This window comes from Meles meles, chromosome 14 (assembly GCF_922984935.1).
Source record: "Meles meles chromosome 14, mMelMel3.1 paternal haplotype, whole genome shotgun sequence".
In the NCBI taxonomy this organism is placed as follows: domain Eukaryota; kingdom Metazoa; phylum Chordata; class Mammalia; order Carnivora; family Mustelidae; genus Meles; species Meles meles.
In genome coordinates, this window is record NC_060079.1 from 18,386,229 (window position 1) to 18,488,981 (window position 102,753).

The 102,753-nt window shown below is 38.1% G+C and overlaps 1 protein-coding gene across 1 annotated transcript; it reads left to right on the forward strand.

Annotated features, from left to right (window-relative positions):
- The first annotated feature begins 14,568 nt into the window (after positions 1 to 14,568).
- On the forward strand, positions 14,569 to 102,524 carry LOC123956040 (regulatory factor X associated protein). The gene is made up of 5 exons (XM_046028308.1): positions 14,569 to 14,620; positions 93,340 to 93,564; positions 93,683 to 94,329; positions 98,836 to 98,943; positions 101,045 to 102,524. Exons 1-5 carry the CDS (start codon positions 14,569 to 14,571, stop codon positions 101,153 to 101,155), a joined length of 1,143 nt encoding a protein of 380 aa, XP_045884264.1. The 3' UTR covers positions 101,156 to 102,524.
- The last annotated feature ends 229 nt before the right edge of the window (positions 102,525 to 102,753 follow it).

A 102,753-nucleotide genomic window follows, 5' to 3' on the forward strand; every position in this document is an offset into this window, starting at 1 on the left:
ACTCAGGATAGAATGCTCAAAGCGTGTGTGTGGAGGGGGTGAGTGTGGGTGGGTATTGGAGGGAAGGCTGTGGGGGAAGCTCAGTGTCTCCTAGGACCAGTTCTCTTCAGAATCTCTCCATCTGTGAGAGAACAACTGTGCTTCTCTCTCTTCTGGTTATCCAGTGGGCAGCTCTTAAATCCCACATGTGTCTGTGTGCGTGTATACAGACTTAGACACACAGAAACTCACACACATATACTTTCTTCCACAAACATACAGCCCTCCCATGAATAAACAACAGTGCTCAATGTTTAGAGACCATACCTCAATTTTCAAAGTCCATTTACCTCAATTTAACCCTGCCTTCAATGGTAAGCAGAGTACAGTAGTTCCTCCATGCTCATCCTTCTACTTCAAAACTGTGCCTACACATCCACCTTTTTAAAAAGATAATTACTAGTAATACTCCTTTTTATTGCAACAGAGCTCACTGACCCCCTAGTCACATCTGACTATATGAAGACCTCATCAAAGCATTGCAAGCACTGACTGCTTTCTTTATGTCAGATAAGATCTGTTCTTAAGTAGTGTCTTTGCCACCCGGAATACTGTAAGGAGGCCTGAGTCCCTTGTCACTAGACATAGCAAGCAGATATGGTTCCTACCCTCATGAAGCTTACAATCCAATGAAAAAGACACAAAACAAATGAGCAAACAAGATGCATAATTACAATTACAATTAGCACCAAGAAGAGAATAAAATGGTGAAATGATGGACAACAAGGGAAAGTCACTTAAGATGGAGTGGTTGGGAAAGGCCTTTTTGATGAGATCATATTTAAGTACTGAAGTGTGTTAGGAAAAATATTCTCTCTAAAGAAGTAGCATGTACAATGGCCCTGTAGCAGGAAAGCTCTCAGCTTATAAGAGTAGAGAAGTCAGAGTGTTGTGGTGCAGAGAATGGAGTTAGAGGTGCACAGGGACAGATTATGTAGGTCTTGGCAGGTTATAGTAAGAGTTTGGGTATTATTCTGAATGCAGTGGGAATTCACAGAAAGATTTTAAGCAGAGCCATTAAATAATTGAATTTATGCTTAAGAAATATTACTCCAGCTCTTTTGTGGAAAATAAACTAGAGATGGACAAAAAGCACTATTCAGATCCAACCTGGGTGGGGTATGGGAGTGGGTGGAGAGTTGTTCTCCCTGCTACAAATATCATATCTGTTCATCTTCTAGCCATGGAAACGGTCTTAGCTTAGAATTAGTGTTAGCATGCAACTCTCTTCCTCTCCTCCTCCACCACACACTCACCTCCCTCCCTCCCTCCATCTCTGTCTCTCTTACACACACACACACCCCTCCTATTCCCCTCCTCTCCTCCTTACTTGTCCCCATTTGGCCCTTGCTATACTCTTTCAATCATTTTCAGTCCATGGTAACTTTATTCCAGTATTTTCAACATGATGTCTGACTAATGTTCCAATAAAAGTCTAATATTGAAGTAAAGTTAAAGCATTAAAGCATTTAAAATTTTGCTCCTTTAAAAATGCCATTCCAAAAAAAGCTATAATTCTTTATGCACTATATGGCTTATTCCTTATGATTATAGACCCTTGTGAATGGTTGACATTTTTTAATACTTTCTCCTCAGTTATCTGCCTGCCCCATTTAACTAAGTCTACATGCCATAGAACACAGGGTGTGGATTCAGACATAGCTTTGTTCAAATCCCTACCCCCTAAATATTACCTCTGTGGCCACAGACAACCTCTCTGAGCCTCCAGATCTTAGTAACACTACATTGCTTATTATGTGGTAACTAATATTGTATATGCAAACATGAAGCAAACATCATTTACAACTTTTGGCCCCTGAAGGTTCAAAATTTCCCATTTTTTTTCTGCTTACCATCTACTCTCCTTGCCTTCATGAATTTAATCCCTTTTCCATTCTTTATTCAACCTCTACTGTTCTGCTTTCACCTACCCCCTATCTAAGTCTCCCCCCATGACCTCAGTGAAGACCCATGAAGGGAAGAACTTACACAGCTGTTTCCCTCAAAGGCAGTATTTACTTATCTCAGCCTATCCCCTTTGCAAAGACTGCGCACATTAGGGACCGAGTAATGTGTCTTAATGAAAGCAATAACAGTGGAGAGACAGATCAAGAACCAAGACTGCTAGTGAGCACCATCTGATTTATAAAGCATCCTGAATATGCTGGAGGGGTTTGGAGTTCCAAATCAAACGAATGATTTAGGAAAGTCAGACTGGGGCGTGTCAAGCAACACTGAGGCCTCTGTATATTTACTCAAATCATCCAGTTTTGGCCCAATTAGCCAGCACCTCTGGACTCCCAGTATGAGCTGCTCGGCTGCATAGCATATTGTTGGTTTCCTGTCCAACTGTCTTCATTTCCTTATATTTGAAGTAGTCTTTGTACTACTTATCCCTTGCATTCAATAATATAAACTTATTGAAGCATTTTTGTACACTGCTACTTCTGGATTACTACATTTCACAAAAGCAGCTTCTAGTTTCTTTTTATAATAAAATCTACTCAACCCCAGAGCTATAGTAACCTGATAATTCAGAAGATAATTCAAGATCTCCCAGTGACCCAGACATATCATTATAAACATCATTTTGTGGTCCACATGCATAAATGCCAGTCCAGAGGGAATACTGGCTAATAAAATGCCAAATTCATTTACTATAATATCAGTTGCAGTAACATTGAGTGTATCTACATGTTTACCACTTGTAATAAAAGTAAACTGGTTTAGCTCAAGATCATTATTCAAGCAGGAGTAATAATAAACAGTATTAAATGCCAATACTTACAGAGTCATTGTGTGTCAGACAACCTTTTAATTGCTTTATGTATTCCCTCATAGCACTCCACGAGGTAGGTAACATTATTATTCCCATTTTACAGATAAGGAAACTGAGGAAGGTCACAAAGTTAATGAGTGGCAGAATCACGGCTTCAGCTAAAAAGAAATCAGGCTTTAAGTTCTACAACCTCATTATTATGCTTTACCCCTCTCTTCCTTTCATTCAAAAATAGTCATTTTTATAGAAATATTTAGGAAAATGTTTACTCACAAAGGCAGTTTGAGGAATAAATAAATAACCAAGGGTTTAAACTTTATAGTATGCCCCAGACCAGTATAAACATGTATTTACAGAAAATGGAGAAAAGAGCACAAGGTATTGCTCTCTTGCCTAACTATGGACCCAGCTTCTATAGAGCCCCCTTTGTCACTAAACATGCCCGAGGCTGAACCTGTATATACTGAGCAAGGGTCTGCTTCTGGAGTGTGGACACAAAGATATTTCAGCCCCATGGACAGCCTGGGAGCATAGCGACACACATGCAAGATGCATAGGGAACCCCTTCTTGCAGCAGATTCATTTCTGATGAAAAGACAAGGTGTTCATTCATTAAGCAAGTATTTATTGAGCACCCATTATATATACCAAGTATTGTTTTTTGCTCTTGGGATCCAAGAGTAAACAAAGCACCAAAATCTTTCAAGAAGTTTACTTATTAGAGGAGAACAGATAATAACAAGATAAATAAGTAAAATTGATAGTAGGTTTGATAATTTAAGTGAATAGGAGAAAAAACAAAGTAGGAAAAGATGATACAAAGAATTAAATGTGACTGAAAATTTAGATGGGGTAGAAAGGGAGATTTTTTAATTTTTTTTTAAATATTTTATTTATTTATTTGACAGAGAGAGATCACAAGTAGACAGAGAGGCAGGCAGAGAGAGAGAGAGAGGGAAGCAGGCTCCCTGCTGAGCAGAGAGCCCGATGCGGGACTCGATCCCAGGACCCTGGGATCATGACCTGAGCTGAAGGCAGCGGCTTAACCCACTGAGCCACCCAGGCGCCCAGAAAGGGAGATTTTTTCTAAGAAGATGCTATTTGCGTTGCAAGGAACATCTTTTTTGTGCCCTTCTTCTCCCAAATTAAATTATAACCCAAAGGATGATCATCTCAAGATTGCAGAGTAAAAATGGTTATTGAACCTCTATTATCTCAATCACTCAGAGTCAGCCAACATAAATCTATAAACCAAAAAAGTTTTCACAGATTTTTGTTGGGGGTGGGGAGCATTGAACTGAATTCTTGCTCTGTCTTCCATCTTCTGATGTGGTCTACATGCTCTGCTTACTCACATAAAAGATATATGTATAAAAACAACTGGTAGGGAAGCTAAAAATAATATTAACCATTTGCTTTTGCTATCTGATTCTAAATGTTTTGGTGATTATTTTCACTTAATAGAAATAAATGCACACTTTGGTGTCATGCCTCAGCTGTCATGCCCAGCCTCAGGTGAATGGCTAGAAGTGGGAAAATACTGCTCTTAGAACTTACTAGCTATAAAACTAGCTCTAATGGAAGTCAGAAGGAAGTCTGTTCCTAAGTGGAAGATACTTGAGCTGGCTGTTTGCTATGGGTATGAGTGATGAAGAAAGCATTCCAGTAGCAACACCAAGTCCAAAGTCATGGAGGTCTGAGAGGGCTTAGCAAGTTTGAGGAAACTGTATAGTATTCCATGTCATTAGCACATAACACACAGGCAGGAAGAGAGACCACCAAAGGACCACCTTTTGCAATGTCTCAGCCTTCCATTCCTGGTGTGACACCTGGTATCTGAACAGCACGTCAGAGCCTGTAGCTAGATACCCTCTGGAGCACTTGTACAGGGTGGAGAGGACAAAGAGTTTGTGTGAGGAGGCCACTCCTCCTTTCCATCTTACCCCATATACCTACATCTCTGAGGATCTGACTATAAGCCTCCTGCTGATGACCCTAAGACTACAAGAATACTAGTTATAGCTCTTCCAGGGACTGGTGGGAGATGGTTCCAGACAGCCAGGGCTTAAACCTAATGCCACATTAGATTCATGCATTATTGTATAGCTGGGGATTGCTGCTGAGTGCTCATAAGCAGGGGAATGACATGATCATATGCTTCACACATTTATTTTAAAGTTGGAATGATAATACATTTGAAAGTGCTTTGCAAACCTTAAAGTTTTATTTTTTTCCCCCAGTTCTTGGCACATAGGATGGCTTAGTAACATTTGTAGAATGAATGAGGGAGTGAAAGACAGACCAACCACGCAGAAACAAATTCCCTCTACTCCCAGAAGAAGAACAGCTTTAGAGCCCTTAAACCTATGAGGAAAACTGATCCACAGTGATTTTATAGGCATCATCTAAAAACTAGATGGAAACTACCTGAATTGGAGGGCTTCTAAGGATTTTCCAATGTTCTGTTTCATCATGGAAACTATAACAAATATTCTCTTGCTTAGAAAAGTAAACAGAAAGAATGAATACTGTTACACTGAAAAAATAAATAAAATGGAAAAAAAAAAAGAAAAGTAAACAGAAAGAAGTCAGACTGGAAGATATGTAACTACAGCTTGGATCACTGAGTTTTTGAATTGAGAAGTAGTTTGATAAAGCAGGGCACACCATATGCCATGAAAATATTCATGAGGACATGAGGAACGTAGGAATAAGTCAGAGAACCCAATAAATTGTGGAATAGGAAAAAAGATCCTACCTGGTTCGATAAACCCAGCATTTTGGGGACTTTAAACTTTTCTTTCTGTCTGTACTATTGTGGGTCTCAATCAGTGGTTCCATATAAGCATCCAAGTATTTCAAGCTTATTTGTACTCTTTGCTTCAGGGACCATGCAGGCAATTTATCCGACACTGTTTACAAGGCTGAGTGAAATCCACAGTTCTGCCTGAATTCCTTTTCCCCTTTAGAGATTTTGCTGCCTCCTGGTTTGGGTTCCCTCCAACTTGTGAGAATAATGTGTTCCACCACATCCTCTCCCCTCCTTCCTTCTGATGTTATCTTTCATTAACTGCAAAGTTCCCTCTTCTCCACGGATTCCACAGGCTTCTTCAACGTTTCCCAGGGACAAACATCCCTCTCACTTAGGGACTTGTCTACCTTGTGCTCAGAATCAGCAACATCTCTTAGCTTGTTGTCCTGGTCCCTGGGCTAGTTACAACTGTCCTGACTTATAATCCCAGCAGAACATAAGTCCAAGGGGACAATTATGCCCAATTTACAAAAACCTTCTCCCTAGGATTTGACTTACAATTAAACTGACATGAGAAAACACTGATGGAAGAAACTGATTTATGAAGTCATATGCATGTTCCAATCATTTGTGACAGAGCTCACTATCTCAAGATAAAAAATACATTTAGAATGATCAGATTTGCTTTGATGGTGGAATGGCTTTTTCTTACTCTTAGTATTACTTCTGTTCTAAAATATAACTAAAATATGATCTTAATAACACTCTTTCTTCCTACATTAATGCCACATTCAGGATCTCAGTTTTGACACAATAGCTTAACCAAAGAATGTCATCATATATGAAGAGTAGCATTTTCAAAATGTTTGTTTCCTTATAGTATACTGTTATTCTCTGGATGGGGCTCCCTCGTCCTAATTTAACTTGGGAGGGAGAGAGCAAGTAAGAAAAATGACAAGACCATGGAAGCATAATTCAGGTGGTAAGGGGAGAAAAGTTGCCAAGAACAGGCAGAGCAGTTGTGGGGGGAAATTATCCAGTCCATAAAGTCTAGTCCTTAGGAAGGCACTCGAGTGAGTTAATGCAAATTGTCCAAGGTAGCAGTGGGGATCTCAGCTCTCATGCTCTCTCTTCCTCTTGCCATCAAGACTTTATGATAAAGAGTTGCCTCCACTTTCTTGGCTTCATTCACTCCTCAATCTACTACAGTCTGGCTTTTGCATATACATACACCTTTGAGTGAAACTGTGCTTTCTGACCGTCACCAATATTTTTGTTGTTAAATCCAGCAGACATGTCCCAGTTGCTTCATTGTCTGAACTCCCTGCAGCAGTGACACACTCTTAAACATCCCCATCTCAACACCCTCTCTTCCCCTTGCTTTATAACCCCATTTCCCCCAAGTATTCCTCTGGCCCTGTTTTCCAATACCTTTCTAGGCATCTTTTTTTGTTGTCTCTTCTTTTAAATATCAGTGTCCCCCAGATATTTGCTGTTGGTCTTTTTTCTTTTTATTCTACATAATTATACCCACTCACATGGAATTTCCTTTCCATTTTCTTGCTGATGACTCTCAGCCAACCTATAATCCAACTACCCCTGACCTGAGCCCAGCAATCTAAAACTAAATTCCTCATCTTCTGCCAATGCTCCCCAGTCTGTCCCATTTCTTATCTCTACCCATGATGACTCTTCTTACTGCCTCACTGGCACTCAGTCACAAAATCCTGATCATCAGACCTATAAGATCTAGAATTTAGCCACTTTCCCTTAATCCCACTATTTCTTTCAGGCTGCTTTTCTCCACTGGGTCTTCCAACTTCCAATCTCATTCCCCTGCAATCCATTTTGACAATCTGCTGCCAAGTATTCTTAAGAAAATGAAAATCTGATCCATCATTTACCATTCTTTCTTTTTTTCATTGAGATACTTTTTTAAATTTCTTTTCAGTGTAACAGAATTCATTGTTTATGTACCACACCCAGTGCTCCATGCAATACGTGCCCTCTCCATTACCCTCCACCTGGTTCCCCAACCTCCCACCCCCCACCCCTTCAAACTCCTCAGATTGTTTTTCAGAGTACATAGTCTCTCATGGTTCATCTCCCCTTCCAATTTCCCTCAACTCCCTTCTCCTCTCCACCTCCCCATGTCCTCCGTGTTTTTTGTTATGCTCCACAAATAAGTGAAACCATATGATACTTGACTCTCTCTGCTTGACTTATTTCACTCAGCATAATCTCTTCTAGTCCTGCCCATGTTGCTATAAAAGTTGGGTATTCATCCTTTCTGATGGAGGCATAATACTTCATAGTGTATATGGACCACATCTTCCTTATCCATTCGTCCGTTGAAGAGCATCTTGGTTCTTTCCACAGTTTGGTGACCGTGGCCATTGCTGCTATAAACATTGGGGTACAGATGGCCCTTCTTTTCACTACATCTGTATCTTTGGGGTAAATACCCAGCAGTGCAATTGCACGGTCATAGGGAAGCTCTATTTTTAATTTCTTAAGGAATCTCCACACTGTTTTCCAAAGTGGCTGCACCAACTTGCATTCCCACCAACAGTGGAAGAGGGTTCCCCTTTCTCCACATCCTCTCCAACACACGTTGTTTCCTGTCTTGCTAATTTTGGCCATTCTAACTGGTGTAAGGTGGTATCTCAATGTGGTTTTAATTTGAATCTCCCTGATGGCTAGTGATGATGAACATTGTTTCATATGTCTGATAGCCATTTGTATGTCTTCACTGGAGAACTGTCTGTTCATGTCTTCTGCCCATTTTTTGACATGATTATCTGTTTTGTGTGTGTTGACTTTGAAGAGTTCTTTATAAATCCTGGATATCAACCTTTTGTCTGTACTATCATTTGTGTATCTTCTCCCATTCTCTTTGTTTTGTTGACTGTTTCCTTTGCTGTGCAGAAGATTTGTTCTTGATGAAGTCCCAAAAGTTCATTTTCGCTTTTATTTCCTTTGCCTTTGGAGACATATCTTGAAAGAAGTTGCTGTGGTTGATATCGAAGAGGTTACTGCCTATGTTCTCCTCTAGGATTCTGATGGATTCCTGTCTCATGTTGAGGTCTTTTATCCATTTCGAGTTTATCTTTGTGTACGGTGTAAGAGAATGGTTGAGTTTCATTCTTTCACATATAGCTGTCCAATTTTCCCAGCACCATTTATTGAAGAGACTGTTTTTGCACTGTATATTTTTTCCTGTTTTGTCAAAGATTATTTGACCATAGAGTTGAGGGTCCATATCTGGGGTCTCTACTCTGTTCCACTGGTCTATGCCAGTACCATGCTGTCTTGGTGATCACAGCTTTGTAGTAAAGCTTGAAATCAGGTAACGTGATGCCACCAGTTTTTTCTTTTTCAACATTTCCTTAGCAATTCAGGGTCTCTTCTGATTCCATACAAATTTTAGGATTATTTGTTCCAGCTTTTTTATAAATACTGGTGGAATTTTGATCGGAATGACATTAAAAGTATAGATTGCTCTAGGCAGTATAGACATTTTAACAATGTTTATTCTTCCAATCCAAGAGCATGGAACGATCTTCCATCTTTTTGTGTCTTCTTCAATTTCTTTCATGAGTGTTCTGTAGTTCCTCGAGTACAGATCCTTTACCTCTTTGGTTAGGTTTATTCCCAGGTATCTTGTGGTTCTTGGTGCTATAGTAAATGGAATCAATTCTCTAATTTCCCTTTCTGTATTTTCATTGTTAGCATATAAGAAAGCAACTGATTTGGGCGCCTGAGTGGCTCAGTGGGTTAAGCCGCTGCCTTCGGCTCAGGTCATGATCTCAGGGTCCTGGGATCAAGTCCCGCATCGGGCTCTCTGCTCAGCAGCAAGCCTGCTTCCCTCTCTCTCTCTCTGCCTGCCTCTCTGTCTACTTGTGATCTCTCTCTGTCAAATAAATAAATAAATAAATAATCTTAAAAAAAAAAAGAAAGCAACTGATTTCTGTACATTTACTTTGTATCTTGACACATTACTGAATTGCTGTATGAGTTCTAGTAGTGTGGGGGTGGAGTCTTTTGGGTTTTCCATGTAAAGTATCATGTCATCTGTGAAGAGAGAGTTTGACTTCTTCATTGCCAATTTGGATACATTTTTTTCTCTTTGTTGTCTTATTACTATTGCTAGGACTTCTAATACTATGTTGAACAAGAGTGGTGAGAGTGGGCATCCTTGTTATGTTCCTGATCTCAACGGGAAGGCTGTGAGCTTTTTCCCATTGAGGATGATATTTGCTGTGTGTTTTTCATAGATTTTATGAAGTTCAGGAATGTTCCCTCTATTCCTATACTTTGAAGCATTTTAGCAGGAATGGATGCTGGATTTTGTCAAATGCTTTTTCTGCATCAATTGAGAGGATCATGTGGTTCTTCTCTCTTCTCTTATTGATTTGTTCTATCACACTGATTGATTTGCGAATGTTGAACTATCCTTGTAACCCAGGGATGAATCCTACCTGGTCATGGTGGATAATCTTTTTAATGTGCTGTTGGATCCTATTTGCTAGGGTCTTGTTGAGAATCTTAGCATCCATATTCATCAGGGATATTGGTCTTAAATTCTCCTTTTTGGTGGGGTCTTTGCCTGGTTTGAGGGTCAGGATAATGCTGGCTCATAAAAATAGTCGAAGTTTCCCATGAGAGACTATGGACTCTGAAAAACAACCAGAGGGTTTTGAAGGGGCGGGGGGTGGGAGGTTGAGGAACCAGGTGGTGGGTAATAGGGAGGGCACATACTGCATGGAGCACTGGGTGTGTTGCAAAAACAATGAATACTGTTATGCTGAAAATAAAAAAAAAAATTAAAAAAAATAGTGGAAGTTTTCCTTCTGCTTCAATTTTTTGAAACAGCTTCAGGAGAATAGGTGTTATTTCTTCTTTGAAAGCTTGGTAGAATTCCCCAGGGAATCCGTCAGGTCCTGAGCTCTTGTTTTTTGGGAGGTTTTTGATCACTGCTTCAATCTTATTACTAGATATCAGTCTATTCAGGTTGTCAATTTCTTCCTGGTTCAATTTTGGGAGTTTATAGTTTTCCAGGAATGCATCCATTTCATCTAGGTTGCTTAACTTATTGGCATATAACTGTTGATAATAACTTCTGATGATTGTTTCTATTTCCTTGGTGTTAGTTGTGACCTCTCCCTTTTCATTCATAATTTTATTAATTTGAACTTTCTCTCTTTTCTTTTGGATTAGTGTGGCCAATGGTTTATCGATCTTATTCTTTCAAAAAACCAGCTTCTAGTTTCATTGACACATTCTACTGTATCTCTAGTTTCTATCTCATTGATCTCTGCTCTAATCTTGATTATTTCCCTTCTTGTGTGTGGAGTTGGTTTAATTTGTTGTTGATTCTCCAGTTCTTTAAGGTGCAGAGACAGCTGGTGTATTCTGGATGTTTCAATTTTTTTGAGGGAGGCTTGGATGGCTATGTATTTCTCCCTTAGGACTGCCTTTGCTGTATCCCATAGGTTTTGAGCCGAAGTGTCTTCATTCTCATTGGTTTCCATGAATTGTTTAAGTTCATCTTTGATCTCCTGGTTGATCCAAGCATTCTTAAGCAAGGTGGTCTTTAGCTTCCAGGTGTTTGAGTTCCTTCCAAACTCTTCCTTGTGATCGGGCTCCAGTTTCAAAGCACTGTGATCTGAGAATATGCAGGGAATAATGTCAGTCTTTTGGTATTGGTTGAGCCCTGCTTTGTGACCCAGTATGTGGTCTATTCTTGAGAAGGTTCCATGTGCACTTGAGAAGAATGAGTATTCTGTTGTTTTTGGGTGGAATGTTCTGTATATATCTATGAGGTCCATCTGGTCCAATGTGTCATTCAATGCTCTTGTTTCTTTATTTTTCTGCTTGGATGATCTGTCTATTACTGAGAGAGGCGTGTTAAGGTCTCCTACTATTAACGTTCTCATATCAATATGACTCTTTATCTTGATTAATAGTTTTCTTAAGTAATTGGCTGCTCCCATATTGGGGGATATTTACAATTAGATATTTACAATTTTACCATTTACAATAATTTACAAATAGATATTTACAATTGTTAGATCACCTTGGTAGATAGTCCCTTTAAGAATGATGTAGTGTCCTTCTGTATCTCTGACTACAGTCTTTACTTTAAAATCTAATTGATCTGATATAAGAATCGCTACCCCGGCCTTCTTTTGAGGCCCATTGTCATGAAAGATGCTTCTCCATCCCTGCACTTTCAGTCTGGTTGTATCCTTAGGTTCGAAATGGGTCTCTTGTAGACAACATATGGATGGGTCCTGTCGTTTTATCCAATCTGCAACCCTGTGTCGTTTTATGGGCACATTTAGGCCACTCACATTAAGAGTGATTATTGATAGATACGTTTTTATTGACATCATGTTACCTTTGAAGTCTTTCTTTCTGAAGATTGTCTCCATATTTCTCTTCAATGATATTCAATGATTTTTCCTCTTTTATATAACCCCCCTTAATATTTCCTGTAGTGTCAGCTTGGTGGTTGCATAGTCTTAAGCCTTGCTGGTCTTGGAAACTCTTTATCTCTCCATCCATTTTGAATGTCAGTCTTGCTGGGTGAAGTATTCTTGGCTGCATGTTCTTCTCATTTAGTGCCCTGAATATATCTTGCCAGCCCTTTCTGGCTTGCCAGGTTTCTGTGGACAGATCTTAAATTATTCTGATGCGCCTTCTTCTGTTCGTAAGGAGCCTCTTTGTCCTAGCTGCTTTCAAGAGATTGTGTCTACAATTATGATTTCTCAATTTTATTTTCAGGTGCCTTGGTGTTTTTTTAGATTCTGTAATCTTAGGGGGAGACCATTCTGCCTCTAGTACATGAATGCTGGTTCCATTCACGAGATTGGGAAAATTTTCATGGAGAATTTGTTCCACTATATCTTCTAGACTTCTTTATTTCTCCTCCCCTTCAGGGATTCCAATAATTCTGACACTGGAACGTTTCATGGCATCATTTATTTCCCTAATTCTGTTTTCGTGGTTTCTAAGCTGTTTGTTCCAGGTTTCCTCCTGATCCTTTCTCTCTGTTTGTCCTCCATATCACTAATTCTATCTTCTGTCTCAGTTACCCTAGCTTTTAGAGAATTTAGATTAGATTGGAACTCATTGAGAACATTGTGAACATCATCCCTGGTGGCTTTCAGTTCTGTCCTAATCAATTCCATTTTGTCATCCATGGCTTTCTCCAACCTAGCTATTGCCTGGATAATTGTTAGCCTGAATTCCACTTCCGACATATTGTCTATGTCGATAGCCATTAGCTCTGTTGCAGAAGGCCCAGCCTCTGAATTTTTCTTCTGTTGGGCATTCCTCATCCTAGTCATTTTGGTGAGAGATGGCTGAACGGATATAGCTGCATGTATCAACTGTGGTGCAGTTGAGGTGCACCCTGGAACGCTTCTGAGCAATCAAGAGTCCCCACCCAAATGAAAGAAAAAAGAAAGAAAGAAAAAAAAAAAAGAGAGAGAGAGAGAGGGAGAGAGAGACAGGGGAAAAAAAAGAAAGATAAAATAAAAGAGAAGGTCCATCTCAAATGGGCCCCAAGGTAAGTTTTATGAGATATACAAACAAAAACAGACAAACAAAAAGACTGATAAAAATAGATGGCAAGAGAAAAAAAAAATATATATATATATATGCAAAACAAAAAAAGAACCTCGTCAAAAAGAACCCCAAGTATAAGATTATAAGATTTATATACTACCAGGACAAACACAAATACACAGAAACACTGGCAGAAGAAAAAGATGGAAGAGTGGTTAGAAATTCTCAGTGTGGGGGAGGAAGGTTATTTTGATTCTTCCTGGATGTATCTTGATATCTTTGTTAAGAGACTCAACTTTCCTAAGATAAAGAGGTATTAAAAATTGGTTTACCTATAGGGATTGCATTGATTGGGGAAAGGGGACTACCTTGAAGTTTAACTCCATATGAATATTAAAAAATAAAAATTAAAAAAAGAATAAACTAAACTAAAATAAAATTTAAAAAATTAAAAAATAGAAAAGCAAAAGAAAAATATGGGTGTATGTATCAAAAAGTTTAGGTTAAAAGGTTATTATGGAATTTGATGTACTGGACATCTCACTGTGATGGTAAATACATTAAAACTTTATCTATAGGGGCGCCTGGGTGGCTCAGTGGGTTAAGTCGCTGCCTTCAGCTCAGGTCATGATCTCGGGGTCCTGAGATTGAGTCCCGCATCGGGCTCCCTGCTCAGCAGGGAGTCTGCTTCCCTCTCTCTCTCTCTCTCTCTGCCTGCCTCTCTATCTACTTGTGATCTCTCTCTGTCAAATAAATAAAATCTTTAAAAAAATTATCTATAAAAAAATGAACCAGAATAGTGGGAACAAATTAAAAATAACAGTTGTATCTATGAAGTAGTGGTGGTTGTTCTCTCTCTCTCTCTCTCTTTTTTTTTTTTTTTTTTTTTTTGGTTTTCTGGGGGAGGGGCCTGCAGCACGGGTTTTCAGGCAGAGTTTCCTGAGTTAAGTCCTCCTGCCCCCCCCAAGGGGGTGGGCTCTGAGGAGACCGGTTTTTCAGGCTTTTGTTCTCTGGAGGATTTTTTGTTTGTTTGTTCATTTGTTTTCTCTCATCTTGACAGCTTTTGATGGGTTTTAGAGGTTTAGAGGAAAGCAAACTGCACCCAGACCTCCCTCTCAGAGAGAAGCCTCAGTCTGTTCCCCTCTGGGTGCTCCAGAGCACATAAGTTCCCCCTCGGCCACTGGCAGAGCACGTTCCCAGTCACGGTCCCTGGGGACCTGCTTGTACCCCAAACCATGACAGCAGTGGCTGTCTGGGCAGCTCCAGACTGCCAGAGAGGTTCCAAGCAGCGATTGCACACTGAGATTTTCCCGGTGGCCTGGGCTGGGAGTGCTCAGACTTTCCGGGTCCAAGAGTGTCAGGCTGGCGCCTGCACACACCTCTCTCAAGGGATGGTGTGGGGCGCGATTCAGACTCCGGTAGCATGGTGCAGGGCGTGCATGGGGAGTGCAAAAAGGCTGTGGGTCTGCCGGCTGGTGAGGCTCCCAGCCCCTCATGGGAGCTGCACCCCATGCACTCTCGGGCGCGCTTGTGGCTCAGGGACCAAGACCTGGTTTCTTCGCCCCACTCTCTCTGGCTCAGTGCCAGGGGTGGCTGTCCTGGATCTGGGGACTTAAGTCCCTGTCCCTAACCACCCGAGTCCCACAATTTCCCCCATGATCCTTTGCTCTTTTTGAGTGCTTTCAACCAGACTCCAAGTTAATGCTCGTCCCCAGTCTCAGGGCACTCTCCTATTGGGGTATTACTTTCCAATGGGTCGCTTCTGGTGTCTCTCTCCCCCTTTTGTTTATCTTCCGATATCAGTCCAACGTTCCCACTCCGCTTTACCTGCCCACTGGTGTCTTCTGCCCCCATAGAGATCCAGCCATATATAATTCTAATCTCAGGCTGATTTCATGGGTGATCAGAGTTCTTTGGTAGGTAATTAGCTCACTTTAGGGTACAGGTTGAAAAGCCGCCTCCTCCTAGTTCTCTGCCGTCTTGTCTTCCCCCTTCATTTATCATTCTTAAGTGACTTTCCATTAAACTCAGAATAAAGATAAATTTTCTGTACTGGTTATAAGGCCTTCAGGCATGGCTCTTCTGTTCCTTATCTCTTACTATCCCGGCCTTCTCTCTAGGTCCTCCCACTCAGTCTTGGCGACATGTTCTAGGCCCCTCAATATGGAAGGAAGGAAGGACCTGCAACTCAGTCAATCTCAATCAATGAATCTCTCACTCTCCTCTCTCTTCCCCAGATCGTTGCAGATGCTGCTCCTTTTTTCTGGAAACACCAATTCCTCTCCCCATCCCTGATGTGTGACTGTATATATATCTTTTACCTTTTCACTTAGATGTCAGTTCCTCCAGGGGTCTTCTGTAACCCTCCAGGAGGGGTCAGGCATCTCTTCCAGGTTTTTTATCCCCCCCTTGTTGGAATACACAGCATTCATCACTGTGTTGGTCCATGTGTCTCCCCTCACACATGATATACAGAGCTCCTTGCAGGTAAAGCTGCAGGTTATCTTCACAGCCCTGGTCCCAGCATATAAGAAACCTTCAATCAAGGGTCCACAAATAAACAAGTGATAATCTAAGAAAAATAGAATTAAATTTTCCTCACGCACATTAATATTTCCATACTGAATTTAGAGTAACAAATCAAATACAATTTACATTTACATGTTTTTTATAAGCTACACAATCCTCACAAAACACGTGAAAACAAGAAAAAAAAATCTAAGTTTAAATGATTTGTCCAAATCATTTAACTAAATAAAGCTCAGGGTAGCCTTTTTCAGTGTTTACACTTCTGACCTATAAGCTACCCAAAGCTTTGGATCTATTCCTTTTACCTTCTTTTGAGACTAGAGAACTATTATACACTTCACTCCATGCCCTTGCTATTGACTGTGTGTGCCCCCAATTGTCACTAATTCTCTTTTGGACGTACTTTCTCTTTGTCAAAGGAAGCTCTATGACTCACCAGCTTACAACCTGCCTTCTTAAATGAGTAGACTTATTTGCTCAAAGCAGATGAACATAATTAACCACTACACACCACACAACAATTAAATTAGGAAAACACTCAATAGACAGATCTCTACAGAATCAGAAAATACCTGCTTAAAAGCTGCAGGGATCTAGAATCATTATTTTGTCTCAGCGTGAGGTCACAATTCAGCCACACTTGTCCACACTGTCATAGTGAATGCTAAAATACAACAAATAATTGCTCATGAAGGAAGTATGCTCTTAGCGCTCAGTGCTCTGATTTTTTTCCCCAACAGGACATTGATATTTTACCAAAAATAATTCATGCCTTGGCATCTGAAGTAATGCAAACTGATGAAAATATAAGAATCCACTAAAATTAAGGATAAGAAATTCTTTGACTCATACAATAGGCAGATTGAGAACTCTGGTGAATGTAAGAAATGTGGGCTGTGCATTGTGTTCTGAATGCACTAATAAAGGTTATACAGGTGGTCTGTTCCCAATACATGTGAAAACACACACTACATAAAACCCTTAATGAATATTTACTGCAATGACTGTATAAAATTTGTCCTAAATTTGTACTTCTTTGTACTTCTGACAGTAGGAATACAAAAGGCTTAAAGATTGGCATCCTCAAAGGTTTTTATTTTTTTGAAAAGATTTTATTTAGTTTTGTGTGAGAGAGAGCACAAACAAGCATGAGTGGCAGAGGGCGGGGCAGAAGGAGAAGTAGACTCCCCACTGAGCAGGGAGCCTGATGTGAAACTTGGTCCCAGGACCCTGGGATCATGAGCTGAGCTAAAGGCAGATGCTTTAACCAACTCAACCACAGAGGTGTCCCAGCCTCAAGGCTTTTTAAACACAGATTTATAGGGTCTGTTTTTTAGGTCCTTGTTTATAGGCTCTATGATTCACTAAATAATTACACAGGTGTAGAACATATCCTCAGGTTGCTCACAGTCTGATGGGAAAAGGAAGAGAAGAAGAAGAAAGAAAAAGAAAAAAAACATATGCTGAATGTCTGCTATGAGTCAGGTACTATATAAAATGTTATATATAATTTCATTTAATCTTCATGGTAACTCCACATTGTTGGGATTATTAGCTCTGTCTTTCACAGAAAGACAGTGAGATCTGCTTTCCAAGATTATCTTGATGGGAACTTGCTGCAGGGCAATGTGATAAGAACTGTACAAGCTAGAGGATGAGGCAGGTCTGTGGAACTGAGTGGATTTTTAGAAATAAGAGTGTGGGAAGGAGATTCGCATGGTTAGACACTAAGAATTTGGAGATCCCCATTTTACGTCTCTGCTCTGAGAAGACAGCTAGAAATATGGGTCTGGAGTTCAGGGAAATTTAGAGCCAAAGGCATGAATGAGATCCTTAGGGATTAGGTACTAATCTAGCAGAGAAAACGCAGAGGACTGAAGTTTGGGTTTGAAAACAAAACAAAATAAACAAAATAAGAATAAAAACGCTGCTTAAGAAAGAAGAGGAATTCACCAAAAAGGCTAAGATGGAATTGTCTGAAATGCAAAAAACAGGAACAGGAGAACACAGTGTCATGGAATAAGGACTGAAAAGTAGAAGAGGATGTCCAAGGAGGGCTACATAGATGTTTATGTCTCATATGGGGCACATGGCAGGGGGTGGGGTGGCAACTGACTTATGGGATGAGGAGGAGTCTGCTGAGATGGAAGGGCAGAAGATAGACTAGAAAGCAGGTAATTTGTTGGTTTGCAAACTGGCCCCCATACGAGGAGGTCAAGGAAAGACCAAAGAAAGAGGCAGACCATTCCTGATTGGTAGGTAGCAGTTTTCATAAGCAGTAAAAAGTCAGTAAGGGAATGTAGGATTCTTGCTGTGGAGGCTGCAAGGTAAGTAGATCTCCATATCTGCCTACCAGAAGTTTATACAGAGGTCTTAGCTGGATTCAGTCATGTATATCGTCCAGATGGTCTCAAAAACACCTTATTATCTTAAGGCCTATATCCCTAAAACAGAATCTAGTGCAAATCTAGTGCAAAGTGAGGTGGAATGCACACTCCAAGGACAGGTGAAGAGGTTAGGGTCCTCTGATTACCTGGGTCCAACTCTCAGGCAACCAAAGGTCACATCCTCCTCATGATGACCTCCTCCAACACAGTTTTCTCCCACTGAGTAGCATACTCCAGACCTAGCAGAGGGCTCAGAAATGTTTTTTTAATGACCAAATGAAGGATTTAGTTAATTAATCCTTGAGGGAACCCAGAAAAATAGGAGGAAATAAGATCCAGTGCAGATAACTGAGATCAGCCCTGTACGAGGGATGTCACCTCTTCCTCTAAAGCTGGCATCACCAACAATAAGTATGTTGCTTGAATAGAGGAGATACTCAGATGTTTGTGGGAAAAGGAAAGAAATTATATTAAGGGTTTATCAAAATATAGATAATCAGTGTTCCTTAATTTCAGTTAGAAAATTTTATTTTAAAAAAGTCTATCAGGGATGACTGGGTGGCTCAGTCAATTAAGTGTCTGCCTTTGGCTCAGGTCATGATCCCAGAGACCTGGGATCAAGTCCCACATCAGGATCCTTGCTTAGTGGGAAGACTGCTTCTCCCTCTGCCTCTGGTAGCTGCTCCCCCTGCTTGTTCTTGCTCTCTCTCCCATAAATAAATAAATAGATAAATAGGTAAATAAACAGTCTATCAATCAAAATTGAATTTTGGTAAACAATGACAATTTTGTAGTAGGCATGCTAAAATAGCGTTCTTTTGGTTTTTCACCATGAATGACACAAGCCTTTCACTGTTGATAGTTTAATACTATGCTTAAAAAAAGAAATTGATTATTGAGCATTGTAGATATTAAGTTATTTTTAAATATGATGAAGATTCTCATACAGCTATAATATAGGATATGTTCATGGATTTTAAAAAAGTGGTGCATAAAAATAAGAATGAAATGTGGATATTTGCTCTTCTAACTTGGTGTTAAGTAAGGACAGAGGTCATAGGAAGAAAAGATGTTAAGAACCTCTTTTAAAAATATAACCATACAATGGGCTTAAAGTCCTGTGGCTATGTCAAAAGAAATGTAAACCTGTAGAGAATTTAGATACTGCTTAGCAGGGTTCATCTGTTCTATTCATGTCCTTCAAATGCCATCTGACACAGCACTGGGACCCCGGCCCCCAGGTAAAAGCAGGTTCTGTAAGACGTAGCCCTCTGTCACAGAAATGCCAGCTACCTCATTTCTCTCTGGATTTGAGTTTTCTTCTCTGACTTGGAAAGTATGCATTCCACATGCACGAGCATCTATGCTCCCTGTCTAAGCTTCCACTGACAGGAATGCAAAGCCAGACATTTTTAAAAATGCAGGTTATGGAACACTGGAGAATTGTGTTATCTTCCCAACTGTTCAATGGATAAACTTGTTTAATTACTCTGAGATTCCTAATGAAACAATTTTCTCCAGTTCCCCCCATCACCACTAGTGTTTTCAAGGAGTGATATTTGGATATGGGAAATAACAAACTAATTTCCTTTCCTGAGAGGTAATAAACTAACTTCCTTTCCTCCTCATTCTTATTATTACCACATGGTCAACTAGAATTGAATAACTGCAATAATTTCCAAAACTGCTATAATCTGAAAACTGCTTTCCTCTATGTCTCATTTATTTTCTACTATGCTGCCAGATCAATCTTCCAAACACATGCATAATTTACCATGTTGAGGCCCTGTTGAAGAACGTTCAATGGCTCCCATTGCTTACTACATTAAGTCTTAATTTCTTTGTGCAGTTTTTAAGACCTTCAGAATTTGGCTCCATTCCTACTTATGTTTACACTACTTATACTCCTGCACTCCAAGGCTCCCTCCTCTTGAACAGAACTATCTCCTTTCTTTCTGTTCAGGGCCTTTCTCATCTTTGACCCATGCCTATCATGTCTTGTCCCCATTTCTCTACCAGTTAGAATGCCTTCCTTCCCCCTCCAACTTGCTTCCAACTCCTTCTCCACCCCTCCAAAGCCAGGGTAAGCTCTACACCTTCCAGAGAGTTCTCCAACTCTTTCAGTACCAGTTGGGTACCCTTCCTGTGAGTGGTAAAGTCAAAACTATTTAGTATTTGGAAAGGAGATGGTATATTTAATTGTTCTTTGTTGGGACTTCTTTGGAAATACATGTTAAATTCCTTTCTGTATTCCCTACATAATTCAGGAAAGAGCAAAGCAAGTAGGAGACCTAAATTCTTACTGAGGCCTTGACTGTAGAGTATGAACCTGTCCTTTAGCTCTGAGGCCACAATGGTGTATCTCTGGCTAAATGTCAGCAGCTAGAGAACTAGTTACTAACATTCTTACTACAAACCCAATTCTGACATTACATCTTTAGCAAATGCAAATCTATAACTGGTTCTGCTTTCAGAGAAGCTTTTAGGACTTCATTCAATGTTAACGAAATGAAATGTTTGCCTCTGGCTAGTTTTCACCACTTTCTCAGAAAGGTGCAGTTGGTTTGGAATTTGTGCCCTATTTTAAGTGTGATAAGCTAAAGTGAAAAAAATGATGTGGGAGCTTATGGCTGTGGAAGCTTCTAATCTTTGGTCATCCCCAACTCTTTTATGTCATCTGCTAGCCTGGGCTCAATTCATGTGGTTATGTTGCCTATAAGAATTTCTATGACTTCAAATGGTACCATTTCAGGGCTACGAACATTTAGTGCCTGTTTTAATACTTCTGACTCATCTAGGAAAGACATGGCTGATGTGGAATGAAATGGAATTTGGGATTCTCGGTTGAACTCTTAGTGTCCTGTTTGTCAGATACTTAAAGAAGACATAGGCCTTCCCTAGCCTCTCCTCAATCTGCTTCCTCAGTCATTTTGAATATTAGAATTCGTTTGCCCCTGGATTTTTATTTTATTATATTTTTAAAAGATTTTACTTATTTGACAGAAAGAGACACAGTGAGAGAGGAGAACTCAAGCAGGGGGAGTGGGAGAGGGAGAAGCAGGCCCCCCGTTGAGCAGGGAGCCTGATGGACGCGGGGCTTGATCCCAGGACCCTGGCATCACAACCCAAGCGAAAGGCAGATGCTTAATGATTGAGCCACCCAAGCACCCCTGGGTTTTTATTTTAAATGTTAATTATATATTAACAGAAGAACCAGAATAAATAGCATTTATATTTTTGGTTTTCTGTGATTATTTATGTCTCTGCCTTCAGAATGAAATCATTTCCTTCCTGACTAATCAGAAGGCTGAATTTAGGTAACAGAGTATAGTTGTGGACTGAAAATAGATTTCTAAAAAGAAAAATAATTTCATAGCTGACTATGCATGTCTTAATTGAATGCCATCCTACACTGCCTGGCAACCACATATTCATTCTTCAAGACCCAGTTCAAATGGCTTTCTCTCTGTGAAGCCTTCTCTAGCTTTCCCAAGCATAGTTTGGCATCTTTCCTTCATATTCTAACAGCCCATTTTTTTTTATTCCTTGAAGTCACAAATATTTACTGAGCACCTACTTTCCATTAGTCAGTGTCTTACACCCTTGGTAATATACTTCATGGAGTTTATCAGCTCGCCCATCTGTCTCCCCTTCCCACTCAACTTCAAGAGGGTGAGTACTATGTTTTACTCATTTCCCTATCCTTCTACACAATGCTTGCACACAGTACATGCTCAATGGGAAGATTTACACCATAAACTACAGGAGCCAGTGGTTCCCGAGCAGCTACATGAGTAACATCAGCGACAGGGAGACCAATTCTTTAGGTTTGCGATTTTGAGGTGAAAGAGTTTGTCTGGGTTTCTAGCCTTGGGCACCTGAAGGAAGGTTGGGAAGATGGAGTTTAGGCCTGAAAGTTTGAGCTGTCAACAGAACTCATCTAAATAGCTCCTGGATGTGCCTACTATTACCATTGCTCTGACTTCTTAAAATAATCCTCATTTCTTGCCTGAACTTACTAATAACCTCTAAATTAGTGTCCCTAACGCCACAGTATTCTTTTCCTCCCTCGTTTCTTCGAATCCATCTTGAACTTAACAATTAACCTGATCTTTCTAAAAACAAATACTTGTTTGCCTAAAATCCTTTCAACCTTTAAAATCTTCCAGTAATTGGGATGCCTGGGTAGCTCAGTGGGTTAAGCCTCTGACTTTGGCTCAGGTCATGATCCCAGGGTCCTGGGATCAAGCCAGAAGTCGGGCTCTTTGCTCAGTGGGGAGCCTGCTTCCCCCTCTCTCTCTGCCTGCCTCTCTGCCTACTTGTGATCTCTGTCAAATAAATAAATAAAATCTTAAAAATAAATAAATAAATAAATAAAATCTTTCAGTAATTATATATACACAGGCCTTCAGTTCGAAATCCAGATGCCTTGTTGTGATGTTGAACTCCATCCATGTTCCAGTCCTTCCTTCCTCTTCACTGTTACTCCTCCACACATAACCTGTTGTCCAATTATACTAAGCTACTGGAAGTTCCCTGAAAGTTCCAAACCATCATACCTTTACATTTTGGCATATGATGCTTCTTCTTCCTGGACTGAAATCTTTCATATCCTTTGTCTTACTCAATTCACTCTAACTCAACTTTCAGGTGATAGCTACAGTGGTATCTCATCTGAGATGCTTTCCTTAACCATTCCCCCACTTCTCAACTGGGTTAAGTGCCTGATACATGAGCTCCTATACCAACTTGTGCATTCTCCTAATACAGAACATCTCACAATGGGACAGCACTTGTCTGACTTGTCCAGGACACTGAGCTTCTTGAAGACAGGCACAACTTCTCAGTTGCATCTGTCACTGTCTCAGTGAGTTCTTCCCTGATCAGTCCACTTAACACACACACACAGCTTTCCTATTTGCATTCCCTACTTGATATTTCTCTCTGAAATACCACCTTCTAAAAAACTATATAATGTACTGACTTATTTTGTTTATGATCTATTTATGCACTAGAGGTAAATTGCCTGAGAGCAAGAACATGAAAGTGTGTATTTTGTAAAACTGAATTTCCCTGGTCTCATGAGTGGCTTTTCCCTTCTACTTTGCTTTATATTATGGTTATAAGAAATAACCATATGTTATTAAGAAATATGTTATGTTAATAAGAAATAATCACTTACACTTTTCTGAGGTAAACTTCTGGAGTCTTTTTGTTCTTGCAAGTGCCCACAAATATCACCAATATCCTGTTTTGCTAACATTTGAATGCCAAGATGCTTGAAACTTTGCTCTGGTTTTTATTTTTGGAATTTCTGTTACCTGTTCACAGACTGACTTCTTCTAACAATATAAAATTCTGTCTCTGCTTAGTCATTTCAATGCAGCTACTTTAAAAGGCATCTCCCCTGCCGCCAGTCAAGTTAATAAAGAGAAACATTTATTCCTCCATTTTGTGTATTTGTTTCTCGCTTGTCTCAAAAGATTTTGTCAGTTTCTTTCATTGTTAGATTCTGAGAGTCTAGAACAGTGCTTGACATAGAGCAGGTGCCCATGAAATATTTGTTAAATAAATGAATTTGTACATTTCATGGTTTGGTTTGACACCTGGCACCTAACAGACCCTCAATACATGTTAACTGAATAAGCTAATGGAAGATTTTAAGAAACAGGAATGTAGAATCACATCAAGGGCAAAGTGGATAAAAATGCCATTCTAGACTTCTTCTTCTTCCCCATATTTTGTATCTAATCAACTGCTACACTGTGGTTTACTCTTTAAAATATATATATTATTTATTTATTTGACAGAAAGAGAGCACAAACAAGGGTAGTAGCAGGCAGAGGGAGAGGGAAAATTGGACTCCCTGCTGGGCAAAGAGTCCGATGTGGGTCTCTATCCCAGGACCCTGAGATCATGACCTAAGCCAAAGGCAGACGTTTAACCAACTGAGCCACCCAGTTGCCCCATACTTCCTAATATTTTCTATTCTTCTCCTGCCACTTCCACTATTTCATTCATGTCCCTGTCATCTCCACTATGGACTTGTACAGTATTCTTTTAGTTAGTTTCCACGCCTTCAGTCTTGCTCTCCTCTAGTCAAGTCAATTCTACTCTAAGTGATGTTTCTAAAATGTGTGCAGGAGCACACATTTCCCTGGAGCACACATATTCCCCTGACTGGTGAACCCATTATCTGAGGGATCACATTTAGATTGCTCTGTAAGAATGAGGCCTTCATGACCTGGCTCTTTCCCATCCTTACCTTCTACCCCAATCTACCCTATCCCACATGTGCTCTGCACGACTGCCTTTCCAAATGACTGCAATCATTTAAGCACTTCTTTCTCATTTCTGTGCTTTTATTCTCTTTGCTTGGAACAGCCCTCATCTACTTTGTACACCTGATGAACTTTATCTTTCAAAATTTATTTAATGTTGCTTCCTCTTTGAAGTCTTCTTGACCCCCAAGTAAAACTGTTGCTCCTTCCTGTGCTTCCTAAAGCACTCAACACCCTGGCAATTGTCACAACCCATTCATTATCACTCTTGGCTGTGACCTGAAGCCATCTTGAATTTTTCAGAACTCATAGGTCTTGAGAAAAAGCTCATGTTTGGATCCATCAAAGGCCTCCTTCTCTATGAGCAAAACCATCTAAGCAATCCATTTAAAGTTTTCAATATGAATTAGGAATTCTTTCTCAGAAGGCACACAGAAATCAAAAAGATTTCTTACCTGAGTGAACCTTACTGAAACTGGCAAGAGAAAATGATGCCTTGCTTTGAGATTGTGGAAGTTTCTTATTTAACTGCCCAGAGCAATTATCAAAGGGTTTAAGAAACATGTCAAGAAGTCCAATGTAATATGGGTGACTGAGTGAGAACTCTGATTATAAAATTGGGCAGAATTTCTTTTCCTGAGCCACTCAGAGTATTTAAGAAATCTCTTCAAAGAATAAATTATAATGGAATAAATAAATTGTAACAACAGTAAGCATACAGTAGTAGTATTGTGGCACTTCATGGTGTGTTTGTTTGTTTTAATTAAACATGACCTATTCCTATAGATGGCCTTGGAAAATACAAAAAAATATGGATTTTCTTTTCTAGTACAGTCACTGTCAGGGAGAACATATGGTGTACCTCCAAAAGCAATCTCAGTACTTTTCCTCACTTCCTTTTAAAACAATGCTGTTGCTAAAATTTGGTGGATAAAAAAAAATATATCCTATCTGGTAACCATTTATAAACAATGAACTTTCTTTTCTTAAAACTGTTAAACAAAATCTATATATATATCATCTTTAGGCTTTCACACAATGAAGTAATTACTTTGGATTCTTAAGAAATTCCACTGCTGTGCTAAATAGTGACTGGTCAAGAGATGAAGGGGTGGATTTTTAAAAAGTATCATATCTCTTTATTCCCAGGGTTAAAAAAATACCAAAATAGAAAATGATATCCTGATTCCCAGTTCAAGAAATGCCAGTGTAACCAACATCACTATGTTAAAGGCAAGTAAGAACCCACTATGAACAGAAAAGGCATGGTGGTAGGACAAAGAGATTTAAGGGATGGCAATGCCCTCAGGGAGTTTATAACTTTTTCCTATCACTCAGTCAGCCTAGTTCTTTCCTGCCTCTAGACTTTTGCCCTGGCCATTGGTTTTACCTTCAATAGCTTTCTCAGACCTCTGACCTAACAAACTCCAACCTGTCATTGATTGTCAGCTTAAACACCATTTTATAAGAGTAGGGGACCAGAGTAGGGGTTATTTCCTCTCTAAAATGAGATCCTTCATATCTAGCTCTGTGCATTCCTTCATTGCATCTATTATGATTGTTATTTTATACAGATATTTGTAAGATTTTTTTTAACTGGTGTCATTTAAAGGTTATCCCTCCAGATAGACTGTAAAGTCCATCAAGATAAATGATTTTGCTCACCCTTCTACCCTCAGCCCTAACACCACTGTGTGGCACATAGTGGCGTCTCAGGAAATACCTGAGAGTATTATTTGACAGAGAGAGAGATCACAAGTAGGTAGAGTGAGCAGCTTTATTAACGACATGAATACAAATTGTCAAAAAGCACTTCATAGTAGCATGGCTGAGGTCCAGATGATAGCTGGTTTGTGAGATTAAGGGAGGGAATATCCAACCTGAAGCTGAAATGGTCACTATCAAGAGAAAGAGCTGAGATGGATCTAGAAGAAAGAATAAGATTTATTCCAGAGAAGATATGGGTTAAGTGTCTCTGGCTGAAGGAACAGAATAGTGTGTATCGCAAATTGTGGGGAGGGGAGGGAGACATGAAAACACTCATATGTTTGAATAGAAGGGTCTGTGGGAAAGTGGTGGGATAAGACGTTGATTAAATTTAGGCAAATCTCAGCAATGATGGTCCCATTAAAGGTTTTGAGCAAAGTGATTATTATATAAATGTAATATTTTGACATCTAAATTACAAAGCAGATAAAATAAAGGGTTTAATTTCCATTGGTTTTACTACAAGATTATGGAAGTATTATTTTAGACAACATCACTTTGGATAGATTAAAATACTTGTTTACAACTAAAATAGAGAGTTGTGAGAGATTAATAATTAAAGAGCAGAGTGGCTAAGTGAGTAACCACTGCTAATTAAAGATCATTTAAAAATTAAGGTAAGGGGTTCCTGGGTGGCTCAGTGGGTTAAAGCCTCTGCCTTCAGCTCAGGTCATGATCCCAGAGTCCTGAGATCGAGACACGCATAGGGCTCTCTGCTCAGCAGGGAGCCCGCTTCCTCCTCTCTCTGTGCCTGCCTCTCTGCCTACTTGTGATCTCTGTCTGTCAAATAAATAAATAAAATCTAAAAAAAAAAAAGAAAAAATTAAGGCGACACTTCAATTCTAATCATGAAAATTGACATTTGTGATTTAAACGGTATTTTACGTAAAACTTCAGAACCACATCTATTGCATTTGTTAAAGTATCTCTCAGATTCTAAAATACCACTTGCTAAAGAAGCTTCCAGAATATTTTCTATTTTACTATTTTTAATAGTCAACTAGTTACTCTCCTAATTATAGAAAAATAGAAATGCAGCTCAGATGCCAGCTGAGGTACCTTGCCTTCAAATAAAATTGACAGAAAAATACCTGGCTTCTCAGCTTCCCTGGGGATGATGGGGGATGGCCTTTGCCTAAAGATTTCTCTCTTGAGTGTCTCATTGCTTCACAATAAGCTGTCCATTTTAAAGATACTACATTTCCCCAAACATGGAACATGTTACACCAACTTTTTAAGGGACTGATGACTGTAAAATAAATTAAACTATGTAAAGTAAATAAATGATTAACATCCACTCGAACTCTTGATTCTTAGACCGATGTAGACCGATGTCCCTTGAAGTACAGCTCCCCCTTCCAACCTCCACAGAACATGTCATCACCCACCACTGGAGAACAATAGTTTCATATGGTTCAACCTAATATTGTCCTTCCCTGATAAGCCATGCATTTGGAAAATGTCTTGATGTGGTCAGAGGTTTCAGTAGAGAAAGTCAGAGACATATAACATGTCATATCTGTGCTCAACTAAAGGTATAACTTCAGTGATTCCATAGCACATCCAAAGCATCTGACATTAAAATATACTCCATAAAATATACTTCTGAAATATAGTTACCTCTTCAAAAGGGATTTCAGTAGACTGAAAAATTTACAAAGCACAACTATTCTATTACAGAACCTAAACACTTGGCAATGGAGAGAAAAAATGAATATGATTTTCAAGCTGAGATGTTTACAAAAGTAATGTTTCATGAGTTAAGGACTACTTGAGCAGAAATGAATATACTTGACTAAAAGAAGTTTCAGCGTTGCCCGAATATAAACTGTAAATTTAGACTAAAACCTTCCTCTTTTCTTTTTTTTTTTAAAAGATTTTATTTATTTATTTAGCAGAGAGAGAGATCATAAGTAGGCAGAGAGGCAGGCAGAGAGAGGAGGGAAGCAGGCTTCCCACAGATCAGAGAGCCCGATGCAGATCATGACCTGAGTTGAAACAGATGCTTAACCCACTGAGCCCCTCAGGCATCCCTAGACTAAACATTTTCATTAATTTAGTACTCAACCACATCTGTTGTGGAAATCTCTAGGGTTGGTAGCCTTTTTTCATCCCAGGCACTACCTTTCTAGGTATGAGCACGAGAGGTTGCCATATGGGAAAAAGTTGAATTGGAAGATGGTGACTCTCATTTACATATGTGGCAATTTGCCTGGAGATTTCTATTCAAAATGGCCTCCTAGAGTCTCTCCTAGGAAGAAGGAAAAGCAGTTAATTCATCACTCCTAGCCTTGACTGGAATATTGGATTGATGTGTATGCTATGAATTTAATTTCAAGGAAGAAAAGCTTAATTTTGGAAATGTGAATATTTTAGAAGCATCATAAAAGATCCCTAAGGATGGTTTCTTTGCTGGGAGAAACATGTGAATTTCTATTATAATATCCCAGACCCAGGACTTCCACTGTCTCACAAAATGGCACCTGGCCTTTTGAGAGGTTGTGTTAGTTCTATGACAGAAGAATCTGTAGCACAAAAAGTCCAGTACACTCTAAGAACACGTATAAGAAAATCTGGATCTCTCCCACTCACAAATACTCTAAAACTGTGCCATGCAGTGTAGCACCCACTAGCCATATGTGACTACTGGGCACCTGAAATGCAGCTAGTCTGAACTGGGAAGTGCTGGAAATGTCCAACACACACGAGATATCTAGGGCTAGTATAAAACACAAATGTGTAAAAATCTCAATTTTTTACACCGATTACATGTTAATATGATAATATCTATCATATGGTAATATTTCAGGTTACATTAAATATACTATGAAATTAGTTTTACCTTTCTAAAAATGTGGTTACTAGAAATTTTTAAATTATGTATGTGTCATGCATTATATTTCTACTAGACAGTGTCCCTTGAAAACTGTGAAAACCCATTTTCTTCCTAACTATTAGGGCTGGATAGAACCCAGCAGGCATGCCAGCTTTGAAACTCTGAGCTGTAACTTTTGATGTTAGGTGATGTAGTGAAGGCTTGTGCAACATGCAATAGAATTTACCCTGGAAAGCAAGGTGATGGGCAAAGAAATGGTCTAGTGACTATTTCCATGGCTGTTTCAGAAGGGAAGCTGTGGTTCTTAAATTGTGGTCCTCAGACTAGCAGCAGCATCAGCATCACCTTGGAACCTAATAGATATGCAATTCCGCAGGCCCATTCTTGACCTACTGAATCAGAAACTCTGGGGATAGGACCCAGTAATTTCTGTTTTAAGAATCCCTCCCAGGTCATTCTGATGCACTCTCAAATTTAGAACCAATGTTGTATCTCATTTAACACCCTACCTGCTTTGGCGGTTGCAATTAGTTACCTTCCAGTTAATGAGTAAACTGTGTATGCAAAGAGGTTAAGAAATGTACCCTAGTTACACAGCTATTAAGTGGCAAAATAAATAAATAAATAAATAAATAAATAAGTCTTTCAATTGCCGTGTTTCCAATCCTAGAGTGGATGATCTTAATCAGATGTCAAATTGGGAGGGGGTTGGGGTGGAAGATGAGAAGAGATCCATAGCAATTAAATTTTTTGGAGTAACCAACCTAAGAATCTGATGAAACGCTGATGGGTCTTCCACAAAAATGCACTTTTACACAGCACTGATATAAAGTCAGGGCTGACCCTTGAGGGCTCTGCCTGCATCTAATTTTATAACCCTTCATCTAGAGCCTCAAATTGGATGATGAGTCATTATTCATAGTAAACAAGTCTCCATTTATAGGAACAGGGCTCCTACTAAAGATACAGTGGAGGGAAAATTTGGTCTTAGATGTTGAATGAGTAAGAATTTTGTTTCTTAACATATACAGTAATCTCCTGGACATCAGCCTTAGCAACATATATACAAATATATTTCCTTAGGCAAAAGAAAGAAAAGCAAAAATAAACTATTGGGGCTATACCAAAATAAAAAGCTTTTACACAGCAAATGAAGCTATCAGCAAAACAAAAAGGCAACCTAGTGAATGAAAAAAAGATCTACAAATGATATATCTTATAAGGGATTAATATCCAAAATATATAAAGAACTTATACAACTCAACACCACAAAACAATTCAATTTTTAAAATGGGCAGGCGACCTGCATAGGCATTTTCCCGAAGAAGACATACAGATGACCAACAGACACATGAAAAGATACTCAATATCACCCATCATGAGAGAAACGCAAATCAAAACCACAATGAAATATCACCTGATATTTCAATGAAATAGACCTGTCAGAATAGCTAAAATAAAACACAACAAACAAGTGTTGGCAAGAATATAGAGAAAAGAGAACCCTCATGCACTACTGGTAGGAATAGAAATTAGTGCAACCACTATGGAAAACAGTATGGTGGTTCCTCAAAAAATTAGAAAATAGAAATACCATATGATCCAGTAATTGCATCACTGGGTATTTACCAAAAGGAAACAAAAGCACAAATTTGAAAAAGATACATGTACTTATTTTTATTGTGGCATTATTTACAATAGCCAAGATATAGAAGCAACTCAAGTGTCCATTGATGAATGGAGAAATAAGAGGTCACACTCACACACACACATGCACATACAGAGAAATTATTACTCAGCCATAAACAGGAATGACATCTTTCCATCTATAACAACATGGATGGACTTAGACGGTACTATGTTAAGTGAAATACATCAGACAGAGTAAGACAAATACCATATGATTTCACTTATATGTGGAATTTAAAAAAAAAACCGAACAAATAATTTATATACAGAGAACAAACTGGTGATTGCCAGAGGGGAGATGGGTAGGAAGAATGGGCAAAACAGATGAAGGGGATTAAGAGGTACACATTTCCAGTCAGAAAATAAATAAATTATAGAGATGAAAAGTAGAGCATAGATATTATGCTCTGTCAGTAATATTACGATAACTATATAATGACAGATGGTGACTACATTTATCATGGCAAGCAATGAGTAATGCAGAATTGTCAAATCACTCTGTCATACACCTGAGACTAATATAACATAGTATGTCAACTGTACTTTAATAAAACAAACAGTGTTTCTTCTGCTGGCTCAACTAGGAACAAAACATTCATTGGTGCTTTATAATCCCAACTGCTTTTTAGCGGAGGAAGTAGCAAGCACAGAACTGATCTTGAAATCTGAGAGAGGCAGGGTCTTGAGGAAGGACAGTCATAGGCCTTGATCACATTTGGTTGTAACGTGAGATCACTGCTACAAAACAAGTAAAAATCCTTGCTAATAGTGTCTGTTTTTCCCACTTGAAGATAATGTCAATGACGGGAATTTCTACCTGTGTTGGCGTTTGGAACAAATTAGGCTGAAAAAATGGACATACAAATGAACATGACTTTGTGTTTGTGATGCAGAGGGTATTTGCAGAGTCTGAAGCTCTTTGATAAGCACAGTACAGCTCATTTTTAACCTGACCTGGAACTTTCATAATTTGTTTCCAGACAATGATGATCAAGTGCTTGGAGATGGCTGGTCTCTTTTTATCAACCCACAAAAATAAAGCTGAACATTTTATTCTTTCATAAAAAGGAAAAGTAGGTTATCTTGAACTGTATGAGTAAATCCTTATTGTTTCTTTAATAAGTAATTCTACATTTCAGAAGATAGAAAAATATTAAGGGTGACTACATACCTATGTTCATTTGGCATTTTTTAATGCCTTGAAGTAAAAGGCAATCACTGATTTAAATGAATTGAGTTCCGAAAGTCTGTACTGGAGAAATTTTCCATAAAAATTACAAATACTATTATAATTATATACACACACACAATTATAATTATACATTATTATGATTATGTATAATTACATTAATAGTGGCTTATATTTGTTTTCCTAACTACATCAAAAAATAGTTAAAATATATGCTTTTGGAATCAACCTGCAAAATCAACCGTTATTTATGGCACTATTTCCATGGGGAAATACAATAAATGTTAGAAACCTATTTAAACCTACCATTGGCCAAAGAAGGGACTTTTAATACCTTCTGTGATTCTGGAAAACAGATCACGGATTTTTCTTTTGACTGGCTCTGGTGGAAACACTTTCTCCTCTTTGGCTGCTAGTTTTGCAAAAGGAAAGGAATTCGCCCCCTGGTGGTGATCACATACATCATGAAATATTCATAAACAGGAGTTTATATATTACAAACCACTCTGTGATCCCCCTGTATTAAAAAACAAAAACAAAAACTGAATTACCCTACCTGGACTATATAATTAGTATCTTCTTATATATTACCTTATCTCCAATTTTTTACCCACACAATCCAAAACTTTATCATGTCATGGCCAGATGTTTCTAAATTAGATTATAAGATCCTGGGTAGAAAACTTACTTACACCTCTACATTTTTTCATTCACTTTGAGAATTATCACATTTGTTTATTCATTCATATAATCCATTCATGTGAATAATGAATATCTAGGACACATGAATGAGACATTTTCGATGATGTCACTGGGTTCACTGTGCCTAGTACAGGGCTAGTCTACATCATCTATGAGATGAAAAGCTTATTGCTATAAAACAAACCAAAAAAGTAAATGCAAAAAGATGTTTCCCAGCATTCTGATATAATGACATTTTTTCTGCCCCCACTTAACATAATCTTCTTATCTCTAGTTGAGATCTTAATTTTGTGTATCAGCCAAGAGATAGCAGTGGGGAAAAACATGGACCCTGAGGAAAAAAAGTGGAGAAAGCTCCTGAAAAGCTCCAACTTCTCACTGTGAAATATGAGGCAATGTTATGTGCTGAGAAAGGAGGTCAGTAGTAAGGAAAAGTGAATAATCCCGTGAAGTAAGAAATTGCTCCCTAGAATCGGTTTGAGTTTCTCACTGAGATTCAGGGATGAAAATTATGTAGTAACAACAACCTGTGATTTCCATAAGCAATATTCAATACTAAATGTAGGGTAGAAAATGTCAATTTTACCTTTCAGTCAAGGTCAGGACTTTGGGAGGCTGAAACCACTGGAGAAAAATAAGACCCAGGCAAAAGAACAGGTGGAGAGATGTTTCTAGCCAGGGAAGGGGAAAAGCAATGAAGGAATAGGAACTTGAGGGACTAGGAAACTCAAAGGAGCAAGGTAGGTGAAAGTTGGATGACTAAGGGGCGCCTGGGTGGCTCAGTGGGTTAAAGCCTCTGCCTTCGGCTCAGGTCATGATCTCAGGGTCCTGGGATCGAGCCCCGCATCGCATCGGGCTCTCTGCTCAGCGGGAAGCCTGCTTCCTCCTCTCTCTCTGCCTGCCTCTCTGCCTGCTTGTGATTTCTGTCTGTCAAATCAATAAAATATTAAAAAAAAAAAAAAGTTGGATGACTAAGAAGCTATGGTCAGAGACTATATTTATATTGGAGTTTCCAACTTCATAAATGATTGGGGAAGATGAAGTGGAAGATAGGTTGCTCACATAGAATATAAGTTAAGTTTTGTTAAGTTAAGGAAGTCAAGTTGAAGCTTGGATTGCTCACCAAAATGTTAATGTTATCTATGATTATGGCAGGAGTTCTGAAGTTATGACTCCTCTGAGTTGGTGCCAAAATATTCAATAAATAAAGGCTTATAGGATGGACAGAGTGGTAGAACTACATGGTACAAAACTCAAAGAAGAGCCATCAGAAAAATGCAAAAGGAAATTTTGCCTTAAACCTGAAGTTTAACTAGTTTACAGTTTGTCTCATTCTATGAAGATGCTTACTTTTCCCATGTAACAAACCAGAAAAACACAAATGTGGTTGATAAGAACATGAGAAATACACAAATTCAGAAGTAAATATTTGGAAAGAATTTACAGTTTTAGTCTGATTTTTTTTTTAATGAGAGGCAATTTACCAGTCATTGTGCATTTCCTATCTCATTTAAAAATCACACAAACTGACATTTTATTAATGTATTATGCTTGGTCAAAATCAAATTTTGTTTTATCTAAGATCCAGGTAGCATTTAAGTGTTATACTAGGAAACTTGTTTACAGGGATTAGGCCCAATTGTCACTTGACTTGCCTAAATAACAATCAGGTTACTATTGAGAACTATTTGCTCTCAGCTAAGCAATGGTCAGGAAATATCAAGGCACACAGCTACAATTCCAAGTGCATAAGACACAAGAGGGAGGCCGATGACCTCCTTGATATCAAGTGAGGCATTTTCATTGCAGATGAGCAGGTTTATAGAGGAATGGAACCGGGCAGGAGAAAGGGTTGCAAGGTGGTAGAGTTGGAATGGTGATTTGGTTCTGGCTAGTTCTTAAAATTTCTATCAGCCTATCCTGATGTGTACTTGAGTTTCTTGTTAGGCCCTTGAACTATGCAAGAACACATAGAAGAAACTTGGCCAGCCAAATCTTCCCAAGTAATAACCTTGTACTCCTAAGCCTCAACCGCATCTCCAACTCCATGCTTGCTCCTCTGACAAACTCTCCTCCTTATCTATCACATACCAATGAAGTCATCCTTGTGAGTAACTTCATGGAGCACATTAATTATATCCTATGCATACAAAATTAAAAATCTCTATCAGGTCTCACCCCTACCAACACGAAATGGGGTGATGTTAGTACAAAGTCCCTTGATATCTTTACTGTCTTTGAGAAGGCTGAGGTTCACTTGAAGGTGAAACCACAAAAGTCCTCATCTTTGTCCCTTCTGTTGATTCCCCCATGTGTGCAATGGGAACTCTCATGTGCAATGAGAAACACAAGAACTCTCTCAAGATTGTCAGCAATGTCATCTGAACTATGAAGCTCATGGCCCTCCTGCCCAAGGTCATCCATAAAACTTTCAAATCATGAAGGAACTCATAATCACAGTCCATGCTATCAGTGCACCCAGAGACTGTGAGTGTCCCCTCTGTTGAACCATGATGTGATGGTTATGGTGCTACCCAGAGTATCAATTCTTGTAATCAATGGCACAACCAAGAATCTGTCATCTGACGTACCATTTAAAGAAAGCTGCATCAAGAAAGAATATAAATTCTACATCAAGAATGTGGTAGAGCAGATGATGGAGAGTTCCATAAAGAGAACCCTGGGCAACAATGAAGACTAGATTGTCTTCCATGACTTGAACACCCATTCCTCCACCTTGACACAAGGCCTGCCATTGCCCTCAGTGACCACTTGGGTAAGCTTATTTGTAGGTATGAATTTGACTATAGCAACCAGGTGGTAGACCAGGTCCATGTGGTTCCAAACAGGGAGATTCCCCTGGACAACAAGCCCAAAAGCCTTGAGGTAGAGAACAACTCTTTGCCTTACCTCTAATCCCCAGTACACTAAGAAACACCCAACCATTCATGGTTCCCATTCCAAGCACCCGAAGAACCCTACCTTGCCATGTACCATCAGCACAATCAATACCATACACTGTGCCCAAAGAAAGAAAATCTACATGAGTTCCCCACTGAGAATCCCCAATCTCTTTAGTATGGTCTTTTGCTTCCTTATTAAGCTCTCAGATTACTTTTCTGCACTCCCCTCTAACCATTCATCTAACACAATATCCTATATTTCAACCATACTGGCCTTTTTGTTGCCTTTTATTAACTCTGTTTTAGTGAAAACTGTTTCCTTTTCTTGAATGTTCTTTTTATGATCCTTGTCTACCAGACAAATGATAGATAATCTTGAGGTAATTGGTATAATAGTGTCAAAGAAAAGTCAGAAGGGGCTATGGAGAAAGGTTTTGATAATGAAGAGTTAGCAGCGTGTTATTATTCATTGATAAAGCAAAACACTGATGACTGCAGGTTGTGAAATAGCTAGACACATGATGCTACCAAAGAGGCATGACCCAAATGTCATCTCTTCTCCATTGCTTTCCCTAGCCCCACTGCCCACCTCCCAATAAAATACCATCTTGATAGAATTATTTTCCCCTCTACCTTATTATTTTTTTAATTTTTTGGACTTTTAAAATCCTCTTTATTTTCTCTTTTTTAAAATCATATTCAACTAGCTGACATATAACATATCGTTAGTTTTTGATGTAGTAGTGTTCAACAATAATTCATTAGTTGTATATAATACCCAGTGCCCCTCACCACACATACCGTCTTTAAAACCCACCCCTCTACTTTAATGAGAAAACCATTTATGAGTTCCTTCATGTCTAAGGTTCTAATGAAGAGATAAAGTTTCTTCATTTCTAAGGTTTACTTAGAAAAATCCCACTCCTGCCAAACTGTTCTCTGAGTCCTTCTTGTAATATTATATTCATCTTTTCCCTCTTTATTTGGGTCTTCCAGTCTATCCACAAATATGCACAGATGCCTATATCCAAACCACTTGACTTTAGTGTTGATGACGACAATGACTTGCCAAAAAAAAAAAAAAAAAAAAATCAAGATAGCAAATGCAGTGCTTTATTTTCAGTTTCCATTCAACACAGGTGATCTATCCTAGCTCTTGAAATGCTCTTTCAGAACACCACAACGTCTTTGCTTTCCTCGTACCTTTATTTTTTATTTTTTTGTCAATCAGTCAAGGGTTGTTTTTTTTTAGTTAACATATAATGTATTATTTGCTTCAGGGGTATAAGTCTGTGAATCATCAGTCTTACACAATTCACAGCATTCACCATAGCACATACCCTCCCCAATATCCATAACCCAGCCACCCTATCCCTCCCCCCCAACCCCCAGTTTGTTTCCTGAGATTAAGAGTCTCTCATGGTTTGTCTCCCTCCCTGGTCCCTTCTTGTTTCATTTTTTCCCCTCCCTACCCGCCACGTCCTCCTACCTTCCCCTAAGCATAACCTTTCAGACTCTCACATGGATTTCCTCTCTTCCTCCTCCTTCACCTTGGATGTGTCCTTGATTATCTTCTCACTCATCAGATATTTCACTTTCATAACATTAACCACCATTCCTGCGCAGACTAGTCCTATATACAAGTCTTAACCTCTCTACCAACCTCTGGTTCTGATTTCTGTCTGCCTATGGACATATCCACCTACAGATACCACCAACACCTGGGACAACATCCCTACAAATAATTTTCATCATCTCTTTTCCAAAGATACTTTTATGTCTATCTCTTACATTTTCCTTCCAGCAGAACCACATTAAAACTATAAACAAAAGATAAAAGGTCTCTTCTACTTTAAAGGGTTCCAGAAATTATAATTTCCTAAAACTTCCTTGGCAAACTAACTTTATAAACCAGGCTGCAAAGAGCTAAAAGGAAAATGTGTTTTTATACCTCAAGCTAGATACAGTTCTGCAATTTAAGGCTATAGATTAAAAAAGTTCTCATTTTACAAAGAAAATCACTTCTAGGGAAGCACATAAAGAGGTTAGATGAATTCTTAAAAGACTAGAGAGGCTTAGGAGTACTTACATTAGAGGAATTGCTTGTTTAAGATATAAGGCAAAAAGAGATCTTAGAAAAAATAAGATGCTGTATGAATGCAAATATTGTCTCTATTCTAATTATTTAATTTAATTCATTTACTCCATGGGGATTATGCCAATAAAGAGTTCAGAAGATTTAGTCATCTTCCTCTGTTACAGATTTACTTTAAATCTTTATTCTTTCAGCTGTCTACCTTTTGGTCTAGTGGCCTTTTGTACAAAATACTCCCATTAGAAGAAATATTTCTGACTAACCCTTTAAAGTATGAACAAAATAGATCCATTCTGGATTGCTAGCTGCTCTTTGAATAATAAGTCTTCCTACAGTTAAAAATGGATAATTAAGGCCTGTGTTAGAGACTTGATTTCAGAGAAAGGAAGCTCAGTAATTAAAGTGAAAATGAAAATGGAAACTGATCAGGAGTGAATAACAATTTTCCATTTCCATTTAACAGAGTCTCTCAGGCACTACATTTTATTCAAATTACCCAGGAGGCTACTTAAACTATTTGCTTTCCAAATAACCTCAGATTTTGAGTAAAGAAAAATGTAAGCCATATTATTTTGGTTCTAAAACAGAAATAGGAACGAAATGCAATTCAAAGTTCGTGTTTGCAGTGGAGGTTGAGAAAGATGAAAAAAAAGAAAAAAAAGAGCAAAGATGTGCTGATCAGGAGTAACCGGCAAGCCCCTCTGCTCCCTCCCCACGATAGCCTCTTCCTGAGAGAATCCCAGCCAGGAAAGGTCACCAAGCAGTTTTCAAGTTGCTGTGCCTTCAAAGACCATCTGCCTTTCAACCTGCACAGCTGGCAAGGAACTGGTGACTATAATGAGGCCGCTGTAGTTCGCCAGGACAGCCTCTTCTGACTGAGGGCCGCAGATATAACTAGCCTCAAAGATGCCCTTTATCTACTCTCATGGTGCAATGGTCAAGTATGTTCAACATCATGATGCTTTCAGTTCAGTCTGATCAACAGATGAGAAGCACTGAACACCATAGGCCTGAGAGAGAAACCCAAAACACCTGAACCATCCTCACCAAGAAAATCTCAGAATCTCAGAGAAATGAACAGGAGAGGACTGCAAGATGAAAGTAAATGTCATATCTTTTTTACTAGGCTAATAATGTTTTCATTTCTAATTATAATCCACAACATTCACACCAAACTAAAGTGATTAATTTATCTTACTTGTACCTTCATAAAATTTAAATATTTTTCTACCTAAGATGACTGGAGAACAGCTTCCAAAAATCAAACAAAAACCAAAACCACTAATTTCCAAGTATTATTTGAAGGAACTTCATTTTTCATATAACATTTATTCCCTAAATTCTGTTTAATGAAGAAACTAAAGTATTACAGACATCAATCCCTACAGGCTTCAGATTCTGTAAAAAATCTAGAGATAAAAGCCTATTATTAAAGATCATGCATGGAAGAGATGGTGGGCATGCGGATGGAGGCTCCAAACAGCATTTGGCTACATGTTTATGCAAGTGTTCAATCTGTTTGCTGATCTTGCACACTCTATGTTAACCATTATCGTTTTATAAACCCTTTTTCCCCCAGATAACTTTGAGTGTTATAAAGAGGTATCTTTACAAATGATTTTCATATAATAGAAAAACTGTACCCAAAACACTGGATGGTTTATTTTTGTTCCCTTATTTTTCCACATATATGCACAAATGCAATTGGATTAACATACTTGAAACTTCTCATAATAACAATTCATTTTTAAAGATATCTTAGTATTGTACATTACAGGACAGTATAGTGTGACAAGTAGAAGGCACAATACCTGATGTGAAGAAAGTTTTATTTAGATAGACTACCAGTCTTGAGCAAAGCAAAAAACTAGGAGATAACTACACAATTATGAAATATATAAGTCTTAACATAAGCAAGAATATTATGACTTAATATGAACATTCTAAGGTCACTGTCATGGTTTGTTAGATTTACTTCTAATTCTTCATTTTTTTGCTCTTTTAAATGGCATGTATTATTTAACCATTTGTCTTAAATATTTATTTCTTACATGGAATGCAATTTATTTTTTATAGAATGTGTTTCTAGTGAACTTGCTGATGTGTCTTATTAAATTTTTTCCCATAATTTTTGTAAAGCTTTATTGAAACCTGTATGTCACAGTGACAATACTTCAGTATCTGGAAAACAGTGACAAAAAATGGCTACCTCAGACCCAGGGTTTACCTAATAAATATTGGAAACCAGGGAGCTCCTTCATCTCCCAGCAGGAACACAGGGCACAGCAATAGCTTCTGCTGACTTGGGGACAGCAACCTACACTAACGTGATGTCCCTTACTAATGATAATAATATACCATTACTTTCTCTGTTTTAATCTAGACAATCATTACCTATAATTAACAATAACTTTATTCTTTCTTTCTTATCTTTATATCTTTGTAGCATTTTCCCTTTTTTTTTTTTTTAATGTATCAACTGGGACCTCCAATTCAATGTAGACTTGATGCTGTTGTAGCTGGCATCCTTGTCTCACACCGAATTTAAACGAGGTGATGTTTCTAATGATGTAACAGTAGGATGATATTTGCTATAAGTTTTTGGTAGATACATTTTATTTTTAAGTTATTCATTATATATTTTTATTCACTGTGGTAATTTTCAGTAACTTAATATTTATAGGCAGTTTAAAAACAAAGTTAATATGTCCACCGTCCTCTAACAAAAAGATCTTAGAAAGCTTTACCTAAAATCACTCAACTCACCAGATAGTCTTACCCCATTTTTAATTCTCTCAACTTCGTTACATGCAAAGTTAAATATTTTTGTCATAGACACAACATTTTAGATTTATCCATATGTGAAATTGCTCATCATTCCTTCTTGCATTGCACCAACATCTTTCTTTGTTTTTCTTCTTAAAGTTCTTTAGAAGCTCCTTTAAAGAGGGTCTATTGGTAATAAATTCTCAATATTTATTTGTTGAAAATGTCTTTATTTTGCCCTTTATATTCATTTCTTGAGTGAAATTTTAAGTAGGTATGTATTACCATGTAAACAATTCTTTCAGCATTTGGAAATCATTTTTCCATCTTAGGACACCTCCCCATTGTTGATATTGTTGATATTGAAAAGTCATCCCTCTCACTAATAGTGCCACCCAAAATTGTGGTCTATGAAGCTTGTTAAAAATGTAGATCTCAGGGTGCCTGGGTGGCTCAGTGGGTTAAAGCCTCTGCCTTCGGCTCAGGTCATGATCCCAGGGAGCAGCAGGGAGCCTGCTTCTCAACATCTCTCTCTGCCTACCTCTCGGCCTACTTGTGGTCTCTTTCTGTCAAATAAATAAATAAAATCTTTTTAAAAAAATGTAGATCTCAGATCCCATCCTAGACCAATTGAATCAGAACCTAAAAATGGTGGGGACTCACCTACATGCTTATTTACTAACTTTGCAGGTGATTCTGGGGCTCATTAGAAGTTGAGAACCAGGAGTAATTCATGTATAGGCAACTTTATCTCTCCCTACTTTTAAGTTCTTCAAGACACTATGATATGTCTAGATGTGGATTTATTTCATTTATTGTTCTTGGGGATTTTTATTATTCTTGCGTCTGAAGATTCATGCTTTTCATTAATTCTAATCCCAGAATTAGGAAAGAACGTTCCAGTAAAACAGTATAGCATTTTATTATTACTGCAATACCTTAAAGCTTAACCAGAAGAGCATTACCAAAAAATGTACTGTAAAATGGAATAGCTAAGACCTTTCTAGTGTATATTTGTGAAGTAAAATCTCTTAGAAGACATTCAAGACAAGTTTATATTATTTATATTTCCACATCTCAATATGGTCTTTTACAAAAAGGCCCCTATGTACCAAATCTTTGTTAAAATGCAGTAACTTATTCTTAAAATACTTCTCAGTAAAGAAACAGCCAAGCTGAAAAGAATCCAAGATACTTTTCTTTAACTTTAAAATTCATTTTGTTAATAGCTATATTCATAGACTTCACAGAAAATCTGTTTTCTGATATTTCAGGGATCTTTCATCAAATTCGGTGATTCAATTATTTTCACAGAAAAGAATGTCAGCAGTTTTAGAGTGCTGGAACAATAGCTTCATCTCAATCTCTGGGTGCTCCCCCTCCACTTGAAAACATAAGAAGGACAAAGAACTTGAGTAGAAATAAAATCAGGAACCTAATGGGGAAGGGGGCATATTTTTCCTTAACATGCTGATGGAGGAATGAGGATTTAAAATTTGATTGTTTAAAAACCTAATGCTTTTGAGACTAATTATCTGTAATGGCATGTCTGTATGCTATGTAAATAAGAACCTACAATGAGACACATCTGTCATAATGGAATGTGACATAGGAGAGATTAGACTAAAGCTTTCCTTACAGTGAGTTTTTAGATAAATTTTCTGATTAATAAAATGTCCCATTGTTTGAGATGCTGGCAGTGAGACTTGGAAAGAAATAGAATTGGATTGTTATAGGAATTTTTTATGGATGAGTTTTGCAGATTCAACCTGATTATTTCATTTATGCTCAGCAGAGGCTATGATTGCTCCATCTGAGTCAGTCATTGCCAGGTTCTTTGTAGACACACAGGATCCTCTGGGAACTGAAGACTGGTATCTGACATTAATATGTGAGCTTATTTACATCAAGAAGCTCATTCAGAAGAAATTCTTTTCTCTATCTTCATCTAGAGACTGTCATAAAACAGAATAATAGAAACTATTATGATCTGAGCCTTACCTTGTCTCACTCTCTTTCCTTACCTGTAACTTCTACCTGTCCCTTTCTCCTGGCTCTTTCCCATTAGCCTAGAAATGTGCACATGTCTCAGTCATCTTAAAAAAAAATAATAAATTAACAGAAAACAAAGAAAGCCCTCTTTGAATTCTGCCTATTCACTTCACACGCGACTCACTGAAAGAACAGCACATTTCTCCATCTTTGCCTTTATATTTCCTTTTCATTTTCAAATTCCATTGTCATCTGGCTTCTGCCTGGATTAGAAATCTTGTTAAGACGACTAATAGGAACAAGTTCCTATTTTTCAGTCCTTACCTCGTTTGACTGCTCCAGTATACCCAACAATATTGATGACTCCTCTTCATGAAGTTCTTTACACATTTGGAATTTAGGACGCCAATTTTATTGCTACATCTCAGTTCTACTCTCTTCCCTGGTCTTCTCATCATCAATCCTTCCACTAAACATTGATGAGCCCCAGAATTAATCATGAGGTCCCTTCTCTTCATATTCTGCCTGGGCAATTTCATCCTTGCTCACAAGTTCTCCTTAAGGTTGAAAATTTCAAAATCTGTATCTGCTATTCAAATTCTCTCCTCAGCTCCTGAGCTCCAAAACTATATCCCACAGCTCACATGGATGTTAAATAGATACCTCAACTCAATATAACCAGAAAAGCTTTACTTTAAAAACAGAAAAGTCCTTTTTTCCTACTGTATTCTTCATCCTCTCAGTTCTTCAACCAGTAGCCAAAGAATCAGCTTTGTCTCTTTTCTTTCCCCCTTGTCTGACCTCACTATCATTAAGTCTTGTTGATTTTCCCTATCCCCTTCTTCCATTCTCAATGTCTTACCCTTATCTTCCTTTTCAAGGGTACTACTATAGGTGACACACTCATTATCCCTTGCCTAGAATATTGTCTCCTAACCAGTTTCCCTGTCATTATATTTGATCCTTTCCAGTCCATTCAATTCACTACCAAAGTGATCTGCCTAAAATTGCAAATCTAATTCTGTTGTTGAAAACCCTCTACACTGGACATATCTTATGCACCCCCTCAGATCTTTTAGCCTCGCTGTCTCCCAGGCCTCAGCCACTTGCTCTGCCTTAATTACTTTAACTACAGCTACTTCAAACATCTCAAAGCACGCCTACAGATAGCTTCTGCCTGAGGCCAAGGCCTGGAGCTCCTACCTCCCCTCCACCACTTCTTGCCTCAGATGAAGCACCATATGCCAGTCTAGGTTCTCCAAGAACCAAATACCAAGATTCAATTAGACATGTGTTGCAGATCTGATCCTGATTGAAGGAGAGAAAGAAGGGAGTCTGGATAGAAGCATCTTAGATTCCGGTGCAGTTCTAAGGAAATGCTGTCAGGGCATTGAGGAAGTCCTCAAGCTAAAATTTCCTGTTAGAGGAATCCCTGTCTCCCAGGAACAGACCTGCCTTATTATCTCTGCGATGACCAATCACTGGGGCAGACTGAGGAAGTGTGGCCTCTGTGCAACACAGCAAGCTCTCAGATCCAACAAATCATACTGTTGGATAGACACAACAGCAATCTACTGTATGATGGAAGTGGCACATTTGTGATGGGGCTGGAGCACGTTCAAAATTATGAGTAAATTACTGTCAGCTGCTGGCCCAGACTCTCTGCCACCCACTTCTACTACAGCAATGCTTCTCCTTCAACCCATGAATTTCTAGGTTGACCAAGTTTCAGAGGAAGAAGACATAGGACTAGCTCATAGTGTGTCAGAGTGCTATGTTGGTGTAGCTGAAAATGGACAGTTACCACATTATAGCCCCAAATGTGTGTGACTCTGAAAGAAGGTCTAACAAGATGACCCTAAATAGTCTCCTTGACCAGTCTGGTGTTTGTGCAATAAGCCACAAACAGAGTAGACAGGGTAGCAGGGATGAAGACTGTGCATGGGACTAAAAACAAGGTCTTCTTGTCATCATGACTTATCTAGCTACTGCCACTTAGGAGTGGCCAATGTGCCAGCATCAGAGACTAAAGATGTGCCGTCAACATCTCACCATCCTGTAGGTGTCATCCAACAACGTACCTAGTGGCAAGTCAATTTTTCTACGTTGAAGGGATAGTAATTATTAACCCATACCAAAACTGATACATACTCTAGATACAGGGTTGCCTTTCCTACCTGCAGTGCCTCCATCAACAGCACCATCAAAGCACTTACAGAGCCTTATCTTTCAACATGTTTTCCACACAATGTTAACTCCATGGTGGGATGTTTTTCTACAGCCAAAGGGTGTAAAAGTCACTTGTCACCAGGAGATTCAAAGATAATACTATGTACCCTACCATCTAGATGCAGCCAGTCAAACAGAATGACAAAACAGTCTGTTGAAGGCTCAAATGTGGATCCAGTATCTTGTGGAGTTTGAGTGTTGTCTTCCAAGAAGTGATATACTGGCCAGATCAACAGCTGATATATAGTACTATGTAACAATAAGAATACATGTGCAGGGGCGCCTGGGTGGCTCAGTGGATTAAGCCGCTGCCTTCGGCTCAGGTCATGATCTCAGGGTCCTGGGATCGAGCCCCGCATGGGGCTCTCTGCTCTGCGGGGAGCCTGCTTCCTCCTCTCTCTCTGCCTGCCTCTCTGCCTACTTGTGATCTCTCTCTCTGTCAAATAAATAAATAAAATCTTTAAAAAAAAAAAAGAATACATGTGCAGAAGTCAGTGGCTTTCTTATACACTAACAATGTAAATACAGAAAGGGAAATTAGAGAATCGATTCCATTTACTATAGCACCAAGAACCATAAGATACCTGGGAATAAACCTAACCAAAGAGGTAAAGGATCTGTACTCGAGGAACTACAGAACACTCATGAAAGAAATTGAAGAAGACACAAAAAGATGGAAGACCATTCCATACTCTTGGATCAGAAGAATAAACATTGTTAAAATGTCTATACTGCCTAGAGCAATCTATACTTTTAATGCCATTCCGATCAAAATTCCACTGGTATTTTTCAAAGAACTGGAACAAACAATCCTAAAATTTGTATGGAATCAGAAGAGACCCTGAATTGCTAAGGAAATGTTGAAAAACAAAAACAAAACTGGCGGCATCACATTACCCGATTTCAAGCTTTACTACATAGCTGTGATCACCAAGACAGCGTGGTACTAGCATAAAAACAGAAACATAGACCAGTGGAACAGAGTGGAGAGCCCAGATATGGACCCTCAACTCTATGGTCAAATAATCTTCGATAAAAAAAGAAAAAATATGCACTGGAAAAAAGACAGTCTCTTCAATAAATGGTGCTGGGAAAACTGGACAGCGATATGTAGAAGAATGAAACTCGATCATTCTCTTACACCATACACAAAGATAAACTCAAAATGGATAAAAGACCTCAAGATGAGACAGAAATCCATCAGAATCCTAGAGGAGAGCATAGGCAGTAACCTCTTCGATATCAGCCACAGCAACTTCTTTCAAGATATGTCTCCAAAGGCAAAGGAAACAAAAGCGAAAATGAACTTTGGGGACTTTATCAAGATCAAAATCTTCTGCACAACAAAGGAGACAGTCAACAAAACAAGAGGCAACCCACGGAATGGGAGAAGATATTTGCAAATGACAGTACAGACAAAAGGTTGATATCCAGGATCTATAAAGAACTCTTCAAACTCAACACACACAAAACAGATAATCATTTCAAAAAATGGTCAGAAGATATGAACAGACACTTCTCCAGTGAAGACATACAAATGGCTATCAGACATATGAAACAATGTTCATCATCACTAGCCATCAGGGAGATTCAAATTAAAACCACATTGAGATACCACCTTACACCAGTTAGAATGGCCAAAATTAGCAATACAGGAAACAACATGTGTTGGAGAGGATGTGGAGAAAGGGGAACCCTCTTCCACTGTTGGTGGGAATGCAAGTTGGTGCAGCCACTTTGGAGAACAGTGTGGAGATTCCTCAAGAAATTAAAAATAGAACTTCCCTATGACCCTGCAATTGCACTACTGGGTATTTACCCCAAAGATACAGATGTAGTGAAAAGAAGGGCCATCTGTACCCCAATGTTTATAGCAACAATGGCCACGGTCTCCAAACTGTGGAAAGAACCAAGATGCCCTTCAATGGATGAATGGATAAGAAAGATGTGGTCCATATACACTATGAAGTATTATGCCTCCATCAGAAAGGATGAATACCCAACTTTTGTAGCAACATGGACAGGACTGGAAGAGATTATGCTGAGCGAAATAAGTCAAGCAGAGAGAGTCAAGTATCATATGGTTTCACTTATTTGTGGAGCATAACAAAAAACACAGAGGACATGGGGAGGTGGAGAGGAGAGGAGAGTTGAGAGAAATTGGAAGGGGAGATGAACCATGAGAGACTATGGACTCTGAAAAACAACCTGAGGGTTTTGAAGGGGAGGGAGTGGGAGGTTGGGGGAACCAGGTGGTGGGTAATAGGGAGCGCACATACTGCATGGAACACTGGGTGTGGTGCAAAAACAATGAATACTGTTACACTGAAAAGAAAAAAAAAAGAATATATGGATTCGGGAAGCAAGAGAATTTCAAGCTGCCCCCTCATCTTCAAACACAGGGGTCCATTGATAGTATTTGTGCTTCTACTCCCTGAAATCTAAGGTCGTTCCCAATTAGAGGTCTTAGCTCCCAGAAAAGGGATACTTCTGCTACTGTTTATAATAAGAATCCCATTGAACTTAAAGTTATGACTACCACCTAACCGTTTTGAGCTTTAATGCAATAGTCCAACAGGTAAGGAAATGATTTACTGTCTTACTGAGTTAATGAAAGAGTTGGTGTTACTGCCACAGAATGGCTTCAAAGGGGATAATGTCTGAAAGCAACATAGACCAGCAAAAGCTGGCCCAGGATGAGGGAAGTATAGAATGTGTGATAGAAGAGAGAGGTGACAAATATCAATTAGAGCCTCAGAATCAGCCCCAGTACAGAGATTATAGCTTATTTCACTAACCCAGTTGCCTTCTTTCTGGAAATCACAAGTTACCTTCCTGAGGGGAATTCTGTGACTGACTGATTTGTTCCTCTTTTCTGTGCGGAAGCAGTAAGGACAATCTATTCTCACAACAATGGAAGCCTAATATTATATCAAAGAAGCCACATTAATGGAAGGTTCCAAGCATATCTGAGGAGCACAAGAGGTCTTCTGCACTGGGCACATCTTAGGTACTACTTCAGATTCTCACAGCCTCACCTGTCAATCAGCCCTTGGCTATTTGTTCTGTCTTAATCACTCCCACAGTGACCAATTCCTGACTCAGATGGTACACCATACTGCAAGGCATACAATCTGGCTCTTTAGAAGGTCGCAGTGATGCATTCCATAAGTAGAAGGTAGTTAATACCTCATGGGTTAGCTCTGTTCAATGGGAGACAAGAGGGGGAAAGATGCTGGCAGATAAATTCTTTCCATACACTCTCTGATGGAATGCTCTGAGGCACAACTCTTCTGTAAAGCCTATTTGGATCTATTTCATGTGGCTGAGAAACTGGCTTTGTTTGTGAAGCAGTGGCTGCTTCCTAACAAAGACCTTGTGTTACCTCCCATCCTTCCCTGACTTACTGAACTTTCCCTCAGTCTCGCTGCCCTCACATTACCTCTCCAGGAAAGCATTAGCATTTAATCCTCACTTCAGGTTCTGTTTGATAAAAAAAAAAAAAAAAAAAACCTGGGCTAAGTTTCATTTCATTGCACACTCCACCTAAAGAAAACCTCAGATCTGGCTCCTGCTGTCATTTTCAATCTCATCACCTATAGTCCCCTTACGCTCATCTTTTGGTGATCAAGCAGTTAGTTATTCATGGGTTTCCAAGCTTCCCACCTTTTTCACAGAATCATATATCTGCATCTGCTCCTTCCTCTGCTTGGAGAGTGCCTTCCCACCCGCTCCCTCTGGTGAACTCCCCACAATGACATGGGTGAAGTCGGACAACAGTCAAAACTTCACTACAATTAATGAAAATGTTTAGAAGCCTCTCTTGAGTCTCCTTCCCTAATGTTGACAGATTAAAATTTTTAAAAAGCCATGTATGATTGGATAAATACTTATTCTGCTTATTACGGTAAAAAAAAAAACTTGAGATACAAGAAAATCACTATGGAGACAAGCTGCAATGCATTCCTTTATCAGCAAATGTAACAGAAAGATTCTCAGCAAACACTGCTGAAGATGTAAAGAAATAAATATTAAAATAAGTTACATATCACATGTTTTCTATATAGACAGAAAAGTAAAGATACTGCCAAGAAATAAGCTTATTATATTATTTGTCTGGTTTAACAAAGAAATACAAAGATAACTCATTTTCTTATGAAAAACTAAAGGAAAACATATACCAAAGAAGATATATTCTCAATGGTAACTTCTTCTTCTTTTTTTTAGTCAGTAACCTAACCTTCCATTTTTTTTTTTTTTTTTTAGATTTTATTTATTTATTTGACAGACAGAGATCACAAGTAGGCAGAGAGGGTGCAGAGAGAGAGGAAGGGAAGCAGGTTCCCTGCCGAGCAGAGAGCCCAATGTGGGGCTAGATCCCAGGACCCTGGGATCATAACCTTAGCCAAAGGCAGAGGCTTTAACCCACTGAGCTACCCAAGTGTCCCACAATGGTAACTTCTTTAATAGAAGCAATGATTTATGACAATTTTTGCTTAATGAAATGAGTACTTTAAGTGGAAAAAAAAATTCTGGGATGAATTCAAAGAAACATTTTCACATATGAAATCCTGCACTAAATCATTCATAGTCAAGATGTTCCAGCAAAGAAGTTGAAGCCAGAAGTGCACCAAGTGCTAGAGATGTCAAAAAAGGAAGTTAGCTTTCCATGAAGACAAGATTTTAAAATAAGGACTCTTGTGAAATATTTTGTAATGATATGAGAAATAACCACAGTAATCCTTTGAATGACAAAGAGGGTTTTCCCCCCATTTGTGACAAAATATGTAAAAGATTTGTTAAATATAAAGGTATTACATGTCTTTTTATATAAAACACCATGCTCCAAATTTGCCATCTTTTACGGGATAATAAGTGGCTGCAAGGAAATGCTGTTTAGAAGATACTTTCAAATATGTAAATATCCTTAATTGCTTCCTTCAAGGTAAAGCTGCCATTCTGACAATTTAGATTTTGATAATGAGTGAGAAAATAACAATTTCTTGAAAGAAACATACTCTGGGGAGAGTATTTTGAACAATGGAAGTTTGAAATTATTTCCATTATTAAATGATCATATAACTGACAATAATGTATGTCACCTGTAACAATCTTCTCATGTGCTCACATTTTAAAAGTCGACAATAAATTTTTCAACCTGTTTCAAATCGTCCACATGTGGAATTTCAGTGAATCTATATCCACGTATAAAAATACATAAAATTCAGGACCTTTGGATGAGTTTGCATAAACAACTGATTGATATCATGGAAGACAGACAACTGGTGGGTGATTATAACTAAAATCTTTGCATAATTGGTAAATGGAACTGAAAAACCAGCAATGTGATCAAGCAGGCATAACCAACAATGTACATCTTCAATTTGGATATATTTGTCTTTGTGAGGCATTTTTCTACTGTGACCACCATTAAAAACAACCATGGAAAGAAACTGAGTTTGTTTGTTTGATTATTGAGAGACAGAGGGAAAGAGATCGAGAGCATGAGCAGGGTGATGAGCAGAGGGAGAAGGCCAAGGAACCACAGAGCCTGATGTGGGACTAGATCCCATGACCCCAAGATCATGAGCTGAGCTGAAATCAAGAGTTTACTTACACACACACACACACACACACACACACACACACACCCCAGAACATTATTCAGTCTTAAGAAGGAAGGAAATTCTGAACAAGCTACAATATGAATGACCCTAAAGACACGTGACGTGAAATAACCAGACATATAAGGACAAATATATCATTCTACTTATTTGAAGTACCTAGAGTAGTTGAAGTCATAGAGACAGAAAGTATAATGGTGATTGCCAGGGACTGGGGAGAATGAGAAGCTGTTGCTGAAGGGATAGAGAGTTTCAGTTTGGGAAGATGAAAAGTTCTGGAAATGGCTGTATAACAATGTAGATGCACTTAGTGCCACTGAACTGTGCACCTTAAAGTGGTTAACTTTTATGTTATGTCTATTTTACCACAATAAAAATAATAACAAAATAATAAAAATGAATATAAGACTAAAATGTCCATACATCTGAATGTCAGATGGAATGCATAGATGATGGAGCATTCTTTATCCTCTGCACTACTGCACATGTTCAATTAATGCTTGTGAAAGGAGAAAGGAGGGGGAGAGAAGGAAGTCTACATTAGAATTAAGACATGGAGGCGTTATGTCCCATGTATCTCTTTGAAGGATACAAACATTGGTCAGCCTGGAAGATACCAGCAATATGTTCTCCTAGAACATGGAGACTTTTCTCAGCATCTAACCTGCCCTTCCCCATCCTCAAAAATTCTGTCCTTATAGTGTTTTCAAATTCACAACAGCTACCCAATTTGTAAATGCTAAGTGGAACTTCTGATAACTGATAAGCATGCCACAGTGAATATAGTGGGAAAATCCACACCACCTTTCTTAAGCATGCAAAAAGAGTGGAATTCAAGCAAAAGTCTCTGTTGATGTCACGTAAGGAAGAAAAGGGAAGTCTACCCACATGCTTAACACCACCCACAGACAGGCTCAATGTAGTAAGTATCAAGTTTGCTGAGGTATGATCCGGAGCCTAATTATGATGAATTAAAATAAGCAAACTTTGCTCATTTTTCTTCTCCCAAATTCTATGTTTGGGACCTTATTTTAATCGAAATCTTTGGAATTAAATGTTATTAACATTGACACATACAATATGTGGTAATTGTTTTAAAAGACAATGAAGTTTAAAATCCTATAATGCTCTCAACTTAAAGTATTATTCTATGCCTAGGGCAAACCTCAAAGACAACAGTCTCCTTTTATCAAAGATCATCTAGAAGACAGATAATATTTAATATATGTGATGATAAATCGACAAATAAAAAGAAACATCAAAAGGTTGCTGTTAGAATCAACGGTATCCCAGTGTTTAAACACTGAAAAACCAATAAAATGTCATTTCATATTTAAAACAAGCATGCTAATCTCCAGATACAGAAGTTGTAGGAATTCTTTCTTCCTTTAAAAGAAAAATGATAGGGGCGCCTGGGTGGCTCAGTGGGTTAAAACCTCTGCCTTCGGCTCAGGTCATGATCTCCGGGTCCTGGGATTGAGCCCCATGCGGCTCCGCAGGGAGCCTGCTTCCTCCTCTCTCTCTGCCTGTCTCTCTGCCTAGTTGTGATTTCTCTCTGTCAAATAAATAAAAAAATAAAAAAGAAAAGAAAAGAAAAATGATATTCTGACACTAACTTCTTATATTAACATTAATGCATTTTCTTTTACAAACAATGTCGGCAGTTCTGCTGGCTAGGAAACAAAATTTAAAAGCAAAGGAAGGAAATAAAATAGGAATATGGGATGGAAGAACCCTTGCTTTGCCATTATTTTAAGATCTCCTCATTAGAAAGTGACTCTATGAGGGCAGAAACCATATCATTTTGCTCATTTTTATATCCTCTCAACAATGCTAGCACATCGTAGGTATTTCATAAATATTTAAATGGATAAGTAAAAGTACAAAGTTAGGCATCCATTAAATGTATTTCAAAGAAAAAGTTGCCAAAAATAGGCCAAAAAATTAGTTACAGAAATGAAACCTCATCTCACTAGGATCATATGATTGGCACATGATTAGTTAGTGGCAGAATTTCAACTCAGACTGGTGTCTTCATTCCTTTCCCCTAAAATTTGTTCTACAGCTTACAGGAGCAGAGTGAAGACTGCCCCTGTATGCTGCTACATCAAGCTCTTCTCTAGCTATTCTCCAACAGCTGAGACAGGAAATGAGACAAGGAAGGATGCCTGTCCAGCTTTCTTCAACCACTAAGAATAAAGAGAGAGAACAAAATGTCAACAGGACCAGAAGCAGATCTTGAAAGAACAAGGAAGACGAGGAAAGGAACAGAAAAAAACCATCCTTATAAGATCAGAAGATTTAGTATCATCTCATAGCTCCCTTCATTTGGTCTGAATTAATGTTCTCTGGGGTCCTTCTCAATACTAGCCTTCAACATGAAAGAACTGATTACAGTGCTAAATGTTTTTTCCTACACCAAATGTGTACCATATTATTGAGCCTAAAGGAGATGTATCACTATACACCAGGCCAGAACTAATGTTTCCTATAATTAAGATTTTACTTTTCTGACTACATACTTTTCGGGTAATAGATGTAGTTACATTCCAAGGATTACTAAAATGACTAAACAATTTCTACTTTACTGAGAAAAAAAAAATAGAAGTTTCCATTTTTATTAAATGTTGGGGGCAAGAAAAAAATGGTAAAACACAGATGATATTTAGATGCCAAAGAAAATAGGGATATTGCATTTGCTTTTAAATAAGTTATAAAAAGAGATGATCTAGTTAGAAAGGACTGGTCAGTGTACATGGCAGAAAAGAAATATCTGTTGTCTGTCCTGTCATCTCTTCAGTTTTAGTGGAGCTAATGATGAGATTTCTCATCAGTCATTACCCAAACCCATCTGTAGGATTTCCTAATTCAGTCATGAATATAAGCATAGAGTTCAGGTACATGAACATAAGAGCAGAGTTCAGGAAGCCCTCTTCCTTTATGTTGCAATTACTGTTATTTTTTTAAAAGATTTTATTTGACAGAGAGAGAGCATGAGTACAAGCAGGGAAAGGGAGAAGCAGGCTCTCCGCTGAGTAAGTCGCCTGATGCAGAACTCCATCCCAGGACCCTGGGATCATGACCTGAGCCAAAGGCAGAGGCTTATTAACCAACTGAGACACCCAGGTACCCCTATCATTATTATTATTAAAAAGTTTAAAAGACTTAAAGAAAATGAGAATGATTTTTATGCTACCAGTTTTTCATACTCCCTTAATATGCTCATGTAAATGGAGAATCTCCAAAAAATACCATTTTCTAAACTTTTTTGGCACCTTTTTTTTTTTTCCTCAAAGCATCTTGGGGAGAAAATGTCTTTCTCTCTTTACCTGTGTCAGAAAAGGTACCTTAAGCCATTGTTAGCTTTAATTTCCTAGTGGAAATCAATTCTCATATTAAATCTGCCAGCAGTTTAAAATATTCAGGTTAATTTAAGAATAGAACATAAAATCTTAATTTGGGCTTGTAAATCTGACCCCTTGCTGACTCTGCAGCTTTTTCCCTTAACTTTCCCCAGTTCAGCACCTAGAAGGTGCCCTGCTATCTCTGCATACTGTCATTCCACTGCCTGCAAGAGTTCTTCCAGGGAATGGCACCTCCTGGTACCCTGGCCTGGCTGACGTCATTGTACCCAGTCAGGTCTGGGTTCCTCCTGCCTGTGTTTCCATATCTGTGCTTCCACCATGCCACAGTTCTAGTGACTGTTCACTTCCGTCTTTCATCTGCCTTCTGCATAATAGGTACTGTATAAATGTTTGTTGAAATGGATGGATTAATGAAGAGTCCTCGCCTAACGCAAGTGATGGGGATGGAGGGAGGGATTTAATGCAAACAGACGGTTAAAGAACACTTTGCTACTAAACTCTTGGTTTTCCATGTGACATATTGTGTAGCCTTTTTAAATCACTAAGGAACTAGCCAGAACTCTACCCATTTATGGTAAGGAAAAATTGTGCTTTTATTTTTAACCATATTAGACATATAAACAACCTATAGCATAAAATCTACATGCATCTATTCTTCCATCCACTGGTGAGTCATTCATCTATGATTCTACTTTTCTATTACTACTAGATTCCCTTTCTTGACATTTGAGGAAACTAGTAAGAAGCTAATTTTTTTTTCAGTATTGTAGGAATGTTTTTTAAGGGAAAAGAAAAATATTGATTCCAAATAAATATCAGACCACAGTAGAGTGGTACATTTATGCCTTATAAAGCAGGACATACAGGTCTGAATGGGTTCGGGATGTAGAAATTGGGACATTGTCCTATGCAAATGAACTAACAGTGCCAAAAGTCCATGATTGCATGCTTGCATGATGTGTCTAAACCCTAACGAGCTCCTAGTTCAGCCAAGAGCTGCAATCTGACAGGGCTGCCAACAGAACTACTGAACAGCTAATGGATTTTCCTGCTTCTCTGCTCAAGTACAACAGAAAGGTTGTGTGCTAAAACTTTTCATTAGTAAGAGGGAAGAAAAAAGAACTACAATAATTTTCTGAAATCATAAACTAAGGGATTTACTTTTTACTTCCTCATCCCATTGCTTTTGTTTCTCTCTTCAGTTTAATACAATCCTGAAGTCTAATTTATGACATGCCCTAACTTATTATTTGTTTGGATTATGGTAATCAGAATCAGGACTGCAGCTATGCATGGAGGAAGTAACCATCTATTTGGTGTGACCACCTATATGATGTGCTTCCCTTCTCAAAAATAACATCACTTCCATCTGTTCTGAAAGCCTGAAAAACTAAGAGCTAGAATATAAAATAATAAAGGTCTGTCTTCCTGGAGAAGTCTGTTGGGTTTGGACTTATGCAATATAATACTTTATATTAACATTATGTTTGACACTTCTTTCTAATATACCCAGTTACACAGGTATGAAGGCAGTTGATACCTAAAGGGTCAAATTGTTTTGGGAAAATAGAACTATACCCCTAAAGATTTCACCTACTTCATAGTTTTGCTTAGTGAAAGAATTCACTTAAATTACACATGTACATAATTCATTTTTGTCTGTCCATTTAATCTATCACAGTGCTAAGCTATAAGCATAGCTATAACTATGTGGTGAATTGAATAAATTAATGTTTTGACAGACATGATTTTAAATTGTTTAAAACAAAATGAAGCAAAATCAGAACATTTTTCTACAAAAATGTTAGAATTGATTAGTGTTAAATGTATCAGAAATTTTGCTTCACTGTGACTTAGAAGGACGGCCCTTGGAGTTATGGGATGAGCATGTCCTGATCTTGGGATAATGCAGATCCACTACACTGAAAGAAGCAGGTCTAGTTTGATTCTGCTCTGAACATACAGATAGTACCTGGCCGGTTTGTCCAAAACCGTATCTCTGTGCTAGTTCCTAAGCAGAACACTGAATTAGGTATGATCTTTGCTTTTTACACATTGATTTAGCACTAGTTCTCTCGTTCTATTTCACCAATCCTGAGGCCAACCAAAATATTTGAACTTGAAAATATTACTAATGACTTTTAAAAACACTTACTCCAAGACGTTGTGGTTGACTGAAAAATAACTTCCCAAAAGATGTCCATGTCCTAGTCCCTGGGACCTGTGAATGCTACCTTATTTGGGAAGCCGGTCTGTGCAGATGAGATTAAGTTAAAGATCTTGAGACAGGGAGGTTATGCTAGATTATCTGGGTGGGTACTAAATGCCATCACATGTAACCTTTTTTTTTTCTTTCTTTCTTTATTTTTTCAGCGTAACTGTATTCATTGTTTTTGCACAACACCCAGTGCTCCATGTAATATGTGCCCTCCCTATTACCCACCACCCACCACCTGTTCCCCCAACCTCCCACCCCCGACCCTTCAAAACCCTCAGGTTGTTTTTCAGAGTCCATAGTCTCTTATGGTTCGCCTCCCCTTCCAATTTTTTTTTTATAAACATATAATGTATTTTTATCCCCAGGGGTACAGGTCTGTGAATCGCCAGGTTTACACACTTCACAGCACTCACCATAGTACATACCCTCCCCAATGTCCATAACCCCCCTCCCCCTCTCCCAACCCCACCTCCCCCCAGCAACTCCCATTTTGTTTTGTGAGATTAAGAGTCACTTATGGTTTGTCTCCCTCCCACACTCGAATGTTTATAGCAGCAATGTCTACAATAGCCAAACTATGGAAAGAACCTAGATGTCCATCAACAGATGAATGGATAAAGAAGAAGTGGTATATATACACAATGGAATACTATGCAGCCATCAAAAGAAATGAAATCTTGCCATTTGCAACGACGTGGATGGAACTAGAGGGTATCATGCTTAGTGAAATAAGTCAATCGGAGAAAGACAACTATCATATGATCTCCCTGATATGAGGACATGGAGAAGCAACATGGGGGGTTGGGGGGATAGGAGAAGAATAAATGAAACAAGATGGGATTGGGAGGGAGACAAACCATAAATGACTCTTAATCTCACATGTAACCTTTTAAGAAAGGGATGATAGGGGCAACTGGTTGGCTCAGTTAGTTAAGCATCTGCTTTTGGCTCAAGTCATGCTATGAGGAGGGTCCTGGGATCAAGCCCGACATTGGGCTCCCTGCTCAGCGGGGGCCTGCTTCTCCCTCTCTCTCTCTGACAATCTCCCTCCTTGTGCTTTGTCACACTCTTTCTCTTAAATAAATAATCTGAAAAAAAAAAAAAGAAAAGAAAAGAAAGAAAGGGACAAGAGACAGATACACAGAGGAGAAAGTCATGTGAAAATGGAGCAGACCCTGGACTGATGCAGCCAGCAGCCAAGGATTGCCTGTTGCCACCAGAAGTCAGGAGGATCAACAAAGGGTTCTTTCCTAGAGCTGCCAGAGGGAGTGTGATCTTGCTAACACTTTGATTTCAGACTTCTAGCCTCCAGAACAGTGAGAGAATTTCACAGTTGTTTTAAGTTGTGCTGAGCCACCAACTTACTGGCAATTTGTTGCAGCAGGCACAGAAAATATGGTGTAATTTTCCCCTCAAAGAAATTATAGACAAAGAAGTACAATAATGCACGTTCATACATAACAACAGTATGAAGTAGCAAGTCACAAGTACCCCAAGAAAGTGCAGAGAGCTATTCTTGAAAGTTTACTTTTGTAGAAATGTATAAGAAAGGGGGGGTGGAAACCCTAACTGGTAATAGGAAGATCTCTTTGAAAGGTGATGAGTATTAACGGTGTGATGAGCACTGGGTGTTACACATAACAAATTGAGTAATTGAATACTACATCGATGTAGATGTTCTATACAATGGCTAACTAAACACAATTTAAAAAAGTGTAGTTTTACTACAACATACTAGATGAGTGACTAAAATTTACTATGTTAAGTCTGAAACATACTAACTGTAAAATGTTGGCAAGACATGTACATGACAATGAAATTTGGGAAGCAGGAAATGTGGGATGGCCCGAGAGAGGATGGGGGCTTGACATGTAGGTGGGAACATTATCCATAGATGTGATTGTTACAGCCAGTGGATTCGGTAAAATTTATGAGATAGGATGCGGAATACTCATTCTTAAGTAGAGAGGGAAGAAAGAGAATGTGTCTTTGGGGAATGTAACAGAATTACCCTAGATTTTTCAAAGATATGCCATTGTGAGTCAAGGTGTTACTGACACATCCCTCAGATACGCTGAAGAGGAACAAGGCTGAGAGGAAATGGTATAAACAGAGGTTCCCAACCAGCATGTCCATGACACTATGCCTTAAATGGGCTGTAGGACTACGGCAAGGAATTAACCCCTACAAGCTTCAGTATGGCTAGTAGATTTATTTTTCTAGTAGATTCTTGAGGGGTCAGAGGTCTCCAGTCTCCTTCAGTCATGAACAGCTTCAGTGTGAAACTCCTTGCAGAGTGGCCAGAGCAGAGCAGGATCTGATGATGTACCTGTGGAATCCTCACGGTTTCATAGTGGCCATCAAGAATTTGAAGAGATCGCTGGGGCGCCTGGGTGGCTCAGTGGGTTGAGCCTTTGGCTCAGGTCATGATCTCAGGGTCCTGGGATCGAGCCCCAAATCGGGCTCTCTCCTCAGTGGGGAGCCTGCTTCCCCCTCTCTCTCTGCCTGCCTCTCTGGCTACTAGTGATCGCTCTGTTAAATAAATAAATAAAACCTTTAAAAAATAATTTGAAGAGATCATTTTAAAAGTCTTACTTAGAGGAAGACAAACTATAAGAGCCTCTTAACTATAGGAAATAAACTGAGGGTTGCTGGAAGAGAAGTAGGTTGGGGGATGGGGTAACTGGGTATTAAGGAGGTAATAGGTATTAAGGAGGGCACATGATGTAATGAGCACTGAATGTTATATGTAACTGATGAATTACTGGACTCTACATCTAAGACTAATGATACAATATATGTTAACTGATTGAATTTAAATAAAATAAGTTATAAAAAAGTCTTGGTGAGGAATTGCAAGCCATCCATGTTCATTCTATGAGGTTAGCATTAACCTGATACCAAAATCAGATAGAGACTCCACTAAAAAGAGAACTACAGGCCAACATTCCTGATGAACATAGAAGCAAAAATTCTCAATAAAGTACTAGCAAACCAAATCCAACAGTACATCAAAAGAATCATTCACCACAATTAAATGGAACTTATTCCTGGACTGCAAGGGTGGTTCAGTATTCACAAATCAGTCAATGTGATACACAACATTAATAAAAGAACCCATATGATTTTTTCAATTGATGTAGAAAAAGTATTTGATAAAGTACAACCACCATTCATGAAATAAACCAAGTATGGATAGAGGGAACATACCTCAAAGTCATAAAGGCCATATAGAAAAACCCACAGCTGATATCATCCTCAGTGGGGAAAAACTGAGAGCTTTTCCTCTATGGTCAGGAACAAGACAGTGGTATTTAACACACTACTGGAAGTTCTAGCCATAGCATTCAGACTACACAAAGAAATAAAAGACATCCAATTGGCAAGGAAGAAGTCAGACTTTCACTATTTGCAGATGACATGATATTCTATATAAAAAACCCAAAAGACCCCACCCAAAACCTGTTAGAACTGATAAGTGAATTCAATAAATCCACAGGATACAAAATCAATGTATAGAAATCTGTTGCATTTCTAAACACCAATAATGAAGCAGCAGAAAGAAAAACCAAGGAATAAATCCCATTTACAACTGGAGCAAGACCCATAAGATACCTAGGAATAAACTTAATAAAAAAGGCAAAGGTAGGGGCACCTGGGTGGCTCAGTGGGTTAAAGCCTCTGCTTTCGGCTCAGGTCATGATCCCAGGGTCCTGGGATCGAGCCCCGCATCTGGCTCTCTGCTCAGCAGAGAGCCTGCTTCCCTTCCTCTCTCTCTGGCTGCCTCTCTGCCTACCTGTGATCTCTGTCAAATAAATAAATAAAATCTTAAAAAAAATTTTTTTAAAAAAGGCAAAGGTAAAAAGATCTGTACTCTAAAAACTACACAACACTTATGAAAGAAATTGAAGGTTATATCAAGAAATGGAAAAATATTTCATGCTCATGGCTGGAAGAACAAATATTGCTAAAATATCTATATTACCCAAGGCAATCTACATATTTAATACAATCCCTATCAAAATACCAATAGCATTTTTCACAGAGCTAGAATAAACAATCCCCAAATCTGTATGGAACCACAAAAGACCCCAAACAGCTAAGGCAATCTTGAAAAAGAAAAGCAAAGCTGGAGGCATCACAATTCCAGACTTCAAGTTGTATAAAAAGCTGTAGTGATCAAGACAATACGGGATTGGCATAAAAATGGACACACAGATCAATAGAACAGAATAGTAAATCTAGAAATGAACCCACAACTATATGGTCAATTAATCTTAGGCAAATCAGGAAAGAATATTCAATGGAAAAAAGACAGTGTCTTCAACAAATGGCATTGTAAAAACTGGGTAGGAACATGCAAAAGAATGAAACTGGACCACTTTCTTACATCATACACAAATTCAAAATGGATGAAACACCTAAGTGTGAGACAGGAAGCCATTAAAATCTTAGAGGAGAACACAGACAGTAAACTCTTTGACATCGCCTATAGCAACTTCTTACTACATATGTCCCCTGAGGCAAGAGAAGCAAAATCAAAAATAAACTATGGGAATACATCAAAATAAAAAGCTTCTGCATAGTAAAGGAAAACAACCCACATAACTAAAAGGCAGCCTATAGAATGGGAGAAGATATTTGCAAATGACATATCTGATAAAGGGTTGGTATCCAAAATATTAAAAGAATTTATCAAATTCAACACCCCAAAAACAAATAATCCAGTTAAAAAATGGGCAGATGACATGAATAGACATTTTTCCAAAGAAGATATACAGATGGCCAACAGACATATGAAAAGATGCTCAATATAACTCATTATCAGGGAAATACAAATCAAAACTATGATGAGATATCACCTAACACCAATCAGAATGGCTAAAATTAACATGGGAAAAAACAGGTGTTGGTGAGGACGTGGAGAAAGGGAAATCCTGTTATATTATTGGTGGGAATGTGACCTGGTGTAGTCACTCTGGAAAACAGTATGGATGTTCCTCAAAAAGTTAAAAATAGAACTATCCTACAATCCAGCAATTACACTGTTTACCCAAAGGACACAAAAACCCTAATTCAAGAGATACATGCACCCCAATATTCAATACAGCATTATCAACAATAGCCAAAGTATGAACACATCCCAGATGTACATCAACTGATGAATGGATAAAGAAGATGTAGTATATATACACACACACATACATGTATACAATGGAATATTACCTAGCCATAAAAAATGAAATCTTGCCATTTGCAGTGTTGTGGATGGAGCTAGAGGCTATTATTCTAAGCAAAATAAGTCAGTCAGAGAAGATAAATACCATATGATTTCACTCATATATGGTATTTAAGAAATAAAACAAACGGGGGGAAAGGGGGAGGAAAACCAAGAAATAGACTCTTAATTACAGAGAAAAAAACTGATGGTTACCAGAGGGACGGTGAGGGAGATTAAGGAGGGCAACTGGGATGAACAGCACACATTGTAAGTGCCGAATCACTAAATTCTACAACTGAAACTAGTATTATACTGTATTTTAACAAACTGGAATTTAAATAAGAACTTGGGAAAAAAGGAATTGCAAGCCATTCAAGCATAAAACTATTGTAAAGAAGTTACAATCACAGATGCAGACTCAATAAAAAGTTTGAAAAAATGTTCTGAAAGGTTTTCATTCTATTTTTCTTATCATATATATGTAATATGAAGAAAATACAAGTTGTTTTCTACTACATCTCCCACACAGCCACCTCCAAGTCCCCTCCTGTTTACCCTCAGTGTCCTATATTATTATTTAACTGTGCAGGCCATGATATAAAAAATGTTGAGAAGCACTGATAGAAACAAAAATCAAATCTTTCTAGAATATCTACATTATAAGAAAGGAGGCAGTGAAGAGTAGGTATCCAGCATTTGGGAGCCAAGCCCTGCCTCAAAAGGTGTAAAATTTCCCAGAGGAAATGGATTTCGATGCTGGACCATCAAAACAGATAAGACTTGTCCAAAATAGGTGATGACTGCCAAATGTCACAGAAAAGTAGAAACAAAGAAAAACATCTACTGAATTTGATAATTAGAAAGCACTACAGGGGCACCTGGGTGGCTCAGTGGGTTAAAGCCTCTGCCTTTCGCTCAGGTCATGATCCCAGGATCCTGGGATCGAGCCCCGCATCGGGCTCTCTGCTGGGCAGGGAGCCTGCTTCCTCCTCTCTCTCTCTCTCTCTGCCTGCCTCTCTCCCTACTTGTGATCTCTGTCAAATAAATAAAATCTTTAAAAAAAAAAAAAAAAAGAAAGCACTACAAATGCTAGCAAGGTCAGTGACAGGAAAGGTTAGGAAAGGCCACACAACAGGGAGTTGGGGCACAGATGGGAGAAGGTGTAGACAGGAAGAATAAATTGCCCTTTTAAGAAGGTGATTTCTAGAAAAGTAGTAGAAGTGGAAGGGATCAAGATCAGAGGATGCCAGACTTAAGTATGTTTCTACCATAAAGGTAAATAGCCAGCCCAGAGGCAAATTTAAAGATGAGATCTTTGTATCTGCAGACAAAGGCATACACTTGATAGAGAAAGTTCCTCAAGAAGCTGGAGGAAATGAAATTGAGCCCAGGTAAAAGAATATATCTTGGATAGATGTCCACTGGTGCAAGAGAAGGCAGACAAGGATGGTGCAGATATTTTACCAGTCGGAAGTTAGGAAGTCAAGGTGGCTAAGCCTGGGATATCTTTTTGCTTTCCAGGGATATAGACAGAGACATATTAGAAATGGAAAAACTGGGTTTGGAAATTAGAAGGTCATTTGTGACCTCCGCAAAGGCAGTTTTAGTGCTTCATTGAGCCAACAGGTATCTATCATACTAGTGAATGGGGTGCTAGACTAGATGTACTGAGATAGGAGTCCTGGATTTTAGATTTAGCTTTTCACTGAATTAGTTCTTTGTGACTGAAGGTTAACTTTTTGGGACTTATTTCCTCAGAATGAAAGTGCTGGAGAAAATGATGATTTCAGCCATGTCCAACACTTATATTGTCTTCTATATACAAAGCACAGGGTTGGCCAGGTATGAAATAAAAAGATATAATAAGAGGCAGAGATTGGGTCCTCAAGGGCACTGTCACCTCCAAAAGCAAATTAATACTAGTAATATGTCATCTTATTCCAGGAAGTGTTCCTTCCTGGGTCAAGGTCAGCTGGTCACTTGAAAAGCTCTGAAATTTATATTTGAATGGAAAAAAAAGTGACCAATTTCTAGCATGATTTTTAGATCTCCTCATGGAACTGAAAATTTCAAGACCTTTGGCTACCTAATAAGGTTATTTCTCAACGTGAGAAATCTGAGAAAGAAATGAGTCACATATTTAGAGATCTTAATAAGTGGGAAAATTTGGTATTCATTTGAATACCATGAGTATTTTCTGACTCTGTCCCTTGGATGTTTAGCACAACACGCTAAATGGAAAGTTGTGACTGCATATGTCACATTTTTTTTAAAAGATGAAATAGACTTTGCCAACTCCTGAGCTAAAGGAACAGAAAATAAAGGCACGCATAATGAAGACTCTCGAAATTTGGTATTAAAAAAAGATGTATTATGTTATCTGATACATCTTCCCATAACAGGTTCATTATAATGCATTCTTTTGTTCCATCCTATTCAGAATTTCTAGCTCTCTGTTTGTACATTGATCTTGCACTTCCCACCACAAATCTTAGAAACATTGACAAGCATCTTCCCATAGTCTAAAATGCTGCAGTATGAGGAGGAGGACATTTCTATTGCTTTAAGCTAAAAATCACATGGCTAATTAGTTCAGTTACTAGTCTTCGGTATCTTGTCACTCCTTATGACTATAAGGATGTCTAGGCTGAGTTTCTGTTCCCAAAAAGGATCTTTAGTATAGCTCTGAGTAGATTCAAAGTGCTACCAAGCTCTTTGTAGAAGAAAAAGTATGTTAGGAGTACAGATTATTCCAGAGATGTGTCCATACCATTCTAATCCATTATTATCAAGATGTACGAATCACCCACAATTGGTAATTAATTCTCTATTGTGACAAATTAGTTTGTGATCTTTTACTTCACCTCCTCCCAAAGTCCCTGCTTCTATGTCAAACACTTCTAAGATTCTCTCTAAGGGCATGCAGTTGCTTCCTTGTTTCATGTCCAACACATGACTGTGTTGAATGAGAGGCTGCTGGGCAACCAACTGACTGCAGAATTGAGTTCAGACTTGACTGTAAGCCCCTTTCCTGCCACTTATTTGCTGTGTAATGTTTATCAATTACTTAATCAGAAGCTCAAATTATTCCTCTGTAAAAGAAAGATTAATAAAACCCACCTGATCTATATCATGGGGCTGCTATGAAGAAGAAAACTAAATAGGTGACACAGAACATTTTATAATCTGCTCTTATGACCTGACTTGCTATGGTGGGACAATAAAGGCAAGCAACCTGAGCACTGGTTTTCTTTCCAAAGTATACCAGACCTTTCCTTCTGCCTGGACTGCTTCCTATTTTGAGCAAGACCTGGGACTATCCCTTGAAGGTAAATGGATTCAGGGGACAACCCTGCTTCTTACATGTCTATCCTTACATTCTGGTATCTCAGGGTGGGACACTGGGGCTGGGGTTTTTTAAAGTAATTTCAAATCTCTGTTCTGGAGCCTTATTAAGTATGGAAGTTAGAACAGCAATTTTAAGCAGGTTTTTATCTTCTATATAAAAACATTGTTCAACAAGGAATCATTGGTGTTCACATCAAACAAAATTATGACATTTAAATTGATCAAAGCCTCCTGTTTCTGTTGAACGTACATATTAGTCAGTGCACAACTCCATCTCATTTCAGAATCTGATATGAGACCAAACCCAGTCCAAGAGTAGCAGAACATGACAGAACTACTGGAATTTTTCCCAGCAAAAGTCACTGCTGTTACGTCTATATAATCTGATGAGCTTCAATTAAAACTCCTGAAATAAATTTTCAAATATTCTGAACCCACCGTTATTCCCTTAGTCAAATTAAGATTCTAGTGATAAACAAATTTCCTATGTTAGTCAAGATCAGTTTATGACTGTGTATCTGTCCCTGGAGTAAAAGCTGAACCATCACAACTTCAGAAAATAGCATCCAGTATCACCAATATGAATTGCCCTATGTATATGCCTGACTTGCAAAGATAGAGCTATCTCCTCAAAAATCAATGTTTTTTTAAAGTTACCCTATATTAATCTTTTACAAATAATATGAGACATTTTATGATATATCACAATACACACTTACTTCTTTTAGAAAGTATTTTTCTTTTTTTCGATTTTATTTTCACCACATGATTCAAAATCAATAGCATTCAATTACAAACAATGTTGTCAGATGTATTACCTCATTTTAACTTCCAATTCCTGTCCCTGTCTCACAGATAAGGTCTCCAAGTCATAGCATAATGCTGGTGCAAAATAGATTTCTGAAGAAATGAATCAATCAATCAATCAATTTTAAGTGACTTGCCCAAACTTATTAGCTAGGAAGGTCAGACTTGAGCCTATATAATTTTGGCCCTCTATTCTTTCCACTGCATCATACCCCCTTCTGCTCTTGCTAACAAAAAAGTTTAAGCTAATTGTCACATGCAATATAGATTTACAAGCACTTGATTATACTTCCTCTTGAGCACATATGGAAGTGTTGATTCCAGATTCTAAGAGAATATACTCAAATGTAGTTCATTACGATTAAGAACTAGAAATTCTCTTGTCTTTATCTCTTCCCTAGATATGCTCCAAAGAAAGTATAAATTTTACATTTCAAAACAGATTATTCCCTTATTCCAATACTAGAACTTTTACCATTGTTGGGAATCCTATCAAGTCACATGTAGCCATGCAGTTGCAGGCTCAGGAGTTAGGTGGGAATTTAATTAATTCATCAATAATTGCTTTAGAAATCAGCCAGATATGTTATATACCTTGTGCATCCTTTCTCAGTAAAATATAGTGTAGGAAGGATATATAGCAATCATGGAATAAAGAGACTTCACTATCCTTCCCACAGAGCAAAATTTCTTCCAAAATCTGAAGGCCATAATTGAAAGGACTCCTCTATCAGGCTATTGCTAGATGTGATATTATAATATCATCAAGCTAAACAGAGACAGAATAGGGTATAAAGCATGATGAGGAATAGAATGACCATTAAGAAGGCCAGGAGTCGGGGCGCCTGGGTGGCTCAGCGGTTTAAGCCTCTGCCTTCAGCTCAGGTCATGATCTCAGGGTCCTGGGATCGAGCCCACATCGGGCTCTCTGCTCAGTGGGGAGCCTGTTTCTCCCTCTCTCTCTGCCTGCCTCTCTGCCTACTTGTGACCTCTCTCTCTGTCAAATAAATAAATAAAATATTTAAAAAAAAAAAAAAAAAAAGAAGGCCAGGAGTCCAGTTCTTAGCCCTCTCCATAATATTTTTTTTTAATATTTTATTTATTTGACAGAGAGAGATCACAACTAGGCAGAGAGGCAGACAGAGAGAGAGGAGGAAGCAGGCTCCCTGCAGAGCAGAGAGCCCGATGCGGGGCTCGATCCCAGGACCCTGGGATCATGACCTGAGCCGAAGGCAGAGGCTTAACCCGCTGAGCCACCCAGGCGCCCCCATAATATTTTATTTTATTTTTTTTATTTTATTTATTTGACAGACAGAGATCACAAGTAGGCAGAGAGGCAGACAGAGAGAGAGGAGGAAGCAGGCTCCCCGCTGAGCAGAGAGCCCGATGTGGGGCTCAATCCCAGGACCCTGGGATCATGACCTGAGCCGAAGGCAGAGGCCCCAACCCACTGAGCCACCCAGGAGCCCCCCTCTCCATAATATTTTAAGTATAATCACAAAACAAACTGGGCAGACAGCAAAAAAAAAATAAAGTATACCCTGACATATCTTTATTATTACATATCTTTATGTATTACATATCTTCCACAAAATAATGACCTATTTTCTCTTGTACTAAGATCAGGAGAAGCCAAATAGCACTACATTACCTGATGAGATCACACCCTGAAGAATATAACTTCAAGCACACCCCATTTGTTGACTGGCACTGAAAAGTGGGTAAGATTGTACCTTCTGAAAAAAAAGGTAATCAACAATTTGTATGTGTTACATTCATTTGTTAAAGCAACAGAATGCTGAGATCAATTTTCAAGTTTTTACTCACACATTCTTAGACTCAGAGTGAGGATTAGGACTCACAACCAATTCTTGAAACATATGGGTCAAGTGGGGTATTAATGAAGCCCTAACTATGACCTTGATATTCTTTATAATCAGTCACCAAACACATTGGATCCATTGCGATGTAGTTGTTACTAAAGACATTCAAGAGTGGAAATGTATGATTTTTCATTTTGCCAGGGAACTTATAAGAAATGTATCCTCTATCCCACCCTCTCTGCCCCCATAAAATGCAGAGAAACACTCCATATTTCTGTTGCTCACTTCCATGTGATGTTGCCCGGAGCACTGCAAAGCGTTGGGCTGTACATATATTTTCAGGGTTCCTCTAAGGGGTGGGCTATGCTGGGAGAATGCATGAGAATCACAGACTTATGTGGTTTTCAACTGAAAATTCCTTGCCAGTTTCCTGGACTGGGGATGTGTGCAGCCATATAGTAAATGAGTGAAAGGGCTATGGAAAGTCTAAACTTGATCCTCACTTCCATATGGAGTCTTCTTTCCCTGGCCCCCTACACACAGAAAAAAAGGAGCAGACATCATACTTAATATTGGTTCATCCCTGATCTTTTAAAAAATCAATGCTGGTTGTCAAAATTGTAAAGATTTATTTTTAAAAGTCAAAATCAGAGATTAAGTTCATATACCTTTTACCAGGAACAAGGGCAAAATATGCTATGACCTAACTGAGCAAATTAAAAAAATATATACACTTAGGTGATAGATAAATTACTTTGGTTATGATATTTTCTAGCCAATTTAAGATTTAGCAGAAAACATTGTTTAAATGTTTGTTGTTTTACATATTTCTACACTCTATTAGTTTTTTTCCTACCTTAATACATGGCATATTAAAAGTGCTCTATGACAGGATTACATAGTTCAAAGGAAGAGTAGGAGAAGGTACCATGATGAGTATTATACAAGGTGTAAGAGAGTGTAGACTAGAAGCAGAGAATGCCCATCAAATTCAAAGGGGGTAAAGGTGTAGGGAGAGAGTTTCTATGTTTCTAAGACAGTGGTTCTTAATGTTCTGATGTCTGTGAATCCCTTCCCTGCCACAACTGTATACACAGATGAAATTCTCCATATAATTCTATCTGAAGCTATCCATGGAAGCTGGGTCATGTATTCTAAACTCTTAAAGTTCCTTTATTTACGAAATGTATAAAAACTAATTTACTTCCCATTTCCCATTTCTCCAAAGGGTGACATACAGGAAACAAAACAACTTCCTATCTTCATTTCTAATTAATAAAGCATTAATTTTAGCCTTGCATTTGCTTAGTTATTTTTCTCCATAAAATATTTATTCAAAGATGCTTTTTAAATTCCTCCAAGACCCCAAAAAGCAGGTGGGGAAAGCAGTGTTAATTTATACTTCATAGGTCAGGCAACAGAGAGCGTGGAATTAAGTTTCAGAGATAAGACTAGAAACTCCTTGCCCTCTGGTTTAGCTTTCTTTCTGCTAGGTCAGCTTTCAAACTGCCCTCTGAACACCCCTTTGGGAAACCATGGAGATGGGGAAACTCAGTGTTTGGGTTTTACCCAGGATAGCTACTTGCTTCTTGGTTTTACATGCTGGGTTTCTATGTTAGTATTTGGATAAAGAGCTAAAGTTATTTGGTTACATTAAACATTTCTTAAGTAATGCACTTATTTCTTCTTTATTCCATATAGTATTCATTATTTATTGTAGAATGTGAAAAATGTAAACGCTTGGGTAAAATATCAAACCTATGATATGAAAACTATGTAAAGTGTCATAAAACTCCAGCTTAAAAGAAGTTAGGCCCCTTCCCTGGTAAGATTGCTGAACTTACAGGAATGAACAAGTTGAAATGAAACAAACCCAAGGACTGATCCTAGTCTCTGGGAACAGCATGTACCGAAATAATGCATTAAGTCTCAAGTAAAAGCTCAGCTCTCTTACCTGGATGGAACAGACCAAGCCTACAGAAGGCAGCAACTGAACCCAAACTGAATAAAGGGTTATTAGGAAAAGAAGGAGAAGTGCGGGCAACACTTAGGCTGGTGTTGGGAGGATGGGGGAGTGTGGGAAAGCAGTGCAGAAAATTGATGAGAAGGAAGAGAATTAAAGAAAAGAAAATATAGAAAAATATATAAGGAATTAGACAAGACAGATTTATGACTCATTGTTCATGGGAGGGAGAAGGAAAGAGAAAGGAAAAGAATGATTTCCCCATTTTCAGTTCCATGGAATAGGTATATGGGGACAATTAAGACAGGAAATAGCAAGTGGAAGTGAGTTTAGGTCACGGAACATAAAACTAGATGTGCTGTTGGTATATATACAAAAGATGAGAGGTGATGAGGATGAGATGTGGAGGAATTTGACAGGAAGTAGGGATGGAACTGACTGGCCTCAACCTCCCAACATAGGCTGTTTTGGTATCCAAGCGGACCTGGCATCCCTCATGGCTACTGGACTCAGAGGGGTTGGGAGGGATGATGTGTCCCTTCTAGTTTCCTGACTGAATTTCCATGCTTCTGACCCTAAGAGAAAATGGTTGGAAGGAGAAGTGAGATTTTGCAATAGGAAGTTTGGTCTCCAGGATGGTTAAGTAGAGAACAGTATAAATAGAGAACAAAGGTTCATCTCAGCATTTGCACATTCTTTTTATTCCCTTAGGGTTACTTTTTTCCTCATTCAATCACTATCATGACAGTTTTTCATAAAACCGGTTTTCCTTTGCCAACATGGCTTCTTTGAAGTCAACAGAAGATATATCAGGTATCCATCCCACCTTGATGCCCAGAAGCCAAGGAACAGTAATTGACAGTGGTGGAGAGGGAGAGGGGAAGGTCAGTGGATTCCTGAGAGGATGGTCTAGATGGGGAGATGTCATCAATAGAGGTACAAAGTTTTTTCCTTCGTTCCAAATTTTTCATATTTTACTGCAACAGGGATCAAGAAAGGGTTCTCACTACTCTTAAGAGTCCCATGTGCTTTTTCTCATCAAGCCTTTTCTTCCAGAGTCCTCAGCAGTTGCCCACCATCCCCCTCCTTCACGCATACCTCCATAGTCACTTGGTATTTTTGCCTGAGCACAGCACTGAGGTCAATGCTGAAGGGAGCATATCAAAATGTCCTTAGTGTAAAGGGGGGCAATGACACCTGAGAGGAAGTGGGGAAATAAGAGCCCTGGAAATCAAGCAGGAAGGTGCTAGTCCTCCTATACCATTTAGTAACTTTATAGACTGGGACAAGATACCTACTGGATTACTTCAATTTTCTCATTTATCCAATGGAGATACTAATATGAATTTCAGAGGGATTTTATAATGATTTAATGACATGTACTTTTGAAATTATAAAACCCCTACAATGGAATATGGTAGGTGGGGGAATGAAAGTCCAAATAGAATTGTTTGGATATTCATAGCAGATAGCACACTCCCCACCACATGTTACAGCTGATACTTTCCTTATGCTTTTACTATTTATAACAGATATACAAAGACCTAAATTCACAGTTCCATGTAAATGTCTCAGAATTTCTTCTCAGGTAAAGTAGGCCAACAGTCTGCTCAGTAGTATTTTGTAAACTAAAATTTTAAGTCACAAATTTTAAGTCTTTTTTCTTAGTAAAGGGCTTAAATCAGGTAAGATTCAAATAAATAACTTCATTTATTGAGTCATGGGATAGATAGACCAAAAACTTCCCATAGAGATAGGTAACTCTTATAGCCTCAGCCTCAAAAAACTTTTGATTGTAACCATATAAACGTCATTGCAAGAACTGAACTTCTTCATGTATTGCTATCCTAAAACCCTTTATATCACTGTAACGTCCCTTCCAACTCTAAAAATCTGAATACATGAATAATTTTTGAATGCAGCAAGTTTTCACACTTGTGAAAAAAGCCAATCTCATTAAAAGATTGCAAAAGAATACTGATTCCAATCCAAGAAAGGCATTTTATCTGAATTGTTTACAACACTCCTTATTCATACTCGTGAATCATGGGTGTAAAAATATAGACCAAAAAAAACCACAAAAAAACCCCAAAACCAAAACCTGTCAGAAAATGTGAATGTCTTTAAAAACACCTTTATGTGAAAAATCATTAATATAAGTTGGTGAGGCATGAAGTAAAAAAGAACTGCACAGATAAGGATAAGTAGACATTACTCCTAAAGCAACTTATGTAGGATTTGCATTTATTTAAAATTCAATGACTGCTAACATGTATTGGCTATTTGCTTTGTAGTAGGTGTAATAATAGCCACTATATCTTTATTAAAGGGCCAAATCCTCACAACAACCTTCTGGGTTTGACAAGCAACCAAACTATTTTCCACAGTGGCCACATCATTTTTTTTTTAAAGATTTTATTTATTTATTTGACAGAGAGAGATCACAAGTAGGCAGAGAGGCAGGCAGAGAGAGTGAGAGGGAAGCAAGCTCCCTGCCGAGCAGAGAGCCCGATGTGGGACTTGATCCCAGGACCCTGAGATCATGACCTGAGCCGAAGGCAGCGGCTTAAACCACTGAGCCACCGGTATTCAGTTTGAACTTTGTAAATAATGCAACATAGTACTTTGATATGACAGTATCAACATAATGATTGGTTAAAGATCTCCAAATCTTTGTAGTAACATATTTTAAGTTGAAAGATTATCTCGGAAGATACATATGAAATTGCCAAACTCATAGAAGCAGAGAGTAGAATGCTTGTTGCCACAGGTTGGGAGGAGGGGTAAGATTTAGGGAGGTATTACTCAAAGTTCCAGTTATACGTGATGAATAAGTCCTAGAGATCTACCATACAATATAGTGCCTGTAGTTAATAATACAATGTATTATATACTTAAAATTTTGCTAAAAGGGTAGATTTTATGTAAAGTGTTCTTATCATGCACACATACAAAACAGTCTAATAGAAAATAGCAAGGGCAGGAGAAAATTTTTGGAAGTGACATGTATGTTTATGGCATAGATTAAGGTAATGGTTTCAAGGCTGTACGCTTACTCCAAACTCATCAAACTCTATGAACTAAATGTATATAGCTTTTTGTATGCCAATCATACTCAATAAAATCATGGCTTTGCACTACAGGAAGCAAATAACCACAGTAATTTCAGGCATCTAGATGTTCCAAATATGAAAGATTTTTGTAAAAATCAGTAAGTTACAAATACACAATCTTAATTTTTTTGAGGGGTAGAGATGCTTCTAGTTCCTGACAATTCATTTTATCTCCTGTCTTGATTGTCGATATCTCCTGGTCCTTCTAAGAGAACACTTCTTAGAGGACAAATAAAATGATTCTTTCAAGGATCTGAGGGCCTCATTACAATCCAAGTCTGTTGTACATGACTACTATGGGGGTTTTGACAAAAATTCAAGATCTCAGCAGGGAGTATAGGTAGGGAGAATGGTGCCTGTTTCTTTCTCTTTCTGGCATTTCTGCCCTTTCACTGCTTCTATGAAATCCCAACATAAACTGTTTCCTATAATCTCAACCAGAGTAGGTTTCTGCTGTTGTCACCAGAGAAGTCACCATCCTCCTGGCCAACTCCGAAAATGTTCTTTCAGGCCTCAGCATAGATGCCGGAATTTTTATTCTGCCTTGTACACAAAGCAGAAATTCTCTGCCTTTACTTCCATTCCTTTCTTCCCCTACTTCAAATGGTAATGAAAGGAGTGAACCCATTTTACTTATATATAATTATTCATTCTCATAACCCTGTGTTTCTTTATTTTCAATAGTTTCATTTTAGATGGAATTTTGTGATTATATTCACAGTAGTTATTTATGCCTCAATCCCTGTACTTCATTGATTTTGGTTTTTCTACTCTTTGATTCTTCATTTTGAATCCCTCAGTCAGCAGGGCATCCACAAGCAGTTACTAGGTCTTTGTCTTTGCACAACATACTTTGGCTGAGCATGGAATTCTTAATTACATTTCCTCCTTTTAAAATATTTACAAATTTTCCATTATCTTTAGGAACTCAGTATTGCAAAGAAGTCTGAAGAAAATAACTTAATTTCGGTCTCTTTTAAAGGAAAGTTCTTTTCTTCCTCCCCAGCTGGATATTTGTAGGATATCATAAATATTTTTGAATTTTTTTGATAAAACATGTCTACTTTGGATATTTAGAATTTAGACTTTTCTTTGACTATAATGAACCATTTTTCCAAACTGATTGCTTTTTCTTTCTTTCTTCTTTTTTTTTTTTTTTTTTTAGTATATTAGAGTTATTATTTCTCCTGTATCAGTCAGGGTATAACCAAAGATGTAAAACCAGAGGTGATATTATTCATTATCGGGGGGAAGCTTTAGAGTCTCAGGAAAGTCTTTTCTTGAAAGAAGCAGCACTTCAGATGCATTATTATTTCTCTGTTTCTACTATGGTTTTTCACCTAAGTTGGCAAAGATAGCAAAGTTCCATGTGTTTCACAGACCAATGGCATAGGAGCTTCCAGCTTTAAATTGTTAATGTCAGGGTCAAGCAAGCACTACCAGATCTTACTTCCTAAATTCTATTTTACGTTCAGGGCAAAGGAAGATACTTTAGAAAGATTAACCTTAAATTCATGAGGGTTGTCAACAGTCTTGAATCACCCCAACTATGCAAACTCAAGTTGGCCCCAAATTTGTTAATTCCATGAGTTCAAACTCAGATTTTGAATTTTAGGTTTCATACTAAAATTATGGACTCAATCATAAAAGGATGATAGATTTTATTAACAAAATAAAAAGAACAAATAAGCATTATTATTGAAAAATATGTCATCTTCTTAGATTATACTAGAGAAATAACTGGAAAAAATTATTGCTTACCCAAAGAAAATAAAAATTCTGACTGTTTTAGAATACTGTCTCTAAGGAAAATGACTGCCCCAAGTACCACAGGGAAGCAGAAGAGAAATTAAAATAAAGAAAAGGAAGAAACAGGCTAAGATAGAGAGAAAATAGTTTCTTAGAGTAAGGTTGAATCTTCAGGAACATATTAAAGAGAAATTAAACTGAAAAGGAGATCGTAGTGGCCTTCAGATATAAAAGAGAAAGGAAATGCAGTAAGTTCTAACTGATATTAAAGAGGATCTCAGATATAGGGAAAATGTTTAGTTATTATTAGATCAGAAACAATGAGTCCAAAAGTTTCAAAATTGTCCTAAAATCTGTTATAGACTGAACTGTGTCCTCCTAAAATTTATATGTTGAAGTCCTAACCTCCAATGTGACTATATTAAGAGAAAAGGTCTTTAAAGAGATAATTAAGGTTAGATGAGGTTATAAGGTAGGGTCACTGATTCAACAGGACTAGTGTCCTTACAAGAAGAGGAAGAGATATCAGGGTTGTGGGCACAGAGAAAAGGCCACGTGAGGACAAAATAAGAGGAGATACCTGAGAACTCAAGAGCTCTCACTCTCCCTATCGATATGTGCACAAAGAATAGACTGTGTGAACACAAAGCAAATGGTATCTACCTAAAAGCCAAGAGAAAAGGCCTCAGAATGAAATCTACCTTGCTGTATCCTGATCTTGGACTTCACAGCCTCCAAAACCTTAAAAAATAAATTTCTTTTGTAAAAGTCACCCAATCTGTGATATTTTGTTATAGTAGTTCTAGCAGACTAATACAAAATCTGAGAGGGGGGAAAAAAGTACACTAAAATAACACTCTTGAGAGAGCTAGGGTCCAGGAAAATATTGAAAAGCAGATTCTTATAAACAATGAATCTTGCAACACTGGAAAAAAAAGTAAATTCTTAAAATTGCTAACAGAAAACCTATGGTAAAATCAATTGATTTTTCTTGCATCCCCTTGGATGCCCCTCTAATCCACACATTTCTAAGAATCTGATTGTGTCAGTCCCTTATCTAAACTCCACATGCACAAAAGCCCAAACTAATTAGCTTGGAAGATAAGCCTTTCCAATACTGAATTGTTTCTTGATAGATCCCAACCCTGCACCCTGGCTTCCAGTTGTACCAAACTACGTGCAGACCTCTGAGCATTATTAACTTTAACATGTAGTTCTTCTGCCTAATAGGCCCTCTTATCCTAGTCTGCATGGATCTTGGAAGACTCAATTTAAGTACCAATTTTATGAAGCTCTTGTTTACTCATCCAGATAGAATTATCCATGCATTTGTACCACTTATAACATTTTATTTTTCTTAAATATTTCTCACATTACATTTTAAGCCAGTGGTTACCAAAAGAGGTAATACAGCCCTCTAGGAGGCATTTTAAAATACAAAGGGCACTTTTTTTATTTTAAAAAATTATTTATTTATTTTTTATTTATTTAAATTTTACTCAGTTAACACAGCACAATATTGGTTTCTGGAGTATAATTCAGTGATTCATCACTTACATACAACACCTAGTGCTCATCATAAAAAGTTCCCTCTTGAATACCCTTCACCCATCTATCCCATTCCCCCCATCAACCCTCAGTTTGTTCTTTATCGTTACAGTCTCTAATGGTTTATTTCTCTCTCTCTCATCACCCCCCCCTTTCCCATATGGTCACTGTTTTCTTTCTGAAATTACACATATGAGTGAGATCATATGATATTTGTCTTTCTCTGACTGACTTATTTCACTTAGCATAATACATTCTAGGCTCCATCCATGTCATGGCAAATGGCAAGATTTCATTTCTTTCTTTTTGATGGCTGAGTAATATTCCACCACATGCATATGTGTACACACACACACACCACATTTTTATCCATTCATCAGTTGATGAACATTTGGGTTCTTTCCATATCTTGGCTACTGTTGATAATGCTACTATAAACATAGAGGGGCATGTACCCCTTCAAATCTGTATTTTTGTACCCTTCAGGTAAATGCCTAGTAGTGCAAATGCTGGGTTGTAGGGTAGTTCTATTTTTAACTTTCTGAGGAACCTCCATACTGTTCTCTAAAGTGACAGCACCAGTTTTCATTTCCACCAACAGTACAAAAAAGGTTTCTATAAGGGCCATTTTTGTTATCATAAGATTGGGGGTTGGAGGACCACTATAAATATAAAGTGGGGAGTGTCAGGGATGTTAAACATCTTGCAATATGAAGACAGTCCTTTATTAAAAAAAAAAGGCATCATGTCCAACTTTTGAATTTTATAACTATCTGAGCTGAGATTCAAACTCTGGTTTATATGTCACCAAAAATATGACCGCACGGGAATATAACTACTACATAAATTGAGTAAAGAATCTACTTGGGTTTTGTTCAGAACTTTACAAAGTTGTTCCCATTTCAGAAAGTCAGGTCACTGACAGTACCACTGTGAGGGGTATTTGAATCACCAACACAACGCAACTAGATCAGTCTGTATTTGTAGCTATAGAATCATGGTGATTCTAAGTAAATTTACAAATTTCCTTCTTTGGATCTTATTTCAAATGTCAAACATAACTTTAAAATGTAGGCAAATAATTCAGTTAAATATTTGAAATTAGGTACAGCTATTTGAACAAATAAAGTCACCAATGTGCTTACTTTGCCAACTCATTTTCCTAATCAAGCTAACAAACCCATCAAGATTGAGTATTTTACAAAGGAACACGCTGATCAAATTGGAAAAGATACATATATATTTTATACATATATATATATTGAAAAATACTGAAAACTGCAATACCATCACTGGAATGTTTGATAATGTTCTACACAAAAGAAGACAAGTCTCATTGTTTTCTTCAGAGCAACATAAATGATCACAAAATATGGTATGCTACACAACATTCAAGAAAAATTAATCTTAACAGCTGAATAAAAGATGATAAAAATACATCACATTAAATGGTTTCCTCTATTCAGTGCATTGTTGCCTTAAGAAGTTTACAAAAGTTAAAACCAACTGAATAATAAATCTTTATTACAAGTAGATGAAAGCATCCTGTCTCAGAGAGGCTTTACCACTTGCATATGTCAAGTTTGAAAGGACAGAAGTTGTAAAGTGTTATTTTCAAGATTACTGACATGAATAAAAAAGAATTGTCAATTTTGAAACCTTCAAAATTACTTAAAAGAAAAAATACTTTTCCAACATCATTGCTTATATAACAGATAACAGAGCATGAGTCATGATCATTTAGAACCAATTTTATTTATTTTTTTTAAAGATTTTATTTATTTATTTGACAGATAGAGATCACAAATAGGCAGAGAGGCAGGCAGAGAGAGAGGAGGAAGCAGGCTCGCCGCTGAGCAGAGAGCCCGATGCGGGACTCGATCCCAGAACCCTGAGATCATGACCCGAGCCGAAGGCAGCGGCTCAACCCACTGAGCCACCCAGGCGCCCCTAGAACCAATTTTAAAAAGACGCACACATATATGCACAAAAACCTCATAGAAAAAAAGATCAGGACTGTGGTGACCCAAGGCAGGGGACAAGAGAAGGGGGAACCGGGGGAAGGAAGGTGGTCAGAAGGTACAAACTTCCAGTTATAAGATAAATACATAATACTGCCTGAAAGAAAACACAGGCAGTAATCTCTTATACATGGGCCTTAGCAACATATTTATGGATATGTCTCCTCTGACAAAACAAACAAAAGCAAAAATAAACCATTGGGACTATACCAAAATAAGCAGCTTTTCCAAAGTAAAGGAAACCATCAACAAAATGAAACAACCTACTGAATGTGAAAATATATCTGCAAATGATAGATCCAATAAGGGGTTAGCATCCAAAATATATAAAGAACTTATACAACTCAACACCAAAAAACAAATAAAGAAAAACAAAACAAAACAAAACAAAAACCCAACAGATTTAAAAATGGGTAGGAGACCTTGAATAGACAGTTTTCTAAAGAAGATACACAGATGGCTAACAAACACATGAAATGATGCTCAATATCACTCATCATCAGGGAAATGCAAATCAAAATCACAATGAGATATCACCTTATACCTATCAGAATCTCTGGTATCACAAGGACAAGAAATAACAAGTGATGGCATGGATGTGGAGAAAAGGGAAGGCTTGTGCACTATTGGTGGGAATAAAAATTGGTGAAGCCACTGTGCAAAATAGTATGGAGGTTCCTTAAAAAATTAAAAATAGAAATACCATATGATCCATTAATTCCACTACCAGATATTTACTCAAAGAAAACAAAACTACTAATTTAAAAAGATACATGCACCCCTTTGTTTATTATGGCATAATTTACAATAGTCAAGATATGGAAGCAACTCAAGTACCCATCAATAGATGAGTGGATAAAGAAGAGGCAGTGTATATATCTACATATTTTTATAAAGAGATATATATCTATATCTATATACATGCAAACACAATGAATATTACTAAGCCATTAAAAAAATGAAATTTTGCCATTTGTGGAACATGGGTAGGCATAGAGGATATTATGCTAAGTGAAATAAGTCAGACAGAGAAAGACAAATTTCATAGGATTTCATTTATAGATAGAATCTAAAAAACAAAACAAACAAACTTAAATACAGAGAAGAAACTGGTGGTTGCCAGAGCGGGGGTTAATTGGGGGATGGGCAAAATCGGTGAAAGGGATTAAGAAATATAAACTTACAGTTGTAAAATAAATTACAGAGATGAAAATTACAGCATAGGAAATATAGTCAATAAATAACACTATAATAACATTGCACAGTGACAGATGGTGACTACACTTATGGTGAGCACTGAGTAATGCACAGAATTGTTGAATTACTATGTTGTATGTCTGACATACAGCATACAATGTACATAACAATGAATGTCAAGTGTACTTCAATAATAAAAAATAAGTAATAGGGATGTAAGTACATGTGACTACAGCTAACACTGCTATATGTATATAGGAAAGTCATTAAGAGAATAAATCATAAAAGTTCTTATCACAAGGAGAAAATTTTTTTCCTTTGTTTTCTTCTTTCTTTCCCTTTTATTGTATTTTTATGAGAAGATGAATGTTAGCTGAACCTCTTGCGGTAATCATTTCACAATATACGCAAAAAAGCCATTATGCCCAGGGGTACAGGTCTGTGAATCGCCAGGTTTACACACTTCACAGCACTCACGATAGCACATACCCTCCCCAATGTCTATAACCCCCTCCCCCTCTCCCAATCCCACCTCCCCCCAGCAACCCCCAGTTTGTTTTGTGAGATTAAGAGTCATTTATGGTTTGTCTCCCTCCCAATCCCATCTTGTTTCATTTATTCTTCTCCTATCCCCCTAACCCCCCATGTTGCATCTCCATATCCTCATATCAGTCTGAATGAGTCATAGTATTTTGGGGGCACCTGGGTTGCTCAGTGGGTTAAGCCTCTGCCTTCGGCTCAGGTCATGATCTCAGGGTCCTGGGATCGAGCCCCACATCGGGCTCTCTGCTTGACGAGGAGCCTGCTTCCTTCTCTCTCTCTACCTGCCTCTCTGCCTACTTGTGATCTCTGTCAAATAAATAAATAAAATATTAAAAAAAAATAAAAATAATGCATTTAGGATAATGTTGATTCTTTTAAAATTGTGGTTAAATAGGGGCGCCTGACATAAAAACAGACACATAGACCAGTGGAACAGAGTGGAGAGCCCAGATATGGATCCTCAACTCTATGGTCAAATAATCTTCGACAAAACAGGAAAAAATATACAATGGAAAAAAGACAGTCTCTTCAATAAATGGTGCTGGGAAAACTGGACAGCGATATGTAGAATAATGAAACTCGACCATTCTCTTACACCGTACACAAAGATAAACTCGAAATGGATAAAAGACCTCAACGTGAGACAGGAATCCATCAGAATCCTAGAGGAGAACATAGGCAGTAACCTCTTCGATATCAGCCACAGCAACTTCTTTCAAGATATGTCTCCAAAGGCAAAGGAAACAAACTTTTGGGACTTCATCAAGATCAAAAGCTTCTGCACAGCAAAGGAAACAGTCAACAAAACAAAAAGGCAACCCACGGAATGGGAGAAGATATTTGCAAATGACAGTACAGACAAAAGGTTGATATCCAGGATCTATAAAGAACTTCTCAAACTCAACACACACAAAACAGATATTCATATCAAAAAATGGGCAGAAGATATGAACAGACACTTCTCCAACGAAGACATACAAATGGCTATCAGACACATGAAAAAATGTTCATCATCACTAGCCATCAGGGAGATTCAAATTAAAACCACATTGAGATACCACCTGACACCAGTTAGAATGGCCAAAATTAGCAAGACAGGAAACAACGTGTGTTGGAGAGGATGTGGAGAAAGGGGAACCCTCTTACACTGTTGGTGGGAATGCAAGTTGGTGCAGCCACTTTGGAGAACAGTGTGGAGATTCCTCAAGAAATTAAGAATAGAGCTTCCCTATGACCCTGCAATTGCACTACTGGGTATTTACCCCAAAGATACAGATGTAGTGAAAAGAAGGGCCATCTGTACCCCAATGTTTATAGCAACAATGGCCACGGTCGCCAAACTGTGGAAAAAACCAAGATGCCCTTCAATGGATGAATGGATAAGGAAGATGTGGTACATATACACAATGGAGTATTATGCCTCCATCAGAAAGGATGAATACCCAACTTTTATAGCAACATGGACGGGACTGGAAGAGATTATGCTGAGCGAAATAAGTCAAGCAGAGAGAGTCAAGTATCATATGGTCTCACTTATTTGTGGAGCATAACAAAGAACACGGAGGACATGGGGAGATGGAGAGGAGAGGGAGTTGAGGGAAACTGGAGGGGGAGATGAACCATGAGAGACTGTGGACTCTGAAAAACAACCAGAGGGTTTTGAAGGGGTGGGGGGTGGGAGATTGAGGAACCAGATGGTGGGTAACAGGGAGGGCACGTACTGCATGGAGCACTGGGTGTGGTGCAAAACAATGAACACTGTTATGCTGAAAATAAACAAATAAAAATTAAAAAAAAAATAGGGTGCCTGGGTGGCTCAGTGGTTTAAGCCTCTGCCTTCGGCTCAGGTCATGATCTCAGGGTCCTGGGATCGAGCCCCACATCAGGCTCTCTGCTCAGTGGGGGGCCTGTTTCTCCCTCTCTCTCTGCCTGCCTCTCTGCCTACTTGTGACCTCTCTCTCTGTCAAATAAATAAATAAAATATTTTTTTAAAAAATTGTGGTTAAATATATATGACATAAATTTTCCATCTTAACTGCTTTAAATATAGATTTTAATAGTGTTAAATATTCACATTGTTGTCCAGCCAATCTCCAGAACATTTTGATCTTGCAAAACTGAAACTCTATACCCACTAAACATCTCCCCATTCCTCTCTGTCCCTGCCCCTGAGGACAATGTTGATTTTTAAATTATGTATGTAAGTAAATTATATTAAATGTTAATTAAACTAAATTAAAATTTCATTTTGAGGTAGAGAAGGAATTTTACAAACTATTTTTTAAAAGAAAGAAAGGCTGACCAACCTTGGTTGTAATAGGGTGTGATGGTGAATTTTATGTATCAAGTTGACTAGGCTAAGGGATAACACAGATAGCTGGTAAAACATTATTTCTAAGTGTGTCCGTGAGGGTGTTTCTGGAAAAGATTAGCATTTGAATCAGTAAACTGGGTAAAGAATATTGCCCTCACCAATGGGGGTGGGCACTATCCAGTTCACTGAGGGCTAAACAGAAAAAAAAAAAAAAAAAAAAAAAAGGCTGAGGAAAGGAGAATTTGCTCGATGTTGAGCTGGGATATCCATATTTTTTTTTAAAGATTTTATTTATTTATTTGACAGAGAGATCACAAGTCGTAGAGAGGCAGGCAGAGAGAGAGGAGGAAGCAGGCTCTCTGTGGAGCAGAGAGCCCGATGCGGGGCTCGATCCCAGGGCCCCAAGATCATGATCTGAGCCGAAGGCAGCGGCTTAATCCACTGAGCCACCCAGGCGCCCCTGGGACATCCATATTTTCCTGCTCTAGGACACTGAGGCTCCTCGTTCTCAAGCCTTAGAACCTAGAGGGAATTACACCACCAGCGCGCCTGGTTCTGCAGCTGGCAGTTGGGAATCATGGGACTTCTCATGTGTGAGCCATTTCTATAACAAATCTCGAGAACTCTAATACACATAGTCAAGGACTACTACTCTAAGCTACTTGAATGAAGAATTTCTTATTTATCTTGGTATTTCCAAGGCTTATAGCACTGTGTAAATAACACAAGTTCAATAAAAGTTGTTAAAAACAAAACCACATACCCCAAATGGCATCACTTAGGTTAAGATAGACATCACAAGGTCCCAAGTCAGTAAGCCGAAACTTAGTATCTAACTGGTTTCAACCCACCAGAAATACATGGGGATTTCCTGGTCAGCAATAGGAAATTTACTGACAGACCCCTTAGCAGGGTGACTTTGCCTAAAACAATGAGGTTAGGGGAAGGCTCCATAGCTCAGGGGTTAGAGCACTGGTCTTGTAAAACAATGAGGGCTTTTTTTTTTTTTTGCTAATAATTTCTTTTTTCCTGCTCCCTACCATTAAAAACCTTTCCTTTTCTGTAGCCCCTTAAAGCTTCCCTCTACTTGCTAGATAGGAGGCTGCCCAATTCATGACTCCATTAATAAAGCCAATTAAGACTCTAAAATTAGGGGCACCTGGGTGGCTCAGTGGGTTACAGCCTCTACCTTCGGCTCAGGTCATGATCCCAGGTTCCTGGGATCAAGCCCTGCATCGGGCTCTCTGCTCAGGAGGGAGCCTGCTTCCTCCTCTCTCTCTCTCTCTGCTTGCCTGTCTGCCTACTTGTGATCTCTGTCAAATAAATAAATAAAATCTTTAAAAAAAAAGATTTTAAAATTACTGTTTAATTTTTATTTAAAATTTTATTGGAAAAATTAATTACTGGTATGCTAAGTCAAAGAAAATGGTCACAAAATACCACACTTTGTATGATGCCATGTAATGAAATATCTTGAATATGAAAATCAATAGAAAAAATAGATTAGTGGTTTCTTAGGCCTGGGAGAGGGAAATGAAGAGAACTGCAAGAATACTGATAAAATGTCCATACTACTCAAGCAATCTATAGATTTAAAGCAATCCCCATCAAAATACCAACAGCATTTATCATAGAACAAGAAAAAATAATCCTAAAGCTTGTATGGAACCCAAATGACCCTGAATAGCCAAAGCAACTTTGAAAAAGAACTAAACTAATATACCTCAATTCCAAGATATACTATAAAGTTGTAGTAATTTCAAGATAAATTACAAAGCTGTAGTAATCAAAATAGTATGATACTGGCACAGAAACAGACATATGGATCACAGAACAGAAAGTTCAGAAATAAACCCACCCATATATGGTCAATTAATCTGCAACAAAGAGGCAAGAATACGCAATGCGAAAAAGACAGTCTTTTCAACAAATGGTGTTGGGAAAACTGGATGACTACATGCAAAAGAATGAGACTAGACCACCTTCTCATACCATATACAAAAACTCAAAATGGATTAAAAACCTAAATATAAGATCTGAAACCATAAAAATCCTAGAAGAGAGCACAGGTAGTAATTTCTCTGACATTGGCCATAGCAACATTTTTCTAGATCTGTTTCCTGAGGCAAGGGAAACAAAATCAAAATGAACTATTGGGACTACATCAAAATGAAAAGCTTGTTCACAACAAAGGAAAGAGTCAACAAAACTAAAACACGACCTGCTGAATTGGAGAAGATATTTGCAAATGACATATCTGAAAAAGATTAGCATCCAAAATATATAAAGAACTTAATACAACTGGACACCAAAGAACAAATAATCCAATTAAAAAATGGGCAGAAGACATGACAGACATTTCTCCAAAGAAGACACACAGATGGCCAAGAGACACATGAAAAGGTGTTCAACATCATTCGGAATCAGGGGAACACAAATCAAAACCACAGTGAGATATCACCTCATACCAGTCAGAAAGCTAAAATAAAAAACACAAGAAAGAATAAGTGTTAACAAGGATGTGGAGAACCCTCTTACACTGTTGGTGGGAATGCAAACTGGGATAGCCACTGTGGAAAACAGAATGGAGGGTCCTCAAAAAATTAAAAACAGAAATATCATATGATCCAGTAATTCCCCTACTGGGTATTTACCCAAGATATATGAAAACACTAATTTGAAAAGATATATGCATCTTATGTTTATTGCAGCACTATTTACAATAGCCAAATTATGAAAGCAACCCAGATGTCCATCAATAGATGAAGAGATAAAGAGGTGGCATATATCTGTACAATGGAATATTACTTAGCCATAAAAAGAATGGAATCTCACCATTTGCAACAACAAGGATGGATCTAAAGGATATAATACTAAGTGAAATAAGACAAAGACAAATACCGTATGATTTCACTCATATGTGGAATTTAATAAACAGAAAATGAATAAAAAAGAAACAAACAAACAAAAAAACAAAACAAAACAAAAACAGACCCTTAAATATAAAGAACCTGATGGAAACTGGAGGGAAAGTGGGGGGATGGGTGAAATAAGTGAAGGGGATTAAGAGTACACTTATTATGATGAGCACTGAGTAATGTATAGAATTATTGAATCAGTATACCGTACTGCTGAAAGTAATACAACACTGTATATTATACTGGAATTAAAATTTAAAAAATAAGGGGCGCCTGGGTGGCTCAGTGGGTTAAAGCCTCGGCCTTCGGCTCAGGTCATGATCCCAGGGTCCTGGGATCGAGCCCCAAGTCGGGCTCTCTGCTCTGCAGGGAGCCTGTTTCCTCCTCTCTCTCTGCCTGCCTCTCTGCCTAGTTGTGATTTCTCTCTGTCAAATAAATAAAATACTTTTTAAAAATTTTTTAAAATAAAAATTCCCAAATTTAGACATTTACCAGCCATTCATCACCTAAAAATATACTAGTTCTACCTACCTGTCTCTGCTACCTGTCCTTTTTCTCTCACGAAGAGGCTGTGACATTTGCTTAGCTTGAAGACTGCCCCCATAAAATGTTTCAAAAGAAGGCAAGATTGGTTTTCAGTGCTCTACTTTTCACAGAAAGTCCCCTAAAATTTTGAAGGCAGATGCTTTGATCCATGGGATAAAGGGATTTCCACTACTTCGCAGGAACACTCAAGTTGTATTTAGACTGAAACCAAGTCTGTGGGTAGTATGGAGTCAGTATTTTGGCTTAGGTGTCACAAGACCAATTCTATTTATGTGTTTGATGAATTCCAGAAAACTCTCCTCTTCAATTCACTCTCCAGAGAGACATTTCTGTCAGTGGGTTGATCCCACCTGCTCTGTCTTTCAGAGTAACAATTACATGTTTTGCACATTTTCCAGGTCACCATTTGTTTGTTCTCAGCTCCCTAACAGATTTCTGTAATTGACCTTTGATCACCTTCATCGATACAAGATTATTCTCTAGTGCTCAGACCTCCTGGGTGGCTTTAAAATATTGCATTTCAAACTTTTCTCCTCGGTCACACTACTTCCTTAGGGAGTCCATTATTTTTTTAGTCAGAAAGTCCCTATCCCCAGATTAATTTGTTCAAGCTGTGTCTCCAATCTAGCTTCATATTCTCAGCTTTCCTCTTGGAATCACTGTATTCATTGCCTACTGCTTTTGTGTCTTCCGAAAAGATAGTATCTTCCTCCTCAGAGATGAAGGTTCTCTTCCTAAAGACCTCTAATATGTAACTAATGAAGAAATGAGTCCTTTATGGTATGATTTCTAGGCTCAGTAGTCAGGGACTCTCTGATGACAATGAGGGGTCTAAAATGGTTTTATTACCTTTTAATTACTTTCAAACTCAGTATTACTCAAACCATTACCTCCCTCTTTTAGTGCAATTCATACAAAGCCGTCTGCACAGATTTGATGATAATGATGATGGTAACGTAAACTGAAGGCACTAGGGATTGCTCGTGGTAATGTTACACAAACTGGTTTGATGAAGGGGTGACTTAGAGCCCTTCCGAATGAAAAATGGCAGGGATGAATGAGAAAATAACAGTAGACCATGAAAAAATATATATATGGACAATCTAAGTGGCACAAGTTACGACTTCCAAAATTATAACTACTTTCCTTCCTATTATCTCACAGTTCTCAGTGAGCCCCCAAAGATGAGAATAACATGTGGTAAGTGCCCATACATAGGTGCCAGGACACCAGTGTGGCTCCAAACTGGTTCTGTAACCTGAAGCCCATTCCCCACTATCATCACCACCCCTTTACATATAAGAGAAGTTAAGAGTATGATAAGAATGAGAAAGATTGAAGCGAACGTTTTTGAAGGGATCTGCAGGTGAACTATGTGATTCCCTCATTGCATCTTTCAAGATGAATGTGCTGAGCTTAAAAAGAACATTTCAGATAAATTGCGCACACACCTTAGAGTTCAGGGGGTGACAGGGATTGTTAACAGACTCTTCCTTAAAAATGGATGAAGCTGTCTTCATAACATAATGAAAAGCTAGGAGCAAGAGAAACCAGCCACTCTTCCATCCATGATGGGGCAAGGTAGTTGGCCTTGAGTTATTCTGAAAGGAGTAGGTATACAGATCCCAGCAGAAAGATGCATGGAAATGGTATCACCAAAATAAGGAAAACAGAATTCATTGAAATATCCACCAGAAATAAAACCAGCATTAGGGCATCTGCTGCATGAAGGGTTATAACTGTGGAACTACAAAAACACCTGCCGCATAACCTTTTTTCTTCAAAAGTTCCCCTCATACCTATGCCTGACTTAGAGGGGTCAGAAATAGCAGTTGTAAATAGGGGAGAAAGTGGAGGGTGGGAGATAAAGAAACCAAGCCCACCACCATCCAGTCAGTTTTAAACTTGGTCAACCTTGAGTTCTGGTGGAGGAGAGAAACTTTAAAGTAAATGGAGAAAAAAAATGAAGCTTTGCTATTATATTTCCCTGGGGTTGTTAAAATCTGAAAATGAGACTATTTATTAGTAAACAGAAAAGTAATGGGATATTTTCAAAAGACTGTCTGGGGGTGAGAAAGAGCAGATACAACAGGTTTAAAAGAGAACATATAAATACTTCCAAACATATAAATACTTCCAGCTCATTTAACAAACTGCTTATCCTAATGTTACCCTTAATTGAGCACTTATTAACTGCCAGAATCTTATGTCATATAATACTTAGAGTAAGTCTATGAGACAAGCCAGTTCTCACTGTCTCCTGGTAATTAGGAATAATATTCTTTTGGAGCTTATTACAAAGAAATTCTAAAGGGATTTCATAAATAAAAAGAAAGAAAATGAAAGGATGAGTTCCAATGACTAGAAGCCAGCACAATCACGTTTTCAAATGCTTGGATAATGGGTAATCCTTTCCCTAAGATAATTCCAAAGCCAATCCTCCTAAGTGGACCCTTAAACTCAAATACAAGATTTCTTCTCTGAGAGGCAAAGTACTTACCAGACAAAGTACTAATGAATTGAGGTAGATTTACACACAAATGATGATGGCTAAGTTCCTTTATTCCTGTCCAAGGCTGGGAGGGCGGCAGCAATGTATTGACATGGGCGTATGTTTCTGCAAAACTTGCAAAATAAAGTAAGTCACTTAATCTTAATTGAGACCCCTTTCTCTTTCTACTTGGACCTCCCTCCTGTCACATTTCTTCTTGTGCTGGGTGGTATTGAAGAGGATCTAGACATGTGGAGATCTGATTGGGGGAGGATAAGTTGAGATACAATTAGTTTGGGTTTCGTGGGATATATTTATGTGGTTCATAGTCAAGGGATTGCTAACTCACTCTCCCACTCTCCGATGTAGTCCAGGTTTTCAGGGATGTTCCTCCTGCCTATACTGTACTGACTCGCTGGGCATCAAGACAAGAAAGTGTACAATCGGAGGTCAAATCACAATATGAATGTGACAAATGTGTCCTGTGGCTCTTAACATAACACACTAGAGAAGGAAAAGGGTTTGAAAGGTATGGAGACAGAAACCAATTCATGGAAAATTATTCTAGTCATCAAATGTGTAAAATCATAAGCACAGATTTGGTTTCCATCAATAGCTACTCAAAAAGAAGTTCTCTCCTATTATATGGTATATGCAATTATAAACATAACATGTATTTTCCCCCTTTTTTGATGGGAATTGTGCAAGACAGAATTTACCAGAATGCCATTTTTTAGGCATAAACCTAGCAGTACTACCACCAGTAACTACATCAACAGACAAAATGCTTGTTTGGTTTTTTTTTTAAAGATTTTATTTATTTATTTGACAGAGATAACAAGTAGGCAGAGATGCAAGCAGAAAGAGAGGAAGGGAAGCAGACTCCCTGCTGAGCAGAGAGCCCGATGTGGGGCTCGATCCCAGGACCCTGGGATCATGACCCGAGCCAAAGGCAGAGGCTTTAACCCACTGAGCCACCCAGGTGCCCCAAAATGCGTGTTTTATGTACCATATGATTGTGACTCTTTCCTTGCTTCCCTATTATATATCATGTGTCCTTTCAAATCATCCCAGATTCCCTTGATGAAGCTGTCTTGCTAAGACTTATGCCAAAATAGAGTTTAAGGCCACCAGACTAAGGTGTCTCAGAATGAACATTATTTCATACATTGTGCTACCAGAGTTAGCCTCTTTAATTGGTCATTATAATATTGTTTTGTCTAAAAATTATCTACTAGAATGGACTTTTGATAAAGTAACCTCCCCACACCTCTAAGATCTCTCATCTCTGGAAAAAGTAATGTTGCTATAAATTGATGGGACGTAATGCCTTATTTCAGATAATCTTTAAAAAAATCCTAATTAGAAAAACAATTTAGTTGTATAATTTAAACTAAATCATGAAGCCTCCAGGAGTTTTTTATGTCCTCCCTATCTCCACACATAGCTCAAGAAGGATGAAAAGATAACCTGTTTCTCAGTGAAACCCAGACTTTTATTGTCATAGCAAATGGGTCCAGAGGCCAGCTCTATGTTCATATAGATCAAGTCCTGCCTCTCATTGTTCTTCCAGTCACACTATTTGCATGAGACCAACCTTATTCTGACTTGCTTAGAAATAGTTTTTAAAATGTTTCCCTGCTTGGGGTGCCTGGGTGGCTCAGTTGGTTAAGCAGCTGCCTTCGGCTCAGGTCATGATCCCAGGGTCCTAGATCGAGCCCTGCACTGGGCTCCCTGCTTAGGGGAGACCCTGCTTCTCTCCCTGCCTCCCACTCTGCCTACTTGTGCTCTTTATCTCTCCATCAAATAAATAAATAAAAATTAAAAAAAGTTTCCCTGCTTAAGTTCAAATGAGGACTCAGCTTGGAGTGTGAGCATCTAATAATATCACAAGTATATGAATACATATCACATGGGGATAGAGGAACTCCCTTGTTGTAAAGGAACCAGTAGAGGTCATCTTATAGATATTTCGCTGCTGTTCTGTTTTTATTTATATTTATGTAATGCATTTTATGACACTTAGGTTAGATTCAAGGATGATTGGGGTATGAAAGATCAAATATATAGGCATTTAACCTTGACTAAAGTCAAAACATCACACACTAATGTCCAAGAATATTTATTCCCCTAGAAGTCCTCTACTCTTACACTGATAACATTATTATCAAAGTATTATATACCCAGCACTCTTTGAAATCCTCTTTCAAAGGAGGTTATCTCCTGGCTTTCCTAAACAAAATGCAAACAATTTATGTGGGAGTCAAAGCACAGTCTGTTTTTTGTTATAGTCCTGCATTATCTATGGACTGATAGATGCAAGAAATACAAATATGGGCTCAAAAACGAACTCTGTGTTCATTTCATTTTCTTAATATGCCTTTTACCTTTCTGGAAGCAAAGGATAAATTTTTTAAATCATTAAATAAAAAACTAATATAAAATATAACATGTAATATGGATTATCATAAACACATTTCTCATCTCATGATGATTCATGTCATCAACAAAGTTCTCATTGGGAAGAAAGAGGATACTAAGTGGAATGGCGGAAAGCAAGAAAGACTACTGGGGGTAGGATCTAAACTGGAGTTATCAGTAATCAGCATGAATTTATGATTACATATAGATATATACATATATAGATATACACATATTTGGATTTTTTTTCCTTTACTTCTTTCTGCTAGAAGTGCCTACTAACAATGAGCACATCCAGCACCCAGATCTTGGTGTCTAGATATCATTCTCCACGAAAAAGAACCAGAGATCCTAGGAGAAAGGAGAAATGGACTGGAGCTGGAAAGGTACAAGACAGGTCTGGAATACCTTCTTGTGCCAGAAAGTAAGGAAATGCTCAAAAGGATACAGGATGCAACTTGAAGGACTACCAGCCAAATCGAGAAAGTCCAGCCAAATCAGAACAATTTGAGCCACAAAATCAATAAGGTAAGTAAGAAATTGCAATCGATTAAATAAAACATTAATCCATGAGTCCATACTGATAAAATATAAACAATAAATAAGTATATAAAGTAAAAGGAAGGCTCTTACTTACAGTAAAATACCAACTCATAAATACAGAGGAAATGATAGAATTGAAAATTATTGTTTTGTAATGATCATAACATTCATTCAATCAATATCACAAGCATGATGCATGGTACAGTTAAGTACTTTATTTTCCTCTGAAATAATAAAATAAAATCCAAGACCTAAAGACTTATTTCAATACAAGACTTCTTAGATAAAAATGAGGGTCATAATTGCTTTTAAGACCATTCTACTATGCTGTAGTCACAATGGCAAAGTTCTCTTCTGGTGAAAATTGGTACTCTGTGAACACCAAGTTTCATAGTTTGAAAGAACACTTAGGGTGACTGAAAAAAGAAAATTAGAATGATTCTTTTCATAAGCTCCCAACACACAGCATATATTACTCCTCAGGGAAGCACAGAACTGTTGTCTAAAAACAAGAAATGAAGAAAAAAATAAGCTAGAGAAGGCAAATTAGTCTACAGAGTTTGAAATAGAGGAAAACAGATGGGGAACTCTGGTTCCAGTTGTAAAATAATGTTATTTGAATTACAAATTACATAAAAATTAACCATACATTTTCTTTTTTTATTTCAAGTCTTTATTTTAATTCTAGTTGGCTAACAAATAGGGTAATACTGGTTTCAGGTGTAAAATTTAGTGATTCATCACTTACACATAACACCCAGTGCTTGTCACAAGTGCCCTCCTTAATACCCATCACCATACATCATTTTCTTAAGCAAAGGAAGAAGGCTAAGTCAAAGTTAAATTACATTAACACTGAAAAATGGAATATTAAAGCAGTACTACGGGAGTCAATTGGTTCCTTCTGGCCTATATCATTACACTGTATGCTTACCATGGGTGGGTTTCATGATATGTAAATTATCTCTCAATAAAATTAAAAAGAAAACCCTGCTGTCGTTTATTAAATACCATAACAGGAATTTGTACTAGGATTTAAATAGCACTGCCCTCAGTAACATACTGGTAAATTTTTTTTCAAAAGAGTTAACTGATAGAAAAAATGTTTAGCACATGATTTACAAATAATGACAAAAATCACAAGTCACTTTATTGTAAATTCCATACACCCACACGTCAGTGACTTGTGACTTGTAAAATTCACTGTCAGTTGTTATAATTATTTCCCCAACAGCAGTAACAGCAGTTTCATGAATTCAAACTATAAATAAATGCCTGATTTTTATCCAAATCAGCAAAGAAGTTGCTCACATCACTGACAGAGTGCAGTTCAGACATGAGTGTTGGCTGATATTTTTGTTTATATTTATGAGTAAGACAAAAGTGAAACGATGAAGATGTATGCTAGGACTTTACGTGTTCTTCAATGATGTAAGCTACTACTTTGCTGAAATCACGGTAGTTTTCAAATACTGAAAGAATATTTATTTCCTCAATTTTGGGAAGCTATTGACAATGTGACAGCCACAGATCAAACATTTAAAGTTGAATCTTTGTTAACATTTTTACTATCCCTTTAAGTCTGAAGACAATCGGACATTTAGTAAATCGAGTTTCACTTTGTTTCATTTGGCAATTTCCATAGTGTAAATACTCTTACCATGGCTAGTTTCAAGCACCACTGTGACATCAATGTATGCAGAGTTGAGATGTGCAGTTTCACATCACTCCATAGTATTTCCCCATACAAATACAATAGACATAACTATTCTTATAAGCGTTGCTACAGTAAAACACTGTAAAACAATTAGAAAGTAATGAGTTTTGAGGCTTTTAACCTTTGTTTTGAACATAATTTAATTTTTGATATAATTTAATTTTTAGTAATGAAAATGTTTAGACTCCAGCTCATTAAACTCCTGGTATTTTAACAACTGGCTCTCATCCACGGGGTCTAGCACACCACTGACCACCCCCTCTGGCCACTGAGAAAGCCAAAGATCACACAGGCTGTCACTAACGAGGCCTGGTCACAACAGGACGGTGCCACCCAGGTCTGACGAATTCCAAACTTTCTCCCATCCACTGTGCCTCTCTTTGAAATGTAGCTGGTGATCTACTCACACATGAACACTCAAACACCATAATGTGAGTGGATTTATCATTGGTTAGAGAGCATCGCTTTCCTTAGCAACAGGTGGAATGCAAAACCCGACTATGCAAGGAGGAAGGAATACATGGAAAGAGCACAATTACTCGACAGTTTCGTACAAGACCTGGCAGGATCGGTTCCCCCGCGAGATTTGGCTAATTTAAGATTTAACAACCAGCAACTGTGCCACAACTGGTAAAAATGATAGATCGTCTATTGAGGGTTTTTTTGTTGTTGTTGTTATTTGTTTGTTATTCATTGCTGCTTTTCGCACATTTTCACTGAATTGAATGCAAACGGTATTAAAGGGTTACCTCAGCGGTCACAGCAAAGGATAAACATTAAAAAATCAAATAAATAGGGGCGCCTGGGTGGCTCAGTGGGTTAAAGCCTCTGCCTTCAGCTCGGGTCATGATCCCAGGGTCCTGGGATGGAGCCCCACATCGGGCTCTCTGCTCGGCGGGGAGCCTGCCCCTCCCTCTCTCTCTGCCTGCCTCTCTGCCTACTTGTGATCTCTGTCTGTCAAATAAATAAATAAAATATTTTTTAAAAAGTCAAAAAAAAAATCAAATAAATAAGTTTCCAGGAGAGAAAAACAAATTTATCTAGAACAAATCGCTTAGCTCTCAACGCAAACAGAACTTGGGCCCCAGTCTGGCCCACTCCTTCACCACTGTATCATTTTCAAATAGGCCGCCTCTGCAGTCCCTGACTGCTAACAAGCGGTCCCAGGGAGTGACATCACCACATCCCAGCTTCACATCTCCCACTTCAGGCAGTTGCGGACAAAATACTAGGACAACTAAGCGTCCGAATGCCACAAGTCATAAATCGCTCAGGAACAACCTTAATTTACACTGTGGAATTCCAGTTCACAAGTGTTTTGAAACTTTTTGAACAGTAGGTTTCAGCAAAAAAAGCGCCGTCTTACCCAGCGCCCCGGACACTTCAACTTCACACACAGCCTCCGCAGCAGCGGCGGCGCCAGCAAAGCGTGGCGCCTCCCGCCAGCGCCAGAGCCGCACTTGCGCAGCAGCTCCTTCGCTGGCGGCTCAGCCCCGCCCCTCAGAAACGCCAAGTTCCCAGAAAGGCACCCGGCGTGGAAACGCTCACGCGCAGGCGCAGTCGGGCAACCTTCGCGGAGCCGATTTTTTTTTTTTTCCTCTCGCGGGTCCTGGGTCTTTGGTTTGCGAAGTGCCGTTGGGCCCTACAGGTGCTGAAGGGCTGGGGTCGTGGACCCCCATAAGGTGTCAGCAGCACGGAGGTGCAGGGTGTTGTCGAGGGTGCGGGGCCGGGCGCTGCCAGCGGCGCGCTCCGCCCCGGGGCCCCCGCCCCCGCTCCCGCTCTGGGCCAGGCCCTGGCTCCAGCGGCCCCCGTCCCGGCCCCGTCCTCGCAGTTTACTCTGCTGGTGATGCACCCCTGCGGAGCGCAGGACGACTCTGCGGCCGAGGGCGTCCTGAGGCAGGCTCCGGCCCTGGGGGACGGCGCCGGTGCGAGCAAGTCCATTAGGTACCTGTGCGAAGTGGCGGGGACTGGCGAGGAGGAGGCAGGGGAGGATGAAGCCGACCTGCTGGACACTTCTGACGCCCCAGGAGGAGGCGAAAGCACCGCTAGTTTGGAGGATCTGGAGGATGAGGAGACCCACTCTGGTGGCGAGGGTGGCAGCGGGGGATCCCGGAGACAGAGCAGCGGCGGGGGCAGCATGAGCAAGACCTGCACCTTCGAGGGCTGCAGCGAGACCACGAGCCAGGTGGCCAAGCAGCGGAAGCCTTGGATGTGCAAGAAACACCGCAACAAGATGTATAAGGACAAATACAAAAAAAAGAAAAGTGACCAGGCCCTTAACTGCAGTGGGTCAGCCCAGCCTGGCAGCACGGGAAACGTCAGACTGGAGGTATCAGACCTTAGATGGGGTCTTGGGCAATGGGAGGTGGTTAGAGGAAAATACTCCACTCTTACGCGAACCTCATTTCCAGCACTACCCACCGGCTCCCAGATGGGCCATGTTGCTGGGGCTGGACTTGTGGTTGAGAGTGAGTGCTTGTCCTAAATTAAAGTTTATACACACATGTGCAAAGCCTTAACAGTTCTGTTGCATCCGTGTGATAGATGAATAAATATCAATGGAAATGATGTGACACATCAGCAGATCTGTCATTTCAAAGATCTGGGATATGGGCTGGAAGGACAGATAGTAGGTGATTGATCTGGTTCATCGCTAAAGGCGCAGGTCAAGAGACTTAGGAACCTAGATGAAATTGTACTTTGGAGAAGGTAATCTCTTCCTGATTTTATTACCCTATTCACAGTTTACTGTTATCAGTATGCCTATTCTTAGTAAACTACTCTTAGTACCCCTATGCTTAGTACTCTGTCCTTAGTGTCTTGTTCTCTGTTAATCTTATTCTTTGTACTGTTCTCAGTAATTCTATTCTCAGTAGCCTTATACTTAATAGACTTGTTCTCAGTACTGCCATGCTTAGTACCCTGTACTTAATATCTTATTCTCAGTATCCTGTTCTTAGTACCCTGTTCTCATTAGCCCTTTTCTTAGTGCTCCTAGAAAAGAAAATGGAACCATAAAGGGGTGTAATTCTCAGAAAGATTTTTGGAGTGTTTGATTTGAACTGTGTTGAAGGTTAAAGCCAGTGCTTTGGTGTTGGACTTCTGGCCACAAATCTCCATTCCATCATTTGCTGTGTGTGGCCTTGAACAGGTTATTAAACTTTTTTAAGCCCAGCTTCTTCATCTGTAAAATGGTTATTAAATTGGTACCTGGTTCATAATGCTGCAGTGAATATGTGAGATATTCCATATTGAGTGTTCACACAGTGTCCAGCAGATAGTCAGTAAACCTTAGCTATTATTATTGTCACTATTAATGGTATACTTAGAAGTTGATATAGATAAGCAGATATTTCATCCTGTGTGCTTTATTCCTTCTAATAAAAGCTATAATCCCTCTGTACATTCTCATTGAAAAATTGAATTTTGTTAAAAATGATCCAGAAAACTTTTTAAACTGAAAGCTATCCTAGGATATATTCTAAAATTCTTTTAAAAAATTTCTTAGTTTTTGCTGGACTTGAACAGCTGCCTCATTGCTAAAATTTTAGAATTTGGAATTGATTACAAATATGAAGTCCTAAATATTTTTAAAATCTATAGTATTCAGCATGACTATAGTATCTATAGTAATTACTATAGATTAGTATTCTTACAGTAATCTATAGTAATCAGCATCACCTACTGATTAGGGTCTGAGTGACTTCTCCCTCCCTTTTATCCCATTGAATCTTAATCTGTTTAGCGTTAAAGGACTTATTTGAGAATCTGATGAAACCTAATGAACTCTTTTCCCAGAAAAATACACACAGGTAGGTATTTAATTTTGCATACACATTACAAAGTTCAGGACCCCTGTGGCTTAAAATCTGTATCCAAATCCTTGTAAAATATATTTTACCAAATCTTGGATTACAAGTAATTATGGAAATAAACATCTCACTTATTACAGAATGAAAGTTGGTAAGGGTCATGTTTGCCCTCCATACATTCCAAATTCACTTCAGAATATAGAGAGAGAAAATGATATACTTCTTTTCAAGAAAGAAGTATTTTACCTATAGCTACCTTCTTCTTTTAACTGTCCAGCTTTTATATCTACTGTTTAAGGAGAATGTATAAAAGGCAAATAGATATTGAATTAAGTCTCCCCCTCCACCTCCCACAAAAAGAACCTTAATAATTTTCCTATTCTAAAATAATTTGCATGAAGAGAAATAACTGCTATAAGCAAAAATTAATGCCCTGCTATACCATTGTCTTATGTTATGGGGACACTTTACCAGTTCTGAGGAGATATCAAGATCTGTAAGTCTTTATCTTTGTCCAACTGAGTGTAAAGAAAATAACCAACAGTTACCATCAGGATATAATAAGGGCCAACTATATAGTTTTAATTTACTAGCAGAGAGGAGGATAGATCCTTACCAGCTGAAATACTCTGGAAAGGTTTTGCAGAGAAAATATAACTCAGTAGACACCAGAAAGTGTGGCTAATAGTTTAAGCTTAATCAGCTAAGTTTCTTCTGTGCCAGCCATGGAGTCTCACACCCTTCAGCAGTGCTACACAGATGCTATATTTTACACGCGTGGAAACTAAGGCACAGAGAGATTAAGTAACTTAGCCTAGGTCATACAGCCAACAAGTATTCAAACCCAAGCAGTCTGATTCTAGAGCCTTCATTCTATCCCCACTCTATATTGCTTCCCTCAAATTTTGGTAGATAAAATAAAGAGAAACACATCTTAGTAAAGGAAGGGAAGTGGGAATACAGAAAACACTTTTGAGAAGAAGCAAGGGGACCATTCTAACGAAAGCAGAATATTTATCTGGAAAATTCATGGAAAATAAATTTGGAAAGAGAATTTGAAGCCAGTATTTGTATGGTCTTGAATGTCAGATGATGGGATTTGGGTTTGGAGTCTTCCAACGAAGGTTCTAATTAGGAAGTAACAGGGACCCTAATGGGGTGGATTCAAGTTGAGGCCTAGAGATTTAAAGATTATTTAGGAGATCATTATAGTAGGACTGATGAGTGGTAATAGGGGTCTTTTGTAGTAATCTAAAAGCAAGATTAGAAATTAAGGTATTTAAAATCATTTACATAAATCAAGTTAAATAAGGAACAAATGTATATGACATTTAGTCATGCATCTAAAAATTATGCTATAGGAGAGAAACATAAAGGAACTAGGGATAAAAGAATAGACTTATAGGAGTGATCATTACCCATAAATATCCTTAAAAGGGTATCATTTGAAAGAAGCAGTAGGTTTATTTTGCATAGTTCTGTGTAAGTAGGACATTTAAGTAAAAATCACAAGAGATATGTATTTCAGCTCAGTCGAAATAAAAGTTTACCTAAATGTTGGACTTATTTAAAACTAAACGGGATGCCTCAAAAGTTGGTAAACTCCTTAGGACAAAAGGTGTTGAAATTTTTTGAAAAGGGAAAGGGTGTTGAAAATTTTTAAAAAGGGAACCTCAACATTGTAGAAGTTTGGACCAGCTGACTCAAGGTTATTTCTACTAAGAGTTTTTGTGATTTTGTAACATTCACATTGTGAATCTGTGTAGTACTTTGTTTGGGGTTGTGAGAATATAAGGTACTCTGCCATCAAGTCAGTTTCATGATTCCACTTCTTGTGCATATGAAAATGAAACAGTGCCACACATAGTTAATCCTGTGGAAAGAGAAGAAGAAATTATTTTTGTTTTCTTTGGGTATGAGAATGCTCTTTTTATAGTTTTGTTTTTGGGTTTTTTTTTTTACATTTTGCGGCCTAAAATGTTTAGGGATTGAACGTTTTTGTCACATCAGGTTGATAAACTTACCATAATGAACGAAAGATAGTGGCTATTCTAACAGAACTCAGAGGCCAGTAGAGAGAGGTCAAGAGAAGAAAACAGCTTTAGTAACCACCTAAATGAAGAGCAAAGAGAGAAGAGTAAATTTACATACAGCATGGGTTTATGTAAAACATTTGGAATTTTGTATTTGCTTAGTCATCATTTTTGGATGTGATCAGTATTGTATCACGGTTTTATAAGAGTTAGAATATATCTCAGTTAACTCCAGTATTTAGTTACGCCAGGAAAATTGTGAGTTTTTAAGATACTGTCAGGGAACTGGGGATACATATTTGGTAGGTAGGGCTGCTGAGTTTGTTTGGATAAGGATATCTCAGAGTATGGTTTTCATTTTAGGATCTAGCTATTTTGTCTATACCAGTGGCAGGAGATTATTTATACCAGTGCCTTCCAGTTTTTTCAAAGCCAGTTTGTCATTTTTTCTCCTAGTGACTTACAAATTTTGAAAGCCTTGCCTATCAGTTGCTTCTTTAATATTTTACTGCCTCCCCCCATTTAATTGTTGTTGTTAACTGGATAAAAAACTATCAGTGTCTCTAGCAATAGGTAGATTGCCTTTGAGTACATATTCTATCCAAAGGAGGCAGACTATTGTGGCCTGCATAGCTTTATCTGAAGAGAATGTTCAATTTCCACTGGAATTTTTTGTAATACTGAAAACAGCTCACAGGTAACTCTTTGCTCCTCCCACCTCTACCCCATTTTTGATTTTGAGACCTTCAAGAAACTGGAGATCTGAGTTTAAAGAAATTGTAGAGGGTGGGAGTGAAGAGTGTTCTATAAAATTAACTGCCAACATCTTATCTGTGACTTAATGAGAGCTTTTCCCAAAGTTTCACAGGAACTGGGCAAGAAGGAAGAGACGCTGAGGACCCATTCATGATATCATTAAAAGTGTACAGTCATGGATTATTATATTATGTGAACTGTTAATCCTATTTGCATTTTTATCATTGATCCCAGGAAAGTACAGATAACATACTCTCCATTGTTAAACAAAGAACAGGAACCTTTGGGGATCGTCCTGCAAGACCTACTCTTTTAGAACAAGTGTTAAATCAAAAAAGACTGGTACGTATCTATAAAATACTTACAAATTTATTATCAGAAGTTGTTAGAATTATTTAGATTTTTGAGATTTTAAAACTTGCTCAACTGGTCATCAGAATGAATTGTTCCTTTGCCGGTACACCCTGGAATCTCATAATGCTTTCCCAAAACAAACCTTTAATCTTTATCTTCATTGACTAAACCTTGAATATCTGAGCAAAATGGGGTTTTAAAGCAGACTTTGTACTGAATTCTGTGGTTTGTGGAAGAGTGCATTAGTGGTATGGAAATAGAATGAGACCAACATTTAATAGGGGTTTCTATTATAAATTTGCTAGAAGACATCAGAATTCAATCAGAAAAACAGAGATTTTTCAATAAACATGGAAATAATTGGGTAATAATTTGAAGACAGAGAATTTAGCTCATCATATCACTATACATCAAACTAAATTCCTGATAAAGGAAAAAAAATACAATTGAGACTTAGTCTTAAAAATCTTTTTCTAGCTTAAAAGAAGTAGAAGTATGAAGTAATGAATGCTGTAGTCAAAAATGGTGATAAAAATGCATACTTCAGGCAGCACCTGGGAGGCTCAGTCGTTTTGGGCGCATGCCTTCTGCTCAGGTCACGATCCCAGGATGCCTGGATAGAGTCTCCTATCCAGCTCCCTGCTCAGTAGGGAGCCTGCTTCTCCCGCTACAGCTCCTCTGTGCATGTGTTCCCTCTCTTGCTCTCTCTCTGTCATAAATGAAATCTTTAAGAAAAAAAAAATGCAGACTTCAAACTAACATATTGGAAAAATATTTGCAGCAAATATAAGACACTATGGTTAAGATGGTTGACATTTTTAGTTTACAAAATATTCATAGAAATTGATGAGGAAAAAATGTTGGCTTCACTACATTGCAAAAGTATAAACAGGAATAAAAGCAGAAATGCTACCATGAAGTGGTATGGAAATGTATTCAGTATCAGTAAAAATCACAATTAACAGTACAACAAATGAAAACTATTTAAAAGACATCACAGTGATGTTGGGGGTTTCATGAAATGGGCACTGTCATTCTATTGGTGGTTTTATGTATGTATCAGACCTAGAAAACAGTTGGGCAGTGGTATCAGGAGTCTCAGCAGGAAATAAACCCTATATATGGATAAAGTTAAGCATGAAGATGTTGTCAGAAATGTAATTATCACAAATAGTAAAATAGTAGTTAAAACAACCTAAATGTTGAATGGTTTCATAATAGTGGAGTAGATTATTGTGCATTTACTTAATAGGATATTGGTATATCTTTACAAACAATTTTTTATTGAAGTATAATAAATAAGTTTTAAAGAAATAATTAGAAAATGTACTGTGTTCTAATGTTAAGTTTTAAAATCAGTGTTTAATGATAGTATTTCCACCTTGCTCAGTTTATCTTTTTTAATTTTGGGGATCCAAAGTTTTTTTTCCCTCATCAATTTATAGAAACATTTTATTTAAGTAAAAGTACACTAACTATAGTGTTATATTTGTTATATGACTATATTTAAAAATGGTAGGTGTACAAAACTGTATTAGATCAGTTATATTCTGCCTTTTCTGAAATTTTTGTAATATGCTAATACTACTTTCATTAATACCTGTACACACGCACATTCTTTTTAATTTCTTCAGAAAGACTTAATAGGCTAGTGGAGAAATTGAATCCTTACATGGAATTCCAACCTGGCATCTAATTGCCATTTTCACACGTGGCCCTTGTTTTTCTTACTGTGACCTTGGACCAGTGCTCTTCTTGGCTGTTTGCTCTTATGTTTCATAGATAATATATATGCTGGCATAACATAAAGCCTTTCATTTTCTTTGTGTACACAGTCACCGATAAGATTAGGCTTCACCCGTTACTGTAGGTTTTAGTATTTTGATGTATGACATCGAATTTTATTATTCTTAGTTTGCAGTTTAATGCAGTGCATCAGGTGCAAGTGTGAATTCAGTTCGGGCACATTTTGTTTTGTAAGCATATTGTGCCTGTGTAGAGACATCAGAGTAATTTTATAGCATGAAGACAATCGACTCCCATAAGAATAATGCCAATAAATATATATTTTTTCCTTTTTCTTTTCAAGTCGTTACTAAGAAGTCCAGAAGTGGTGCAGTTTTTACAGAAACAGCAACAACTATTAAATCAGCAAGTTTTGGAGCAAAGACAGCAGCAGTTTCCAGGAACATCAGTGTGAAGGAATTTACCAAGAAGATCCACATGTTTTTTTTATTTTGTTGTAGAAGATGGACATATTTTTATACTAAAGATAAATGGGATTAGATACGCCAGTAAAACATAAACAGTCATTTTCCTGTAAATATATGTGTGCATTTTGGGATAAATAAGTATTGCCCTTTGTGCATCTAATCCTTTCAGATTACCGTGAATTTGAAGAAACAACTTATCTTTCCAAAATAACATTAAATTACGATTTTTTTTTTTAAACAAAGTGTTCCTCTTCAGTTATTGTTACTGAAGGTAATGAAGCAGTTACTTTCTGTGGAAGTCACAAAGCTAATAGATACTAATTTTTGATCATTTAGTTCAGTGGTCTTATCAAGTGGCAGTCAGAAATGGATGGATATGTTTTTAATTGTCACAATGATCTTAAAAACTCCTGGTATTTAGTGAATGGGTCAGGAATCCTAAATGTTCTACAGTGTCTGGAATGGCCTTTCACAACTAATAATTATCTCACCCACAATGTCAGTAATCCTCCTCTTAAGAAACACTGATAGTTGTGATACTACTTGTGATGATAAAATGTCGTTGGAGCACCTAAAATTGGGTTCTTGAAATAACTTTTTCTTTACAGTTAAGACTGGAGCTGTCAAAGAGGTAAGCATATTTTAAATGTATAAGGAAAATGATCATTGTTAATTATCTATGAAATTAGGATGTGCATTTCTTTTCAGAGATGTGCTGGTAAAACCTAGGAGGGGGTTAACTAAGTACACTGGAATGAAAGCATCTCCTAAAGTTGGCTTCTCATTTCATGTTACCTATTAGTGTTCTCTCTTTTAAAGCAGACTTGTGTGTTGAATTTGTGAACAGCATAGGTGTATCTCATTCCACCAATGTCAGGGCAAAAGCAATTTTTTAGTATTAATTTCCTTTTCAAAAAGAGATTCTGAAAGAATAACACTTCAGCATTTTGTCAATGTTTTTCAAAATTGAGCTAATTTAATACCGTGTTATTCCTAAAGTAATGTTCAAAGAATGATGATGGGTAATCTGGGTAGGTACTTTTTTTCTTGTGTTGTCTCCTAGGAAATCTTAAAAGGCAAACCTACCAATAAGAATAACAAATCAAATGTCAAGAGAGTATTTCCAATGTTAGATAATAAATTTATGTCTCTTAAGTGTAACTGTGCAAAAATATGTTCATTTCTTGGGTTTTAAGCCCTGAAATGTATATCGAGTTAACCTTAGTTGCAGCTGTTCTAAGAAGTACTTAAGGAGAGAATCTTTTTATATTTTATGTGTGTTTTGTACCTGTGTATCTGTGCAAAAACAGAGATTTTACCAAAATTATTCATTAAAGTCCAGTTGTAGACCTTTCAGTTGTCTGATTCACTTATTCTGTCCTTTAGTTTTTTCATTCTGGATGCAGAGGAATTCATTTATACTTGTTATTAACTATTAGTTCTCTTACTCATGGTGTTGGAGCCTTTATTGAATCCCTACAGTGTAAGTTAACCTTTATAGTGAAAAAAAGGGGGGGGCACCTGTGTGACTCAGTCTGTTAAGCATCTACCTTTGGTTCAGGTCGTGATCTCAGGGTTCTGGAAT

What these genes read in the sequence shown, in the direction of transcription:
- LOC123956040 (XM_046028308.1), top strand. Translation starts at nt 14,569, where the DNA reads ATGGTGCAGGGCGTGCATGGGGAGTGCAAAAAGGCTGTGGGTCTGCCG. An exon ending in GGCTGTGGGTCTGCCGGCTG is followed by an intron (nt 14,621 to 93,339) that starts GTGAGGCTCCCA and finishes TTTGAACAGTAG; the next exon opens with GTTTCAGCAAAAAAAGCGCC. An exon ending in CGGGAAACGTCAGACTGGAG is followed by an intron (nt 94,330 to 98,835) that starts GTATCAGACCTT and finishes CATTGATCCCAG; the next exon opens with GAAAGTACAGATAACATACT.